This window comes from Spea bombifrons, chromosome 1 (assembly GCF_027358695.1).
Source record: "Spea bombifrons isolate aSpeBom1 chromosome 1, aSpeBom1.2.pri, whole genome shotgun sequence".
NCBI lineage: Eukaryota > Metazoa > Chordata > Amphibia > Anura > Pelobatidae > Spea > Spea bombifrons.
In genome coordinates, this window is record NC_071087.1 from 17,545,313 (window position 1) to 17,689,491 (window position 144,179).

The 144,179-nt window shown below is 40.7% G+C and overlaps 5 protein-coding genes across 6 annotated transcripts; 1 reads left to right on the top strand and 4 right to left on the bottom strand.

The window, feature by feature from the left end:
• Nucleotides 1-27,364: 27,364 nt before the first annotated feature.
• Nucleotides 27,365-41,075, bottom strand: DHX15 (DEAH-box helicase 15). The gene is made up of 14 exons (XM_053458334.1): nucleotides 40,895-41,075; nucleotides 37,434-37,770; nucleotides 36,250-36,443; nucleotides 35,373-35,532; nucleotides 34,750-34,968; nucleotides 34,407-34,574; nucleotides 34,081-34,167; nucleotides 33,841-33,990; nucleotides 33,478-33,586; nucleotides 33,077-33,268; nucleotides 31,275-31,397; nucleotides 29,949-30,139; nucleotides 28,671-28,840; nucleotides 27,365-27,912 (listed from the first exon to the last, which is right to left on the bottom strand). Exons 1-14 carry the CDS (start codon nucleotides 40,957-40,959, stop codon nucleotides 27,795-27,797), a joined length of 2,283 nt encoding a protein of 760 aa, XP_053314309.1. The 5' UTR covers nucleotides 40,960-41,075; the 3' UTR covers nucleotides 27,365-27,794.
• A 9,452-nt stretch (nucleotides 41,076-50,527) lies between these two features.
• Nucleotides 50,528-53,294, top strand: SOD3 (superoxide dismutase 3). The gene is made up of 2 exons (XM_053458345.1): nucleotides 50,528-50,564; nucleotides 52,369-53,294. The coding sequence occupies exon 2, from the start codon at nucleotides 52,383-52,385 to the stop codon at nucleotides 53,133-53,135; it is 753 nt and encodes a 250-aa protein (XP_053314320.1). The 5' UTR covers nucleotides 50,528-50,564; nucleotides 52,369-52,382; the 3' UTR covers nucleotides 53,136-53,294.
• A 1,958-nt stretch (nucleotides 53,295-55,252) lies between these two features.
• On the bottom strand, nucleotides 55,253-83,151 carry CCDC149 (coiled-coil domain containing 149). 2 transcript variants are annotated; one of them, XM_053458338.1, is made up of 12 exons: nucleotides 83,004-83,151; nucleotides 75,771-75,932; nucleotides 75,396-75,434; nucleotides 74,358-74,465; nucleotides 73,504-73,620; nucleotides 72,593-72,765; nucleotides 69,724-69,796; nucleotides 68,328-68,412; nucleotides 66,426-66,570; nucleotides 64,741-64,817; nucleotides 56,453-56,566; nucleotides 55,253-56,216 (listed from the first exon to the last, which is right to left on the bottom strand). In XM_053458338.1, the coding sequence occupies exons 1-12, from the start codon at nucleotides 83,049-83,051 to the stop codon at nucleotides 55,642-55,644; spliced, it is 1,716 nt and encodes a 571-aa protein (XP_053314313.1). In that variant the 5' UTR covers nucleotides 83,052-83,151; the 3' UTR covers nucleotides 55,253-55,641. The 2 variants fall into 2 exon arrangements, with proteins under 2 accessions (XP_053314313.1, XP_053314312.1); XM_053458337.1 differs by lacking the exon at nucleotides 83,004-83,151 and adding an exon at nucleotides 79,259-79,368.
• Nucleotides 83,152-88,696: 5,545 nt separating this feature from the next.
• Nucleotides 88,697-105,087, bottom strand: LGI2 (leucine rich repeat LGI family member 2). The gene is made up of 8 exons (XM_053458339.1): nucleotides 104,739-105,087; nucleotides 103,508-103,579; nucleotides 98,439-98,510; nucleotides 96,162-96,233; nucleotides 94,817-94,888; nucleotides 93,315-93,484; nucleotides 92,755-92,919; nucleotides 88,697-90,161 (listed from the first exon to the last, which is right to left on the bottom strand). Exons 1-8 carry the CDS (start codon nucleotides 104,912-104,914, stop codon nucleotides 89,344-89,346), a joined length of 1,617 nt encoding a protein of 538 aa, XP_053314314.1. The 5' UTR covers nucleotides 104,915-105,087; the 3' UTR covers nucleotides 88,697-89,343.
• A 20,273-nt stretch (nucleotides 105,088-125,360) lies between these two features.
• On the bottom strand, nucleotides 125,361-134,675 carry SEPSECS (Sep (O-phosphoserine) tRNA:Sec (selenocysteine) tRNA synthase). Its single transcript, XM_053458340.1, has 10 exons — nucleotides 134,506-134,675; nucleotides 133,505-133,659; nucleotides 132,412-132,530; nucleotides 132,176-132,334; nucleotides 131,780-131,933; nucleotides 131,106-131,208; nucleotides 130,673-130,894; nucleotides 128,020-128,113; nucleotides 127,448-127,538; nucleotides 125,361-126,098 (listed from the first exon to the last, which is right to left on the bottom strand). Exons 1-10 carry the CDS (start codon nucleotides 134,617-134,619, stop codon nucleotides 125,795-125,797), a joined length of 1,515 nt encoding a protein of 504 aa, XP_053314315.1. The 5' UTR covers nucleotides 134,620-134,675; the 3' UTR covers nucleotides 125,361-125,794.
• Between the last annotated feature and the right edge of the window lie 9,504 nt (nucleotides 134,676-144,179).

Below are 144,179 nucleotides of genomic sequence, written 5' to 3' on the forward strand. Positions count from 1 at the left end.
AATCAATAGCTTTATTTGGAAACCTGTCTATAGCAGGAGAAATCACTCAGAGCTGCACTGATTTTGGGAGCGTGAAATAACCAACTGATGTAAATGCAACCATGTATCAGCCGCCCGCTCTGTTTTCATTAAAGTTCTTAGAATGAGGTCACTCCGCATTCAGGATGGAGATTGGTGAGATTCCAAAGTTCTTATCTCAGATGCCAATGCCAGGCTTTTAGAAAGCTTTCCACTGAAAGTAGGAAGAGGATTAGTGCATCTGGGATTTACAGCACTCTAACACACAGGATAGCAGTATTTGTAGAATGGCCACCTGGCAATTAATCAGAATAAAAACCCTCAACAAATGCTGCTTTTCCTGGATCCTTGTAGCTTCTATTTCTGATACGATTTTCAGTTAAAAGAGTCGAATTTCCAGGAAATCTGTTTGGAACTGCATTTTGACTCCATACATATATTTGGTAATACTTTTCATATTCGGTCCCTGAACTAGATAATATTTACGGAGCAGATTAGATTTTTTTTAACCATTTTATGACAAAGCTATTCATCCGGCTTCGTTGCCTCATTTGAAAAACATCTGAAAAAGTTGGTTTAAAGGAACAAAATATTACAAGACAAGTACAAACCGAGTGCAAACCCCCAACCGGTTTTTCTTTTAACCCCTTAAGGACTATGGGTGGTCCCTAAACCCATTGAAAACAATGCATTTTGAGCCCGTACATGTACGGGCTTTGTCATTAAGGGGTTAAACAGTCCAGTTTTGAACAATTCACTGTTAAAAAATCCTGCACAGCGTGCTTCCTACAGAGATCCAGCTGCATTTAGCAAGCACTCTCCCTTAATTCATTAGTTACTAATGTGATTTCCGAAAAAGGATGATATCAATCTCAGATTAAGCTTGATAAGCACCTACATTCTGTTTGATCCATTCCCCTTCAATCTGATACAACATCAAACAGTAAAATTAAATGACGGAAGCTTTAACTTGGATTTGCGATAAACTGCTTAATTATTTAGAATTGTTTTTAAAAAGTGAGGAATACTATCTTTTTGGGGGGGCATCTGTATGGTTTCTTGTATAGCTCTGCATGTTTTGTAAATTAACTAATAATAGTAATTATAAATAGGTTATGTTACCAAAGTAATCAAATTAAGGAAGCACAAACTTGATAGTAAACCTCAGTTTAGGTACCACAACCATTAAAGTGAACCAGTCATCTGAAGAAGCATGGATGACAAGGTCAATTTCAGATATGGCATATTATATATACATTGTGCAAGCGAAGTAGCTAGCAAATATATTACCAGAATATTGACGATGCCCTTTTACTTGGGATTTCCCATTTGGCTGCCTGGGTGTAATGCACGCATGCACGCTTACCCAGACTACATTCTCCTTGATCCAACAAAGCTGTATGCACAATGGTATGCATTGTATGATACACCAGAGAGGATTGTGTCCCACCCTATGGCCGCATTTTTGTAGTTTTCATTCTAAGCCGGCATAGAGACAATGAGGAGAAACATTCAACTAGCCCTTTCTCCTATGCATTTCCTAGCCTACCACAGTGGGTATGTATAATGGCACCTCCCTATAAAGTGAGTGTATTTGGCACTTATCTTTGCATTCTCGTATCAGAATGTTTTTCTTGACATTATTGACCCATTTACTGAAATCTTTTAGGATCTGATGTCTTTCCTTGCTCAACCGTGTTTCTTTTTGGTTTGATGGTATATTGAGGAGACTATTGTGCCAAATGGGTGCCTGATGGGTCGACCTCAAAGAGAAACTGTCCTATATAACTTTAGTGATATGCCGTCCCCGCTCAGAAATGTGTCCAAGCACAAATGCCCCTGCGGAATCACTAGAAGTCACGGGGAAACAACCAGGCACAGATGTAAGATTCATGGAATCATGGGGGTTGTGGCTTCTGGCGAGCTTCCTGTTAAGTGCTCCAGATATATAGAAAAATGGATCTTCACACCCCAACTTGAGCCAAAACACAGCTTCACGAGCATTCTCCACCCAAAGTACTGATATATTACTAAAACCAGTAGCTTTAGACATAAATATACACATGTATGATCCAAGCATCCAGATGGATTTTGAGATGTTCTCTTGACAGATGTTATGGGGCACAATTTTCACAGCAGAAGGTAACTCCCTGCTTCTGACATGAACAGATGTTTTCAAATAGGGATCGAGAACTCAGCTTTCGAGTTCCTTTCCTTCAAACTTATCAAAAATCGGACTCTTGAAACTGACAAGATTTCCCATCTGTTTGGCTGAGGCAGTATACAGAGTGCATGTTACAAAAAGGACAGATTCTGACGGACTCCGTGCAGTGTACCTGAACTGCACACGGGAGGTGTTTGAGGCACCTGATATTTGCGTGGAATACCTGGCTGTGTCACCATAATGGGTGGGAAGGAGTCTAATTACTGTTGAGAATTAACCGTAGCTTTTTAATCAGTCGATATTTTACATTATATATTGTGACCTGAAACATATAATTTCTAAACTTTGCATTGACCCTTCTCAGACATCTTGCTGCTTCTTGTTGTCTCTTATTTTTCCTTGAAGTCTTTATTCAGGACTTCCTTTTTGTTTCTTCTCTATTCCAAGCGCATCTTTTGATTAGGTCTCGTCTACAAACTACTCAACAAAAAGGACTAAGGTGGCACATGGCCTATAAATCCTACCCTGCCAAAGGGTTTATTTAATTAGACACGATTTAATGTCCTTGACAGCCCCAATAAAGATGGATGCATATTAAGATATTATATGAACACTTTAATATGCATTATTGCCACTTGAAGAGGCTAATCGGTGGCAGGAAAGCGCTCTCATTAAATTGAATGTGGGTGCTTACACGTGTGTAGTCAGTAGGCACATTCAGCAGATTTAAATGCCTGAACTTCCATTTGGGCCTTCCTGTTCTGGTGACATCATCACTGATGTCACCAGAGGATCAGCTCATTCTCATGGAGACCTGAATGGATATGTAGGGACTCCGATCTGGTCTCCTACCATATTTTTCTTTCTGCTGATCACACTCTGCGGGTTTTCCTGCTGCTGATCACACTCTGCGGGTTTTCCTGCTGCTGATCACACTCTTTAGTGTGATACGAGACAAGAGATTTCTTCAAGCAAGAGGAGGAAACGCATTTCTGCCTCTAAATGTGCACTTTGGTGGCACAGGAAAACCACTCTAGTGATATCATGATGGCATCACAAGGGTTAAATAACATTTAAAAACTTTCAAAAGAGTAAACAAATCAAAAAGGGTAATTTAAAAAACCATATACCACAAAACACAGGGAAAAATGAGGGACTTAATTGCCTAGAGATGTATCAGCCATTGTATTTTAAGACACTTCCATGTTGTTTGAGGCCTACAGGCCTCTCACCAGCAGGGTACCAGCTCCTGCGCAGCCTGTGATTGGGCACACAGGTCTACATAACATGGAGGGAAAGAAAAAGGGAGGGTGGTTAATTAAGGCGAGACGGCATCTAAGCAGCAAATCAGAGCGTACTCTGTGCCCTAAATCTGCAGATGTACCCCGGGAGAGAGGAGCCGGCTCCGCACCGGGTTAATCAGGTAATCACGTACCCTCCAAGATTTCAGTCGTCTCAATCGATGCTAGTGTTTCGAGGGGCATGTGGGAGCTGCGTAGAAGGTCCTTGCTGCAGCAGCACAGACCTCCATTGCTTTTTGCAGAGAATCTCTTCAACCTGCCCATGAGTTGGACGGTGCGGAAGCTACATGGAACAGCAGGACAGTGCCAGAAAAATCCAGGAATGTTGGGCGGTATGGTGCTGTGGAGCCGGCTCCTCTCTGCTGGTATCTCACCGTCTCTCACATGAATCCAGATCTCACAGGTAGCGCAGGTTATGGTAGCAGAGGAGCAGCTCAGATCACTACAAACCGAATACGTCTACTACAGGATGGAGGCTGAGGGGCCCCAAACCACTCAGGGGCCCTGGAGAGATTGTTCCATGCGCCTCTTGATTTATCCAGCTGTGCTGCAAGGGAAGAAAGCACTAGAGGACCCCAACACGCATGCACCCCAACATTACACACCATCTTACCATCCCTCTCTCTAATCTTACCGTAATAAAAAATAAATAAGTCATCGCTCACATTTTACGCTGTAACGTTACCCACCAGATCGTACAGAGCACTGCATGTTCTAGAGACTGAATTTCTACAGAACCGTAAGGCACAGTCACAAATCCAGCAGCTAACGGTATTGTTTAAATGCTCCCTGACTACTCAGACATTTCTGTGCCGGCAGGAGTTCTCCCATTTGTCATGTTTATGTATTATTAACTCTGCCGCCGCTTTGTGCCTTCTTGATCTCTCGCTATGAAGTGTAACATTAAACTGGCAACTGCTCGTTTGGGGATTTCTGTTTCCTGGACACAGGAACGCTATGGCCCATTCCCTAGTAACTTACCTCCTGCTGGGATCGGATTAACCCATCATATCCCGCATGTCCTCTTTGACAGTGTGCCTGTCATTAAAGAAAATGGCAAAGTTTTGATTTGTGGGGCCTGCAATTTCCCCAGTATAATATAACTAGCCATTATCCAAGAAAAGGCCTTGATGAAAATAAAAGACCTTGGCTTTAGCCCACATGACTAAATAAAAACAACAAACATGGCTGTCAGACAAAATCAGGCAATGTTTTGTCAGCCACACTAATTGTATTATTTAAAAAGATCAACATCAGGCAATTTATTTAATAATCCTAATACCGGTAATAATTGAGTTTAATAAAATTATTACTAATAATTGAATCCATGATAGCTTAATTTCCCCTTTAAATTGTAATTTTCTCCCCATTGCAATTGTACGGAGGGATTCGGTGGAATCTCACACATCATATGGCACATGTGACGCTTTCCCTTCCCCTAAAATCCTAAGCTAGCAGTAGATGCGATTAGTCAATCTCAATGGAAGCGCTTCCCTGCTGCTGATCAAGCAGCCAATAGTGGCACTAGAAAGGGACCATAGAGGTGGCGGTGCGTTGTAGGCCTCCAAAGCTTAAGTCATTAATTTATTTTTCTACAGGTTAATCTAGATGAATTTAGGCTTTTCTCTGAAGTGGGTCAAACTATTTTGAAGGCAGCCCAGCACCCCTTTCACTAGAGGCCAACTTGGGGGTCTTGGTATGTCTTGAGAAATGGGCAGGAGTCAATGGCTAAGGAACCAAGCATTTGTTAATAAAACATGGCACAGATGGTGGAGATCATGGTGCCTAGGGCAAGGTCGGAGGTCATGCAGTAATCTGATGTCAAATCCACTTTAGAAGAGGAGTGAAGTTCAAGGAGACACAGAGAATGGCCACCAAGCAGCTGATTTGTACCCTCAACGTTCAGCACACTGCAGTAGCTGGCCCTCTTCCAAGAAGACGGTGACAAACAACTAACCTGCTAATGGGTCGGTCCATATTCTTTAAACTATGGGAAGCGAGAGCGTGGTAGGGTCACATTATGTGACCCCGCAGTAGCAACGCCAAGCAGGATGCATGACAGACCCCAATTAAGTATAAGGAAGAGTAGAAAGGTGTGTGATTGAATCAGCAGTGTGTGTGTGCGTGTGTCATATACATGGGGGGAAGGGGCGGATAGGGTGCTTGGCTTTGCTTGACCCTGGTCAAAAAGCTCCAGCTTTCCTTTCATTGTGTCTTTAAAACACTTTTGAATTAACACACAAGGAAACAGACTGTTTATGAAATTTATGACATTTATTTAATTATTGATAAATTGTATGTTGATATTTAAATGTGCAATCTACGCGCACATTGAATACCTGAGGAATGTCCTGAAGAAGATAATTATTTTTATGCCCTCAAATATTTATACTTTAACTTCCAAAGAAAGTGAAATAGGCATTAACTGAACTGCAAAAGTAGGGCAAATAATCTGCAGTGAATTTATCATTGCTTTCAATGTTTAGTTTTTATTTGAGAAATCGACTTTCCTGCCCTAGTTTTAAGAGATGATTTAAAAAAAAATAGAATTTATTGTACTTAATAACTACATGTGCAGAAAAGAGGGTGCGGGTAGCGTGGCTAGGTTATAGGACAATGTGGACCTCTTCATACCTCCCACCACTTGTGATGGCCTACAAGAAATATTTGTTTTGTTGGTGTGGTTAGTGGGAAGCACTGGGAGAAGGAATGACAGTGTGTGTTTATATGTATAATTAAGTGTATGGTGTTAGAGAGTGTATGTATGTGTAAGTGTGTAATGTTAGTGTTTGTTGTTATCATATGGTGTTAGAGTGTGTGTATGTTAGTGTATGGTCCTGGCATGAATGTATGTGTGTCATTTGGTGTTAGAGTGTGAGGAGTGACCCTAGGGTTAGTAGAGTCTGCGACTAGGGTAGAAAGAGAGGAGGAGGTGAAAAGTGTGTGTATACGTGTATGGTATTAGCGTCAGTGTGTGCATGTTAGTGTGTGTGTGTCAGGGTGTGTGTGTGTTAGTATGGTGTTAGAGTGAGTGTGCTGGTGTATGGTGTTAGTGTAAGCAGATGTTAGAGCAACTAAGGTCACCAATCTGTAAGGGAGGGGTCACAGTTTGCTGTCCACCCTTCTAGCTGCACAGGACACTGTAGATATGAGGACCCTGGGGGCCAAGTGGCAAAAGCAGCTGGGTAAAGGTATATAGGGCAAACTATTAATGCCATATTTATTAAATATGTGCTATGACATGCAGATATAAAGGGAATTGAATGGTAGAAAAGGCTTGGAAGGTACATGATGTTGTTGCCAATGGGAGTCTCACAAAAGTAATCAAGTCATCCTGGGCCTCATACCTAGACTACTACAGTCGGTCCGTGCCTGTTGGTAGCTATTTATGTAACAGAGGAAGGCGTTTAGAAGAATAATATATATTTATTTCACACCTCTCCCGTTATATACATACAATAGCCATGCTGGTGTGACTTTTAGGGATGTAGAACACTGTAGAACACTGGCATTTACATCGTTTGATCTCCTATTAGCTCTTGTTGTCAGGGATGAAGTATGTTTTCTCTTTTCCCACCCTTTCTTCCTCCTCTTTTTCAACTCGTATTATAACTGTACATAGTGCTTGTTACTGCGGGTACCACAGTGGAGGTCTGGTTTCTTAGAGTACCTGTAAGGTTGATGGAGGAGCAACACTCCCAGAATGCGGATGGGTCCAAGTTGATAAGTTGGTTTATAAGTGATTAGAAATGTTTTTTTGTTAATGGTGAATGTATGAAAGCCCCTTCCCAAACAGGAATAGAAGTCACTCCTTTTAGGTTTTGGAAGGGGGCACAGTTCTGTGACCTTGCAGAGCCCATGGCCTCTTAGCAAGGTCAACTACAGAGAAGTGTCTACCTGCCCACTCTGTTCTGCTACACCTGAAGCATTGCAGGACAGATGTGACCTTTGAAGTATGAGAGAAGCCATCAATCTCAGCCAGAGATGTTCCTCAATTCTCGCTCTATTACCCTGTATCCAACACAGGGCTGGCCAGTTGTGTTATTAAAGTACAGGATGCATCACCCTCAGCCAGAGCCCATCACTCACAGCCCTATGTACTATAGAACACTGCCTATAACACCCCAATCGACTATCCAGGCTCTGAAACAGGTCTGTGCAGCTACATCTTCCAGTACTCTCAGTCAGTATATAAAACAGTATCTCTATGAACTCAACTCATAACCTTAAATGCTCATCGTCATCACCCAGCTATTGTGCATACAGTTCTACAACTCCCACTGCCCTAAGCCCAACAAGCCGAGATATTAAAACCTCCGCCGCCCCTAAATAGACTAATGTTGGGCTGTAGAAAAAAAATAAAACATAACTTTCTCTAGCATCTCTAACCAAAACTACTTCATTTTAAGGAAAATCGTTTGTGTCCTTTAAGCTACTGTTGGTTTACAACTCCTATCACACCTAGGTAGATTTTATTCACCCCAACTATGCTGGGGATCTGCAGATCCGGAGCTACAAACCCAATTACCATTAGCTGGCCGGTATTCGATTTACTGGATTCCAGTCACTGTTGGCCTATTAACTCTCATTTCACTCAGCCTTTAAAGTTCAGCAGTTGTTGGACTGCATCTCCCACCATCCTCAACCAGCTATAAGAATTCGAATCAATAGGTATTAGCAGAACACCTTCAGCTAAAGTCTGATTTACTAAACACAAGTAGCATGAAAGTCATTAATAGACGGCTCAAAGAGTATCGGGTTGCCTACCAATAAAAGATATTTCCGCACATGATATAGAATTACGTAAATGGGTGAGAATTACTAAATCCAGGAGCCCCTTACATTGGGTTAACACGTTGGATCTTATGATCAGGGCTTTGCGTGTGTCACATGTCAGGTTTTCTAGGGATACGGTGTCAGACCGCATGCAACATGCTTCCTAAATAACTCTGATGTGAACTATAAATGGCTTCTTAATGAATAATATAAGTAGATCTCAGGCCACGCAGTGGAAAAGTGTTGAGAAGTCACCGTAAGGCTGTGCTAAACCCCCGCGTGACATTACCAGGAGGATTCGCCGTGTCATACGTCTGCTCACGTCTCTGGAAAACTGCAGGGGCCCGTGATACCGCTCCACGCTAAAAAGAGATGCAAACCGAGTGTGCCGGTTAACCCGTTCACCACCTTATCAGGTCAAGGCAAGGCGGTTCACCCCTTTTGATCGGGGTTAATTTTTTCAGTGCCAAAAGGAAACCCACCGTAAGGATCGCCAATGAAAACAAATTAAAACAAACAAATACTTTTCTGCTGCATGTTACATTTAATCAATAGGAGTCAGAGGATAGCGGTGTGTTACCTGCTACCGTCTCTGCAAACACATACAGGGAGCACAGGTGATGACGGCCAGGATGATGATGATGATGATGATGATGGTGATTTTGATCAGTATATGTGAAAAAGTTCTGTATCAGAAGGGGGGCTTGCCAAAGCGTTTCATATAAGATTGATGAGGATTTGGTGTCTGAGAGTGATGGGTGTAGCTAGAAGAAATCATTTTCATGCGATTGGCGCGATATGGATCTGGATACGTGCATCTGGAGGCAGGTATTCGGGGTAACTCTGCCGTGACACAGATTCGAATATATTTGGCTATTATTCACATTTTGTAATTGGGGCTTCTTTTTGATTTTACCTGCAAGGAACCCAAACCAGCCTTCAGACACACGGCACAGAACATGGGATCCCCCGATACATCTCGCTTAATACACACATCCATATGTGACATGCAGAGGTACTTCATTCAAACCCAGTCCCTACACCAACTTCAGCTTCATTATACCAAGGAGGACAATATTTGGGAGATAATCAGGGGATAAAAAAAAAAAAAGCTACAGGTCTGTGGGTCACAAACTCTTTGTTTTCTGTAGGGTCCGGGGTTCCTAATTGCCCCACCTTCATACACTCAGCAGTTTGATGCCCCAGCACTTCCAAGGTTACACCCTGTGCACCAAAAGCTGTGCGAGTCAGCAGTGAAAGGGTTAAGGGCATTTAAGTCAGATCCAGAGAATGTTAAGCAGGGAGACAGCAGGTGTAAAGATCAAGATTCCTCCATCCCAGACAGAGACTGCAACGCATCAGTCAACACATGTGGGCATTAAAGGGTTAATCGGCCATCCCCCCCCCCCATCACATCTGCAAAGACACTAAACTCCCACAAAACAACCCAACTGTCCCGTTCAACGCCGAAGGGACTGAGTCACCAGCAGCTCACCGCGGAGCCCAGCCGGGTTAGTACTTTACTTGCTGTGGATGAACTACCTGTGCGCAAGCAGCTCATCCCTAACTCCTTGATAACCCGGCTAAGAAGTACCTCGAAGCCCACATCTCCCGGCGCTGTCATAGTATGACATCATATTACATTATATTACATACATTATTATCTCATATGATAACATCAGGGTCACCTACCTGGCTGCAGGAGGTGTGACTGGAGAGGGAGGACAGAAAGAGGTCTTCGGGGAGCCCACAGCTCGCCATCCTTTCTTTGCTGGGGTGGAATAAAGCTTGTGCGGCAGGAGAGAAGCGAGGCTGAGAAGGCAGAGGAGGTGCAGAGACGGCCGAGAGAGGCTCGTTCCCGGGTGCCTTTCCCCGTTCGCCCGGCTGCTAAAGGTGGAGAGCGGTGCGCAGAGCCTGTGCTGTGTGAGAGGACCAGAGAGGAGAGAGGGAGGAGGGGCGAGCGCCACACACACTGGGGGATGACTGTGTGACTGTGTGACTGTGTGTGTATCACTGTGTGACTGTGTGTGTCTGTGTGTGTCACTGTGAGTGTGACTGTGTGTGTCTGTGTGTGTATCACTGTGTGACTGTGTGTGTCTGTGTGTGTCACTGTGAGTGTGACTGTGTGTGACTCTGTGTGACTGTGTGTGTGACTCTGTGTGTCTCTGTGTGTGACTCTGTATGTCTCTGAGTGTGGCTGTGTGTGATTGTGTGACTGTGTGTGATTGTGTGACTGTGTGTGACATGGGGACAGAAAGGGCCCCTGAGTCTTACCTGGAACATGCAACTCCTGACACAAAGTGTGAGCTGCAAACCCCAGAATGGTCAGCCATCCAGAGACAGAAGGAATGGAAGCCTCAAAGAGTTTGAACTTGGAATGACACCAAGACCCAGCTCCCAAGCAGCTGGAAACTACAATTCCCAGCATGCTCGGCCACCCAAGGGCAGAGAGGACACAGTGTGAGAACCCAAAGTCTTTGAACTGGCTGTAAGAAGCCTCTAGATGCTGTGAAGGGCAATTCCCAGGAAACTCAGTCAGCCAAGGGCACAGAGGAGACAGGGAAGGAGCCAGAGGACTTTGTAGCCATCACTAGCAACAACTTGCACTCAGACTCCTGCAGATCACAATTCCTAACACACACAGCCAGCCAAGAACAGAGGAGGCTTTATGTGATGCTCAAGTCAAAAGGATTTGCATTGACTATAACTGCCCCGAATACCCCACATGCAGCAAACTACAATGCCCAGTATGCTAGGTCAGCCAAGGGCACAGAGAGCCGGGAAGATGGTACCTGGACCCAGAACTGGCTCAAGCAACACCTAGCAATCCAGATGTGAACTACAATTCCTAACATGCTTAGCCAGCTAAGGGCAGACAGGAGATGAGCGAGGGACCCAGAATACTTCTCCCAACATGTTTAGGCAGAGAGGTGAATGGATGGGGAACCAGAACACGCTTTACGATGTCAAATTCTTATCACTCCGCCTAGTACGCTGTGCCAGCCATGAACACGTTGGCTGCATGAGCGTGCTGAGAGTCGGAGTGCAGCCGGAGTCGGTGAGACTGGCGGTAACAAAGCCTTGGGGAGAATATATTTAAAGCAAATCAGTAATAGGATGAAGGCAGCGGGCAGCGTTTGCAGCGGCGTTAACGGCGTATAAAATAGATTTTCCATTAAACTGGAGACTCGGGTTTAAGCTGCAGTCCCATTTTATGTCCCCATTACCGGCCAATTCTCCATCGCATTGCTGCGTATCTCCGAGACCCAATACAATATCAGTATTAATGACACCCGGGGGTCATGTATAAAGGGGAATTCTAATGCAAAGTGTTAAATGTCAAACAAATCAACATTACAGGGACAGTTTAATGTTCCCGACAGACCCTCCAAAGAAGAATGCGTATTAAAATACTTTAATATCCATTAACCAGAAACATTTATCTGAGGTAGAAACTGCAGCCCTGCAGCTGCAGTCCTTCTCTGTGGTCTGGCAATTCTTCTCATGGACCGCGTAGCCTTTATTTTTGCTATGGTGATTGCAGCTCTCTTACCACTTTGCACTAGAATTACTTATGATGTAATATCGTCACAGGTTTGTGTAAACCCCCCCCCCTCCCAATTTGTGGAAGTCAGTCCAGCACCTGGCATTCTAAATGTATAAAAAGAACAGGGCTTCGGCCCCGGGGCGCTCTGTGATGAGGACTGCCCATGAATTGGGTCCATCAGAATATTTTTGGGTAATATGGGAAGAAGTTGCCGTGTTGTATCCGTGGGCTTCTGTCTGCTTAACCTTGCAGCTAAAACTTGAGCCTCTGCATCGCTTCCATCGCTCTTATACACCTAAAAAGTTACCAAAAGTTTTTTAAACGGGGAAATAAAACAAGAATTCAGCACCTATCGGCCGTATATTATTACATATATATTATTAAACCTTTTATGCTTTTTTTAGGTTGTGCGCGCCCCTATTTTTGTATATTTTTTTGCGCAGGGGCAAGGAAGGCAGCATCGATAGCAGCATACGACAAAACAGATCAGATCTGGAGAAAGCATTGGACGCTGTGACATGGCAGAAGAAGAGAGAGATCTCCCCACTCTCTGTGCCGGCCCCAGTACACCCCCTTCAACGCACGGGGCTAGCGGAGCTGCAGACTCAGATCACCGTGGAATACGAGAAGGTTATTATTCCGGAATACGAGAAGGTTATTATTCTGGAATACGAGAAGGTTATTAACCGGGTGACTCTGCAAACCCCACTCAACTGCCCCACGACCCTGAGATTGGAATGTTGATCTATGATTTACGTTCCCAGGCAGGCAGAGCTACTTCTATATATGATAACCGCTGGGGACAAACGTTAAAGGGGCAGTACGGCGTGTACCAAAATACTCACTTATGACTTATTTAAGTATAATGAGTGTTTGGCATGCTGTTCAGACTTGCATTAAAGCCGAAGCTGACTTTGCAGACTAAAATCCACCAAAATAGCTTCTTCCGGGGTATATTTGGATAGCAGGCATTATGCTGCCGTTGAAATTTTAGTATTTTGACAATTCTGTTTCAAAAGTCAATGGAAGACTTATGTAATAAATGCCCATGTTTAACCAATTGCAAGTTGGTATGGAACCATATTGATGGTTAGGATTGTTTTTCCAATCTGTGCGCTAGAATATAGTTAGATACCAGTCATGCTTTGAATTAACCCTTTTCTAAAGACACTGTACCATCAATACGCATCAGCAGTGTCTTTAAACAGTCTTATGGACAGCCCCACCATTGAGCTGCCTGCTGCAAGGTTCTCTCCGGGTATTACAGCCATGTGTATGAAGAAGTAGTGCCAAGGACATCGTTCACCTAGGGTGCTGGAAAGCCTTGGGTCAGGGCTGGGTCCTTGTTGTGTATGTGCCAACTACCTTTGGGAAGTACATGGTTAAATGGCAGGCTCGGACTGCCATGTGGCACATTGGGCAAAAGCACGATGGCCCAATGACCAATAGCACCAGATGCTTACCCATACTGTCGCTCAAGTGGTAGATCTGGTAAGTATAAAAAAGAAACGCTTCGCCTTATCCAGTTGGCAGCCAGCGTTTGTCCTTTGGTAGCCACATCCCCAGTTCAGCCCTGATAATAGGTCTAAAGTTTCTGCTATACCAGTCTATACTGGGCACTTATATAGGGTTATTTACCTAGAGGGAAATTTAGCTGTCACCCTGTCTAGCCATTTTTAATAAGCCATATAAGCATTGAAATTGCAGATTGCTTTTGGTGGAATTGTAATAGAATTCCCCAAAATAATAGGGTCAGTTAATATTCTAAAGGATAACTGCCGAACCAGGTGGATTTGCAACACAAACAAAATATACCGTATAATAAACTCTTAATGACCCGCTGGTTGTAAAAGTGATAGAAAAAATGATTCTATATCATAATAATGTAGAAAAGTCTCCATCATTTCTCTGTTGTATTTCAGGAATGAGAGGCACTAAAACATTTAAAAAGCAATGCATAAAACGTTAAGCTTTTTTATGAAAATCTTGCGCTCACGGGGTATAAATGACACTAAGAAGGCTTTGGAAACAGTATATTTCTGCCCCAACCAAATCATCCTTGGCAGGCACGTTTGCCATCAGTCTGAAGGGGTTTCTTTGAACTTCAAATACTTTACAATTCAACAGGAACAAGCAATTTTTGAAAAGTCTGAAATCAACTTTATTAATTTGGTTACGTTGCAAATCCGGATTCTTCATCGGACATAATAAAATGTCCTTAGCCAGTTGATATAAAAAATTTCATTGTCGTATAATGAGGCCGAAATACCATTCTTTATGGATATGCAGGTTCTTTTGCAAACTCTAACCAGGTGAAAGGGGCTTATTTCCCCCCAAAATTAGAATGGTTAGAAAAAAAGGCCCATTTCTGAATACGTCGGGGTCTGAGAGTAGGAGCAGAGTAAGACAGTTCCAAATGATGCAGATAGTCCTGGGTCCTTAAAATACTGGGGAACAAAGAGAGCCATTGACTTGCCAGCGTAAGGAGAAAGGGGACATGATCAGGCTCGATCTGGAGTGGAGACTAAGGTAACCCCTGCTTTAAAAGGGAAGGGTTTTGGTGGACAGGGGAAGGGGTGGACTATTGGAGGGTTGTTTAAGGGGAATGAGGTAGTAGGGTCTTCTTTTTCCCTTTAAAGTGGGAGATCAGAGCAAGTTTTCTTTCCACCTTCCCTATTCATTTCTGTTGCATCAAAGGTGGAGGCAACAGAAGCTTAGTAGATCTGGACAGATGATGCATTCCTTGGTGGCCTTTTCACGTTCCAAAAGATGTGTCTGTCTTTATTTCTGGTTACAGGGTTGAATGAATTGGTCAGGGCCCAAAATCCAGCATCTGGATCAAATGGAGTTATGATCCAGTGACAAATAAAAACCACTGGCGTTATTTTGTTTTTTTATAACTTGTTGATTGTTCTAGATTTATTCTTCATATTAGATTTTCTATAATTAATAGGTTGGTGGTAAATTGAGGTGATCATGTCTTTTGAGGATCAGTAAAATAAACAATGTCCTTCCCTGTTCCTTGATGATTGATCAAATCATGCAGCATTTTCACCAGGAATACATCTGTATTTAAAATTACAGAATATATATATATATATATATATATATATATATATATATATACTATGGGTATAGGTAGATATTGCTGTACCTCTTTTATTTATATGTATATATTATTTTTTTTAGCCAATCAGTTTTTACTAAGTTTTTTTCCAATGCCAACAATACAACAGGAAGAAAAGAATACATACAAAATCATGATTAACAGAATTAATCTTGTTACGTAATAAAAATAAGAATTAAATAAGTAAGTATATATTCCAGACTTCAAATATGTCAAGTACAAATGATCCCAGAAACCAGCCTTTGCAGTGCATACTCTAAATTGTTACCTTCAAGCTAATCCTGGTTGATGGTCTCTAAACCTTTTACGATGTCTAAAATCCTAAAGTTTGGAATAAAAAAGGCAGGGGTACAGAAGAGGATGGGTAGGGTACGAGTCCTGGAGTCTCTGGGTGAAATGCTCCTTCCCCAGGGCTCCCAGTTAGGATATGAGTGACAGAAAGCCATGTGGATGAATGGTATATATGTGTTTTATGGTTTGTTTTATAATATACAATGGATATAAAAAGTCCACACACCCCTGTTAAAATGTCAGGTCCTTGTGATTTTAAAAAATAAGACAAAGAAAAATCATGACAGAACTTCTTCCACCTTTAATGTGACCTATAACGTGAACAATTCAATTGCAAAACAATTTGCAATTGAGGGGGGGGTCATAATAACCTGGTTGCATAAGTGTGCACACCCTTAAACTAATACTTTGTTAAAGCACCTTTTGATTTTATTACAGCATTCAGTCTTTTTGGGTAGGAGTCTATTAGCATGGCACATCTTGACGTGGCAATATAAGCCGACTCTTCTTTGCAAAAGTGCTCCAAATCTGTCAGATTGTGAGGACATCGCCTGTGCACAGTCCTGTTCAGATCACCTCACAGATGTTCAATTGGATTCAGGTCTGGGCTCTGGCTGGGCCCTTCCAAAACGATAATCTTCTTCTGGTGAAGCCATGATTTGTGGGTTTGGATGTGTGCTTTGGGTCGTTGTGCTGAAAGGTGAACTTCGTTGTCAGCTTCCTAACGAACGCCTCAAGGTTTTGTGCCAAAATTGCGTGGTATTTGGAACTGTTCATAATTCCCTCCACCCTGACTAAGGCCCCGTTTCCAGCCGAAGAGAAACAGCCCCAAAGCATGTTGCTGCCACCACCATGCTTCACTGTGGGTATGGTGTTCTTTGGGTGATGTTGTTTTTGCGCCAAACATACCTTTTGGAATTTTGGCCGAAAAGTTCAACCTTGGTTTCAGACCATAACACATTTTCCCACGTGCTTTTGGGGGACTTGATGTTTGTTTTTGCAAACTTCAGCCGGGCTTGGATGTTTTGCCACCCTACCCCATAGCTCATTCATACAAAGAATACGGGAGATTGTTGTCACATGTAGCACACAGCCAGTACTTGCCAGAAATTCCTGCAGTTCCTTTAACCCCTTCCGTACCGGCGTTCTCGGACTGCGTCTTTACTTGAAGACCGCAGTTATATTAAATATTTTAATTCCGTGCTCGTGATTCGCTTCAAAGCGATCACGTGCACAGAATTGAGGGGGAGTGGCTGCTACAGATCGCTGGGGACATCCAGCGGTCAGTAGCAGCCGCCCCTCGCGATCCCAGCATCCATAGTGACACTGGATCGCGCATCATCGATGACGTACCTGGTATGTCCTGGTCTGTGGGTGACACCCAACCAGGAAGTACCAGGTACGTCATCGGTACGGAAGGGGTTAATGTTGAAGTAGGCCTCCTGTAAGCCTCCCTGGCCAGTTTTCTTCTCGTCTTTTCATCAATTTTGGAGGGATGTCCAGTTATTGGTAATGTCTCTGTTGTGACATATTGTCTCCACTTGATGATGACTGTCTTCACCGTGTTCCACGTTATATCTAATGCTTTGGAAATTCTTTTGTACCCTTCTCCTGACCGATATCTTCAACAATGAGATCCCTCTGATGCTTTGGAAGCTCTCTCAGGACCATGGCTTCTGCTCTGAGATGCAACTAAGCAAATGTCAGGTAAATCCTACTAGAACGGCTGAACTTTATTTGTGATTAATCAGAGTGACTTTAAATTATGGCAGGTGTGTAATGACTTCTATTTAACATGAGTCTGACAGTCTGACAGTTATAAGAGGGTGTGCACACTTATGCAACCAGGTTATTGTGAGTTTTTTTAGTTTCTTTCCCCTCAAAGATTTCAGCTTGTTTTGCAATTGAATTGTTCACGTTATAGGTCTCATTAACGGTGGAAAAAGTTCTGACATCATTTAACTTTGTCTCATTCTTTAACATCACAAGAACCTGGCATTTTAACAGGGTGTGTAGACTTTTTATATCCATTGTACCTTTATGGATCTCTCAGGGCGTACAGCAACCATCACTAACACTTTAACAAAGCCAGACTAGTAGCCTGAAGCAAGAAACACAAGAAAACATGAGGGCAGACATCATACACTATCCTATTATATCCTCAGGGATACTTTGTGAAGGCAAATAATATACAACCTATAACTTGAAGCATCCTTTAGTGTAATCCTTTATCCTTTAGCTTTATGTGTGTAGAATGGCAGTAAATGTATTCATGCATCACATTGTCTAAATAAAACACATTCTTCTACTTCTTACTTAAAAAAATGGCTTTTTTATTAGAGACAGATTTTATCCCATTCATATTTTTTTCTTTTCAGTATGGCCAGCCATATCATTCCTTTCATGGAATGAGACTGGAAGTTTGTTTCAGCCGGGAGATTTTCTTTGTTGGCAACTTAAATAAAGATGAATAGTTGACGATAGTCGGACTTAAATACTTTATACTCAGCTACTTTATAAGATATGTCATATTAATTAAAGTTTTTTATGCCGTTCTGCGTTGCTGTGGGAGTAAGCAGGGCTGGTCTGGGGCGCCACCACTGGAGGAGCAGGGCCGGTTGGGGAGATTGTTTATCTCCCCCCTTACTAGACTAAAATGAAGGCAATGCAAGATATGTTCATACAGACTGATGTGTCAGTGTGCCATTGATGGATCCTGACCGCCGGGATATGATGTGATATCCCCGAATCTGCACGCACTGTGAGGGAGCACTAACGCAGAGGTCTGTAGTGACAGACTTCACACTCCCACAATGGGAATCAGGAGGCCAGAAAAGTAGAGGGAGAAAGGTAAGAGATGGGGAGAAAGAGTAGAGATGATAGTAGGAAAGAAGAGAGATGGGGAAACGAGGATATAATGAGAAAGGAGAGACAGAGAGATAAAGAGGAAGAGAGGTAGAGATGGGGTGAAAAGGGTGAGATTATAGTAGCCAGGATGGTTTCTTCTCTATTTTTATTGTTCTTTACTTTATTTTACTCATATCTCTGTAATCGGATACCTTTGTATAATATTTTCTGCTAAACATGTCATATTATGTTATATACTAATTGTTATGTGCTGTCTACCTTTGTACATGATGAAAGTAAAGGTTGGGGCAGGATGAGCCAGTGTGGGTTGCTTTGGGTAACCACCCCCTTCCCTGTCTCGGGGGAAACAAGACTCTCTTCATATGGACGCTTTACTGACCATATACAATCACTTATATAACAGTATATAACATTGGTGCTTGTCTCCACCAGTTAATCAACTAAAATGTTGCCTCTTTCATACTGTTTGCCTCCCGGGAACCCATAATTATCATGTGACACAAATTCAGGCACTGATTGGGCTGCTGCCATAGAAACGGAAAATACGCTTGTGTTATTTTTATTGTGATTAAGCCTTAAACTGAAAAAAAAAATGACAATCTGCTATGGTCTGCAAAAACATACTAGAGAGTGTAATGAATCTTTTGTCTAAGTGGAACAGCAGATTTAAACCCCTTGGTTCGTTAGAGCATCAGTGCTGTGCTAAGCGTCTTATTATAGACTTAATTTGGACTTTTTTAAACATATATATATTGTGGTTTTACTCTTCTATGTTACAATAAACCATATTTGAATTGCAGCTCGTGGAAAAGCTGCATTTGCTTTGCTTCAGTTCCTTGAAGAACGTTAGACAGAACCAAATATCCTCTTCTACAAAGAGTATGAGATCAGACAGAGGCACTGATTCTTCCCGCGGCTTCATGTGGTCGTGTAACGTTCTTTTGAATATTCCATGTCTGACGGTCATTGTATTGATCCCCGTTGTATTTGACAGCTCTGTTATTGCTTAGCGTGCGGTGTATTTACCTGTATTTTGTAGAGCTGTGCGGCTCTGGGCAAGGTCAGCGCGTTGTTTGTTTGGGGCATGCGTTTCAGGCAGCTCCGTTTTATTGCCAGTGGAAGAGCGAATACATTTCTATTACTCTTCTGGCCCTTCGGTGAAATCATATTGGAAAGTCGGAGCACACACAGCGAAAGAGAAATGTCTGTTTCTTGTCAGTGAATTCAATGCGTTTGCCACTTTGTTAAGCTGTCTGTTAAAGTTCAGCTTCTCATTCTGTTTCCAAGCCTTCCATCTGGGACCAGAAGATTTCAGGACTGAATAGAAAACAAATGAATTTAACAGATCTGTCCTGAGGACCGCTGTATGCCGACACAGTTTATCGAAGCACCTCCGGCCAGTACATCAGAGCAGGCTGGAAGTATGATGCGGAATTAAATAGCACATATTGGAGAGTGGAGCTGACAGCAGAAATACATCTATTTTATGATATTAAGTAAAGGGAACCTACACAGGAAATATACAGAGAACAACTCTCATCATCCTCAGCCAAGCAGAATATCTACATACGTTCTATGATGGGAATTGCAGTGCACCCTGGCATAATGGATGAGCAGACAACATTTTAGTGCCCGAAACTGGCCCTGGATGGACATGAGGTTGGGCTATGGGCGTCCGCACCATTTTTTCCCGGGGGGGGCGCAAAATATCTTCCCCAATTTCCCCCTCTCCCACCCCAATACCCCCCGCTGGGGTGGTAAAGATTAGTCACAACTAGCACAGTCTAGATTGTAAGCTTGGGAGAGCAGGACCCTCTTCTCCTTTTGTAGCAGTTTGTTATTGTGTGTGATTTTTCATTATTTTACTGACTCTGTTGTAACAGCGCTACAGAATCTGCTGGCGCTATATATATAAATGCAATGCAATATAATGGTGATCGTCCAAGAGGGTGTAAGGAACAGAAAGCCAGCTTATAAATAAATACACAAACTTTGGATGAAACAGGCCGTGGTCTTTTATTTAGTTTACCAACAAACTATAAACCTTCCCTTCAATTGCAACCATTCATAACTTTGTAACAAATATAAACAACTATATACAAGCCCTCGGCCCATGCCCAGAGCACACCAGACTAAATTAATATACCAGGGACGTCCAACCTGCGGCCCTCCAGCTGCTGCAGGACTACATCTCCCATAATGCTCTTTAAGCTAAGGGGCAGGCTGAGGAGTATGGGAGATGTAGTCCTGCAGCAGCTGGAGGGCCGCAGGTTGGACACCCCTGTAATATACCATGCCAGCCGCCCTAAAAGCCAGAAGGCATAACTTTACACCTACAGTTCACCCCATTGACTATAGGGCAACTTTACCCCAATAAATACCATGACAAATAATGAAATAAAATATACATCAAAAATACATGGGCCGGCGGGGGGGGGGGGCACATGTGTTGGAAATGCATGAGCCTGAGTGTTCCACCTACATAAAGATCTTGTAGATCTCTTCAGCATTTGTGTTAGAGAAAAATTAAATGCCTGCACAACACAACAAAACACAGCACAACACTAGGGGGCAGCCTAAACTTTGATGACGGTGTAAATCACAAAAAAATGGCTACCTACTTTGTTTTGGTGGCTGTGTAAAAATTATATATATATTAAATTGTTTGCATTCAACTGCAAGGTATTTCGAATATAATTTTAAAAAAAAACTAATATGAGGTGACAACAAATACCATGAGTCTTATCTGGAGATAATGGGTTTCAGGAATAAAGAGGACTTTCAATATATTTTAAATATATTAAAAATATCATCAACTCAGTTCTAGGAAATAGAAAAGAAACGCTCAGCAATGCATGTGATAGGGAAGCTGCCACGTGGCGAGGTGGTATGCGTGACATGGAAATGGTCGGCCACTTACTACAAAGTGAATGTTAATTTGCAGGGACATCCCTCAAGTATTAGCAGAACTTCCGGTAGCCTCCCTACTACTCTTATAATACTCGGCCTGTCAAAGAGATGTAATGAGGTGATGATATGATGAACAGCAGTAATAGTTTAATAGCATTAGTAATTAGTCCAAGATCAATGACTCTGTTTTGGAATGGGATCAATAAGTAAGCGTAAGCTTGTTGCCTGGTTGTAGAATGCTAGCAGGAAATAAATATCTAGTGAGACCTTGTCTAGAACCTGTGTCTCATCCTGAGAACCATGGCTTTGGAAATGTGGTATATGGTCAAAAATAATATGTACCCCCTAGAAGATCAATAGAGGGGAGATAAGAATTTAACATTCAAATATGTCAAAGGCTGAAATAAAGTCTGTGGTGCCAGAATTAGAGGGCGTTATTTGAAGTTAGAAAGTAGAAGACCGAGGATTAACGTGAAAAATTCAACTTTACAGAAAGGGCATTATATATTCGGAATCTACTCCAGTGGAAGTAGTGCAGGCTATGGTTTTCTGGCAGTCCAGTTGAACATAAAAAGCTAATAGTGGGCATTAGGATTGTCCAGAAGTACGTGGTATATTTTAATAGTAGAAGACAAGCAGCGGTCAGTTTCTGATGGTGCTGGTCATGTGACTAGTACGCTTGCAACATTGCGCCTGCTTGAGTGCTTGGTTCATCTATAGCCGCAGCCAGAAATATGAGAAGCGCGAGAGTGTAACAGGCTGCCAGAATGAGAGGGCGCACTCAGGCCTGGACTAGCAATCAGAGACATGGAGCAGGTGTCTGGGGGGCTGGTGTTGAAGTCCGCTTTTTTCCATAGACATTAATTAGTCAGGGTGCCTGGCTGGGTGAATAAGACTGCGTCACTGTATTGTATGATATGTCAGAGTTTGTCTAGTATATTGAGCTAAGATAACGTTTTCTAGTTTCTATGACAACAACCAATTAGTGTCTGCTTTTGTGTCACGTGACAATTAAGTGTTCCCAGGAAAATGATACATCAATTATTTCTGGGAAGGGTTTGGGCATTAGGTGTTTCTAATGGTGCACTTAGTTTACGTGTTACTTTTATTTAAATATAGGCCAGTTTATATATCTTACATTTTGGTGAAGTAGACAGAGCATTTCATATAATAAAGTTCACTCATGGCTGCTTTATTAAAAATAACTACTCAGCCACCAGAAATATTGCAAAATGAGCATATACCAATAAATATCTCAGCAGGTTCCACAGCTGTATTTATCTTAGTGACTATAAAGCTTCCCAAAGGTGCTAAATATTTTATCTTCAAATGATCTTGGGATTTCTCCAGTTGAGTGAAGAAAATGTTGGTATGATCTTACGCCATTGTTACATTTTCATAATATGTGAAAAGCAGGACCAAAGTTCTGCCTTGACAAAAAAGTTTGTAGAAAGTTTCTCTTCTTTTGTTTGACGTTCTCTTCCTTCTCTCTCCTCTTTGGTACCATTCAAGACAAACACGGTTCTGTCATAGACCATGGATGGTTGTGAAAGGGATGTCTATCTATCACTATGCTCTACCTACATAATAGACCTGGCGGTTGCCATTCTGCGCATTCATGATATTTTGGTGATACTCCCAACTAAAACACAATATTAAGTTGATTGTTTAAGGCATGTGTGTCAAACTCTAGGCTTTAGGGGCCAGAACTAGGACAGATTATTAAAAGATATCTCAACCTAGGCACCCGCAGCTCAATCCATGTTACTTGAACCGATTAAATCAATTGTGGTCAAAGTCAAGATTTACCAAAATTCTAGTTTGTTTGTGCCCCTTGAAGAGTGGAGTTCAACACCCTTCATAGACAATGCTGATTTTGTCATGTTTATCGAGTGCAGTCTTTTCCTCTATTAACTTTCATTGAACATAGTGCCCCTCTGGGTGACTGTTTAGCACAAGGCAGTCAAATAAGGACCTAATCCAGTGGGGCATTCTGGCCTAGGGTAACTAGGCTTAGCTTGGGTCCAGGATGGTCACAGCTCCTTCGCCACACTACTGGAGTTAACTCCCAGGTGCCCCACTACTGAATGGGCCAACTTTGACATCAAATATTTGACATGATGTTCCAGCAGTCAGCCCTGCGGACATGCAAAGCAATGAAGAGGAGAACCTGTCCCAGAAAAGGTGCTGTCCTGGGCAAGGCTTAAGGCAGCAATTTACATAACTCTGTGGCTGCCCAATTACTTTAAATCCCAGTAATTTGGCTGGATTCATGATTGCATGCTATACTTTTCCCTCAGCCACATACTCACGCCATGTGTATCTTGCAGGGTAAAACATTAAATCCTGATAGCTGCCCGCTGTGCCCAACCGATAGTCCGACGCTTGCCACAGCTGATTTACATACAGATAGCAAATATCCGAAATCATTTTATCATGTGGAAATTATACATGCTTTTCAAAAGAAAACAACACATTTTAGAATTCTGTTTTTTAAGAAATTAATAAAACGTGTATGTAACAAGACAAAGGCTGCTAGCGGGGTAGCTGTATTGTCTGAAGTTGCAACATTATTGCACGGCAGCATGTTTGTGCTTGCAGCCCTCCTCTGCTTACTTGGGTGAAAGAGTTAGTCATACAAAACCCGGGGTCCGTGGCCATCAAGAGGGCTAGTAAATGAGGCGCTGACAAGCTCCTGATAACATGCTTTGCAGTGCGCCAGTGGGCAAGTAAATCATTACATATCCCTGTTTAATAGTATGATTAAGTGATCTAATTTCTCTGTTTCCTTTTCATTTTAGCTGAATAACAGAGGCTTTACTTATCCTCTGCATCCCAGGATTATGCCGTGGCAGCTGAAGCATGATTCAATTTGTTCAGTGACCTAGAAACAACATTAGCCTAATTGAAAAAGTCACCCTTATTCAAAGAGGGGGTGTTTTCAAACATCACTGCAGGTATGTCCATTCAGAAGAAAGAAAAGCAATCCTATTATTCAATGCTGTAATATGGCTTCTCTGCTACCTTGGAGTAACTGTCTTTGACCTCCATCTATGCAAAAGGGTGAAGGTCAACTGTTTCACTGACCACACTGCCCATTTATCATAAACACACAATTGCATCCCACTAATTAAACCTCTGGCTAAATCCTCACTCCTTCGCTGTCCTTATTCTCCTTTGGTGGTTTTCATAATGTATTTTTAACAGAGAATTGAGGAGATAGTAGTTAAAGATAACTACTGGAATGACCTTGCCAATGGTTCCAAACTTGCTTGGAGATGCTTTGTTGGTCTACTTCCATGTAGTCCTGATATGCAGCATGGCTGTGGGTGGGCAAGGCAGGAGGGGTCCTTGATAGATCGATACCAGTGTTGGCAGCAGCAATTTGATGTACTCCAGAACTAGTTCATTGTGAATAAACAAAAACCATCAACTATTATCCAATTGACAGAGGAAGAAGCAGCTCGGGGTCACACACATCCTTTAAGCTTATATACACACACTGGCCACTTTATTAGGTATACCTGTTCAATTGCTTGTTAACACAAATAACTGATCAGCCAATCACATGGCAGCAACTCAATGCATTTAGGCATGTATATGTGGTCAAGGCAACTTGCTGAAGTTCAAACTGAGCATCAGAATGGGGAAGAATGGGCAGACAGGTTGGAGATGACAGAAAGGCAACAGTAACTCTAATAACCACTCGTTACAGCCAAGGTATGCAGAATACATCTCTGAACGCACAACACGTCAAACCTTGAAGCAGATGGGCTACAGCAGCAGAAGACCATACCGGGTGCTTCTCCTGTCAGCTAAGAACGGGAAACTGAGGTTACAATTCACACAGATGCACCAAAATTGGACAATGGATGACTGGAGGAACGTTGCCTGGTCTGATGAGTCTCAATTCAAGCTGGGACATTTAGATGGCAGGGTCAGACTTTGGCATAAACAACATTAGGCATGGATACATCCTGTCTCGTATCAACGGTTCAGGCTGGTGGTGGTTGTGTAATGGTGGGGGGACATTTTCTTGGCACACTTTGGGCCCCTTAGTACCAATTGAGTATCGTTTAAAAGCCACAGTCTACCTGAGTATTGTTGCTGTCCGTGTCCATGAGCACAGTGTACCCATCTTAGGATATCTACTTCCAGCAGGATAATGCACCATGCCACAAAGCTCACATCATCTCAAACTGGTTTCTTGAACATGACAATGAGTTCACTGTTCTCCAGATCTCAATCCAATAGAGCACCTTTGGGATGTGGTGGAAAGGGAGATTCGCACCATGGACATGCAGCTGACAAATCTGCACCAACTGCGTGATGCCATCATGTCCATATGGACCAAAATCTCTGAGGAATGTTTCCAGCACCTTATAGAAAGTATGCCACGGAGAACGAATGCAGTTCTGAAGGCAAAATGGGGGTCCAACTCTGTACTAGCAAGGTGTACATAATAAAGTGTCCGGTGAGTGTATATATAATACCTGACATGTATATTGCTGCATTTTCTGATGTTGCAGTTTTTAATCCTGCAGAAATACATATATTACACATACATTATTTATGACTCGATGATTGTATTCCTTATCTAAATTTTCTATTCCATTGACCCATAGCCTCTTGGCAAACGTGTGAGCACAGGTCAATACATTAGAATGATTAGAGGTCAGTACTACTCTTTGTAAATTAGACTTTCAGAGGGAAAACAATCATGAATAAAGCGTATGTCAATAATAAGTACATTTTTATTCTTTAGATGAGATTTGAGCCTTGAGAATTTTCTAGCCTGTAAAAGCAATTTCTCACGTGTGTGTATAGTGAAGCATTCTATTAAGGCTGACTTGACTTGCATTAGTAATTAAATTACAGGTCAGGGGTAGCGCATTAGTGATTTTTCTTTTTTTCAAATGAGGATTTCCCACTTATAAGCATGCATGCCAAATTCATTAGCACATGGTGGAAAAGGTCATCTCTGCTTAATCCAGTCTTTAAAATAACAGCGGAAGACTAGAAAAAAATTTCAGAAGTCCCAGAGGCGTTTTTCTGAAACTACATTACTCAGCCACTGGTCTTTGGAATATATCTTCATTCAGATGGATAGATGTTTAACTGCTTCATATAGGTCCCCATTTCATTTTGAGAACTGCAATCCAACCGTGCCATTATGTTACGCATGTTAAGCACCTAGAATAACTAAATCAGCCCAATCAACTCTTTCACCAAATCTAGTCTGGTAAACCGGCTGCCGATAAGGCTTTCCGAACGAGAAGGATGTGCGCTAGGAGCCCCTATCTAACATGTTCCACCACTGAACCCCACTAATACACTTTCTAAAAGAAGTTAGGTTTTTAAGCGTCTTTATTTTGTATTTGTAAACCAACCCCAACTCAACATTAACACCAACCACACTACTGTACACAGGGAATAATCTCATAAAACGAATGCAAGGACAGACTAGTGTCGGGTACTTTAATGGAGAGGAAAGCTCTTGCAGACTGATCACAGGAAGATGGCATACACGTTAATGGGTTTATATATAAAAAGTGTCAAACTCATGCATAGGTTTGATATTTAGGATTGTTTGAGACGCATACTACAGCCATATAGATTAGATATTAGATATTTTTAGATCAAGCATAACCAAACATTACATTTTGGACACAGCTGGCTTTATAGTCCTACATTTAGGCCCAAAGTGCTGCGGTCATTGTCACTTACAAAGGAATCCTTTAAAGGCTTAAGTGCATCTTATATGTCCTTTTGTGAAAGACTACCAGCAGAAATAGCCTGTTATATTCTCAGATTGATCCCACAAGGGGAGCACGGAACCCCAGATTTTTTTCTTGCCTTAAAAGCGAAGTGTAACTCACTATCTAATTACAACTGCAAGAATTTAACAAATAGCAACACCACTGCTCAGTCACAGCAACCAAGAATCGTGTAAATTGAAACCGATCTCCCCGCAGGGAAACAAGTCCAATGGAATATATTTAAAACATTTTACCGGAAAAAACCTTAAATATACATCAAGAATCTTCCATCTTCTGCTTATGACGCTGAGCAAATGAACCGTTAAGAATGAGAATTCTAAGTGACTGAATTAAATTATCAAATATCGTGTATTTATATGGGGTAGGGGGGCAGAGTTTAACTTGCAACGCAGCTACTTAATCTAGGTAAATAACCCGTGCTTCAATTAACATGGATGCTACTTATTTAAGGAATAAAAACGATTGTGGAAATGAATGAAATTTGTTGTGAAAGCCACCAATTTAGATCTCATGACGACATTCAGGTTTCAGATGATGCGTCGTAACAAACCCTTGAGCCCGACCAAAAATCAAACAGCAGCGTAGTATAAATAGAGTTTATTTGAAGCCAAGCCTCAGTATTGAGGCTGCTGGTTGGGTTTCCAGACGCACAAGTTGTAACATTTCACAACTTCTAAAAAGGAATGTCAACAGTTACAACAGTCATGCAGAACATTGTCTGTGATCACATATCAGAAGCATTTTCCATCATTTCTAAAGAAATGGTTATAACACCGTCATGTGCAGAGCTACTCCCAATATACTGCAACACACCGATCAACATATGCAGTACAAGCTACAGCATCAACACAAAGGGGAGACTGTAAAGTTTTAATTCATCAAATAAGAATGAAATATTTACTGTAATGAAAGAAATTAAAAAGCGATTAAAGGCCACTGCTAAACCATTCCACTAAACAAAAAATGTCATGAGCTCTTCCACACGGCTCATGATGGCTCAGCTTGTCGATACTCAGTATTGAGAGTATTCCTTTGTTTGAAATTTGGCAATGATTCGCTCCAACTGCCTTTTAGCTTCACACTGGGGGAAGTTGCTCATGTCGTAGTACTGGGCAGCAATTTTTATCAACCTGAAGAAAAAAAAATTACAACTTGTGAATACATTTTTTCAGAGAAGAAATACATTTTAGTCCCCCTTAACTCAGTTTCCCCTTTAGGACAAACAGGATTAAAGCTGCAAGCATCAGAAACATTTTTCCCCTTTTAAAAGTCCCCCTTTAAATTTACATGGTGTCCCCCTTCGAAAATGCATGAAGGGATTCTACAGAATCCTCACACAGGTTTTTGCCCTCCTGCGAGCTATTCTCCATTATTTTCCATGCAGCCGAACCCGTACCCTGACCCATGAGACCCCCGTGCACTCAACTGATTATACTGGGATCCCTCTCCAGCCACTGACTGGGGCAGCTCATCTCCCTTCGCTTTTTAAAGAATACATACATACAAAAGTTTTTTGTTTTTTTTTTGAAGTACAGTTTACTGTCCCCAACAAAAGTGTTTCACAGGAGATTGTGAGCAAACTGGTAAACTGTTAAATCAATAGTTGGGCAACGTCTGAACGCAGCAGGCAGGAAAAGATCTATAACTGAACAGTCTTTACTTAAAATACTTTCTTAGAATAGTCACCAGCAGCATTTCCCCAAAACAAACAAAAAATTCATGTATAAGAAGCAGCACAGGAACACACCGAACACAGTGAAGGTTTATACGAACAATAACATTTGTTCATATTCTTTAGTTTTTACCAATTCCTTCTCAAACGTAACAGATTGCGTAGTACGTGAAACACATGGAGAAACCTGAAAAGCAATAAGGTAGAGGCCCCTACCATTCAGGCTTTATATCCGTGCACGTGCGGATGTAGTTCTTTGTGGTCAGTACAAATTCGTTATACAGAACCCACTCGGGTTTGTGGTCGAGAACTGTAGAGGGATGTAGCTGCACGACCTGGTTGTCCTTCACTGTGAGGTAATGACCTGTTCTCTCCAGATGTGCCACCTCGAGAGAGAAAACAGTCGCATAAACATAAAATATCACCAAGCTCTCAATAACAAATACATCTTACATTTAGAACCAAATAGCACCAAGCTTCTTTAAATTTAGATTTATATGCTAGCACTTTCCAAAAGAATGTTTGCAAACAGAGAAGAGATTCTCGTCTATCGGCAGAGGTGTCTCCTCACTACATTTAATAAATACATGCATTCTTAAAAAGAGCAATCGGCGTGAAGAAAACCATTTCAGCAGCCTGGCCTGACTATTAGACATCCATACCAAAGGCAGACAGGGATTCAGTCAACAGATCCCTGTCATTATTGCTCACTCTGTTCCCTCAATGAAAATGTGAGAGAATGTAGGCAGACAGAATGAATGAATGAATTAAGCAGTGTTTAGCACAGCACACGGGAAGAGATAAGATTTTCTAATTTAGCAGTCAATGACTTCGCATCTGATCTTAAACACAAGACCTGTGCATATAATTGTCTTGTCCCTTGGCAGTCATATTTTGATGTCACACTGTGGGAGATGTTATACAGAAATGTGATTTTCATTATTGTTTTTAGGGATCAAGAACAGTAGAGAGGTGTAGTGCATTCTCTTAATTTAAAAAGGGAAATTCCTAGGACAGAAAGTTTCACATAACACACCAGACATTACAGCTCAGTGGTGCGTGTTATAGAGAGTGAACAAGCGCTGGTATTAAAATATTCTCAGAGCTCCACACTTTGCTGGCAAACAGAGAAAAAGGTAAACTTCGCTATACGTAAGACTCGTTTTTACGCGACCAATCATGTTACTCGGCAGGCAGCTCTTCTCAACGCGGGCGACCTACATAATGTGCCATATGCCATCGTATTCCAGTAGCTCAAAAGCAAGAACCTAAATCACTGCGAACATCAAGAGTTAATTTCCTCATCACACAGATCAGTAGGGAGGCCAAGATCCATTTATGTTCAGTTAATTGCTTATACTCGCTCTAGTCCCACCAGATCCTTCAAATTCCTAAAAGACTGTCTTATAGCCCTTTAGTGAATCATCACACCGCTTATGACATTCCCCGTCGCCAACACACACTGACACTGCTTAACGCATGCTTAAACCATACCTGCATGAAATAACCAGTAACCAAAGCCTTCCTAATATTAATGTAATAATCACGGCTTGTGAAATCTGTGCTTCTACGAGGCAGGTTAAATCTGTCCATGATTCGTGACAGCTGCTGCCGTACATTGTCTGCAGACATCAGGGACCTGTAGTTAATGAAGTTGTCGTAACACCACTGAGACGACTCATGATCTGGAGAAAAGAGAAAAAAATAAAATAAGACGCACAATGAAGCCACAAGTAAAATAAAGTCTCACAACCTCCGTACGACTAGTCTATAAATGAAATTTGTACAAGGTTATTCCCCATCGTCGTCCTTCTGCTAATGGAGTGAGCTAATAATGATGGCCAGGTGTTTGTCCTAGTTAATGGCCACATGCCGCTCTCATGTATTTGTAACAGACGAATGGCACACTTCGGATGGACTGGGCCACCCAGAGAGGCGCGCACACCAACAGTAAACAAAATAAATCACGACGCTACCTAGTGAAATGATAGCGAACAAGTCTGTTACAGTAGCACTCGTCTGTACACGATCCTACGATACATAGCTCTGTGTTATATTTGTATTAATCTTTAAGAGAGATCCATCTTGTGTTTGATAACCTTAAGAAAATGGGTTTCAAACAAACATAGCCCCATAGCATCATGAGAATAACTGGACATTGTCATTTGGGGACCATTTTTGCCATCATTAGCCAGATTTCCCGCTTTTATTGTGATTAAGCTACATTCCCTGCCTGCGCTCACGACTATATTATAGGCTTAAGGGCCCTCAGCACACGATTAGTTCTTCAACATCTATAAAGTCTCTCAAATACGACCCATCATCTTCTGTCATGTTACTAGACTTTAAAGAGAACACCTGTACCATGCTCTTGGTGAGCTGTGTTAAGCAGAAAGCATGGGGGCATTCTAAACGCAAGATCAGCATTTGCAATAGGCTTGTGATCACCGCAGGGATAGAGAAATGGGTGGAGACGCTTGGAGAAGAGACAAAGCCGGGAAGTTGGCTTTAAAGATTCACCCATAAAGATCAATACAAAATGGCGCAAAAAGTTAAGGCGTCAGATCTAAACATTCTAGGATTTGCCAAGCAGTGGCTTATGAATTATACAAGAAGACCAAGATAGTAAGGTAAATATGGCACGTTCTTTTAAATTAATGGAAATAGTAAAATGTGAACTTGTATCATTGCTTTAGAGTACTCAATTCTTATGGATAAAACAGACTATGTAATAAAAATAAATTCACGTAAGGTTAACATTTCACAGCAAAACCTGGACAACAAATTATTCCAACGATTATTAAAAGGAACGAAACATACTTTGTTTAAAGGCGTGGTAAACGTTCAGCAGCGTCAGATGATCACCATCTATATGGGCGAAGCGCATCTTGGACTCATCTGCAGCTTTCTTGACTTCCGTGGGTCGAATAAAACACTGTGGGACTAAACAAGGTTGGTATGGGCCCAACACAAATGCCCATATCGATGAGTCACGCATTCACTGACAGAAGAATAAGGCCTAGCTAGGTCAGTTCACAGAGCATAGGGCAGGGCAGGATTGGCCTCCAACTGCATCTTGGACTGTTTACTACCTCTTTGGTACATCAACACCTAACCACATCTGTAAGACAAGAGGGTTTAAAACTACAAAGCACTGCATTATATTTGCTAGAGCTAACCGAAGTATAGGCATGGCAGCCCTCAAGACAAAGATTTATTCTACGCTCACCGGGTTACAGTCCATAGCAACAGCCTCATCAACAATGATGTGGGCTGGAGAACATTGAATGCAACCACACGCTATACAATAAATATTAAAAAAGAAAAAAAAAAAATCACTTGCCGCTGTGTTTTTAATTGTAAATGGATCAAACTGTGGTGGTGGCAGCAGAAGTGGAGCACGCAAAACCATAAAACTGAAAAGCACCGATCCTGCGCCTTGAACGCTTACAACCGTTTTCTATATATTTCTATGTGAATATACATAGGAATCCGGAAATTCATGTCCAAAGTAGAACACATCAGATAATTATCCCGGATGCCGAGGACAAAGCAACTTTGTAGATTATCATGAGCACGTTTCATTCAATCGTGTTGTGGGTTTACGTTGAATAATTTGGCTTTAACTTCCAACAAGATTAAGAAAAACATTTTTACTGACATACTTATGATGTAGTCAACTAAATAAAAAAGTTAAGAGTGAAAAAGCAGAAATCATCTGTATGCTGCTAGTAGCATTCATGGGAATGCCTTACACTGAGTAACAGTTTTCCGTGATCACTACCTAGGTTTCCAGAATAGTTTGCATACATTTAGTAACCCTTACGAGTGCGAAGTGGCCGACTGAACCAATCATTGAGTCACACTCGATGTCGACATTGCCGTCGCAAGCCATTGACTAGCGAGTGATGGTAAATAATATAAGAGCCAAGGCTTATGCATTCTGCAGCGCTGAGGAATATGATGGTGCTATAGAAATACACTAACCTACTGCCACCTCCACAGACAAGATACTGAACTGACAAGAAGATTCTGCCCTGCCCATCTGCTCTGAGTCTGAATAATCTGAAATATATAGCTTGAATATACATTCACCACATTGAAGCCAGCATTACAGGTTGTAAGTACTCAAAATGTAAAGTGTTAATACAATCAACAAGATTTTATCACAGTGCAAAATAAATAATGGGGTTACGTATAGAGCTGGTCTTTCCATCATCCATTGAGAGCATTTAAACCACAGAAATTCAAGATTTGCAGAACACAGAAGCTATTTTGTCTCAGACAATTAAGATATGAAATTAAAATTTAATGTAAACACCAGAAGGGTTTATTTAATGCATCCAACTAAGTTCTGTTATGTGCCGACCCAAATCCTGACCCACTTTATTCTTTCCAGTGTTATATTTTTTGCCTACAGTACACTGTTCTTCATTCTTATGTTTGGGACAAAAGTGAAACCTTACAAACTAAAACCAGGTATGACAGGAACTATACTTTGGGTACACTTGGTATGCCCCCCCCCCCCAATTTACTATTGAAGTAATAGGAACCCACCCAAAAATCTCAGAAGAGTTTCCTTGTGATGGAAAATCTTAGAAGATTTTGTTCCCTGCCATTACCTGACAGCATGGCTGTTATAGATAGGATCTCATTAGAACAATTGTAGTCACAGCTTGCAATAACCATCTTGGCTAGCTGCGGGTCCAGAGGAAACTCGGCCATCATCGACCCCAATTCAGTCAGGTCTCCATCATCATTTAAGGCAGCTAAATAATTCAATAGCTCCAGCGCTCGCATTAGAGTTTCTGGAGCTGGGGGAGAGAAAAAAAATGAAGCATTTAGAGATGAACAGATTTATACACAGTGCAGGAGGCAAATGGTTGGGGTATTCTTTAACTCTGCATTAGCGCATTTTTAGAAACAGTAAATAAGTGAGATTAACCTGCAACAGAACTCCAACAAATACATATACAGTATATACAGTAGGACCATGAAACGGGGTATTCACAGCAACTCATACCTGGAGGATCCATGAAGTCAAAATGTACTAAGTCATCAATACCAAGTTTCTTAAGCTGTAGCACCACTGAACCCAAATTGGACCTCAGAATCTCAGGGTAAGTGTTGTCCTGTAAATACAAAGCAATAACATTACTTAATTTATATGCGGAGCTGGTGCAAGATAATGCTTGGGATATACTTCTGTTAATATGAATTCTCTTTGGAGCTCAGCATTTAAGATTTCATTTTGGGAAACCTTGCAAAAGTAACTTTTATGAATACAAAAAAGCTACATAGAACTTGGTTTGTTCCCAGGTTCTATGCAGATTAATCCCAGGCCACAAAACAAGATATAGTTTAATATTAGGAAAATACAGCATACCTGCATTTCTGTTTTATAGGCTTTTTCTGTGTAAAGCCTGAAGCATTTGCCTGGCCTGGTACGACCGGCACGACCCGCTCTTTGCTGAGCCGAGGCTTTGCTGATAGCAGTCACCAAAAGGGATTCCACTCTAATGCGAGGATTATACACCTAAAAAAAGAAAAAAGTATGAGCAAACACATTTAAAATATCTACAGAAAAAAAGAAGACATTTTAGGTATAGCAAAGGGGAAAAAGTACCTTTTGCTTAGCAAAACCAGGATCAATAACAAACACAACTCCATCAATTGTTAAAGAAGTCTCTGCAATGTTGGTAGATACAACAACCTAAAGTGGGAGAAGAGAAAAAATATTAAAACAAAATCAAGATTCAGCAGGGATCAGCGTTCTTTTCAACATCCAGATCAATTTTCATCGGTTAGCTACAGTAGTTTTCTTTTTGGCAGTCCTGTGCATTTCTGACTAGTGACTTAATCTAAAGAACATTTTAAGGAAATCTAATCATACTCCAGATGTTCTACTTACACCCATACGATTCTTAAATATAAAATGAACATTTGACTAACTTTTCGTCCTATTGCACCATTTGGTTTCTTCGGTGGCGGGGGCTCAAATATTCGCTGCTGCTGTTGCGGTGGGAGCGTGGAGTACAAAGGTATGATCTTGATGTCTCCGACTTCAGGGCCCAAGTCATCAATTTCACGTTTAATTCTTTTACAGGCCTCGTCAATTTCCTAAGAGAGAACAAAAAATAATTACCGTGGAACGCTTTACTCAAAGACCAGCCGTTACGCCACTTATGGGACATAAAAGCAATTTGCAGTGGCATGTTGGGTCAAAAAGAAAAATATCAGAGAGGACATAATCAACCCTCGCCACATCGGTCACAGTGCAGTTGGTGATACAAACCTCTTGACCAGTGAGAAACAAAAGGAGATCTCCCTCCTCTTCCTCGCACATGTGTATCTGGATAACGGTGCGGATGGCTGCTTCGAGGTAATCCCTCTCCGGCTCTGGCGTGTAGAAGATTTCTACGGGATGTGTACGACCGGGAATGGTCAGAAGGGGACAGCTATCAAAATAAACCTGGAACTTGCCGGCATCGAGGGTGGCGCTCATAACAATAACCTATAAACACAGTCAACAAAATAAGAGACTTCAAGCACAACAGATTCCTTGATTATTGAGAATTACGAAAAAAGTTATTCTGAAGACTATTTGTTAAAAAGAAACAGGGCTGGCCATAGGATATCAACTAAATGTAACAATACTTAACACTTTGCTAACCACTAATTTAGAAAAAGATTACCTTTGACCATATTCCAATTTTAAGCATTCTCCAGCTATTTTTTAAACAGATATAAACGATCCAAAAATCAACTAATTTAATGCAGTAACGTTTACCGTTGCAGTAAGTTTTAATCCTCCACTTTCCGAATGGGACAAAATATTAAGTCATCACAAGAAAGATTGGGGCGGAGAAACAGTAACCTAACATTGCAAAACCAAATAAAATAAAGTTAACAGTTTACCTTTAAGTCATTTCTTTGTCTCACGACCTCCTTTAAAACACCCATCAAGATATCTGTGGCCAAAGTCCTTTCATGAGCTTCGTCAAGAATAACCACACCGTAGCGCTCCAGCAAAGGGTCGTTCATAGCTTCCCGAAGTAACATACCATCAGTCATGTACCTACGGGAATCAAGATGGCTACATGTTAAGGGCACCTGCTGCTACCTAAGATGAATTGAAATGTGTATTACGTATGAAACACGTTGGTAACAACCTTATACAGCACCAATGTAATGAGCATATTAAATGGAAACCATATCCTTCAAAGCTGAGGTACAACTAAATATTAACATTGTGTGTAAATCGGTGAAGCCACCATGAAGATGATGCGGTGCTATCAACAGGTAGTACAAGTACAAGGCTAAAAAGACACAGCAGAGGCAGGCAAGCATCGTCAAACCGCGCATTAACATTTTCATTTAAAGTTACCCGTCATCTAGGTGTTTAAAACAGAGTAGTAAATAATAAATGCCAGTGAAATGCCGTGCTAGAGACATTGGAGAAAAGACCAAGCGTTCCAAGACAAGCTACAGTAGCAGAGCTTGGTGTCTCTCGAACTGCAGGTGGCATCGTAATCGGGGGGAAAACTTGAACATGAACAGGCGGGCGCAATATCATGGTATATATTTAGACGGCATTCAAGTTTTCAGCAACTAGAATGCATTTACTAAAAAACCCTAATTTTGATTCTACAGAAACCCATAAAATGCCAAATGATGTAACGGCAAACTCATGGGGGGGGAGCAAGGAATACAGATCCTTTTCCCCCCCTTCATTACATTAAATTTATTTATAAAGCGCCGGCCGATTCCGATGGCTAGATAAAATACCACGTACTTCAGGATAGTTTTAGCACTGCTACAGTCTTCAAATCGAATGGAGTAACCAACTTCTTGACCCAACATCACGTCCATCTCATCTGCGACTCTCTGAGCCACACTCATGGCGGCCACCCTTCTGGGCTGGGTACATGCTACACCTCTCTTGGGACCAAGTAATCCTCTCATGTAATCAACGCACCACTGCGGGATCTAAAACAAAAACACACAACAAAAATTAAACGGCAACACGGAGTTTTAAAACAAATCAGCAGCAATTTGAGTCTGTTGCAAGCTTACACTGATCTAACAACCAAATACTATTACAGAAAAGACATTGCAAGGCAGTAAAAGGTCAGTTATTGTGCTGTGATAAACAAGTGGTGTTTTGGAGCAGATACAACTTTAAAGGGGAAATCCCACTAAAAAAAAACTACATTAGTTTTGGATAACATTTTTCACAAGCATTGTGCTGGGTTTTTTTTTTTTGGCATAACATTTGAAGGCCACCACTAATTAGTTATTTGTACGTGTCCTAGCTGTGCAACCTTGTAGAAATATACTAGACAAACATTGTGAGTAATAATTTTGGTCTTAATCATTCAGTTGGACAACCAGACTACAGAAAGTCTATGGAGGAAAGCGAAGGAAGTTAAGTAGACTAAAAAAATTATGTTTCTCCCTATTCACATTACTGTATATAGTAGCGTATATAAAAAAAAAAGTCTGAAAACAAACAAGCGGGCAGACTAACTGCCTACACATTAATTCAATCTAAATTAGCTCAGAGAAAAAAAAAAACCTTGCTAGAATTTAGAAATGATTTAACACCAAATTATAAAAAAATGAAATGCAATTCTGTTAAAGTCAAGATACCTTTATCGGGGAGAAATCACTAAGCATACGCTCAACGTAACAGAAAAGCTACACAAAGCTGTACACTTCCGTTATATGAAAGCACTCAACTTTTTTCCTTCTGCAGGATCGCCATTAATTAATTTGACGTCACAAACACAAGTGCCTGGTCTCCATATTACAGCATATATGATATTTAACCCAAGCTATTATGTATCCGAGGACCAGGAGCGAAGTGTTTAAAAACCCATCCATCGCCGTAGAGTGCAGCGAGTTATCTGTCCGCACCTGGCTTCAGACGCAATCAAGGACTGTAAAGAGCATTTATTATTATTTATTGAAGAATACCTGTGTGGTTTTTCCAGAGCCAGTCTCTCCGACCAAAACAAAGGACTGGTGCCTTGTAAGGATGTCTGTGAAACGCTCCTTGTATTCCCAAACTGGCAGCTGAAGCCGCTTTTTCAAAATCTCGTAATATCGTGGTGTGTGGGGTAGGTTGGTAAACGGATTTACGCCTTGGGCGAGCACCGCTGGTTTCACGGCCGGCATCCCAGCAGGAGTGATATATGGGGGGTTTGCTGCCCCCCTGGAGTCCTTGTCTTTGTCTCTGTCACGATCCCTCTCTCTGTCGCGGTCCCTCTCTCGATCTTTTGATCGGTCATCTCTATCTCGATCCCGGTCTTTCCTGTAATATTAAAGGCATAGATAGATATTTTATGTTTCCAGAGAGGCAAAACCACCCGTTTACACAAATCCCCACAAAAAGTCATTTTTTCCAGCTTTTAGAATTGATCGTTTAGGGGGCTGTCCATTTTTATACTATGTACAGAGATTTACAAGGAGATGAGCCTTCATGTCCAACATAAACACATATTTCAAACTGAGGGATAATATCCGCATCGCGCATGGGTTGGAGACACATCTGTGCAGAAGTTAGAAGCCAGACATAAACATATGAAAGCCAAGGCTACCCGGTGTCCGAGCTGTGGTGCGGATTTCCTGCTCATTTTAAGGATTACTGCATATAAAACAGGCAGGGACTCGGGGCTTCCTATTAGCTGGGTTATTCAGAAACATATCCAGCTATTCGGATACCAAATACCGCGGCTTCCAGGACTGCTGGTTGATGATACAAAGCTTTGGAGCTGCTTGGTTTTATTATGAGACAGTAACCGGACTGCATTTAACATACAGATTTTAAACAGTTCTTTGATGGATCGAAGAGCTTGGTCCAGATTTAGGGTCCAACTAAAGCAGAGCAATCAGAGGAACACAGAAAACATAATAAAAAACCTTCCACATGGACGTGCCGGAAAGCTCCTGTTACAGATTTTTTTTTTTTTTTAGCACTAACATATGAGCTTTATGCTTTAGGGAGGTATAATAAAGGCAGTTATGTATATAGTAGTCCGAGCATGGATGGCATACACTAGGTATGAATACATTAGAAAAGGGGGTGCATGAGCTGAGGAGCTTACAGTCTAAGATACAGAAGGGAGTGGGAAGGATAAACGAGGCGGAAAGGTTTATATTCATACATCAAACATGGAATAACTTACTGACCGGCAGTAAAACATCAGAAAGTTATTCATTATTTCACTTTTTCCACCCCAGCTCACATGATCCAAATGATACTGAGCAGTAGTATCCAACAGCACGAGTTGTTGTTTAATTGTGGGTCCCGTTAGCCAATCCAGACCTGCTTTGTGAGGAAATGCATTCCGCGGCCCAATAAGAGGAGTTCTGGTACCCGATTAATACTTCAAGTGCCGAACTGCAGTCATTAGTATTTATATATTATTTAAACAGTACAAATATTTATCCACAAAGCAAAGAACTCAATGCTTTCATTCTCAACGTTAACACCTGATACGATGGCTGCGAATATCACTCGCACGCTGTATGTACGCAGAACGCATGCGATCCAGCCGTATAAAGCACACACCGTAACGGGTACACACCAACACCTGGGCACAAAATGCCACACTCTTGTCAAACTTGACAAAAACATTATATATTGCAGCTTTCCTGAAGTGCTAAACATTCTAGATGTAAGGGGGGCTGCCATACAAAATAGTAATTCATTAATATAGATGTAGGTACCTCTAAACACACACTTTAACCATCAAGTACCCCTAAATCTAACCTAAACTTTCAGCTGTAAGTCTGCCAAGAACACTTCTGCACCAGCTTTCATTGGTTACGCGTATAAGTATCACCACACGCAGCTGGTGATGCAGAAACGCCGCACTTCGTGGACATATATACAATCCCAGCTATACTATTACACACAGAGCAAAGCGCAAACCTTTACGAACGTTTAAAAAATTAACATGTTAATAGTAAAACCATTAACATGTTTTGTTTTTTTTAAAATGCAAAGCGAGTGAACAGAAGACAAATCTAATTTTGGTGCAACCTTTGCCTTCAAAGCACCCCCTTTGCCTCCCTCTTCATGTTATCCCAGACAGACCCGCTGATGTTGAGATGCGAGGACCATCACTTCTAGTACTCTGTTCTCTCCTTCGCACTGAAGATAGTTCTTAATGATTTGGACTTTATGTTTTGCGTCATTGTCATGCTCCTGAATACATTTGGGGTCGTTGGATGCCCCCATAAAGATATTGCAGGTATGGCTCTTTGGACACAAGGCTTCCTTGAAGACCACTTCTGACCAGACTTCTCCAGACAGTAGGTGGGTGCACCAGGGCACTTCTGTAACTTCTGCCTGGGGGAGACCTCGCTGGTGCAGTATAAGTATAACTACCTTGTGTCTTGTTGCTGTTCTCAGTCTTGCCATGGTGTATGACTTCAGCAACTTTACCCGGCTAATGAGTTTGGCTGTTCCTCACCCAGTGTTATTCCTCCAACACAGCCAATTCTATTTGTGTTTTAACCTACATATTAAATTAATGACCATAAGCACCTGACAACGTATACATATATAAAAATATAAAACACCTACAAAATCTCTGACTTTGTGCAAGTTTACCCAGAAGAATTGATGCTGTGTTGAGGGCAAAGGGTGGTGACACCAAACACTGATTTGATTCTGAGATTTATGCTCACTCACTTGCCATTTTGGATTAAGAGAAATAAAAAAGAAAAAGGGCTATTAACATGTCTATTTTGAAAGCATTTTTCACACCTCCCTAAAACATTTGCACAGTACCGTGTACACACGCACACACTATATATATATATATATACGGTATATATATGCGCGCGCACTCGCTTGAGGTTTTTAGGGAGATCTCTCGTGCCTTTTGTATAACGTGTGTTTTTATATACACGTGATTACGCTCTTCGTTCCACGCCGGGGCTGAGGCCTTAATGTCCAGCGGGCCGCAGGGCTGATGTGTAGCAGGGAGAGGGCCGCGCAGCTGACATGCCCGCATTACAGGTAAACAGAGCCCAAGAGAGCACGTGTTCGGGGGCAGCCAACAAACAGCAGCCGTGAGCAGGCGCCGAAACGCACGCGCTTTACTCTATGAGCCCGTTAGACACCGGGAGCGGAGTCACCTAAGCACACGCGCTGTGGGAGAGCTCTGCGCTCGGGGACTGTGTGTGGAGCCTGAAGTTGCCAAAAGAACGGCCATGTTGGCTCTGGGAAGGCGCGCTTCCTACAAGGCCTAGCAGGTTTACCGCGCCGGGAAATGCCTCGCTCGCTAAATCAGGTCACCACTTCAAGCCGGTGCAGACAATGCGGCCTACAACACACGAGCGTGACCTCGCCTCGCTCTTCAGCCCCACCACAAACCGCCACGGCAGAGAACGAACAAAGAAACGCCTCCCACCGAGCTCCTCACCCGTCACCCCTTTTCTTGCTCGAAGTGTAATCGTCTCCGAGATCCAGCCGATGCCGCTTCGACATGGCTGCCAGCTCCGCTTTTTCCAGACTCGACGGTTCCAAGCAGCGGCGCGCCGCAGCCTCCGAGGCCGTGTCACGTGGGAGGGAAGCAAGCAGATGAGGAAGAAAGCGAATCTAAACAGCGCGTGCGCACCAGCCGGACGTGACGTACCCAATCCAGATCAATTCCATTGGGGGGGAAGGAAAGCCTTCCAGCGCTCCCAAGGTACCGCCGGCATAGCAACTCAGAGCTCTAAACATTAGAGAGAACAGTAAAATGGCCAGAAATACAGCGGCCATTTGTCTGAATACCAAGCGTATACCAAAGTCTATTGGAATGGCTTCATTGAAAGGCATCTTCTGAAGCCCAGAGTGGAGGACATGTTATTCTCTAGTGTTTAGAATAGCGATAAATAAAACCAATCCTTTGAGTTGATTCTGCTATTGGAATCCTTTTTTTTACCTTCAAAGTTGTTATTGAAATAGTATTTTTGTTTTTTCCAAACAATAGTGAAAACATATATATGAAATTGACAGAATAATGACATCAAGATATGACATCATGGTAAAGTCGGGAAGGCTTTGTATAATATGTAAAATACTATTTTAAAACTATTTATGGTTCCATATCTACAAATATGGATTGTATTCCATTTCCATATGCGTGACTGCCAATTTCACTATATATATATATATATATATATATATATATATATATATATATATATATATATATATATATATATATATATATATATATATATATATATATATATATATATATATATGCAAGGGACCACCATACAAATAGTGGGGTAAAGTGTTTTGGTTTTTTTTAAATCCAAATAAAAATTCTTAGACAGAAAACATAACGTTGCTGCCTCCTATTTTAAACAACTTAATACCTTAACAACCTTAATACCGTAATCTGAATTTGTATGCTGTTTACGATTTTCAGGTTGTGCACTCCTCTATTTTTGTGTATTTTTTATGCTGTGCATATTTTCAGGTTCTGACCAAACTTTAGGGTTGAGAAGCCCCTCGTGGCACACAGGAGCCTCATTTATGGTGCCCAGAGAAGGCTTTAAATTGCTTGAGAGTCTCTTTTGGGTTAAAGTGCAGTCCCACTGATTCAGCTGCTTGGTAAGCAATATAGCCGTGAAAAATTAGATAGGACTCGCCAAACTTGGGGTCCTATGACGTAGTGGCGGGCTATATACGGCCATATAGTGTGACAGAATCCCCAATATTTATGCCTTAGATGTTTTTTTTAATGGGAGTCACTGAGTATGCGCTGAGTTTTGTGTACTCACTGGTTATTATTACTAGCAGCAGCCCAGAAAGCTGAATGTTGTGCGCTCCTCTGTTTTGTATATATATTTTTTTGTAAATAATAATAATTCACATTTTGACAATCCCCTTGTGTTCTGAGACAGAAAACACAATACAGCTGCCTTTTTCTCTCTGACTACGGGATTAAGCCCACTGCAAATGTGACATGGACTGTAGAGCTGTATTTAGGGGCCAGCGCGTGGCTTTTCCTGAAAATAATTTGCGATATAAGAAATATACAAAATCCCATTTAACAACGTCAATATCAGTGATGTAGTAGCCCAGTTTAAAGAAACGTGAACTAATAAGCCACTCATAGTCAGCCATGGAAAAAAGATTGTTGAGTCGGAACTATTGCAACACAGATCCTGACGCTTTTCTCTCCGGCCACCAGGAGTTGCCCTTTTGTCAGTCCGTGGCAACATGAGAGACAACAATGAGAGCAACTTTCACCGTCAGTCACAGCTGGAATTCACTACTGGACGTCATCTTTTTTTTTTTTTTTTTTTTTTTTTCCTTCGATATTTCATCCTTTTTGGAAACGGATTATTAACAAATAATTTGTTTTTGGAAATAAATGCATAAATTATATATATATATATATATATATATAATAAAAAATAAAATGGCAATGTTCCCTGTGGCTGGGGAGCATAGAATACAAGAAGCTAATGGGGATGAATAAGCTAATCACACTTAAAAATGCTTCAAAGGCCAATTTGATGTATAAAAGGCAAGAGTTCCCATATTGTTTGAATAATAATATCTGGAAGAGACACCAAGGAATGACGCTTAAAGAGAATGTTTATCAAAGGAATCTATTTGGAGATTACATCAAGACAAGATGTAAATTCAAAACACAGTGGGAATACGGCAAAGGGAAAGGCAACAGGTAAACATTAAGTGATGAGTATCAGGGGGTTCCACCTCTTGATCATCTCGTTTGATCGCACTTATACACTTACAGGATTGGAGCTTTGATTGCAGCACATAATCATAACGATTATCAGGGGAACGCACAAAAGGCGAGTGAGGAGACTGAAACAAATGCGATTGTAAAATTTGCACATAACATTACAACGATCTACGGACCCATACATTGCCCACAAGCCTTAATGCGGTGTTTATCCTACACCAGTATCCTCTGCTGATCTGCGTAACACTATACATTGGGACTCTTTTTGAGCCTAATTCACCTCTTAGCTAATACGTTTTAAAGGTGAAGTGCCACCAGTCTGTGCAACTAGGTCTGGGACGGCAGTCCCCCTTTTGCAAAATCGGGAGGCAGATCGTCCTCTTGGTCCCCTGGTGTCCCCCCTGCTCTTACCGGTACATACATAAAAGGTGAGACAAGATGCCCCAGTTGATCTACTGTAACTCGCAAAGCTTGTCCTTGAGATCTGGAAGGGCTCCATGAGAGGGAACACTGCAACAATTACTACGCACACTCAACATAAGCATGTTAATATGGATGATGCAAATGGCATCCAACACGCCGTGTGCAAGAGACATATTGCCAAGAAAGCAGCAAAATGATGATTTCTTTTCATCAATATATGGCTTCATGTATTGGATGTTTTATGTCAGCACAGACTGAGGACCCCCATGCAAAATGTTTTCCTGCTCTTCCCCTTTAACCCCCCACTAAGTCCGCACTACTAGGTACAATACTTACAAACTATCCATGCCACCGACGGACCTAGTTGTCTGTTCCTGACGTGTTCACTGAATCGTGGCTCCGTCGATACGTCCAGATTACCCCTATTCTAGAATCTTCTTAAAAATCACAGTTACGCATACACACTTGCTTTTTTTTTAATATACTGTAATAAATTATATCCTTTAGACACTATTAAATACACACTGTAAAGAAATTTGGCCCACGAAACATGACCGCGCTCCGGGAACATCTGCATTCTACCACTGGTGTTCCAGGCATTTCGAGGGGGAATTTCCTATTTTCAACACTTTCCTGGCTCTCTCGGCTGGTTTCATTATTCCTCCCAGGCTTTAGACATCCAAGATTTTCTGAAAATGTTGCAACATAGTTAGTGTTAGTAATGTTTTTTTTTTTGGCGAGCCAGACACTGCCTAGTAGATGAAGCTACACCCAGTGCTAGACATGGGAACAGGCCACCCCTGACTGTACGCTGCTCTGCATTATTACCCCTTCACACTTACTAAGCCTCCGCCACCGCTGACCCAAGTTGCACTGGCTGCGCTTGAAGAATCTGGACCATCCGTGGCTAGCACAATGTATACGTAACGCTCCTACAAAGTAACTGCTTTTACTTTTTCAGTGATATAGTTCACTAATTCCTATGTAATAAAAGCGCCCTTGTGCCTGTTCTGTGTTTTTCTCAGGGTTTTCTTTGGGATCAGGCATGTGAGCTGGTGACCATCAAATGCTCCGGTCAGTTTTCACTGTAATTCTGAAACTTGCTGGAAAGTGGGTTGCAGAAAAAAGGCATAAAATTGAAAAACAGAAGAAAAATGGCTGGGATATAACCCAAAACTATAACTAAATGAAGTGAACAACTATGATGAGATTGTCTGTTCTGCCATTTTCGAAAGAACTGATTAGTTCACATATTCCTACTATTTCAATGTTAGCGTAGTTATAATCTCTAGCTGTTAATTGACTATAATTCCACTCATCCGTGGTGCTCAGCCAGGCGTTAGTTGAAAAACAGGAACTGGCGAGGCCTCTGGTTCCAACCGAGATAATGGAAAACTGGCCTGCATTCCTCCAGCTCTTTCTAGACCACGGCTCCGATCATACATAGCCTACTGCTCACGCTTAATGCCACCCTAACACATTCACCCCATTTAATGTCAAAATTATAGGAATACAGTTTATCAGGTTCTGTCTTCTCACGAGGAACGTGACGTTTAATAACCTTATTGTGTTTTGGATAAAGGGAACCACAACACAGGAGCATTAAATTCTATGTACTATCCAGAACGGGGACTCATCAGGAAGAGTCTGGGGTTTTATACCAAGTGGCCCTGAATTACGGGACATATATCTTTTCCCTGTGTGTTTAACGGTGCTTTGCGTGTAAAGCTTGCTTTTGGATCACAAAGTTTAAGAGCACAGCTTCTGTAGCAAGCTCAGTGGGCAGGCTGGGTGACCAGGTCCAGACGGTGGCAATGCAGTTAACCCATTGAGGACCAGAGCTACCGGGCAGTGTACATCGATGCTATGGGTAATGCATATGCCTTGTAGCATTGCTTCAAGAGTCACTGGGACCTCAACGGTGCTGTTCCACTTACACACATCACTAGTTGAGCTTTTCTATGATGTTATGTTAATAAACCAGAGTGTAGCTTTCCAATGAGGTCTCATGACAATAAAGTAACACAGACAACAACATGACAACCAAGCATTCCCAGCTAAAATTATGAACAGAATGATTTTAGCAAAGAGTGTGGACATTTAACAGTAGTAGCAACTAAAGTGTTAAATCATCAACATGATGATCCGCACCTCGAAAACAAAGGCGCCATTCAATGTTTCCTTGCTCCTTTGACATTTCAGCGAAAAAGTATACAATGTCCCAGCATTGTTAATGTGTATTTTTGTACACTACATAAATCAAAGGTAACAGTTCGTGTAAGATAATACCTATAATGGGCCAACGGTGATATCGTTTTGGCACATCCACCCATGATCAAGTAGGCAGGGTAACTTGGTCTGACATTTATGTAGAAGCCATTACAAATAAGATAAAAGCATAATTGGATCCAGCACATAAAACATCTCATGTTATCATTTCTCTATTATTATTTTTCAAACTTACCAAAGTCACAGCCAGAGCACTACATTTCCCATAATCCCCAGGTGAAGAGAGCATTACAGTAGAATTCCCTCCATTTCAATCGTAATGTTGTAGCATTCTTCTTGTGTGACCTTTGTGTTGCTTATACGAGGCTACACACGAACCTCTAACGCTACAGTTTGTCCTCAATGAAGTTGAAGCTATTATCACATTTGTGGACGGGGCAGCCATGTAGGACATGGTGCGGTGGCAAGATGGCAACTCTCACCAATAGCTCGGGAGAACATAACAAGCAATTTTTATTAATATTAACACGCGTGAAAATTGGGGAAAGAAACATGATTTTAAGCTGGCGAGCCGGGCCCTCTCATTCTAACGTATCGGTTTGTCTTAGTCTGCCAGTTGTAATCTTGTCATACCCCTTGAATATATGTATTGTAAGAAGTGCTGGGTAAATTGCTGCTGCGATATAAATAATAGATAATAATAACAATAATTAGTATGTTACATATAAGAATTAGTATCAACGATTATCTGAAACGTAGCACCCTTTAAGTGGGGATATCTTTTGGGATATGTATGTATGTGAATTACGTGGGGCCTTTCTACCTCACCCAGAGATTCTTTAGGTTCCACATGTAGCAACTTGCCTCATGGAGTGAAGGGAAGCATTTAATACCAGTTCATAGGGACAGAGACATACCGTATTGGCTCGAATATAGGCCGCACTTTTTTCCCCCACTTTAAGTTTTTAAAGTGGGGGTGCGGCCTATATTCGGGCTCTAGCGCCCGACGCCCGGGACATGCAGTCCCGGGCGCCGGGCAGGCAGCGGGGTTAAGATACAGATCCCCCGCAGCAGTGCAGGGGACCTGCATCCTTCTCCCCGATACGCTCAGACAGCCTCCCCTGCCAGCACTTCCCACGGGGGGGGGGTGCCGGCACGGGAGGTTATCTAAGCGTTTTACCTCTGCCCACCCGGAACCGGAAGTTGCATACGCGTATTGCGTAGATGTCCCTCGCCGGCCCCGCAAGACACCCGGGAGTCTGCTCCGGTAAGTCGAGGAGGGGGGGGCAGAGGAGGACAGCGGCAGCGGATCGCGGGGAGGGAGGACAGCGGCAGCGGATCGCGGGGAGGGAGGACAGCGGCAGCGGATCGCGGGGAGGGAGGACAGCGGCAGCGGATCGCGGGGAGGGAGGACAGCGGCAGCGGATCGCGGGGAGGGAGGACAGCGGCAGCGGATCTCGGGGAGGGAGGACAGCGGCAGCGGATCTCGGGGAGGGAGGACAGCGGCAGCGGATCTCGGGGAGGGAGGACAGCGGCAGCGGATCTCGGGGAGGGAGAACAGTGGCAGCGTATCTCGGGGAGGGAGGACAGAGTGGCAGCATGTTTTTTGGTGCTTTTTTAAAGAAAAAAAACTTTTTCTTTAAAAAAGCACCAAACTTTTAGGGTGCGGCCTATATACGGGGGCGGCCTATATCCGAGCCAATACGGTATTTTGGGTAAGGAAGTGGCCAATTGCTAATCAATAGCTCCCTTATTTTGGGCACTCTGCAGGGGACAAAGACCTCAAGTTTTTTTGGTCCAGTATACATCTGAAAGAGACGGCCAGAGCTGTAATAGTCATATCTGTTAACTTTCTGGCTCCGGCTACCCAGAGCCCCTCTTGTGGGATGTGAGTAGGTGGTCCCGCTGATATCCCCGAGTTTCTCTACCGTAAAAATAAAAATATTCTGCTTTTTTTGCGTGGGATAATTCATAATGTAACAGTGTAGCTGGGCAAGCTGGAGCTTAGTCATCTCAAACTCATGTCAAATTTGGTTTCATAAATTGTGTTGGATCAATATTAACTTGGAAGACCATTGGTTATGGCTGTCACGAACGCACTCTACTCCAAGCGTGCGCGTGATTTGGTTCTGGTGGTAAAAAGGGTTAAAATTCACTATCTGTCTGCACTAGACCGAAAATAGTGATAAAATATAAATATCCACCCTTAATACCACCCGCAATTAACTATAATGATATAACAAATATCAAAATAACGCTGCCACCACCAAGACAATTCAGAAATGGGGTGTCTTGGTACCCCAAACGAATCAGACTTAAAAACCCACAGAATATTTTAACACAATAATTACGTGATTTAAAATTACCAATAAAATGGTCTAATCAGGTAACGTGAGTCTTTACCAGACAAAGGCAGAACTTAATAAAGGAATATTTATTATGAACAAAAAAATCACAGTGCATACACAAAAAGATGATAAACAGATTTACACCAAACAGATAAAAATAAAAAGGAGAAAATTACAGAAAACCTAACTACTCACTGAATGGTCAAGTAACAGTTTTTCTGTCCGTAGGGCTCCGGCAAGGAAAGATGGCGACTTACTCAAAATTAGATCTTGGCCCCTAGTAAGCACAATGACCCATCTTCTCTCGTTAATTTTATACACTTTTCCAGTTCATCTCGAGTTTCCAGAGGTGGTATAAGCGGAGGGAAGGTGTACCATAAGTGACCTCCCCCTTGTGTGGTGGAAACATATCCGTCAAAATAACTAATTTTCATTTTATCGTCCCTCCTGTGCTTGCCACAGCAATAATTCATGCATTTATGAATTTATTGTAAATTGTGAAGTCCATAGATATGTCACACTTGCTACTTATGACTGAACATCATAGACCTCACAATTCCTTCCAAACCGTTTATGTTGCGCTGCCATGTTTGTACTCTTTTTGTAGGGTGCGCTTTCCCTGTTCTAGGTATGCACACAAGGAGGTATGATAATGAATCTATGAGTTATTATTGATATGTGTTGGATATGACCTGGATATGAGATGGTTTTCCTGACTGCTAGTAGTCACTTAGCATATCAAAGAATCCCGTATCTATGAGGGGATACAGGCATATGGTCGTCTACATTTGAACCTAGACAAAACGGCAGCTCCACTGCAGGACCTAACAACCCTTAGAAGGCCCCGGTTGGATTCCGAGCTTCAAAGGACAAATTTATCTCACTAGACCTTTTGGCACCACATGCCGGTACAATCAAATTAACCCCTCTCATACTGAAATTGGCCATACCATCTCTACCAGGTAGCAAGTCCATGTATGCAGTACACAAGTTGGTGTGACAATGGCCATCTGACATTATAGCACCTGTAACATGCTCTTATTTAGTTAAGCCACCTGTGTTAAAGCAGTAGTAAGGACGAGATTAGTTATAGCTCCTTGATCCAGTGAGAAATCAGGTTGCCATTTTGGAGCCAAGAATTTTTTTTTTTATGGTGACGGTGCATGGAATGATCATTAAATATATATATCTGGTTATTAGTTATTGGCTTAGTAAGCAGGCTTCAATGAAAGTATCTAAATGACACATAGAATTACTTTTTAGCATTAATTAAAGGGTCTGCTTGATTGGCATGACATATCATTCATTTACACAGTGCCAAGGCTTCAAGCCAAAAGAAATTTGGCACAGAAAGGGGGTGGGCATATCAGAATCATAAGAGGTTATAAAAGGGGTGACTTAATAGTAATCACAGCGATTTGCCCCCTCTCCTTTTTTTTCTGTGTCCAGCCTGGCCGGTGGCCGGCGGGTCTGTGTGGTCGGCATCAATGTGGAACTTTGCTGTCTGAGGTTTGGTTAATTCGGGGAAATAGCACTAGTCCCTAGGTGCTGGACTCCCCGTGGGCTGGATCCCTAGCGAGTGGTAAGAAGTGTGTCTAACGTGTAGGGACTGTTATGCCGGCAGTCTCAGGGACCCCAGGCAGTCATCAAGATTGCATCGGTTAGCAAATTTAAGCTAACAAGCTTGGTAAATTGCTTCATATATTTTATTAAACCTAAAATAAATGGTCACGGTGTACAAAATGATTTTATGTTTTTATCCACGTGCCTCTTTATTTGAATATGATTTAGTGGCCATATTGACATTACGCCTGTCATGCTTTCCATGTTGTTTGATGACATCCTCATTTGAAAATGCGTACTGTTTTATTTTCCAACACACATTTTTTATTAATTTTTGTTACTTTTAGGGCTGTAGCTCCTAGATAAGAGGGGCATCAGGGGAGAAAAAAGGGGCAGCCTAGGGGGGTATCATAACCTGCTGAGACCTTGCCAAATGAAACCAGAGACTGCACTACTATTTGTTTCATGCAATTCTCATAAAGTTTTACACCATCTCGGTAGTTATTTACCAAAAAACATTACGCGGTTCATATAATTGTCTCTGTGATGATCAGCAAAGTATGTTTTCCCCAGTAAACACTCCTGACATTACTGTTGTGGATCAGACTTTTTGCTGAACGTAGCTGGAAAAAAAAATCCACTGGAATGTGTGTTTTGTAACTTGTCCAGGTTTTCTCTTTTTGCTCCAGTCATTCTCTAGAGCCCCTCCCATAGGATAGAGTTACCTAACCTTGTTAAAAAACACAAGCGCCCGATACCCCGTGCATTACTCTACTATACCCGCTCTCCAGGCACACGGGACCACGGCATACAAACAGGTAAGACGGCTACGCGGAGAATCACCACACATATTCTCATCAGATGCAGATGGATTTTGTTGGTGCCAAGTAGGACAATTAACTTATTGTTCAATCATCAACAATTTAATAGGTGTTCAGGAGTCGTACCCATAATGTACGTACGCATGCAGTGCCGGAATACCATCCAAAACATAAATATTAGGGATTCCATCACACCATAAAACCTAAGCACGCAGCCTGCATGTCTATGCTTGTTAGGGGATGCTCCCCTTTTTATATCTTTTGTAATATTTGTTATTACCGTATGTTTGGATCAGATAGGATGTATAAGATACTGGTGGCCATCAGTCAAGGGTTGGCTCGCCAAACGCTGTGGACTACTACTCCTAGCATGCGCGTAGTAACTACAGTTCACAGCAGCTGGAGTTTGTCCATCACTGGTTATCTTGATCTATTGTTAAAAATTCTCATTTATCTACAAAGTGGGAAAGGTTTACAGGGGCACTGTTTAAACCGTAATTCTGGACCTTCCACTTCACGTTAATGTAGAGCTTTATTATCCTCGAGGGATTAAACACAGCAGTGACAAGGAAAATCGTCTCCCATAAATGATTGTATGGATGGCGATGGAATCCCTGCGAGTTATGGCAAAGTAGCGAGTTATGGCATAGTAGCGTTTTTTGTTTTTTGAAATTTTCTGCTTAATTACAAGCACCCTGGGGGAGTATGTGGTTCCAGTTTTGGTGCAAGGAGATAAAATTGCGCAGTCACCATGGCAACCAAAACTACTGTTCCTGCCCATTGCTCTATTTGCAGAATAACTCCCTCCCCAGCTTGCCAGTGGATGTTATGCTTGGCAATGCCAACTTTAGCTGTGTTGAGCAACACACTGTGTCATGTGGGTCCTTCTTGCATATATACGGATGTTGCTGAATGTTCTTGTTCTTATTATACATTAAAGTAGACATTATAATAAAGTATACAGTAAGCATGTAGACTCCAGAGACCTCGTCACGTTAACGCAGTTCCTTTTAAAAGGGACAACCCTATTAAAGAAGGATGTATATTAAAGTCAGCTCTTAATCTTTGAGTAGTAGAGCAAGCTAAAATAACAGACCAAGAACGCATACAAATGACTAATGTGTCTGAAAACATTCTATTCTGCAAAAACTTTAACTGATTTTAAAGAAAAGTGCTAAATATTTTTGAAAAATGTATTTTTAATCTGAGAAAAGTGAGTGTTCCCCTTTAAACAGTGACAATTAAAGAGATCTACACAAGGATATGTAAAACTACATCCGTGAACGCTGTATGCTTTGAAACCTCCATGTGATGTTGTTTTTTGGGTTTACCCTCCGTTCTTCAGCTTTTACAGCTGAACACCAAGTATCCAAAGGGCTACTACGCAGTAAAGAGCTGGCAAGAAGGGAACATGCACGCTGCTTTGGTTTTAAAGATTTGGGCCACTGCCTTTTTCCTTTTACTTGTAGTTCTAGACAAGATATGTCTAAGATAAAATATGTCTAAAGAGGAAACGCAGGCTCCGGACCACCGACCTAACAGTATATCAAGGGGGCAGAGTAACCAGGGCAGTCTAGAATGGCAATATTACATATAGTTACACAGGTTGAACAAAGTTTCTATGTATCCCTATCTGTTAATCCAGACTAAGTCAGAGATATATAATTCCTCATTTGACTGCAAATGTCATTTTCACTTCTTGTGGTTGGTATAAATATTTTATTGGCTTAAACATTACAGTTCCACAGGATTATAAACAATGGAACATTACTACAATTCGCACTTATGTCTTGTTTTACAGAGATCATTTTGACCATGTACTCCAAAGTTTACTTGGCCGTTATCCTTGCTGTGTCCGTCAGCTTCATCAGAGCAGACGTGGGGAGAACACACGAAGAAGACCCAATGATAGATATCCAGCAGAAAGTGAATGACCTCTGGAGCATGCTGCTTCATGCAAACCCCCTCCTGACAAGTGCCGACGGGAGTTCATACGCTACATGTAATCTTAACCCCAGCACCAAACTGGAAGACACAGATATAAAGGTATCAGGTCAGGTCTTATTCAAACAAGCCTACCCAGATGGAAAACTAGAAGCAATCTTCACAATCGAAGGATTTCCTGCGGATAACAATCAGTCTGTCAGGGCTATTCACATCCACAACTTTGGGGACCTCAGCAATGGTTGTGACTCTGCTGGTGGACATTACAACCCATTTTCAGTAAACCATCCAAGTCATCCTGGGGATTTTGGAAATTTCCGAGTGAAAGAAGGAAAGATCCAAAAACATCTTGCAGATCTTGAAGCTACGATGTTTGGTCCATATTCCGTTATTGGCAGATCCATTGTTGTGCATATGCAGGCAGACGACCTTGGCAAGGGCAACAACCAGGCTAGTTTGGAAAACGGAAACGCTGGCAAGCGCCTCGCCTGCTGTGTCATTGGATTCAGTAACAAGAACAACTGGGAAAAACATATGGAAGTGTTCGCCGGGCTGAAGAACACAAGAGTCCAAAGAAGAGCAAAAAAAGTGCAGCATAAACCAAATCCATCACTCAAAGTTTAATCTCTTATCAAACGATGCAGGGAGATTTTTTGATAAATGCTTCGATTCTGGGATTTCCCATTTGATTTAACTTGTGGGTTAATGGGGGCATTAGTCATAGATTATTGCTTACTTAAGTATAATAAACCAACAAGTGTCCATTGGGCATGATGTCAAAAACTTTTGTCCTGTTTTTCTTATAGATATAAAGTCTATGCATACATATATTTAGCCTCAATACCCAAGTCAGTATTCTAAATTGGGATACAGCGTTTAGCCAATAAGAGGATTATTAAAATACGGACTCGGTATTCTATTGGATTCACATTCAGCGCTTTGGGGTAGTGGGAGCTTGGGTTGACAGGAACCAGGGTTTCAATGGTTAAACCCTGCCAATCATCACTGGCTATCCCTTTACCTGGGGAAGCCCTGCTGCTGTATAATAGCAATATAGCCCTTTGTGAAGCTTGGTATCCCACAAAAACACGGTTAAGGGGAACAAGATGAACTCTTTATCAGGGAAAATAAACACAGCCTTTTATCCTCAACATATGCTACAGGGAAGGACGACCAATCATAAGCTATGGGGAGAAGTGCCTACTTTTTCCATAATATTCTATGGGGACTGGCACAGGCAGTCTGTCTTAACTTTTATTGTGTGTGGCCACCTGATGTCAATCCTAGGGATATCTTCACAAATGCTCCCATGACTTGCATTCCATCACACTTGGATGCTAAAACAAAAAAAGTTTCTTGTTACTTCTTTCTCTTTGTTTAGTTTCCTCCAATCATCTGGAAAACCAGCCTTATATATGAACTCATCCGTTAGACCAGAGAACTTCCAATCTGTATATACAAAGTGCCTTTGTAATGTAGGTGTTGATCGTAGAATGCTCTATATTAATTTATCTGGACCCCAATGAGCACTCATCATAAATACATCATTGTAAGGATCACAAAAATCTTTTGGAAAGAAATGCAGTACATATAACTAACATACACATCAATTCATTAACATTTTGCATCAAAAGGAACAAAAAAAACAAAAAGACACCACCAATTATTGGTCGTTCTCATCAATTACTATAATTTTCTTTATCAGTTTGACAATGATCAGCTTTGGTAAAAGGGCTCTGTGATGGAATACAAAGCACAATATAAACAGGAATGCGGTGCAAGGAGCTAAAGGCAACAAGTTAATTTGGATCACTAAATCACACAGATGGTAAACATTCAACAAGAAAAACATCTGCAACAACAGAATAAAGTGATATGCATGTATTTTAAAATTAATCAACTTAATGGTTCTGAAAAATTCGATGATTTCCTGCTGAAATGCTAGAAAATAATACAGAACAAAGACAATTAAGAGCAGTATGATATGAAATGCATTCTTTGGAGTTTATTCGCTACAATGGAGTTGGCAGGAGAGTTGCAGTTTCAGTTCTCCAACTTGACTTTACATTATGAAGCCTCTGCTTCTGTAAAAAACATGTATTTGAATTAGTGATTTGAAATCTGATTCAGCAATGTGCTTCCAGGGCCAATTCAGCAGAAGAATTTGTCATGGATGGTCCTATATAATGCATGGTCAGCCGAGGTAGTTGGTACCACAAGCCTCCTGCCAACCTCTGCTTCAGTGAATATATCCTGATGTCAGCATTAACCAGCCCAGAACACGTCAGTAAGTAGGTGGTGTGGCCTACACCCATTCTACGTCATTTCCCATTATAAAAAATAAAACCTCTACATTGTGCGCCTTCACATGCAGGGAAGTCAACAGATCGGTACCCAGGCTCCAAGATGCCTGTGAGGTCTTTATCACAAATTGCAACATCACAATTCAGAATCTTTTCCACTAAAACTAAAGTGTAATCTCTACCTAAGCATTGGGCGTCTGGATAGCTTAATGCTGCAACAGGGTGCTCAAGCACAAGTCCTCAGATTAGTAATGTCATTAGGAACTTCTGCATTTTGTTGTACACATGGTGCAATTTGAGCTACCGTTGCATATCTTGAGACAGGAGTCACACTTGCAACCGGGGACCAGTTGATCGAAAGGTTACTGGGGATAGTTTGTTAAAATAATTCGTTACTAATGGTGGTTCCTTAAGTGATCTATAGATAACACCAGGAGAAAGAGTGTCATGTTCCAAAAGGTGCAAAAAGATCAACTGATGCTAATATATTCTATAAAGACTCACATAGAGGTTGCCACTTCTTTTATGATGAGTAGTTTCAAATGTTTTTGTCACAGCATGGTAGGACTTATCTAATGCACTTAGCTCTGCTTCTATCACTTCACAAAATTCTACATGTGACTTCATAGCTTTGAAAAACTATGGCATAAAAGCAAAGGCTTGAGTAATACATTCTCTGGAGCCAGACAAGCAGGACAAGTAAACATAAGAGGACAATAACAGAGGGGAGGGGAATGATTTGACTAACAATAGGTTGTGATCTATGATATTATATACACATATATACACACAAACTCTTTGGGTCTATTTTGGAACTGGCAAAATAGTCAAGACTCGCTATCGACAAAATGTTCGCTCTTGTTAAGGTTACTTGAACTCGTGTCTAGCGAGTCGCTGTCAATCTTCTCATAACTTATTCTTCTGCCATCTTGAGTCTCTTCATGCTGGTCTTGGCCACTTGTTTCTACAAGTTGCCCGTTAATTTCAGACAGTCCATCACAACTTTCTAACAGTCCTTCGCTGGCTTTTGCAAGTTCATTGGGGGTGGTTTCAGCTCCAGGGAACGTCTCCATTTTCATTGTATCAGTAAGCACTGGACTACACAAGGGTGAATCGAAACTGCTCTGGGGAGTGTAGCAGGTGGCTACGTTGTGGGTCTCAGCAAGGCTTTGTAAAGGGTCTTCTTCCAATTCCACCGCGGACAGCTCTTCTGCTAGTTCAACAATTTGCTTTCCATGATGTTCTTTGTCTGAACCCAACAGTGGAATTAGGGGATGGAGATACACATTTTCATAAGCATTGCCAAGGGGACCTTGAGAGCTTTCTAACTGTTGGGTGGTTTCATTCTTGGCTGTCATTTCCAAAGCTGTGGAACATATTTCAATGCTGGGCTGCCTGTGAGCTTAAGAAACAGAACGTACCCATATTAAAATCACTGAAGTAGAAGAAAAAAATCTCCACTTTACAATTTTATTTGTACCGATTGCTTAAACAACAATAATATATTTATAACACTGGTAATTAAAAATATGGCGCTCTATAAAAAAAAAAGCTATTTGTGGAAAGCAAGTTATAGGACCCCAAGGTAGATTTAATTACTGCCAATAAGAGAGAAAAAAAACTATAATCATCTTTTACCTTCATAGATTAATGGTTTATGACAAGGTACACCAGTAAATGCCAGCATTGGGGATTTTGGCCTCTGTGTGGACGGAGGCGCGGGATCATGTAATGAGATTGTGTCCTTTCCTCCTGCCGGGAAAATAACAAGAGAAAACATTTAATTGAGCCATGAAAAACAAGAAAAAAAATGATATATAATCTCAAAAAAATGTCAAGTTTGCTTCACAGATTCCAGAAAAAGTGTCCCTTTATTGTGGATTCATTACTCATCTTTTCACACCATTCAACGCATTAAACTTCTATACATCCTCTCTTCTTGTGTACGCCATTAATGGTTACTCCATTTGGGGGTCTAGAAAGCACAAGGCCACCAATATGAAGGTAAATGTAATTCATGAAATGATTGCCTTTTGTTAGGGGGATGCAGTGATTCCATTCGGCGATGTGTACATTCTAAGTTACTCAAGGTACACAACTCCAGGGTCTTCTCTCTGTTTGGAGTCTTTTTTCGCAGTCCTCTTGAGGCCACATAAAAGATTTCTCTAAGAAGTTCAATTATTAAAGGTGCTGTTCTATTTAGACAAAGCACTGTTATGCAAAACACTTTAGATGACCTATCATTTTAATAATAATAATAAAAAAATATATATAAAAGTAGGTAGCCATTTTAGATACAAAGGCTAAAACCTCTTAGCACATGCTTTTGTGTCACATGACAATTATGAACTCCTGGCAAAAAAATATGATTAAATAATTTTTCATTCAGAAATATTAGTATGTATGGTTCTAAGGCTGGATTTAGTTAAATAAACAGTTAAATCCAGAAGAGTATGTGGAAGAGCAGCGTTCTGTAGGGAATCCGTTGGTTAGATGACACATTTCAATTGACTGTCTTGATTATGTAGCATGTTTCTCCTGTACAGGGGACATGTATAATGTATGGCGTTAAGCGTGTCCACCTCTAGGTCCATACTGGACTCACGTGATGAGTTTAAAGACGCCACCATTTACCTCCACAATCATGTTCCTCTCTGCTAAGACCTCTCCACCACCTACGCCAGAATATGCCCCCGATAAAACCTCAGTTTGTTGTTAAGGTCACTCAAAAACTCATTTTCAAGTGTATAATTTCGATCTCAGGAACACAATTTTAGACGCCTAAAACTGTCAGTTCTAATAGAATGTTCTCCTTGACGCGTAGAAGGCATTGTTAAAATCCTGCAGCATGTGAGCAGTTGGCAAACACAGCTGGAGAGACATCCAAATAAGCCTGAGGAATTATAAATGTCCCAAACGCAGAGACTGGATAAAGGTGATTTAATATTCAATTGAGATATAATGACTCTGAATCACATTCAGGTTGGAAAACATGTTTTTCAAATCAGTCACTTATTTGTAAGGGTTATATTTTTGATGCAAATCTGCTGCAGGATTACACAGAAACGTAGAATTGGACAGCAGATAAGAACCATTCGGCCCAATTAGTCTGCCCGTTTTTCCTGATGTAAGACAAGCAGTCCTTGACGTTGCCTTAGATTCAGAATAGCTTTATGGATTTTCCCATGTACGTCTAAATTCTCTTACTGTATTAGCCTCTACTGCTTCTGGAGTCGATAAAAGTAAAATTTCCTTACATTACAGCTAAACCTCTGACCCTCTTCTTTTAGATTATGATCTCTTGTTCTAGCATTTCCCCTCTTTTGAAATAAACTTCCCTCCTGTACTTTGTTAAATCCCTTTAAGTATGTAAATGTTTGTGTGTCGCCTCTCTGTCATTTCTATAAGCTACATATTCAGATCCCTTAGCCTTTCTTGATAATTTGTGTCCTGCAAACCATTTCCCATTTTTGTCGCCCTCCTCTGAACTCTCTCCAATGTATCAACATCCTTCTGGAGATGGGGTTCTGCAGAACTGCTCACAATACTCTAGGTGAGGTCTGAGCCCCAGAACCCCCTCCCTCTTCCTGCTACTAATGCCTCCCGCTCTACAACCCAGCACCCTGCTTGCTTCTTCCAAATCTTTATTGCATTGCCTGCTTACCTTTAAGTCATCGGAAATAATTACTCCGAACAGTATCCCTGGCGCTATATGCTGCCTTTACATTTCAAATGCATTATTTTACAACACATACCTTACCATTCATGAACTACCACCATACGCAAAAACTGTCCCTCTTAAGGACATAAAGCATCTATACGTTAGCCGATATCAATTTATCCTGAAAGATTTTACGAAACGTCAGTGAGCACGCTGCTAAGCCAGCTAGATACTGCTTTGTAAATAATAACATTGTCTAATTAAACACATTAAAACAGTAAGCAAGTGTAGTAAGAGGACAGGCAGGAATGGGCAATGAGAGGTGTGAAGAACATCGAGCAGATAACGAGGGTAACAGGACAAGAAGAGGACACAGGGCTGGACTTCAGGACATTACAAACCAGTCCCGATTTCATGGAATTACACATCTGAGAAGCAAAGGAGAATCGAAACGTAACATCATTTGATCAGAACAAAAATATATAATGGAAGGACAAAAGAATACATGAAAAGTTTTATTATTAAATATTATCATTGTACAGTCAATGACAGTTCAGAGACACAGAAGTAGCCCCTCAGGCGTAACTAAACAACTTAGAAGGGGTGTAGGTGTTATATAAAAATGTTTGAAAGCTCCTTAAGCAGATACGTTCTCGAGTATAAAACAACAACCTAACTCCCTCTATACAAGTTTAGAAGTCTATGGGTCAAGCAAACAGAAGCGCACTCAGATAAAGTCCAAATAAGTGTTGGAAGTGACCTTTAGCTCGAATAGGGAATAGACTACAGGCACCTGATAAGGCTGCCGGTCTCTCCACAACCCACCAACCCAGGATGTTTCACTAAAAGCGGCTTTGTCCAGGGACATGTTTGCCATATTGTTTCATGCACAACGCATGTTCATAAGCAAACATAATTTGGGAAATAGTATCTAATCCTAGTTCTATTGCCCGCACTCTCAGTACTCCATTTCTTTCTATCCTTCCATCTTTGACCCCCAGTCCTCACCCCCTTTAATTCCCCACCAGTACCATTTAGCTTTACTCCACATCTCATGCCCCTACACAACTGAACCCTCTTGACTGACAAAGGACATTACTAAGTCTGAATAATGAGGATATGTCCAAAGGTAATTTTAGGGGTATAGGTACAGTAATCCAAGATAAAGGGACCATTGGTCACCACCAAAACAATTTTTTGACAGCAAAATGATCCGTAGCTTGTGGCAACCCAAGAACACAATAAAAGAAGCCTTTTTGTGAACAAATAAAACTAATATACATTGTCATTTGCCAATGTATAGCTCCATCCAGGAGCTCAAGAAACACTAGGTGGTATTGGCCTGAATATCTCAATGCCATGCGCAATGGCGTAGATACTGAAATCATGAGTATAAACTTTATTCATCCGGATACTGTAGTAACAGAATATCATGCCGAGTGTTACCCGTTTTATTTTTACATTTTCCTATGAATAAAGAATTAAGCGGACAGTGTAAACAGTCATAACTACAACACTAGTAAAAAAAAGTTTAAACAAATAGCAAGAAGTAACTATTTTTGCCTATAGTACCTCAAAAGAGTTGACTTTCCACTAGACTGCGTGTTTGATATGCAGTTTTAAAGTGGACATTTTTGTAACGTCTAAGTACCATAGTCTTTAATTATTCGGAAATTATATGTTATGGATACACTCTGTAGATAAGAATAACGAGTGTTAAAGGGATCACTTTCAGGTGAAAAAGATCAAAGCAGATCCAGGCTGTCAGGCATAGAAGTCTCCTCAACCTAGTTATGGAAAAGCAAAACTGAATCGCACCAGAAAATGGCGCACCATACCGTTCTTTATCACCAATATTACATCTGCTATCCTTCAATTGCTGATCTCAATGTTACAATCAGGGAAAACAGTGTTATAATCAGGAAGGACAAAGAGGTTCTAACACAGCGGAAGCTAGGGTATGTGGGGTGGTTGATTGAAGTTTCAACTCACTAAGGACTTTGCAATTTAAAGGGGTAACCCTGGCAAATGTCTCCCTCAAGAGGAGTTGAGGTGGCTCCAGGATGGATCTTCAGTGGCTGGTCTACAAGGGCACCTGAAAATGATCTGATTGATTATATGAACGGTTCCTAAATGTCTACACTCTTGGTAAAGCAAGAGAACCAGCTTTCACAGCATGTTCTTGAAGGACTAGGTTAAAGAAGGACAACACATGGCTTTGGATGCTTTTTTTTGTAGATCTCTTAACAGCTTTAGAGGAAATCTAATAAGGAACGAGTACATCTGCAGCTCGATGTGAAAAAGACTTTCCTCTGCAAACAAGACCGATCTTTTAACAGTACAAACACCTACGTGTATTGTAAAAGTATGAAAGATTACAGTGCAAACATGCAGCAAAACAGAACATTGGAAGAAAACATTTTAATTTGAACCTACTCCCGAATCCCACAGAGACATTGTAGCTCAGGCCTTCCCGAAGCAGAAAAAGGAGAAAAGAAAAGAGTTATTGATAGAAAGTTTACCAGAAAATGCAATAGCTGTGCTCTCCGCGTACAAGAAAATAATTGCGTAGGAAGAGAAACGGCGATATATCAGATAACTAGAAGCATAGCTCTTGTTTCACGTATTTATTCTTTACATTATTTCGTGCTGCTTGACTGCATGGCACAATTTATTGTATTTATGTTCGAATACCTGATACTTGGTAGGTCATACTTACTTACCAAATCAGAGAATGAATAGAGCAAAGTGACAATAAAGCTGAACATACCCATAATACTCCACACACCCCTAATAATCCACCACATTATGAAGGACTTTCTCCTTTGAAGGACATAGATGACCCTGTATAAAGCATAGTTAAATCAGAGAGGCGGCTTTCAAAATGTCTCCCCAGGTTATCTATGCATCCCGCAGGGACAATTCAGCCCTTTTGCCAAAGAACCATGCGAGAGATGCCTTTCATAATGCATAGTGAAGAGATTGAAACGTTCCTCCTCACTTTTTACTTGCCTGTTTGGTTAGTTAACTCTTTTTACGTTATGCCAATATATTTTATTTTTAGTCATCAATTCAGAGAAACTGTATATACATTCATGAAATATTGGTGAAGAGTCTTATCAACGAGCGGGTGAGTTTTCTGTGGTCACAACTAGAATCATTAACTAAGAAACACCGATAAAGAGAAGGAAAGACAACATGTAACAATGGTAACAATAAGAATCAGACAGGGGACGTAAGAATTTACTAACATGGGAATCTGAGGGCGAGTTGAACAACGCCAACGTCACTATGTAATATGAAAGGTCAACCACAGTGCTCTTTTCCTGCAAGAAGGGCCGTGTTGCTCCTTCATAATATGTAGTTTATGAGGAGAGGGTTCCTCAAAGCCACCCCCAGTTAACAAATTCTACTTTGTGCATGGCCGGCTCTGCCCTTCTTCAGGACGAGCTCAGTGAAGCCTGTAAGTGAAAACATCCCAAAAAAAACAACTAAGCTGATTTTGATAGGGAATATAATCAGGTTGGTACTATCATACAAACCCCCACCGGCTGACAGAGAATCATCTTCTCTGACAGCCGGTGAGGGTCTGCATCGCACAGACAGACTCCGTTACTGCCCTTCACTTACACTGTGGCTTCTATGAAGCAGCAGTGAAAGTGCCTTCAGTAACGGAGCCGGGTAGAGAGGCAGAGCGGTGTATGGGAGGGGGAGGAGTCAGAGGGGTGTATGGGAGCCACCCTCCAATACACCACTCTGGCTCCTCCCCCTCTCATACGCCACTCTGCCTCTCTACCCGGCTCCCTGGTGTCTTGTCAGAAACGGAGGTTCACAGGAGGCAGAGTGGAGTAAGGGAGGGGGGAGGAGGCAGAGTGGAGTATGGGAAGGGGGAGGAGCCAAAGTGATGTATGGGCGGGGGAGGAGGCAGAGTGGTGTATGGGAGGGGGAGGAGGCAGAGTGGAGTATGAGAGGGGGAGGAGCCACAGTGGTGTATGGGAGGGGGGAGCCAGAGTGGTGTATGGGAGGGGGAGGAGCCAGAGTGGTGTATGGGAGGGGGAGGAGCCAGAGTGGTGTATGGGAGGGGGGAGGAGCCAGAGTGGTATATGGGGGGTATTATGAATTTTTAGGGCATATAGGGGGTATAAGGCATATGGATATTAGGCATATCAGGGGGCATAAACATATCTGGGGGTAAAAGGTATATCAGGGGGCTCAGTGGCATATAGGGGGTATAAGACATATCGATATTAGGCATATCAGGGGGGCATAAAACAAATCTGGGGGTAAAAGGTATATCAAGGGGCTCAGTTGCATATCACTGGCATATAAGGAGTATAAGGCATATCAGGGGGCACAGTGGCATATCAGGGGGCACAGTGGAATCTGGCATATAAGAGGTATAAGGCATATATGGGGCAGAGTGGCAAGCTGGGGGGTCAGATGTGCATAACTGGGGGCAGGTTGGTAAATAAAAAAATTTAAACAAGGCTTTTTTCTCAGTTTTTATTAAATATGAACAATAGTTAACATATGAATTATTATTTACTAATAACTTTGTATTAAAACCTAGTTTGATAAGCACTGTGTTTGGGTTCTTTTAGCTTTTATTATTATGTCAGTAAAATAAGAAGGTGAATAGAGAGAGGCCATTGCAATAAAGAGATGAAAGTGTAAATTGTACGTTTTTTATTGCAATTTTTCTTCAATTTAAAATAATGTATTTTTTTATCCGATTAATCGACAAAATAATCGGCCAACTAATCGATTATTAAAATAATCGTTAGTTGCAGCCCTAGTGCCAAGTGCTATTTCACGGTAGCCGAATACAGTGTGGGTCCACAGAGGCAGAATTCGCATTCAGAAAATACAAGTTGGCAAGTTAAATGAAACAAAGTAACATCTAATCATTCCAAACAGCCTCTCCATAAAAGTTACATCTATCGGGCTATGTTGCTAATCCTGCTTTGTAACATGGGAACCCGGTCCAAGAGTCTAATACTAACAGACAGGGGTCTTCAACAGTAGATATGGATAACAATAAAGGTAAAGCTATAAAGTAAAAGGGGCTAAAAACAAAAGCCCCCTAAAGAAGGGGGAATAAAACAGCAGTTTTATGATCAAACTGTCACTTTTCCTAATATGTCTAATAATAAATTACTCTGACATCTTTCTAATTTTTGCCCAGCTGTTACTCGGGTCCTGGAGTAATAGTATCCATGTGACAAAGACCCTTTTTAAATCCTTTCCACTGTGCATGTTTTATATTATTAGTATAGAATTGCATTGTAGATTTTATCTTGAAAATAAACATGCAAGCCGGCACCATGTCATGAGCAGCGGTGTGTGTTCACACGCTTTACAACAGCCCAAGCAGCTATTTCTCCATTCTACTAGGGATTGTTTTTTTTTGAGATGTAATATATCATTTTGGCACTGGGACACAGAAAGGTTCATTAAGAGTCTGTAAAGTTCCTGAACATTAAGTTAATTCACTGCTTATTATATTGTATTCCAGGGAAATCTAAGAATTGTGTGCACACACTTTGACATAATATACTGTACTCTGCCCTGATTTTAGATAATAGTATTCACAGCACACACTTGGCTCAAAGGAACATTGGCATTTAATTATTTTTATTGAATTAAAATACCGATGCTCTTTATTCTTCCCGACACCAGGTAGGGCCACCTAGGGGGCCCTGTCCTGTCACTCTAGAGGGCTCGGATGACCTCTGTGGCCACTTATCCACCTGTAATAGGCAATACCCGCAGCTAGCGTCCCGGAGAGCGTACAGATCATCCGATCTCCCTCCACGCTGTGTCTGGCTGTTTGGGGGCAAACATAGCACATACAACCTGTTTGAGGGCAAAAACTGCACTCACAAGCTGTTTGCAGACAAAGCTAGAACTGTGGGACATGTTGCTTGGTGAAGCCAGGGGCCCCAGGACAATTTTCATATCGGGACCATGTGGTTTCAAGTTACGCCCCCCTGTAGACCTTCTCGGTCTCTTTACTCCTTTTGTCCTATGTTTCCTAATGTCTTAACCTGTATTTTGTGTTCCATTCTCCTTCACTGTGCGGGTACTAATCTACAACCTTTAATCTTAGATCTAATTTTAGATTAAATGCACAGTGATTTATAGAGCTGATTTTAAGAAGCACCACTTCAACAATCTGCAAAAAGTGGACAATCACTTATGAGTTGTACATAAACATCTTAAATTCTAGGAATACAATCTAAAATACAACAATATAAAAACCTACCTGGGAGACTCCATAAGCCAGAAACCTCAAGTGTTCTAAGTTTCTTTTCTAATTCAGCCACTCGGTTGCCTAGAATTCTGAAGATATGAATAAGAATGAATATTGAGCAGTATTTAATTCTGTGGGTGAACATCCCATAGGCTCTGTGCCTTCTCCCAAATCCTACATTTAGAGTTTATTTGCCATATAGATGAGATATACATTAGATTAGTCATCCCCATTAGATGATCTCTACTCTACTATTGAGTTGCTTGTTGGTTCAGGCATCCTTTGTAACGGTGGGGTGAGGAGGACGATGAGAACTTCAGGCCAAGAAACTGATCTGCTGGCCCTGCCACATACAGTCACCAGTCTCAGCTTCCACAAGGTTAATAAACTAAATATATCCCAACAATTACAGCAACTGACAAACCAAAAGCACAAGCTATACTTATAATAAAAGGACCAGATCAAACAGGCTTGGTGCAACATGGAGGTCCATGTGGACACAGAAGCACCAAGTATGAGTTATCTGGATCCCAAAGACTCACACTTGTACCGCATTGAAGCTACGCAAAGTCAACTGCCTACAGACAAGCTTCAGAAGCTGCCGGTGTGAAGCTCAGAAATCCATCGCAGAAATGAACACTACCCAGTCTTTAACACGTTTTCCACGTTACACGTCATCACGTTTGCAGAAAGAGTCTGTTACTAACTAAAAATTAAATTTTCTTGTATATAGTATTTCGGATGCATATGTGAAAGGCACTTGAGGGGTGACTAAATCAACTTTTTTTTTTCTATGGCCTTATGGAAATATTTTTAAATATCTACCGGGGCGGGGGTTTTGGGGGGACTGGTACGTGATGGTCAACTATCTCAAATGCTTTTACACAACCAGCTAAATGCAATACAGTTTGCAACATCATGTATTCAAGTAACGCAACACAAAAATTTTCTAACTATCAATTAGCCTCTTAAACTTAAACTTGGATCAGTGAACACAACGTGCCATTGGAACACAGGAGTGATAAAGGCCTATAAAGCCATTCCATTAAAAAACAGCTACTGTATTTCTGATCCATTTCATGTTTTTTTATAATGGACATTATATATCTTTTCTCCTAACACTAACATGAAATATTTGGTTGTACGACTAAAGAAGTATATTCCAATTTTCACAGTTACCAAATAACTTTCTATGAAAAAACGTCGTTATGATATCCTTTAAATACCTACATTGTTGTATGCTGCATGCCAACAACAATGCACACTGAAATAAAACGATGATTATCTATTAAGAATATTCCATAGAAATGTCTGAGCATTACCCCGGGGCATAGCTGCTCACCAGAAAATTAAAATTCCATTTACCTAAAACCTTTTTTTCTTACTAAAAGTAACAAAAAAGAGCGACAATTGCCTTTCTGAATACATGGAGACAGTTTTGTGAGCTTATCCCTTTGATTTTCAATTTTAGGATTTTTATGTATTATTTTCTAAATAAATTACACATGGATTTTTTTTTTTTTAGCATAAATTCATATCAAATTTTACATTTTATTTTAGATACGGTTTACAACTTTTGGAAATAATGCGTCTGCTACTATGCATTCATGAAAAAAGGGCAAATAAAAAATAAATAAAAAACATGTACTGGCAGAAGGCAGTGAAAGGAAGCAGCGGCGGCTGTAAACAGGACGTACTTGTTGGTCTGGCGCTGGTGCTGAATGACCATATTTTTCTCGTGGATGGTGTCTAACAAGGCGGTAGCCAGGGATTTCAGATCCGTAATAGACTGCGGAGTTGCTGGCAGGCTGCATCCATGCTCCTCCGACAGTAACTCCTGAACTGTACGGAAAAACAAACCGAGGAAGGAGGATAATGTGTCCGCTGATGAATCAAATCTTCCTACACGGGTTACTGCGAAGGGAAGTGATTTACGCTTTTTTTCCCTCATTTGTTTTGATACATAGGGTAGGCATATGCCGCTTAGGCTGTGGTGAAGAATTTCTTCCCCAGTTATATTTGCTTATTACATTTTGCACAACAAAAACCAGTTTTCATTGTTAGCCAATTTTAAAGTAAATTTCACAATTTTCCCAAAAAAAATATTTTTTGGGTGTTTACAGGTTACAAATGAGAAATATACAGTGCAGCGCTGTGCAAAAGGTTCTAGGCAGGTCTACAGAATCCCTGACCTTCTAGTGTACCTAGAAGAATAAATGCCATTTTCGTTTTTTTTTTTAGGCAAAAAAAAGCCCCATAGTGATTTCATTTATATTTTTCTTCTGTTCGCTCATTTTCTATTTTTTTAAGTGATAAAAATTAACCACTAATGTGTATTTTTGAAAGCATTTTTTTCACACCTGCCTAATACTTTTGCACAGTATTGTATATGTGTTAAAAACCCGACTTATACATTTATGCTGCCTTCCTATTTTTATAGAATATTCTCTTAAACTGGAAATAAACTCTAAAACCATATTCAAAATAGACAAAAGTGAATAATATAAACTATCCAATTCACAAACCATGTACCAGTTGAAAACAACATGAAAATAATCCCAGGAGTTGAAGAAAACACTAAAACAAACAGATTCAATTTAAAAAAACATACAAATATTTTGATGGAGAACGTAAAGGAAAGAAACGGAACTAAAGATGCGTGAAATCGGAGCAGCGAAAAACTTCATAAAATGAGATCGCACCAATAAGGTAAAAGATGTAACATTCCATAAGAAAGTTAACATTGGAGATTGAAAGAGAATGACAGAAATTCAGCTGTAATCATACTTTTACAGGCTTTCAGTTTGTAAGATTGCATGGAGGGCTCACTGCGGGTTTTTTTTTTGGGAAATAAGTAGAATTGTCTGACCATTGTGGCTTTAAGCTCGCTGCTACAGAGATGAGCGTTACCCGGCTATAAGCATGGCCTTCCCCTTCTCTTCTTCCAAAGCGGGCTTGGTTCCCCACTATATAACCCAATTGCATTACGATTCACAACAGAGGAGTGCAACTGTATTCATTCTCCAAAAATATCTGTACATCTGCGTGAAGAGTAGGCCCTGCATTTTGCCAAGCTGCTGAGATGACATTCAAGAAGTCTCAGATATTGAACTATGCTTATTCAGGGCCAACTCCGTCGCAGGAAGAGTCAATCCTGAAGCATATTGCTAGCAGCTAATGCAGTGATGGACACCTGTGTGCAGCGCACCCTGTGAAGCTGCCTGCCATGAGGTGGGCCCCAGTCGCAGGTAAAGCGAACGACGAGTGGTGTCCACTTGTAGACAGGCATCGTTGAAGCAAACACTCTGTCTGCTTCACCCACAATTAAAATTTGGCGTCCAGGCCAAGTTAATCCGTCAATGTTAAGAAAAAAGCCCACCCCATGTTCCCCCAGGGCCCACCATGTTAAAAAAGTTCAGCCCCTCCATGGCCACCATGTTACAAACCCCTACCTTGAAAACAACGCATTAGAGTTCAAGGTAGGGGTGTGAAGGTGAGTGCCCAGGGCTCCTCCAGGGGCCGTGCCCCATACAGCTATACCGGCTGATCATTTCCCCTGTAATCATGTTGAATCTGGACTGTTTCCAGTGATTCTGTACCTTGTTTTGCAGACAGCACTCCGGTCAGCGCACTGCTGTTTGATTTGATGTTAGACTTGGAGTTCTTCCGCCTCTCCAGAGCATTCTAGAAACAAAATATTGATCCATCAGCCGCCGCTCACGGCTAATGCCAAAATGGCCAACACAGCTTAGAAAGGGCAATTATTTGGCTTTATTTCTGCATGAAGAGGCACATTGCTTATCAAAAGCTACAACGTTAACCTTCATGGCACTTGGACGTATGGGTATTGGGAGTAAGCATTCACGTGCCTCCAATGTACTCTCCAAGGGGCCATCCTGCTGCCATGACTCTAGGTTGCTAGATATGTCCAACTTGAGACACAAGAGGGGCAGAGCTTACAAAATCTTTCATGTAGAAAATGCTCCGCAGAGCCTGTGGAGGTTGGGGGAAATTCCGTTTGTTTATTTGGAATAACTATTTTTTTTAAAAAACGCACTATGCTCCACCTCAGCCCCATTTTCATGTTAAACTCATATTGCAGTCAATTTTGCATGGCCTCCACTAGGCGGGTAGCGGGTCTTCTCAGGACCCCGCTCCCGAAGAAATGGATTTAACAAAACACAGGAGGGGAGTTTATTTCAGAGGAGGAGAAATGTTAGAAGAACAGGTCATAAACTAAAATGAAAGGGTCAGAGGCTTTGATGTAATGTAAGGAAGATTTACTTTACTGAGAGAGTGATAGGTAAATAGAAGAGCCTCCCACCATACTGTGAGGGGATTTAAACAAACATTTGATTTAATTGGCAGCAGCAGCCAATCACTCGTATGCTGCAGTAGCCAATCACTCGCATGCTGCAGCAGCCAATTACTCGCATGCTGCAGCAGCCAATCACTCGCATGCTATCTGATTGACAGCTGTTAAACCCACTGCTTCCATTGACATGACTTCAGCAAGGTGCTACTGAGCATGTGCAAGAAGTACCTACTAATGCAGCTGGTGGAGGAGGCAAAGGAGGCAGAAGTTTAATTTTCTAGCTCCAATAAATAATGAATGCAGGTTCCTGTTCCTTTAACGTTAAAGTATCATCCAGAGACATCATAGTATCACATTGCTGCCATTGTAAAATAAAACACCATCTTAAACTATAATAAATAGGATTATATCAACAAAAAAAAGAATTACTGCGCTCTTATTTACATTGGTAAGCAATGCAGGAAAGCAATTGCGTGTAGCCAGGAAAAAGCGGTTATTTTCAATGTCAACTATATTTCATAGTCTTGTCAAAAAAAGAATTCACTTGGTCGCATGAAACAAACAAACGCAATAACTCATGTCTATAAAATCCGAGAGACTGTTTCAAGCGAAAGCAATTATACATAAACAGCTATTTCATTTAAGACATTTTCAGCGCACTTTCCAAAATGTGTTTTTACCTTGTATTTGACAATATTACTTTTCTGCAGATTAACTTCTTCCTGAAGCTGTTTTAATCTTTCTTGAAGGTACCTGGAGAAAAATACAAGTGTGAAAGCATTTTCAGTGGTAAATGGCATTCTAAGTATATATATATATATAAGTTATAAAACAACAGCGGCACTGTGCAGAGGCTGGCAGTTCAAGGGGTTTATTCTCTAAATGGTGAGAGGAAAAAAGAAAAAATCAACTTCTTGTATTATCAAGGATCACCCGTTTTAAGATCAGCTTGCATTTTAAATCTGTGAACATTCTAATTTGGTGGGATGACATTCAAGAACGCGATTCAGTTCCATTTATTCACATTCTTTAATGTCATTGCACCAAATTAACTATGCATTATGCGAAGCCTACTTGGCCTTTCTCTCTGGAGAAACATGACTTGGTAGACCCATCATAATGAAGAGTTTAGTTGGGGGCATTAATAGTCAAGGTATTGGCCACCATTGTAACATTTTCCAATAAATTAGGGAATATATATATATATATATATATATATATATATTCTTTTTCTGCACACAAGTCACAAAAGCTATCCCATAGTCAAGAGCTGATATCACAAACAAAATTTGATTAAAAAAATAGCTGGTTGAGGGCGATTTACTTTAAATACGGTCCAACCGCGATCGGTATTGACCTCCAATGACCAGATAATTGGGCAGTATGGACCAAAAAAATCACCGCCTATTCCAAAAAAACAGACCCATAGTCATATTTACTGAAACACTTTGAAATGTGCCTGGCTACAATCTATAGTATACACCGGCACCATCGCTCCACCAAAAGCTATGTAGGGAGAAGTCATTTGCCGCTCTAGCTGATACCTCCTGGGGTGGCTTGAGGAATAGAACATAGGATAGGAACTACATGGATTATATATATATATATATATATATATATATATATATATTATACATTATACATATATTATACATATAGTACCCTACACACATACTTATTCCACAATATATAACACTGGATTGCACACAAAATGCTGTACATAAAAAACTATGCTATTATCTTTTATTATTAAACTATGACAAACATATTTTAACCACTGGTTAATTAATAATCATTTACATGACATAAGGGAAATACCCCGAGTATTTTATGCTTTGACCAAAATCATGCAATTTAAATCCCAAAATTGGTTTTCTATCTTATTTTTGAAGATATTACTGTAAATACGCCATTATTTCCATAGTTTTATTATTTATACGAAGCTCCTCGTTCCTACGACTTGTTTATGGCTTTCTTTACATTGCGCAGGTTCATTTACACATTTAACTTACAGAGTCAGCTATTGCAACGTTCGGCCAACTGCTCGATCATATTTAGGATCCATATCAAGTAATTACATTATTATTACATTACAATTATAATATTAGAAGATTATTTTCATCTGGATCAATGCATCCAGGGATAGCTGAAAAGTCTGAACTTGATAGGTAATTAATCAAGTATTTTTCATACCGCCGCCATTCTTATCAAAAGAGAGCCATCCCAGTACATACAATTTAATTAGTTGAAACTTCTAGTTGTTTAACATCCATAATCTCATCTTGAGCCGCAAGAATTAATTCATAGGTGCAAGCTCATTCCATCTTTAAACGTACGAGATGAATGCAAGCGTGGTATTCCGGATCCGCGCAAAGCTAATATTTGTCTCTTCCGTGTTTCACAAGAATTACCGCACATTTAAATGGAAATTTCTACATTTGGATATCTTCACGTGACAGAACATTAAATTGCAAAGCACAAACAGGGGAAAGCGATTACATTTGGGAAAAATAGTGTGGCGGATTATACCGTGAAACATTCATACAAAATACAGACATTCAATGAAATAAGATAATTATGAGATCTTCAAATAGGAAGAACGTTTAAACAAAACAGCCCAGTGAACAGAACATATGTTCCAATAAAATCAACATATGGACAACACTATGTACCTGGCCTGGACGTTTTTTTCATTTTTGCAGTCGTGGTTCTGGTCATCTGTCCACAATACTGGTATAAAAGGCCTTTCTAGCTAACGATCAGGCGGCTCCGGAAGAAAGGGCATCGCCACAGAGGTTACCGAGATGATAGGTGCCCCCAAAATGAATTATCTAAGAATGTGAAGATGATTGACCAGGCCCCCCTAGCAAACTGACGGCAACAAAGTATTACTTACTGAGGTACCATCAAGTCTAGCAAGAGCCCTAACGTAGAACCCCATCAAAGGCCCCGTAGGCTTTGGACTAAATCCAACAAAATGCGTCAGAAATGACCACTATCTTTTTAAGGATTGTTTTTCTTTTGTCCTGTGTCATGAAGTAAAACAATATCATTGTTCTTTTTTATATTGAGGATTAAAAGTTAAGTTTTTCTATAACGGATGGTCCCGCTCACTGCCTGATGAGTGCTCGAAGCACCGTCCCCAGGAGGCACTCTAATGCTTTTGCTATGACGGAGTTACTGGTAGCACTGGTCTTAAACACAATCACATTCCGACTTTCTAGTTCATTTGCATACAAAACTTATATATAAAGCCGTATTTAGCCCAAGAATAAATGGCGTCTTTAGTCGAAGTGCATACATACAGTTTATACCTCTTATCTCTGAAGAAGAGATCACCAAGATCTCAAAAGCCTATGGAAACTGTACATCTTTTTTTGTGCTGGCCCAATAAAAAAGTATCAACCTCTATTATAGACTCCATTTGTTTTCATGTTCTAATGCCACACTCAAATACATTTCATCAGCTACCGAGCAGATCTACAACCTGTGGTTATGTCATCTGAGCATTCAACCTGTTCTACCAGAAGTCTGGAGATAATGACCTACCTGTTCTCCATGCACAAGGCATCAATGTCTATGATGCGTTTCTCATCACCGCCTAGAACATGGTTAAGCTCCTGGTTCAGTCTTTCCGCTTTATCCTGGTAAAAAGAGCGTTCCTGCTTCACGTCTTGCAGTTCATCTAGAGCGGACTGCAGTTCATGCTCAAGAGTCTCAATCTGAGAGGAAAGAATCACTCAGGGTCACAAGGAAAGGTGAGATGCCTTCATCAGACAGGGCAATATCATCGCATACAACGGAATCTGACAAGCTGATGTACACCAGAATGAATCTTTCCAGGCGACATGGAACAAAAAGACGCATAGACTTGGTAACAAAGTTTCTGTAGGACTAACAGACTAGGTATTAAGCACATGTGACTCGGATTTGGGACAGACTAGGGTTATACAGAAAGTGACTATTTTTCCAAATGAGGTCAGTGGCAGGACCTTGCCGGGTATACTTTAGGCTCGTGTTCTAGGACTATCAGGGTGAGTGATCACAAACACGAATTTGTGATTTTAAGTCATGGCTTCCAGTTTGTGATGAGAAAGTCCTGACTCATATGTAATAACAGAATAAATCTTACAATCGTGAACAGTGCTAAGATAGGATGATCTTTCTTGGGAATGATTTTATTGAGAGGCTTACACCTTAAATTTGTTAACCTGGTGGGAAATGCATGGTTAGCATGGTTAGCTATTCAGCTTAAACCTGAATAGTGATCATGGATTTTCAGAGTACAACCGCTAACACGGGTCAAAGCAAACTTCTAGTCAGCCAATTGAGATAAAAATAATCAAACAATACTTCAGTTTGTATCAAGGGGCTCTGGACACATTTTATGGCTCTCTTGGTTGAACCTAATATCTTTAAAGCATGCAAGGTTTTGAAGCTCTGGTAACAAAAGTGAATACCTGTTCTCGTGCTTTTTCCAGCTGTAAAACAAGATCTTCTCGCTCATGGGGGGCAAAGTGACGGATTCCAACCTCATCATCCCCAAGTCTCTGCTTGGCAATAGTCATTCTTAGTAGCTGGGAACACAGAATGGGATAAAAGCGATCAAAATCCCACACCAGCTGGAAAGAAGTGATTTTTTAATGACTATGGGGTTTATGCATTAAAGGGACAGTTGGTAGGAGACTTTACAGACAGATTGTGGTTTTAACTTCTTGCCGGCAACTAGCCCTTCTCGCTCGAGAAACAAGCCAGCGATGGCCCTTCATAATGAATAGTGAAGTGACTACTCTCCTGCCAGTTCTCCATTTAGTTAATAGACCCCTATGTATTACACCTCATTTACACGTCTGTTTCATCCGGGTACTAGTATTTTAGTATATTTATATGCTCTTTGCTACTGTATTCTTAGTCTCTAAATCCTGTTCCCCTGTTTGCAAACATTTTTACTGGACTGATCTTTAATAATAACAGTAGAAATGTTTGCCCAGTCTTGCCTCGGGTAAACCTGATAGAGGCAAATGAAAAGGAGGAAGGGCTCAGGGCAAACTAGTGACTTGTAAGGCGGTATGCAGAAGACAACCCACAATGGTGGAAACAGATTCATTACGGAAACAGTCGAATAACCTTGACAGCTGTTCTTAATGACTTATTTGCAACGCAAAATAAAATGCATTTATGGAATATGGAGATCTAGAGTTTGCCTATGGAGAGTAACCGATAAAATTAAGATGTATGTTTATTACACGTGGATGTGGTCTGGTCTATCTGATTCCAGTTTTAATTAATTAAACGAAACGAAAACACCACTGACCTTATTGTCTCCTTCAACTTCTACCAGCCTCAGCTGCAATTCCTTTATTTCTAACTCCAGTTTTTTGCTTTTTTCTCTAGAATCAGCAAGAAGCTGTGCCAGATTTGCCTGTTGACAATGTAACAATACAGAATAAAAAACGAGTGAGATAGAGAGAAAAGAGAGGAGAGAGAACAACGATAAATTTCCATATCCACTTGGCTTCTCCCTTAGAGGTGATGTGGGCTACCCAAGATATTTAAAAGGCTTGCATGTCATAGGCATATAAACGGAACTCTTGAGCCCAGCTACCAAGGAAGAATGCACCGAATGTATAAGCAAACACATCTGCCGATGTTCATATGCTATAATTCATTTTTTATTAAAAATAAAGAGACATGAAAACATGTCTGACACTTTCAACAGTCAGGTACGAGCTAAACAACGTACACACACACACATGGCTGATAGCTACGCAAAATCTATCCATATTATCTTATTTAAAAAAAAAATTTGCAGAGGTTTCTCTCTATTTTCAGGCACCAATTTAACCTTTCTTCTCCTAAGTTTAGAAAATAAGAACATATACACACACACACACACACACATCTCTCTAAAAAGACATAATACGGTATTTATTTTATATATTTTTGTCCTTGTTTTTGAAAAACACATTTTCTCCACTACAATGATACGGGATGGATCAGAAACACAGTGTAGACATTGTTAATGTTGTAAATGACTTTAGCAGGAAGCGGCTGATTTTCAATGGAATATCTTATTAGGCGTACAGAGGCCCTCCATCACTCGCATCACTTCTGTGTTCCAACGGCACATTGTGTTTGTTAATCCAAGTTCAAAGGGCTAATTGATCATTAGAAAAGCCTTTTGCAATTATGTTCCACAGCTGGAGATGTACATGTTTTCCAACAGTTAGGTGACTCCAAACTTTTGAATGATATATACACCTTTTATATTCTCCTAAAATCTAAAAAAATGCAAGAAAAAAAAAAGATCATAAGAACATCCACATCTCTCTCTAAAAAGACATTAATATACCTGCTTCCTCTTTTCCGGTGGAAGCGATGGATCCCCATCCTGCAAAAGAAGATACAATTCTGTATTAAAAACTACAATTAATACATGTTTTTATTCCCTCATTACTGTTATGTTATGGTGCACAACACAAGCCAGACAGAAATTAAATGTGATGCTTGTGTAGAAATCACTCACTGTCATCATCATGATTTATCCATTGCTGGTAAGAATACGAAGACCTATGAAGGCCAGATTGCCGTTAACCTAGAAGAACGATTATCAGTAAATAACCGGCGATCCTGCCTCTACACGATAGATTCCTTTTAATGCTGTGTATCGCACCCAGGTGGCAAAGCGCGCCCAGAATAGGAATCAGAGGGGTTTTTTTTTACATACGATTAGCTCCCGGTACTTTTTCTTCAAGGACTGGTGCCTCTCCCGCAGCTGGTTGGCCATCAGTTTGTACTGGTCTCGCTCCTGCTGACATGTGTCCAGTTCTTTAGACAGGATTAACAAAGCTTCCTTCTTGCTTTCAAGCTTCCTCTTACAAACCAGAAACTAAAACAAAGAAAAAGTGGGATTTTTATCAGCGCGCTTTTCATATTACCCTAAACTCCCTATGCGTTGGGAATGATTGCGCAATGACGTCATCGTATAGAACGGCGTCGTACTGATATGAAATGCTTTCGTTACTGTATAGAATAATGAACAAAACACTCATTATTTATGTTTAAAACCCAAACGCAGTCTATTAATTAAGCACAAGAAGGCTATATCTTACATTGTGACCAAAGCATAGGGCCCATAGGAAAACAATCTTTGGATGATAAAGGAGCTGCTCCACATAGGGGGTCTCTTAAAATACATCCAGGTAAGTTCCGCATCATGTAGAGAGAAGTAAAAAAGGAAACTTATTTTGTTTTTCCTTTAATGATTCCCGTCTCTTAAAACATCCCCTAAGAATTACATCTAAGCAGTCCGACTGCCTACAGCCATTCCCACCTGCCATGCATGCGCATACATGTGAAAGGGCACAGATTCCCATGTACACAGTGATGGCCAGCGAGCGCGACTGAATGAGGTGTTTTAAATGTCATGTGACGGATTTGCGTAATACATAAACCTGGGAATTTTCTAAATGAGCTCACCCTAAGACTTCGGAAATATTAACCCTTTAATAGACGACCGTGAAGCTTCTATGTAGTGACCCGCCAGACGTGGCTCTAATTATGGTCCTCGCAGAAACCTTGACTTGTCATTATTCAAAGATACACTTAATTGAGTCACCTGCATTCAAGCAGGGATAATAAACCACAACATACTGGTAGCCAAGGCATCTGTTTGGAGTCTTAGATATGATCCCAGCAGCGCACAATAGGAAGAAGACAATTCCAGGCTGTGTGACCCTGAGAATCTGCCCCTTCATCCTGAGACTGGGGCAACAATCTGTATGGCAATACAGAAGTAAAAAAATTACCATATTTAACTTCAATTTCTTTAATACATTTTTTTAAGTTTGCACAAACTTAACATCTCATGTATATATGGAAAGACTTAAAAGCTTTGATATATAAAGGGCATTCAAGTGGCTCATTTAACATCAGCAGTCACATGGTACTAATGCTATTGGGACTCAGTATTGATTTTTTTTAAAGGGACAAGAATTTGTTAATTAAAAGGGCTTTCTGGAGTAATGCATGCGCTCTCTTCCCAGCATGCATCTGTCCCCCTTCTTATGGACTGCACATTTTATATCAATACAATGCTTTCAGATAATTCAGAGCTTGTACGGAAATTAGATGAGATGCAGAAAACATTTTGCTCTGCTTAATGAACACCGGAACCCTCAGTTCTGCTACAAATCCCACGTTAGGTAAAATACTTCCAAGTGTTCCAGAGGATTATGGGATTTGTAGTCCAACAAAAGAGGCCATACAGTTAGAAACATATAATTAGATGGCAGATAAATTAATCTAGCCTGTCTGTTTTCCCTGATGTAAAGACACAGACAATCAGTCTTTGGTCTAAGGACAGCCATATTCCTATTGTATGTAGCCACTACCATGTCTGCTGGGAAGCTGTCCCACTTACCTACCACCCTTGCAGAAAAATAAAACTTCCTTACATTCCAGCAGCAACCCAGGAATCTGAATATGTATGCCTTTTCAGGTTGCACACTGAAATATATTTTTTCATATTTAATTTATGGAAAGTATTTTCTTCCTTGCTGGGAAACAATTTACCGGTAATATTGAAACTGAATTCATAACCTTCATAAAACATGATCTACTTTCAATTATGCTGCAATAGAAGGACTTTTGGGGATGATGATCTGAAGATCACTATTTAATATTCGAGACGCACACACACACACACACACACACACACACACACACACACACACACACGCACACTAAAATGCGTGCAATAAAGCATCTTCCACGCCTGTCAACAATGGCTCAGATCCGGTGATAACCTTTTCCTTTGAAGTGACAAATGATAACCTTTACCGCTCCATTGATGTCAACGATGACATCAGCAACGAGCAACATCTTGAAAGCAGCTGCGGTTGTCACAGTTTCAGTCTATTGTACACAGTTCTGTCCCCATAAATGAATATTACATTTATTTGCATATCGCCGGCAGATGCTGTGGCGCTGTTATAGTAGGGGACAGTGAAAATACTGAGCGAAGACAATTTACAATGATGATAACATGAACACCCGTTAAAGCATACCGGTACAGAAGGAGAAGCGGACTCTGCGCTTGGAAGCTTTAAATTTAACCAGTGGATAAGTGAAAGAGGACTACGTAGGCGAGGATGAGGAATAAGAGTAACCGTCACACTAGACACTTAAAGGTTCTCTGAAAAGTGTTTTTTAATAATAAACGAAGGCTCCATACACCCGATGTCTGTGATCATTTTCTACTTTAAAGCTGCAGTTCCACTTGCCATACTAGGGAGTTCCAGCATGGTTAAGCAAATGAACCTTCCCTGTTCTGTCATTTTATGCTTAACTTAAAACAGCAAGAAGCTTTTTTGGGTTCTATGGCAACAACCTATCAGCAGTGGTGTATTTACCTTGGGCAGTGCCCCCAGCTGCCATCATGAATGCATTAAAAGGCACTGTGCCATTTAATGCAGTCTATGGAGGCTGCCCTGGCTCCGCTGTGCCCCCAAGAGGGCATACTTGCCCCAGTTTTTAGCAGGGGGACTGCCACCACCCCTTGACTAGTTGGCCTAGGCATGGATACGTCACCACCTATAAGGGCGTGCTTTTGTTTTGTGTCCCCGACAAAAATGTACTTTGTTAATTAACTATTTTTGGGAAACCTTCAGGAGTCCAACAACCATAGGAATACAGTTCATAAAGCCGCATTTACTTAACAGGTTAACCTACTGCAATAATTCACATTCTGAATACCAAATCCAAATCTGATCTGCATTGGTTGCCCAAAACCGAGCCGATTCAACGCATTTATCCGCTGCTGACATAGTGACATTCCCTGATGTCAAACCCAAGAGGCAAATCGTCCCTGGAATATTTTTCTTCAGCAATGCACCTGCTTTGGATGCCTGCTCCATGCACATCACGCTGCACTGCACCCCAATGCACGGGATATGGATATGCTGGTAATATTGGGGTTACTGGGAAAATTAAATATGGAAATAATGGTTCTCCTCCCAGACAGACCATATTTCATACACAGACACAAAGCAATACGTATGCTTCATTTCAGGCCGCTAAATATGATTGTAGTAAGTGACCCCATATGTAAGCACATTATAGAAATACATCCATTAAACATTAGCGCCGAGCAGTCATCTGCCGCTGTGTTTGTAAACCGGGCGCCATGCTGCCGTATTAAATGCCCCATCTCACCTCCCAATCCCGGCCATCATCAGCCTCTCCCCCTACTCCGCTCCTCATGTTATTTCCAGGGGTAAAGCTGATCCCTTGTAAATCCAAGGCTGGCCGAGGGTCAGCGCATGCGCGCGCATCACCAGCTACGTCCTAGATCCGGGCCGGAACGTCTGTCAACCAATCACAGTCACACGCCGCAACGAGGGCGCGAGGGGTTAATCCGTGGCTGTGGAGGATTCCCCTTCGGTGTGACGTCACGCAGGAGGGGGGACTACCGGTATATAAAGCTTGTGAGGCGGTTTGGGCAGAGCAGCTGCTTACTTAGTTATGTGTACGAACTGGATTGGGCATAATCCGAATTCTCTGTTTTACAGGCTTTGGTATAACATATACAGAGCTTCAATTCTTATAATATATATATATATTTATATATATATATATATACATACATACATACATACATATAAATATATTTCACACATACATTCACACATCCAGACACAGTGTATTATATTAGCAGGTGTTTTCAGAGCACTGTTTTTAACACACAAACATTACACATTTGTGACCCAAATAGTGAGACTCTGGATGCATTCTGCAATTACATTTAGTATTAAGGGGGTACGTGGTCTGGGCGGTGGGGTGTAACAAGACTCCCGATGCATTCTGCTATTACATTTAGTAGTAAAGGGGTACACGGTAGGGGGCAGTGGGGTGTAGTGAGACTCTGAATGCATTCTGCTATTACATTGAGTAGTAAGGGGGTACACAGTCAAGGCGGTGGGGTGTAACGAGACTCCGGATGCATTCTGCTATTACATTTTGTAGTAAGGGGGTACACAGTCAAAAAACATGCAGGAAGTGAAAGCGTACTCTTTTATATCAATGACGGGTTTTATATTATTACACGGTGTAATATGTTATGTGTTGTTGTTCATCTGAGGTTTTATTTACTTACTTTTTAGACCTGCTAAGGAACAGATGATTGCTTTTATGTCCTTATATGTAAAACCATACAATTCAAAGATGGTGTACCTTCTTTTTCACATGAGTGTATATATATATATATATATATATATATATACCCACACACACATCAACACCACAGCACAGTTATTCATATATAACCGGGTATAACTCATACAAGACAATTTAAAAAGAAGCCATGGAAGCAGAGATACTCGACCTGTCCATATGCTATATATATATGACACATGCTGTATAGACACACAAAAGCAAAATGCATATACCCACACACTCTGATATTCAGAGACTCGCGCATAAATAAACCCTGACTGCCATATACATGGACCCAAGCTCCTGCCTGCAGAGTATCTCTGCCCCCACCTGGCATAATAACTTTTACCACCAATGGGCCCCATTTTTAGCCTGCCTCTTTAATGGCATCTATTCACTAAATGAGTGGACTTCCACACTTAGATCACCAACTGTCATATTTATTAGCTCAAGTCACGTCAGTCAAGTTAACTCTTTTAACGTCTGAAGCAGAAATCTACTGGCTGACAGAAGGATTTCAATTAGGGTGAACACGTCAGCCATTTTTTCCAGGACACATATACATTCCACATGTTACTGAGCGACAATGTGATGTCCTGCAGTATTGAGTAAGCAGAGCTGGATAATCAAAATCTTAATAAATATTGAACTGGACCAGGGCCGGCCCTATAATGGGGCAGACTGGGGCAATTGCCCCAGACGGCACTTTAGAAGGGGCGGCACTTTGCCGCCCCAAGCGCTTTTTTTTTGTTTTTTTTTTTGAAGCGGAGGAGAGAGAGAGGGGCACTGAGTGGTTTTCGCTTACCCGCTCGGCGCCCCTCTCTCTCTCTCCTCTGCGGCGAGTCTCCCTGTTCGGTCCCGGTGCCGGCTTGTAATGCAGAGCGCCGGAAGTGACGTCAATTTCCGGCGCTCAGCATTACAAGCCGGCACCGTGGCAGAGCAGGGAGACTCGCCGCAGGACTGTTTAAAGGTAAGTACCGGGGGGGGATCGTAGATTATGGCGTCGGCAATCCCTGAAACCCTCACCAAAGAAGAAGGCGTAATCAAGTACTCAAAACGTACTTTAATATGCATTCTTTAAAATGCAGTTTCCTTGCCTCCTCCATGCTCTGAAAATTCTCGTCAGTGGCAAGAAAGTGCTCCCATTTCAATTAGAAGGGCTTTTTCCAGGCAAGTGCACAAGGGTCTTGTTAGACCCCCAATGTGGAATTGACTGAACCAGTGCTGGAGATGACTGGCTGCCGGTTTATCATGTGCCATGATATGTGTTCGGTCACACACATCTATTACACGCAAAACCGCTAGGCGACGGGAAAAAATGCCAATGCATATGGAGAGATTTCACAGAATCCCATCATTCATCAGCAAAGGAGACACAATGTAAATTTAAAGGGACCTCTCAGATATCATATGCATTAAAGTTCATACGATGTACGAGATGTGCAAGAGCTTCCATTTAACGCAACTCACTCCCTGTTCCTGAATGGCTGCTTATAAGATTCTTATATATATATATATAAATATATATATATATATATTAAAATGTTTGGTGCAGAAAACAAGAAATGGAGGAACGCTTAAGTTAGTGCTTATTACACCCAAAGCCACTCAGCCAGTAAATACATTTTTTTTTATGTCAAGTTTATTTTTAGTCTGAGAGTTATTTTAAACCAGTTTATCACAAAGGAATAAATTCCCGAAGCCTGGCTTGGACTCCGCTGACTGTAGACCAACCTCATCTTAGAAAAAAAAATGATTTATTTAAAAAATTCAGACTGGGGGGTGGCTAGATTTGTAAATTTTTTTAAAAAACTCTGCTCAAAACCCATAATTGTCATAATCCTCACATTTTGGCCGTGCTCTTCTTTACTGTGGTCATTTGTGTCATTTTATTACCAGTTGTCCTCACTATTGTTTTGCTGAAGATTTGCGCACCTGTTCGTAAAACTTTGCCCAATTCTTGCCGAAATGAGGTTTAAATGCAGGCCAAAAACGGTGTTATTCAAAACATAACTTTTTAACGAAAAAAAAAATGTGGCTCATAAATAATGCATTGCATGGATACTGTGTCCAGATATTATATTTTACAGTTTTTAGTTGGCAAATTGGCCACTAAACTTAAAAAAAAAAGAATCAAGTTATTCTGTAATGCCTTGCTTTCCATTTCAATCTGTTTTATAACGCAATCAAGAATGTAACAAATCCGCAATTGGTTAATTAGTTAATAAAAATGCCTGCGGCAGTATTTCCAAAAAATAGCAAAGCCAAGCTAATTACTTTGCAGTCATAGCCTTATGATAAAAGAGACATGCCTGGTGCCATAGGATAGCCGCCAGCTGATTTCAAACATCCTTATCCAAAAACGATAGCGCAGGAAGGCAATTGCATTATGACGTACCCCTGCCAAGTACCCCCGCCAAGTACCCTTGCCAAGTACCCCCCACCAAGAAATATGTTAAACGCTTGCTCTGCTCGTTACCTGCCACATTCTGGTGTTTATAACAGGAAGCAGGATCTGGACAAGTCACATTGCAACAGACTTACTAAAGTATTTGCAGAGAAAATGTGCTACTCTCCAAAAGAAAAAGCAATAATAATATTTTTAGGTATATTTTTGTATCGTAAAAAACGCAGAAGAAGGTTTACCGGAAATCTTGATTTGTTACATATTTACAACCCAGACTGTATGATAGATATTGCCATGTGTGCAGGTGTATGTATGGGGGCTGCTTAGTGTGGCACTCACCTCGCTGACGAGTCCCTGCCAGTCACTCTCGCTCCGATCACTTTGCATGGTTTATGAGACCTTGTTAGAGAGACTGTGTGTCCGTGCCGGGTACCCTTGCCAATATATGGGAATGCGGTCAGCCATAGGCTGTCGATCCGTCAGCCTGGTGGCAGCTCACTGCTTTGTTTACTCTACGTCAGCTTTAACTCAGCCAGCGAGGGAGGGGAGAGAGCTGAGCATATGGGGAAAAACCAGTTACTCTACCTCTACCTGCCACATAGCAGTGTGCGTCTTAACTGCACGCAGGGCAAACGAACAGCCCACCTTATTTGTCTGAAGACTGAAATGCCCTCTGGGGTTTTTGTCAATCATGCTTACAGATATACTCCTCATATGGGCTTTGTCCAGATATATATATCTTATTATATAGAAACGCATATAACGTGAGTGAGCAAACCAAGCTTACTATGTATTTAACATAATATTTTTTGGTGATATATTCATTTCATATTCTATTACATAAAGTACGCTTTGTATTCTCACTCACTTTACATGTGTTGGTATGTAATCATATTTTTGGGTGTTTTAAAGGGGAATACCTTAAGTGGGGTTTGAAGCATTTATTGTATTAGCGCTAATACTCATATCATTCATTAAGATATACATCTTACACCACTTTGTAGGATCTTGCAATGAACCGTGGAAAGTATTTTATGTTCTTCATACTCACCGTAGCTTCATAGTATCAAGATTTAATCCTCAGGGGCAGGAAGTTAATACCCCATTTAGGGTCCTCCAGAGTCTCAGTTTAGTCCGGGGTAGCTTTTGCAATGTGTAAGCCACGTGCCATCCTAAACAAAGGTGTGAGAGTGTAGTGTGTGGCCACATGTACGTCGTTTTATCGGTAGCTGGCCTTAAAGTTCCAGGACCGATATTAATCGAAAGTATGGCCCTGAAAAGAGAACCCCTAGAGCACAATGCAGAAAGTGGTCCCACTGACACAAAATGCTGACATCGGAGGGGCAGTGAGTGTCAGCCCTGGGGTGCAATGTTTTGGCTGCTTGGACATTATACTTCCCTTTTACATAAAGCTAGTGCTTTTCACTTTTCAATAATATAATAATTTATTTATTATTTTTTTCTGTAGGCTGTCGTTTGGTTTGTTAGATGAGAAGAATGGCTGCTTCTATTAACTGTTATAAGCACCGTATATTTAAAAAGATGGCACATATCATTTACTTCCAGCTGTGGAGGGACACTTTGTATCTTCTGTTCATTCTCCCATGTTCCAAAGATCATTCGGCCGAGGTTAGGGTCCCGTAAAAAGGCTGTTTGTTCTTATGATATACAAATATTTGAAATGGGTGCCAATATTTAGTCATAGTTTAGTCATGCTTATGGTATGGACTCTGAAACTACTAACAATCGTAATGTTAACCAGGAGAACCAGCTGAGACAGTGGGGTATTCACAAGGCATTATGAAGAGCACAGAATGTTGGGGTCTCTCTTTCCTCATGTCTATCCTGGTCTGCGTCTTAAAGCCTATAAATATGTAATCTCACAGTTGGGAAATTAGAACTCAGTCATGTGCAGTTATTTTATGGAGCTAATGGTTCTAAGTATGGTGGAGCACAAGGAACATTTTGGTGGCCTCCTAGGACCTGGAGGTCCCCACATCACAGGGGCCTATTTTAAGCACCTGGGCCGGCTCTGTCAAATTTCTCCTGCAAGAAGGGTTGGTTTTTCAACACAGTAATGTGGAGATATTTCTTGAAACTCATATCACATGTTTGACTATTCATTTCGAAAGGTCAGAGCAACTCTTTTTGCAGAAGATCACATGGTTGAGCTTCCGTAATGCATAGTAAAATGAGTGGAAATGTTTAATTCATCCGCAGAGTCCTTGTTTAGTGAATAGATCCTAAACGATTGGTGTTAACCTCAGCAAACAGTAATTTCTATAACAAGCAATGGAATTTATTAGTGTTATTAGACTAAAATACACGATCAAATGAAAGGGTTAATAGAAACCTTGTGGACCCCCAATAATTAGTCTAAAAGTAATTGATTTCTTTAAAAATGGATATTGGTTTCTAAGGAGAATGCAATACTTAATTTAATAATAAATAATAACAGAGAAACACATTTTAATTGTCATTTTTAATAATTTGAATACATGTGTTTGTAACAGCATACCATTAACATTGTATTAATATAAGAAAACCATAAATATATGTACATTCTTAAAAGGTAAGCCTATGTTTATTAAATTTGATTTTTGTTCATATAAACTACAATTTACATTAGTGCATTTTTTAAATTGTATTAACATTTTTTTATTTTGATATTCCTGTTGTGCCTTAAAATTCTTAATGTTTTTTTTCAGTAAATGGGATTATATATCACCAGCATAGTATTTCTATGAAACTGATCAGTCTTAACTGTTTACCAAAAATTGACCTCTGCATACTTGGTGCTAAAACATTGATTTGCTCTGGTTAGTAATACTAGATTAGAATCACACAGAAACACAGTTACATTTGTTGGAAAACATTCTTATATTAGCAGTACGTGTTTGGGAAAAGGTTGAAAGATGCTGTAGGATTCATTTACTAATGTGGGAGCTGGCAGGATAGTTGTGGTTTCAACTCCCTGAATCCATTCTGCATTATACTCTCTAAATTCATAATGCGTTATACTCTCTGAATTCATTATGCTTTATAAAGGGCAATCCGAGGCAGATTTTTCTGCAAGAAAGGCTGAGCTGACCCCGGTTACTGCATAGTTCAATCATAGCAGTGATTCCAAGCAAATAGCATATACAGGCCAACTATGCTGTTCTTGGAGCAGAAGCTCACTGACATTGGCCCTTCATAATGGCTTCCAATAGCCAGTAGCTTGTGGAACAGTTATATGGTATGGCCTTACCTACCGCTTTAATAAAGAAGGGATTCAGAGTCTACATTGTGGTTTCTAATCCCAATAGACCAGGGTTGTGAAGCTGAAAAGCCTTCCTTGTGGTAATAATATCCATTATATGTGGCCAAAGAACTGTTGACTAACGTAAACATAAATAGTAATTTTGGTGGTAAAATTGGTCCAACTAAAGGACTGTCCCTACTGATTGCTTGACTATCACTTTGATCTTTATAAATAACACAGACTTCTAAAGATTTCCTTATTATTAAAATTTGGTTTTCTTTTCTATTTTTCAACATTTTTCCATACCCTCTCTCATGTTATAGACGCTATTCTACTTAGGCAAAACATTAATTGAGCTCTCTAGTATGTTAAACAAATAAACCTTAGCAGAACTGTAATTTCCTTACTTCCACTTTATGTGAAGATTTAATCATATAATCACAAAAAAAATTTGTGTGCCCGCTTTTGTGCCACATGACAACCAAGGGTTGCCAGCAAAACATGAATGAGGCAAAATTTAAGGTGTCTGAAGAATCCATTGCCGCAAAGGCTTTAGGCCATCAACAGCAAAAATATTACAAAATCTGCTGCTACTCTACAGATAAAATGTAAAGTAAGGCTTAGCATTTAGCTAAATTCAGCAGAGTAGGTGGAACTGCACCTTTAGGTTAGTGATCTAACTGGTTTTGTTTCCTCATGTTCTTAATAACCCTCATGGATCATATGGTTAAACTGTAGTAAGAATTTATAGGAGCAGGCACTTTTCAGAGACGCCATTACCTATTCTCTAAATGGCCAATCATATATCTATATGTAATGATACATAACTGGGGATAGTCCATTTTATCATTTTTTTGTCAAACCACTTCCTGAATTATTTTTGAGAAGTTGTTCTGCGGGATATGCTATATGGATCCCCATGACCAAGGTGTGGCCTTGGACCTGGTCTTTCTGTTGACAGCTAAAATGATGGGTTTAGTAGAGATGGTGTAGAGGAGAGAAGGAAAAGAGAAGACATGATAGCGGGAGGAGTGAGAAATAAAATAAAATAAAAAGAAAGAAGATACAAGAAAAATAGAGAAAAGAGAATAAATAAAGTGAGATGAACAAAAATAGAGGATGTAAAAAAAAGGAAAGGAGAGAGAAATGAGAAAAGAAAAAGAGAAAATGAATATAATCCCTCTCTCCTCATGTTCTATACCTGTGCTAGGGCCCTCTTATATCAGCCTGATCTAAAGGCTGCCCTGCTTTAATTTACCTCTTTTTCGGGCTAATTTGTGTTAAGGTTTATTTTCATTTAGAAAGACTTGTTTCATTTCTTTACTACATCTGGTCTTTTTTTGTTTGTTTTTTTGAGGGGGGTCAGTATTCAATTTGATTTCCTTCTTCAGCCCCCTAACCTATATACATGTGTGCATCTCAAATTCATATTGATATTATTTTGTTACAAAAAGCTCTGCATTTTTAAATGCAAGTAACTCTGCTCCTGTGTCACTTAACAGCAGGCCAAGGTATGTATATATTAACATTGCTGCCCCTTAAAAGTTCTGATTGTCAAAGCTATTATGGGGCATTTTGGTGGGGTCAGTTGCATAGACGCAAGTGAATTTTGGTCTCCAGTATAATGGCTCCCTCCTTAAAGACTCTTAAACAAAAGGTTGTTTTTTTTTTTTTGTTTTTTTTTTTATTGTTTACGGCTATAGAATAAACAATCGAGAATTGGAGGCATGCACCATTATTATTGCTGGATAAAATACCCAAGTGCTAAAATGTACATTTCACATTAAGATATGACAAGGATTTTTCTTGTATCTAAACACAAAACTGGAAAGCTGGTAACCTTAAATATTTTTAATTTCCAGGTCAGACGGCAGCCTTACCGCTGAATCATATAATGGTTGATTTGCTTTGACTTTTATTAAAGCAGATACCTTGGGGTAAGGCTAGGACCAGCTAAACTTTAAAGGAGAAGGTGAAAGGAAAGTAGGCCTCACCAAATACTGCTGCCCTGCCTAGAGATTCAGGACACCAACCCACAGCCCAGAGGAAGGAGCTCTTTACCCAGTAAGTCTCCCCGTGTGGACATGCACAGTTGTGTTTGTTAGGGCGCATAAAAGTGCCCACATTTAATGAGACCACACATAAAACCAGATAGGCAGCTATATTGATCCCTATCACTATGCCCCCTTTACAAAAAACTTTTACAATTGGCAAACCTGTATTTTTATTAAGTCGAAGATCAAATATAGGATTATGTACATGTTATAACTACAGTTTTCACCCAAGACAAGCTGTACAGATGTTGGGATAGTCTAAAGCTGAACTGTTGACAGCTTTTCTCATCCATATAAACCATATCTTGAGAGACCTGATCCCAGGGGTATCTCTAAACCAGGCAAGGGAACCTTCTGCAATGTCTAGTCCCTCAAATACACCAAACCCCTCAGTAATCAATTTACTTAAGAAGAGTAAGCAAAAGAGAAAATACCTGTTTTTATCTAGAATCAAACTTTTACGTATGGTTTGTGTGCCAGAGGCAACACAAGGTGCAACAGCAGGATGCTCATCTTTTACTGTGGTGGCATCTCTTGTGGCACCATACTGCTCTCCATCTGTACAAACGAGCACCATTACCACTGTAGCAGAAAGAGCTTGCAGTCAGAAGAGGGCCCAGTATTGCCTCTTACATTATTCCTCTTTATTCATGTCCAAGTACCTGACCTGCTAAAAAGACCATTAAACATATAGTGGCAGGGAAGAAAGCAGAAATGAGGCAAATTGGCAAAGGTGGGGGTATTTGGACTTTAATATAGATTTTTTTATGATTAATACCATTTAAAACATTCTATGGATGAGATTCTGGAATTAAATTTAAAATCTTACTAGTAAACATCATTTAATAAGTTAAATCTACATTAAGGTAGTGGTGATATATTGCATTCTTGTTTTACCGTGTTTACCATAAATTTTGCCTTTGGATATAAGACACGTAATTTAAGGTTATGGCTTCAAAAATCACCCCAGGTTGAGGAATTAATAATATATTTTAATTATACAAAACTGGAATTATAGAAATAGTATTGCAGAATAAGTTAAAAGATGATCCTAGCTATCTGTGTAAAGTGGAATCATTTCATTAGCTTAGGGAACCTATATTTAAATACAAAATACTAAAATAATTTATCTTATTCAAAATCTCAGGTTTATCTGTACCTATTTAAAACAAGCCTCCTATATTGGTTAAAAAATTATCGAAAAATTATTAAAATTACCCTCGTCATGCATTTAACCAAAACCAGCACTTAACTTAAATACAAATTCAGATTTCTCCTCTTAAATTAGACCAACTCATTACGGAGTTCTGATTTCCGATCAACTTGGTCTACACAATAAAGATACCAGGCAGCACTACAATGTATGGCTGGGGAAGAGTGATCACAAACTCAAGTCGACAATTACATGCTCAAGTATTTGTGTATTTCCTTTAAAGCTGGATGCAAATACAAAATCCCTACGGTCAGTGGACACAGCAGTAAAGGAGCGAGGAGCTTGGATGTAGATTTCTTTAAATTTTTCAAAGATCTTCTTCTCTGCATCCCATTGGTATATCTGTGAAAAAGTGTAATCGCTTCCCAATGCTAGGTAGTACCTATCCTTAAAGGAAAATGGTTGCAAGGACATAGCACCACGAGATGGAAGAGCCTGGATCTCCACAAATTGCTTTCCATTCCATTTCATGACTTTTGAGTCACCGATAAATCTGGTCAGTGAGATGTAGAGCTCAGCTTTCATTTTAAAACTTTTCACCGCAAGAACATCTTCCATGTTTGGAATGTCACTGTGAGGGCTGAAGTTCTTTGTGTTCTTATTCCACTGCAGGATTAGAGGTACTTGAGATCTACTGGATAAGATAAGATAGGGCTTTCCGTCTATTTCAACTAGTTCAGCATCCGTATCTCTAAACCATTCATGAAGTGACTGGTATGAGTAGAAGCCCTTCCCATTCCATTTGTACACTGTAGTCAGACCAGCTTTTGAGCTGTCTGCAATAACAAAAAATGTTTCACTATCAATCCGGAACAGCTCAATGTCATTTGGTTTCGATATCCTTGAGACCTCTATGTCCTGGAACTTGGTGAATTTGGCCCAGCTTTCATCATACTTGTAAATGTGAGAACCGCCAAAGAGTTGGGCCACCACCATAAACACTTGGTCATCTATCAGGATAGCTTTACATCCAACAATTGACTGACCTACCATAAATAACATGTAGATTATTACCACATCATACTAAAAACATGCATTCCAAAAAAAGGAGCCACAAACTTTAGATGTACTAAGGTGATTTAAATCTTTCAAATGTGAAAAACCTCACAGATTCAAATACTCTATGAAGCCATTTTTAAAATGTTATAGCTATTAAAATAATGATTAGGTGACAATACAAGTTACTTCTCTTACCCTAATCTGAGCAAGGTGTTCAAAGAATGTTTTCCAGTGGGTCAAAAGTTTACATATACCAAGTTGACTGTGTCTTTAAACCAGAAATTGATGTAATGACTTTTTTAGGATCTATTGATTGGCCAATTTTCATAATTAGGAATTATTTGGTACACGTGGCAGTATTTAAAGCCCTACCTTTAGAGCTTTGATACCATGGGAAGATCCAAGCAATTCAGCCAAGACCTCAAAAAAGACTTCCACAAGTCCAGTTCCTCCACAGAAGCAATTTCCAAAGAACTACAGGTACCACACTAACACTACATAGTTTAGGAATGATGCACAAATTAACACCAAGGGCTAAATGTATTGTGGTCTGAGAGGTTCAACTGAACCCAAAGACGACAACAAAGGAGCTGGTGAAGGGGTTGCGGCATCAGATACGGCATCTACATCCACCAATGGTTAGGGCTGAAAGGCTGTCAAGCCAGGAAAAGACCCTACTCCAAGATGGTAAAAAAAAAACAAAGTTTGCAGGTGGCATCATGGTATGGGAGTGTTTTGCTGGAAAAGGGACAGGTGCACTTTAAAAAATAGATTACATCACGAGGAAAGAGGATTATCAAGAAATAGTGAAGCAACACCTCAAGGCATCAGCTAGAAAGTTAAAACTTGGACACAGCTAGTTCTTCCAGCAGGTCAATGACCCTAGGCATACCTCCAAAGTTTTAACACAATGGCTGCTAGATAACAAAAAATATTGGACTGACCACCATAAAGCCACGACTTAAATCCTGTAGACAATTTTGTGGACTGAACTGAAAATGTGTGTTTAGCAAGGAGGCCCACAAACCTGACTTACACTTGAGTTACACCTGTTCTGTCAGGGAACGGGCAATATTTTCAGGCTAAGTCTTATGAGAAGCTTGTGAAACGCTATCCCATACTTGTGATACAAGCAAAGCAATTCAAAGACAATGCCACCAAAAACTAACAAAATGTTCTTTTGACACACTGGAATTCTGACATAGTGAATTAAAGCTAAAGGACTTCTGTCTGTAATCAATTGTTTTAAAGTTACTTCTGATGCGAACAGAGTAGAGGCCGTAATTGGCTTGCCAATAAAATGTATGGTATCATGAAATGTAGGAGTTGTGAAAGTTTGAATGTCTATAGCCTAGGTGTACAGTATGTAAATGTTCAGTCTCAGGTGTATACCTGTATAAATAAATGAAGCCTTTGCAACTGATCTATAAGCATGACCTTCCTTTGAATGTGCAAGCATCATATGACTTCTATGTGTGCTATGGAATAATTGTAGACAGCTAATAATGAGGATGAAGCAGTTTCTGTGGAAAAGAAAAGCCCTGTAATTAAGCATTGATGAAAGGGCTACACAACTGAGCGTTGGAAAGGCATTAAACTATACATAATGCAGGGATTATAGTTTTAAGACTAGGTAAGAGTCCTATGAGTGATACATATTGCTCATTCTAGAAAAGTAGTAAGCTGTCATAAAATGGCTGCTTTATGGAGTATGAAAGAGTAATGACATGCCATGGTTTAGGTTATTTCTGACTAGATAAGAATCTAGTTGCATGTTACAATATGCAATAAAAGCCCTGACAGTAAGCATTGATCAAAGAATATAGAAAAGGCATTCACATACAGAATACAGCTTTGGGTTCTTTAAAGTCTTAAGAGCCACATGAGAAGTAAAGTTGTGTTAGGCTATACACGGAAGAGCTAGAAAGTTGACAACCGTCTTTTGATAATTTGCCACAAGGATTCCTCCTTTTTCTCTTTCAGGTTAATCTACGTGGCTGTGGCACGGGTCCCCAGTGTAGGAGTTTGCTGTCCGAGGTACAAGTGGCTTGTGTGGCACTAGAGAAGTAGCCAAGTGCAGGACTCTCCATGGATGGGGACCATTGAGGGTAGTATTGTGACTACTGTGCTCCTGTTACATCGGTAGCCACCCAGCAAGATCAGTATTACGCTTATATCAGTACTCAGAATTTTTAGGGAATAAATTCAATTAGCCAGTTCAGGCTACCAATTTGCTGATAAAATAATATGTTTATATTTGTTACTTTGTTAAGTATACAATAGAATTGTTGCAGTGTTTCCATAAACACGGTGGCCATTATAATCCAGCATGCCTCTGTGTCTTTATTATAGGTAAGTCAGTTATATTTTGACATTGCACAGTCATGAAAGGCAATGGTAATTGAAGAATATTTGTGTGTGCGTGTTTTGGCTTTTAATTTAATAGTAAGGTTGCCAAAAAAACATATTATTCAAGATCTCCCCAACTCCATGATACTTCTAGTAAGAACGTATTAATAATACAGAATGGCTGTTGCGTTGAAAACGTTTCCCCGCAGTGTGTCTTAGATTATTTCCTACCTGTGATGTTGTCATAGATTCTGAAGTTCATTTCAATGTGATCCCATTCTAGAATCATGCAGTTTTCCATACTTGGCTGAGCAATCGCCACAAATACATCATTTTTATAGTGAAATGTATCCACTGAAACGGACTGATACGGCAAGCTCTGATGGTCGATGAAGTCTGAAAACGATAATGAAACAACAGCTGCTTTTTTTTTTTAAAAGAAAAAGTGCAAATGCCAGCCCAAGCTTTATCGGTGCCCTAAAGAAAATTTTATTTCCCCCCCCCCCACTGTGGAGGGGAGACTATCAATATAAGATGCATAAGAATTTAAGAATTCAAGCATTTTACTCTACTGCCTACATTTGTTATTTTTAGAGATGACTTATCTAGTCGAAGTGACAATTTCATTGCTATTATTATAAATTATATGGCTAATAGCTCTTCAAATTGCTTATAAAATTGATTAAAACATCTTGACGATCTTGATGGCCACGAGTTCTTCTGGCCTCCAAATCTCCATGATGACCCTTCCTACTTTCCAAAAATACTCGATTTTGGATGATTGAAAATACCTGTTGTTATACATTCGGAATTGAAACTAGCCACTTCATTTAGCTTTTTGCCTTGATATTCAGAAGGTCCAGCACAGACCACGTCAGAAACCGTGGAATTTGTAGTCTTCAGCCAGGAAAACAGCCATTTTGCTTTGCAGTCGCATTCAAACATGTTACCTCTCAAATCCCTAACATAAACATTAAATAAAGAGATAAAGGTCAATGGTGGTAAATAAGAGACAAAAATGACAATAATACCGATGGTACAGGATGGAGACACGAGCGAAGTCAGAACTATTTTATTGCACATTATTAAATAGTATGGTATTTCGATGTAAGAAAGACAAGAAGGTAGCCGATTACATCAATAAAGTTAATAAATATTTAGTAAATTATCGCATTAATAATCACGGCGGCTAGATAGGCTTTTGCGTTTTGGGAATTGTTTGATGCACTAGGTAAATTGGAAAATCCTAGTTAAAGGTGAATTTCCACTTAGATTAACTATTTATTGCAGTGCAAAGAGTGCCATGTAGTTAAAAAATCGATATCTGATCGCGGTAATGCTAGTATGTTCTTTGTTTGTTCCAGTTTTGAACGAACCTCATTTGCTTCTTGAGTTTTCTCCCACCACTATGTTATTCCCGCCGTTCACCCTCTGCCCCGTACCCAGCCAGCCATGAATGTGCTATTTTATGTACAATGCGTCCTTCTGAATTTCTTTGAGAGTGGGTGAAAAATGCAGACTCCATTCCATCGTGATGAAGATTAACACTTTACTGACTTTATTCTCGCTGCATATTTTATAAAGAGGACTGGAAACATAGATTTAATATGTGTTATGGCTTCTTCTCAGTAGGCGTGCAGTGAAGCGTATATATATATATATATATATATATATATATATATATACAGATAATATATATATATATATATATACACACAGATATTATATATACCGTTCAAAAGTTTGGGGTCAATTACAAATTTCCTTGTTTTTGAAAGAAAATGGATGAAATGGATCAGATATCCAGCACAGACAGGGTTAATGTTGTAAAATCTATTGTATCCAGCTACAAATCTATTGTAGCTGGAAGCGGCTGATTTTTAATGGAACATCTTCATAGGTGTACAGAGGCTCTTTATCACTCCCATCACTCCTCTGTTACAATGAAACGTTGTGTTCGCTGATCCAAGTTTAAATTTAAAAGGCTAATTGATCGTAAGAAAACCCTTTTGCAATTAGCACAGCTCAAGCTGGCCTTTCATTGACACGGCCGCCATCATGGCTTTTTGGGGGCACATTTTATTTCAGCATGCTGCTGATCAGCCCCTAAAACCGCTGTATATGCGTGTAACTCAGAGATATTACGCCGAAGGAAGAATGCTTTCTTGGCGCGATTTTGAAAACAATTTGATGAGGGGGGTAAAATATGCAGACTACAAAAAATTATTTTTTTTACACACATCGCTCTAAGATTAATTAAAGATTAAACTTGTGACGGCTTTGCAGTACTTACAATTCAATGAGGGAATCTAAATCACCGAAGACGTCTCTTGGCAAAGTCTTGATGTGGTTATTGGCTAAAGAGCTAAAAAAAAAAAAGAATTAGTATAAGGTTAAACGCTTGGATCCGTCTTTCTTATTCATTTCACGTTGGATTAGGAGCAAGTGAAGGTTTAGGCTTTTTCAAAACTCTGCTACACTATATTTACTGTATTTTCCTATTAATTTTCAGATTCTGAATTTAATAACAGGATTTGGGGCAGTTAAGTTTACTGTGAACTAAATATGTATGCTTTTAGTATTCTGATCTATATGGTTTATGCTGGAAACACCATTATGTTTCTTCAGCCTTTTTAGCCTAAATGTTATTATTGCCATAATTGTGTTTTTTTTTTTTTTTTTATTAAGTCACCTTTTTTTGGAATACCACTGATATATGATTAGATATGCGTGTTAGTGAGATCACTTAACAATTCATTTTACGGGTTGAAGTTACTAAAGTGGCGATTTTAGGGAACATAAAACATTTCTCCTCGCCAAATTAATAATGCATTATGAATTTCTCCTTAAAGAAGTTAACCTTTTATAATGCACAATTGATGTAGCGAAGAGAAATCTGACATTCTGTTTGGGTTTTCTGGAAATTCTAATGGGACCATTGCAACAATCTTATTGAGAGTCTCGCTTTTTGGATTTAGATTGATAGGTCATATGAAAAATATTTATATCATAATATATTACATTCCTAAAACTCTACATTGAGTTCTTATGAATGTCTCTGGTCTTATGAACATTTTCTACCAAACACTTAACTTTCATTGTTCATTATCTAGAAATTTGAATACCAGAACATCACAATTATTTATTGTATGTCTCTTTGTAGCTTTGGCAATATATATTATGTATTTAATGTTTGTTAAATATGGCTGACTTATTGCCCTTGCGTTGCCCGTTAGCAGTAAGTTTAAAGGGGCAATCCAGTTCCCAATTCCACTTATATTTCTAAACCATTTCTAAATTTAAAAATATGTTTTCAAAAAAATGTGCACTTTTCTCTTTTAAAACAGTTCCGTTTTAGCTTTTGCGTAATATAATGTTTTCAGGCATTTGCATATTAGTCATGTGTATGTGTTCTAGTTCTGTTATCTTAGTCCAATTGGTTAGACAAATACCCTGACTCCGTACCATACTCCCTGCGGTAAACAATAGATTGGCTCAGTGTTAATTACTCAGCCAGACTAATGAAAGTCTATGTAAGAGCAGACTTTAATAGCATTGCCATAAAGAATCAGCTCAGCGTGGTGTTTAAGCAGGGAAAGTCACCCAAAATATCACATTTTATTTTTGGCGATACTTACAGATTGATTAAGTTTCGAAGGCCTCTGAATGCATATTTAGAAATGGTTTCTACTTTATTTCCTTCAATAAATCTAAAAACAAAACAGTTGAAAATTGAGCATTCTGTATTTAAGAAAAATACAAAAGGTTAAGATAATTTGGGGTAGATGCTGATTATGTGCCGTTCACACAACAGAACTGCATTTTCAACTTGGATGACAGGATGACAGATGGCTATATTTTCCAACCAACAAATAAAGGCTCTAAAATGTAACCCGCTATGAATTAAGAAAGCCAGTTTATAAAAGCTTGTCAAAGAACAAGGTTTGGCTTAATAGGTATCACGAAAAGCTGTGACTTCGATTAGCTCTTGCACAAGAACAGCTTGAAGATTTTACCCACATGCTGATACCTTTCTAAGATAACAATTGTCCAAAGGATAAACCTAGGTATTCTCTAAGAGGAACTTAAAAGCAACTCTACTTCGTTGGACTATTACATTTGGCATAGTCCCTATGTTCAGTGCAAAGACAGCTGTAGTGTTCAAATGAACTCAATAGAAAGTCAAGGCTGCCTGGTTATTTTCAAACATTCATCTTATCTGAAAACCTTACAGTCGACACAGTGTTGCTCAGAAATCATTAAGTAGCTATAGCGGGCATCATCTGCTACAGTGTATTCAAGTTTGACTCAAGATTTAACATTCAGTGACTTACCAACTCCAGTCCTCAAAGACCACAAGCCTCAATGTTTCGGTACCCCAGCTTGAGCATAAGCATCTCAGTACAAAAGTTTTTAAACTACTCGTTTTCAGAAAAGGATACACATAATGCTTGGCCTGGTTGTGGTCTTCAAGAGACTTTTTGAAGATATTGTTACATACAGAATCAATCTGTATGGCACTCGCTTGACGGATTCAATACTCAATTTAAGAACGTTATAATATAATGCAAGCATTTTAATTCCTGCTACAATTATCAAAATTTCATGAGTGCAAAAAAAATTCTAAGTGACCATGTGCAAGTAAAAACTGTAGGAAATTACAAGAATTGACGTGTTTTTAAGTTTTAAATAGTGTGCAGATTATTGAGTCTCAGAGGAGTCAGCAAAATATATTGCCATGTAAATTGGCTATGACTAGCACTTATTTTCTAGGATCAGGACACATGAAATTATTTTTGATGACCTCCAGTAGAATTGTGTTGTCCAGAGAGCACACATACATAGAGGCAAAGACTATGAAAATATCTAAACTGGTGGTAAAGGTAACATGTGGTTGATAGCTTTCTCTAAAATCACCAATATTTTTGTCATGCTCTAAGTTATTTATGTAGTCAAGTAAGACTTGCAGGTCAAGTAAGTTGAGGCCACAATGTATAGTTTCTTTTTTGGAGCATAATAGTGAGAGGAAGACCAGAATGTGATGTCTTGTGAAAGATCTACAGCAAAAATAGATTCAGCATTCAAGCAGAAAATGCTAGTGGCCGCTAGAAGCAGCAAAGTCCATGTAAGTAGTCATGGAGCTACTGACTCAGATGACATTACTAGCCAGATTCAGCTGAAATTATTAGGAAAGCCAAAGCTGGAGCCAGATCTCAAGCTTATTCAACCTTTGCAAACACCGATGTCTTCCTCTGAACTAGGCCTGAGCCTTTGTGATCTTACTTAGTCATAATATGAATGACATTAAATCATAAGAACCATGTCTTAATATAATTTACATCATTGTAACTACAGGCGCTGCACATGGTGCAGCTGCAATCAACTGGGCATTGAGTGTTATATTCTTCAAAGGAGGGGCTGAGAAGAGCTCCTAGGAGGGAGCGAACCAACCATATGCAATAACAGTATATAAGATAACATAGGAACTGAATGGGTTTCTTACACTGCAGTCAAGGCTCTCATCATTTATTACATATTAGTATTGAGAAGCGTCTGACTCCCTCAAGGCCAACAAGTATTTAGATTATTTAACGCATTGTTTAAGGACCATCATTTTCTCCACCACAAACTGAAACATGAAGACTAGCAGCACATTTAAAATGTCAGTATGTTAGTTTGCTTTTTGTCTGATATTGCTCTATTTTATTTAGGTCCAGTTTTAATATCGGTACATTGATACTGCTAAAATGATTGTTAAAAGAACAAAACAGAGTTTATGGTAAAAAAAAAATAATAATAATAATAATACAAAAAAATATATGCAATATATAATTACATACACTAATAACAGATAATCAACTCAAAAATTTAGGACAAAACAAATAAATTGTAACATATGAAATGGGGAAACTTACAGGTATTCGAGGTGAAAGAGACCAGCAAAGGAATCGTCTCGAATGACAGTAAATGAGTTAGAATTCAGCAAGCTGAAAATGAAGACAGCGGGTTAAAGGGACCCAGGCATTGCAATGTTTAGAATTAGTCAAGCTTAACTGTTTGCTTTTAGAAGGACACTTGGCACAAGACACCCCTACCTTCTGGCTGTGAGTTTCTACATTTCTAGAAGATCTAGTTAAAAATACACATTCAAAAACAAAATTAATTTATATGATCAGTTGCCTTTGTTAGTAGATAACCAGGTAAAAAGTTGTAAATCATACATACCACCTTTTCAAATGGTCAAAGTTTGATACTTGTTTTAGATTTCCGGGTGGGCCAGCCACCTGCGCCGACCGCTTAATGATTCTGAAGTGGCTGGCGTGCAGACACCATGCCCCCCAGTGAGGCTCTGTGCTGGTGTGTGTGTTTGGGTGTTAGTGTGGCAGAGCCTGTCCTGGTGTGTGTGTTTGGGTGTCGGTGTTGCAGAGCCTGTCCTGGTGTGTGTGTGTTTGGGTGTCATTGTGGCAGAGCCTGTCCTGGTGTGTGTGTGTGTGTGTGTGTGTTTGGGTGTTGGTGTGGCAGAGCCTGTCCTGGTGTGTGTCTGGGCGTTGGGGTGGCAGAGCCTGTCCTGGCGTGTGTGTGTTTGGGTGTTGGTGTGGCAGAGCCTGTCTATTACAAAGAACATTTAATAGATTGTATTCAAACTATTGGATTTATGGTGGCAGGAAGTGTACTGTTCATTTAAACCAGTACACCGTACATTGTTTATTATATATGATTCCAAATGACATGGCCTGTATATAAAGTTCCCTGTAGCCTTAGCTACACATTTATTAAATATTAGTGCGTACTGTACCCAAGAAGAGATCCTACGTACAACCTAATATATTCAAGGACTATAGAATGACGTGGTGATTATTTATCCCAGTGGGCATAGTAACTGGGATTGAATGGGTCAGAATAAAATGCTTACACTGCAGTGATGCACATCACCAACGGCAAACATTTAAGGTGCGCATTTTTTAAGGCAAATAAGCCGAGCTATTTCAGCAAATAGCAGCAGTTAACCCCTTGATTATCTACAGTGTTTCCTATAAGCCATTCTGCTGCAAAATGGCCAATGTGTGGCAATCGCCATAGAAACACATTGCTCCATATTTAGCACATTGTAAATATTGCACTTTTATTAAAACATAAACTGAACAATGCCATTTTATCTTGGATTTAATCTACTAGCCCTTCATAGAAGAAAAAAACTACAGCAGTAACGGCCACTACCTCTGTATTTAAACGGAAGCTAAAATATATTGCTAAAAATTACCAACCAAGCATCCCGTAATGTTACCTAATTATGTCCTGCGCAGGCTTACTTGATGAATAGGTTTTGTACATACTGTACATACACATTAACTGGAAGTAACATTCTTTGATTAATGAGACTCTTTGAATTTGCTTTTTTAATGAGGTGCATTAAATGTGCATTTCGGTACATATACATAGCTTTGGATAGCGCTATAATTTATAGTAACAATGTTCAAATAAAATTAAGGTTATTAAAGTTTCATGTCTTCACAGTTAGAAAAATATGTATAGCCGGAATGGGCTTTTGTTATAATGCATAGTACCATTTTTATTAATTTTATCATTAATGTGTTCAAAGAGATGGAAACTAATTCTTTACTGGGTTTAGATCAGCCTCTGAAGTCAGATTGGACATGCAGGGATTAGCAGAGACTCCATAAAGAGAGAACATTTTCCAAGACATGTCTTGTAGAAGTCACAAAGCCTGGAGGAGACACGTTGGGTAACTTCTTAAAATGTTATATCCCAAGTAAACCTTAGTTGGATAAATCACCTGTAACTTTTCCCATTTTGTATAATTCACAGTTATACACCAAACAAACCCACGCAATGCTGTTTATAAATTGATTATATCAGTGGTGGCTCCCATTGAAATCACTTTCTCTTCACACGCACTGAAGTCTAAATAGACTCCCACCCAAAGTGATCATCGTACAGGGCTGTAATTGCTTGGTGGTAAGTAGGTCATGGATATTTCCTGCACATCTCCTGTATATAAAATAGCTGGGGAGTGGGGGGTTGGTGCAAATTCACATGAGGGGGAAAAACTACATAGATTTTAATGGACATTTAAGCTATCATCAGGGCTGGATTAACCAGGGCCCCAGAATGGCAGGGGGCCCTGAGCCTAGTACATGTACTTGATTTGGAGTGTCCTGAGCTGCTCTGCGCTGCCTGTGAGATCTGGATTAACGTAAGAGACGGTGAGACACCAGCAGAGAGGAGCCGCTCTACAGCAGGTGATTAACCCAGTGTGGAGCCGGCAACTCTCTCCCAATGTCCATCTGCAGGAAGAGTGGAAGGGATTTAGGGTACAGACTACGCTCTGATTGGCTGCTCAGATGCTGAATTCCCTTAATTCACCCTGCCTCCATTTTTCTTCCCTTCCTCCATGTTACGTTGACCTGTGTGCCCAGTCACAGACTGTGTAGGAGCTGGTACCCTGCTGGTGAGAGGCCTGCAGGCCCCAGATAGCATGGAAGTGGCATGAAGAGTAATGACTGGTAGCAAGGTTTGTTTGTATGGTTTATGTAATATTGTGTTATAATTATATTTGTTACCAGTTGCCCTGCTATGAGTCTTGACCAAGATCCTTAATCTGGCCTTGGCTATCATAACCATTAAAGTACATATGACGGTTGGAGTTCCCCTTCTTCCATCTCTCTGGATTGGCATGATTATCCCTCTCCATTGGGGTTTTTTCTCCTATTGTTAAGTTGCTGATTGCTGTTATATGGTTCAGACGGCAAAATAAATCAGTTTCAAAGCATGCTTAAAGCAGTGACAGCGATTGTTCCCGTTAAATAAAAAGCTGAATTATTCATGCTGCTGTCCATGGTGCTGGAAGAGGTGATGAGTAAAGGTGGACAACCCTTATCTCAACAAATACATCTTTAGTTCTCAAAAGTACGCCTACAATATTCCTGCTAGTAGATGAACTTTGCATAAGTCCTTTACCGTCACAATTGTCAGAAGCCTGATAATATTAATTTATGGGAAGACCCTTACTATTCTTCAGTTCTTGTTATGTTGTAGAATATAAAGCTCTTGGCAATGTTATATTATATTCCTAATTAAACACTCATTGTATTACTTAACTATTTGGTTGTAGCAATACTGATAATAACTTATGACAATGTGCATTTTGCAGAGGGTCTCAGAATAATATTAGTCAGTAGAAGTAGAATATTATATCTCCTGGGCACCCCCTGGGCACTCCTGGGGCACGCTATCGTAGAATTGATCTGTTTTGTTCTCTTGGTTGTGGGACCTACACCTTGTAATATACTTCTTCCCAATGTCCCACACGTAGTTGAGGAACTCAATTCCACAATGGGCTGAAAAGGCCTGTTACTACTACAACCACCATGGGATTTGGTAGTTGATGGTTATTCACCTCCATTAGAGGTCACAATGAGTGTAATGTAGAGTAATTGATTCCAGACACAGAACCTTCACTTTCCTCCAGACCAGCATTTTCTGGCCTGCATCCATTTCCTGCGTATGCTATAGAATTGCACCGCGTCAGCCACGGTAAGAAAGATCGACAATTTGCCAACCAATATGTAATAGATTGCAAGCTTTCAAGGCTGCCTAGGTCTCTCGTTCAGTATGCCTGAAGAAGAGTCCTCGGTCGTTTCTAAAGCTTGCATTCTATTACTCTTACATTAGCCGATAAAGGTATCATCGTTTCTTAAAGGTTAGTGTCTCCGTTGTATATCCCGAAAGTGTGTTTTCTAGATTACATTATTCAGATTCTGGAATTCCATATCTCCACAATAACTGTTGATTTTGAGGTTAGATTCTAAAGTGGAGACGCACCTGCTACCAGAATCTAGAATTAATCTACATATGGAATTAAGATCTACGTCTATGTTGGGTGTATCCGTGGCACTTTGGCAGACGTGGCCATTGAGTAACTAATATATTTTTACATAGAATTCTGAACTCTTGAAATTTGGAATTTGACAACTACAAAAAAAGGTAGCAAACATTTGATTGTAAAGCAATATTTTTTCTGTGACTTATTGTTTCATTATTTCAGGAAAAAAGTGGCATTGCTGCAATTGAATTTATTCACGGCAACCTTTTTAAATTAGGTGATACCATTTCAAACCAAACCATGCGTTTCGGTTATTAAGGAAGTATTTGTATTGTATTTGAAGTCGTTCTCAGGCGTCTTTTGATAAAGCAGGCTGGAGCTGGGACTGGAGCTTTAGGATCATGGCAGCTGTTAACAGTTTTACTACTGGGGACAATTTCCATCAACTCAGCAGAACATACAAAACCGATCCGGCTAATGTTTTTTTTGAGATGACTCAGGAGTTCTTAGGTGTTTTCTGAGTGTGATGTATTACCTGGATCTGGCAGGTAATGCTCTTTTCATTCACCATCATGTACTCATTATTTGTGCGCATGCTGAAAAGGCCAAATTGGTTATATATACCGGTATAAGTTAAATTGGTTATATAACCAGTACAGAAATCAAGTTTTGGGACAATTTCCCATGGTTGCTTAAAAAAAGTTTTTAAAAACATTTTGTGTATAGGCTTCCTTCATTATTACTATTTATCGTTTTATATAGCGCCCTCAGATTCGGTAGATTTGGAAGCATTTGTGTTTTATTGTTAATTATTATAAATATGTCTTATTTTTGGGTTTGGATCTGTTATTCTCTAGTACTGTGGTGAGGAACACTTTCCTTTTTTAATTCCTCAAAGTTTAAGAGGATCATTTTATCATATGCTCATTTTTGGTCACTTTGTTAATAAAATGCGCACTTATGGATTTGACGTTCGGTAGCGCCGTACGCTTGTTAGGAAAACAGACGGATTTGTGAGAGCAGCTTTCCCGTTTTCTGTTTTCCTGCGATGTGTCTGGAATGGTAATGATTCCCTGCGCCGGGAGGAAGAAAAGCAACTTCGCTCACAAAAAGTGTTTTGTTGTAAACTGCGGTACTCACAGCAGCTGCAGGGAGGGCAGATGGGAAAACATTCTGTCCTTGATCTCAGAAAACGTCCCATTGACCAGGCTTCTAGAAACAAGTCGAGAAAAGACAGAACAAGACATCGGTAAACGGTGGAGCATTACAAAGCTCACTTTCATGGACCTCATAGTCACTAATGGCATTAACCCTTTGAGTGCCAGCGGAGGTGTGTGCGTGCGGAGCATTGTTCAAAATGTTCAAAAGATGCATTCATTAGATAAATCTAAACTAGACTGTAACATTTGAATCATAAATGTAGCATAGGGTATTGTACTGTGTAAAGTCTGAAAAAAGTTATACAAATATTGGGTCTTTAACCTTTACACCAGTTATTTGCATGCATATGATCTTTTGTCAAGCTGTACGGTCCATCCATATGGCCCATATCACTAAAGACATAATTCATCCACATCTAACACTCAAGCACAAAAGTTGCCGCATGGAAAGCCCACACTATGGGCTCAAAAAGGATCCAGTCAGGGTTTAACTGCTGCCTAAATACTTATGAGTTACGTGCCTAATTTAGACAAACAATCCATCCATAGCCAGAAAATGCCCCCCTATTATAAAAATCCATATTCACTGGCCATATAATTGTGTATAGGGTGTCCAGATGCATTAGGATGGCTACGCACATAATGACTGTAATTGTATTACTGAGATTTTGTATTGAATGTCCTGCTCACATCCCATACCTCCTTTCATACAGTACATCAACTACAAGATGTGGACCAGCGCATCCACTGTTTGCGTAACAAAGCTCACTGAAACACGTGGCCTAAACTAATGAGAAACATTACACACTCTTTACTCTTCTCTGTATAGCCCATCTAACTGTGTCTATTATTAAAGTGAACTAAAGCAAAGGGTTAAGTAATTGCCCAATCCTAACATATAACATGACTTAGTTACCCAGGAGGGTAGCAACTCTTAAAGATATTGAGAAGGGCACATGCGCCATGCTCTTCTAATACTACGCATTAAAAAATATGAAATACAAATGTTATATGAGAAAAGACAAGGGCATCTATTGATATACCCATCACATGTCCAGAGGAGCTGCAGCCCTATTCCTCATCCGATGGACACAATGCTTTATAGACTGTCCTAAACCTACACAACTCTAGAACCCCACATCACAAGGATCCACCTTAACACGACACAGTGTCCCTTCTCTCCCAACTTTTGAAGCTGAAGTTCCACTTACAAGGAGCTGATGTCGCTGGGGAAGCTCTTTGGGATGGACGAAGATCCGACACAAATGACTGATTCTTTTGTGCAGCTGCATGTCGATGGGCATCTCACGGCTCTTTTAGGCAGTACAGTGTGTAGGGTGCATCCAAGCAAGATGAGAAACAGAAGCGGTTCCTTAGGGAGAGCCATCGTCCTGACCCCTCACACTTTGTATATGTGTGTACACTCTGACGGTGACGAGAGAAGCCTGGAAAGGAGCTGCCTGGCATGCATTCCTGTTCACACTGCACCATACTCTACTGCAATCTTCTACTGACATCAGCACTTCAGCTGCAGCCTGCTCTCTCTCTCTCTCCCTCTCTCTCTCTCTCTCTCTCTTTGTCCAATGAATAATTTATTTATTTCTCCATTGGATGAGTTTAAAAATAATCCCCAAGTAGCACAAGCTTGCTACTCTGTTTCAGCATGTCCCGTCATCTTGAACATGAGTTGCACAGATCAGAGGTTGACCTTGCAGTGGCTGTAAAGGGATGTGTGTTTGGGACAAGTGCAGTGTTGCTCTGGGTAACACAGGGTGACCTGAGGCAGATTACTCCACGGAAATCTTACCTTTTGCCCATAGATCAGATTGCAAATGAGCTTTTTAAAAATGATTTTGGTAGTGTAAAGTACATGGCTTTCCCCTCTGGCAGTAACATAAATGTACAGTATGATCAATATAAATTAATAATAATAATTATTATTATTACTACTACTAATAATAATAATTATTAGTAGTAGTATTATTATTATGTAGGTGGGTCCAAGGAAAGTCTATCATTTTCCTTGGACCACTAATGTGTTGTATTTTTTCCCCACACAAACATTGTAGTTTGGCCAATATGTGCCCGTCTTGCAGCAAATCGGCCATTTTTTCTTCGCTTGGTGTGCACTAGGTAGTCATGAAAATAAACCCACAAATAATTTAACTAACTCACATAATAATTACTAGTTCCACAAACCAACTTGAGTTAGAATATATCATTTTATTTACAACACAAATTATTAATTATACAGTCATGCATCTAGATTCGATTGCAATTTTACAATGATCACTTATCATTATTATTATTGCATTTTATTTATAGAGCGGAAGCAACACTATTTTGAAACAATGTTATAATGGGGAGAATACATCGTAACATAAAAAATTACCTTCAAAAAACAAGTTCAACCTTGCTGTTGGTCCAAAAGAAGACAAATAATACAAATAAATAAATAAAATAAACACATTGAAGCGATTTTGAATTGTGCATGAAAAGTACAAGTTGAAAAATGAAAACATTACTCCACCTCCCAAAATTACACACAATGTCTAAATCATAAATCAGAACCTGGGTCAGGTATACTGAGGTCACAATGGTATTGTTTTTTACATATTTTAGAATAATATTTTCGATATGATAGCTTGTGATATGAATGTATGTATTTTTAGAAAGACTCTATTTTAGTATTAGTATAAAGAGGTGTGTGTTGATGGTCTTCACTTGGAGGGTAAGCCCCTGGCATACTGATAATGTAGCACAATATGCAGATCGAGGCCGATTCCCTATAAGGCAGACAAGGAAGCATTTTTTTATTGGTAGGCAATAAGGGGCCAGGCTTATCAATAGCCCCACCCATTCTCATCTATATACTGTCCATTGTGAATTTTAAACATGCTCCACGAATTGTTCGTCCAGTTTTGCCTATTTCTACATGGTAGGGCTAGCCATACGTGATGGCACAAGCTCACCAAACAAGACACCTCACGCTACAGAGACACTTCTACGTTGGCGAGGTCACCAATAGTCTTTATGTCCTATGGGAGCTTGAATTGTAATAAAGTGGCCTCTGGGAGCAAATTCTGATCAACTAATGATCTAGGGGGGGCATCATGATCATCAAAGGGGCATCAAAGTGGTTATGGTATCAAAACATAGCATGGATGCTGAGAAACTTCTGGTCTTCCTCGAGAACATGCGCTGGCATTTTAAACAAGACCGGTTTGGATTTTATTCCAAAACATAAATATCTGTAATATAATATAATGTAATATAACTGTAGTGGTGTTTTGAAATACTTTTAAGAAAGGGATTCTGCTGATATCAATAGTAAGTATTTTCTCTCAGCTCAGCATGGGTTTTTTTTATTTAAAGGGGAGCTGTCATTTTTTTATCATAGATCCTCATGGAGAACGTTGCAGCCAGCTCAGCACAGTCCTCCATAGTGTAAATGGGCCGGTTGGGGAAATCAGAGGTCTCACCGGGGACTTGATCACCCAAGACACCTGGTTTTTTCACCAGTGGGACCACCTGCCTTCAGGACCTGCTGCCCAGCTCAGCCTCCTCTGTGTTATATTGTATTATATATTTTACTAAGTAATGAAAAACTAACTGGTACAGCTATTTTATGTTTCGTTAGTCTGTTTTTATCATTCTTTATGTTCCAAGCTTGAAATTCCGAACCCACATAGTTGATCTGCACATCTCAAAATACCGTTCTTTGGGGTTTTAAGTGTCATCTCAAAGGTTAATGAAAGTAGCTGACTTTTTAATGGAGGTTGTACAGTCATTAAATGGCAAATAGCTACCTTCTCACGTGTCACTGAAGCTGAGTCACTTTCATTCAGCCGTACTCAGAACCTACCGAATGTATTGCTTAGCAAAGAAAATGCAGAATTAGTAAAGTGTAGCAGCTCTGCGCAAGTTCATAATCAACGTTTCTTCTTAAAGAAATTAATATTATTAATATTGCGGGGCTTGCGAGATGCATTGCCGGGTATTGAGGCTTTTGTACGAGAAGACAATATGAAAAATAAATGCTACTAAGATATATATTGCTTCTTTAACAGCCCCTAAGTTACTTGGAACAAAGTGGAAAATTGCAAGACACGATTTAAAACAGGATGTGGATAATTGAACGAATGCTTTTTAAGATCGCTAGAAAGGTAGAGAAGCATTTATTATTCTATGGATGTTTAACATATAATGCATCCCTTGATGGTAGTTGCATGTGATATCATATAACATCAGCTGGCTCTGTGATAACATGGGATATTGGGAAACTACCCAAAATGTAAAACTATAAATTCTAGCAATTTAAAACAGGCAGTGGGGCACCTTCTAGAAATGCTATGTTTGTTTACATCGTTCAAAAAGCTATACAAATAAATATAGCACAGAAAGCAATTTTTAATGGCCAATGCCAGGAAATGTTGCTGTACGTTTTTTTCTATTGTTCCTAAAGGGTTATCCTCTTAAATCTTGAACATATATATGACATATTAATCAAGTTTTTTTTTCCTTTTCATTTAAGTCATTATACACCGATTGGCCATAACATTTTGACCGCTGACAGATGAAGTGAATAACTCTGATAATCTTGTTATCATGGCACCTGTCAGCGGGTGGGATATATTAGGGAGCAAGTGAACATTGCATCCTCAAAGTCGATGTGTTAGCAGCAGGAAAAATGTAAGGATCTGAGCGAGTTTGACAAGGGCCAAAATTGTGATGGTGAGACGACTGGGTCAGAGCAGCTCCAAAACTGCAGCTCTTGTGGGGTGTTTCCGGTCTGCAGTGGTCAGTACCTAGCAAAAGTGGTACAAGGACGGAAAAGTGGTGAACCGGCAACAGGATCATGGGTGGCCAAGGCTCATCGATGCACGTAGGGGGTGAAGGCTGGTGTGTGGTCAAATCCCACAGATGAGCTACTGTAGCTCAATTTACTTAAAAAAAAAACGTTAACACTGGTGTCAGAACAAACAGTCCATCTCAGTTTGTTACGTATGGGGCTGCTGACCCCTGTCCACTGTTGAAAGCATCTACAATGTATGGGCATGTGAGCATAAGAACTAGACCAAAGAGCAATGGAAGAAGGTGGCCTGGTCTGATGAATCCCGTTTTCTTTTACATCACGTGGATGGCCGGGTGCGTCGCTTACCTGGAGAACATGCAGCACCCGGATGCATCCATGGAGGCTTCATCTCAAAACTTACAGGACTTAAAGGATCTGCTGCTAATGTCTTGGCGCCAGATACCGCAGCATACCTTCAGAGGTCTAGTGGAGTCCATGCCTCGACGGGTCAGGGCTATTTTCATGGCAAAAGAGGCACCTACACAATATTAGGCAGGTGGTCTTAATGTTATGGCTAATCGGTGTATATTAACTACCCTTCATGTGTTCTCTTCTATTGCATGTCTGAGCTGCCATATTGCTCCAAACAATAAACTAAGAACGAATTGCATGGCTAGACTAGGGATAAAAATCAGCCCTGTATTTCACAGAGTCATCTGCCCACAGCAAGTACTCATTTCTAGTCTCAGTATTTGTTCAACCCTACCTATAAGTACCACACCATCTTCATTCCCCTCATCTTCATGATACCCCCAACACTATCATATTCTTCCCAAGGAAATCTTGCATGTAACTTAAAAATGCAAGCTTTAAAAAATAGATTAAACAAAATCGAATAATAATAACATGACTCTCGGACACCAGATGCATACTCGGCATTTTTATTGCCGATGTGCGTGTAGATGATTGGTATAGGCAGTGGCATATTTACCTTGGGCACTACCAGTTGTACTCTTCACAGCTGCCGTCCTCACCGCTGCGTGCCGGGTTATGACATCATATCCTGGCTCTCCATGCTTTAAATGCCGAATTGACACAGTCCTCCATAGTGTAACGTCAGTTGGGGAGATCAAGGATTTGCTTGTAACCGGCTCATAGAGCAACTGAAATAACATAGCGGACTAAATAGAACTTCACAAACAATGACACAATTTTTTATTTTTGATATGTGTGTGTTGTTCTCAAACTTTTTACTCAACTAAATACACAGCATTTTTACAAACAACTCCTTTTAGGGCTTCCCCAATAATACTTGGGTGAAATCATTAAGTTTTGTTAACGGCATCAGATATTATGGATAAGCATTTTCTTCTTGCATTATGAAAGAGGTAATTGACTGTTTAAATATTTAGATTTCAATTTGACGACGTTTCTAATGAGCATATCCCTTAACTCCTTTCCCTTAACTCCTTTCCCTTATCTCCTTTTCTTAAAGGGACCGATGCGCTCATTTGGTATTTGTAAGGATCAGCACAGCAGCAGTGTTACATAGACACTTCATGCAAAGAAGGCTTTCAGGAGACTGGTTGTATTAAACATTTAATAATAGACACATAATAGGATCATGCTAACACCGTGGGACACGCTGCTGTTTAAGGGGAAAATGGGCAGGGAGTGGGGCGCGTCCTGGAGTTTTCCGGTGGCGACCCGGAGGAGTGTCGCGCTTCTCCCAGAGTCTCCGGGCAAAACCCCGGATAGTTCCCAGGTACGGTTATATAGTTAGTAAATGTCAAGCGCCCCCCAAATGTCTCACTTAGTGTGCGATTTTGCAACTTTATCCCACTGTCTCACCAGTCTGGGACAAAAGAAGAGCTTGGTGGGACAGTGAGATTCAGGAACACACATGCGCAGTAGTGCTGTCTCCCAATCTCTATTGTCTGCGTGAAGAAATGATGGGCCTCATATAGATCATTCATGTATTTGTACGTTGTGACAAGGTCACCCCCTATGTGCCTCTTTTCTTGAGGAAATAAATCCAATTCAACTAAATGATCTCTGTAGCTCAAATCCCCCATTGTCGTCATTTTGTTCCTTATTATTTGGTGCCTGACATCGCACTGCATGTTCTGATTGGAACTTTAATAATGCTTTGTAAAGAGGCGTAATTACCGTATTTGCTCGATTATAAGACGACCCTGATTATAAGACGACCCCCCAAAATCTGAATATTAACTTAGGAAAAAAAGAAAAAGCCTGAATATAAGACGACCCCAAAGGAAAAAAGTTTTACCAGTAAATGTTAATTCATGTAAACTATTTTTTTTAATAAAAGCTATGATTGAGAAAAAGATTTTTTTTGTTTTTATTTCTTGTATTTTCCAACCTGTCCCCCAGTTACACACATCTGCAGCCAGGCTTGCCACACCAATATGGCACTGTGGCCCATGATATGCCTTTTAACCCTCTATATGCCACTGTGCCCCATGGTATGCCTTTTGACCCCCTATGTGCCACTCTGCCTCCAGAAATGCCTTATACCCCTATATCCCATTCTGGCATTTAGGGGGTTAAAATGCATATTATGGGGCAGAGTGGCTTATAGGGAGGTATAAGGCATTTCAGGAGGCAGAGTGGCATTAAGGGAGTTAAAAGGCATTGTATAGAGCACTCTGCCTCCAGAAATGCCTTATACCCCTATATGCCACTCTGCCATTTAGGGGGTTAAAAGGCATATTATGGGGCAGAGTGGCATATAGGGAGGTATAAGGCATTTCAGGAGGCAGAGTGCTCTATTAAATGCCCCCTTAACGCCACTCCAGAAATGACCTATGCCCCCATTTAACACACACACACACCCTATACCCCATTTAACTAACTAACACACACACACACACACACACACACACACACACACACACACACACCCTATACCCCCATTTAACTAACACACACACTCTCTCTCTCTCTCTCACCCCCCCTCTCTCACCCCCCTTCCCCCGCTCTCTTACCCCCCCTCTCTCACCCCCCTTCCCCCGCTCTCCCCCCCTCTCTTACCGGTGCTTCCAGCCGGAGCAGCGGGTTGACGTCGCCTTCTGCTGCAGCCGGAAGGAGGTGTGGCTAGCAGCCGGAAGGAGGTGTGGCTAATCTGAATATTAACTTAGGAAAAAAAGAAAAAGCCTGAATATAAGACGACCCCAAAGGAAAAAAGTTTTACCAGTAAATGTTAATTCATGTAAACTATTTTTTTTAATAAAAGCTATGATTGAGAAAAAGATTTTTTTTGTTTTTATTTCTTGTATTTTCCAACCTGTCCCCCAGTTACACACATCTGCCCCCAGGCTTGCCACACCAATATGGCACTGTGGCCCATGATATGCCTTTTAACCCTCTATATGCCACTGTGCCCCATGGTATGCCTTTTGACCCCCTATGTGCCACTCTGCCTCCAGAAATGCCTTATACCCCTATATCCCATTCTGGCATTTAGGGGGTTAAAATGCATATTATGGGGCAGAGTGGCATATAGGGAGGTATAAGGCATTTCAGGAGGCAGAGTGGCATTAAGGGAGTTAAAAGGCATTGTATAGAGCACTCTGCCTCCAGAAATGCCTTATACCCCTATATGCCACTCTGCCATTTAGGGGGTTAAAAGGCATATTATGGGGCAGAGTGGCATATAGGGAGGTATAAGGCATTTCAGGAGGCAGAGTGCTCTATTAAATGCCCCCTTAACGCCACTCCAGAAATGACCTATGCCCCCATTTAACACACACACACACCCTATACCCCATTTAACTAACTAACACACACACACACACACACACACACACACACACACACACACACACACACACACACACACCCTATACCCCCATTTAACTAACACACACACTCTCTCTCTCTCTCTCACCCCCCCTCTCTCACCCCCCCTCTCTCACCCCCCTTCCCCCGCTCTCTTACCCCCCCTCTCTCACCCCCCTTCCCCCGCTCTCCCCCCCTCTCTTACCGGTGCTTCCAGCCGGGGCAGCGGGTTGACGTCGCCTTCTGCTGCAGCCGGAAGGAGGTGTGGCTAGCAGCGGGGGTTTGTATGCGTCCGTCGCGTATACTTTCCCCGGCTGTCAGAGATCTGAGTTCCCCGCACCGGAGCGGGGAACTCTGATCTCTGACAGTCGGGGAAGGTCTATGCGACGGACGCAGACAACCCCCGCTGCTAGCCACACCTCCTTCCGGCTGCAGCGGACGTTGTCTACGCGGATCGCGTAGACGTCAACCCGCTGCCCCGGCAACACTGCAGGAAGCACCGGTAAGTGTGTGTATGATGGGGGGGGGTCGGGTGAGACAGGAGGATCCAGGTCCCCTGCAGCGGTGCGGGGGATCTGGATCTTAGTCTCCTAATCAGACCTCTATTTGAGGTCTGATTAGAAGACGACCCCGATTAGAAGACGAGGGGTATTTTTCAGAGCATTTGCTCTGAAAAAAACCTCGTCTTATAATCGAGCAAATACGGTATGTTCTCCAAACTTCCATTGATGTCAGACCCAGACTGGCGATCTGGCAAGTACCTGGTGGGCCACGGGATGATAGCGCCACATACTTACCCTCACTGTTGCTCCAGCAGCTGGTTGGGTCCTGCAGTGTGTGGCCGCTGGCAGGATAATTAGTGCCACACACTGCAAGAGTAAAAAAGTGTGATGTGCGGCCGCTCTTACCCACCTGGCGGTCACATGCAGGTCATTTAGCAGCTGCTGTGATGCTTTTCATCCCCAGTGTGTTCCTGAATCAGGTCCTTTTTAAAGACTTTTGGACTTTTCCTTTGGCTGCCACTGTGGTAAGACTTTTAGATGGCGATCTAAGAGGTTAAAATAAATGTTGAGAGGCACCAGAGAGGATTCTTGCCTGGGGTGACATTCAGTGCAGGGCCAGTCCTGACTTCAACCCACTTAGGTGGCATATAACAAATTCCCATTAATGGCATTTGATTTCATTTTTTATTCCAATTAATATGTACTTATTCTGTTCTGTTGCAGGAGTGATAAAGCCACTTCTTCAAACTTTACATCAGACTCACATTACACCAAATTGGCAAAGATAGTATTTACTCACACACATCCACCAACAGTGACTTTACCTTGGGCACGGCCCCCAGTAGTTATTGACTGGGGTATTTACACACTAAATGGACTCCCTATGATTTAGTCAGCCATTACTGTCTGAACACCATAGGCATTGTAGACTGGGGTAGTTGTGGCTAAACGTTACCACCCCAGCTATTGTAAACTAATGTTCTCATGTTGTGCAGGTTCATGATTCTCTGTAGCTACTACTACTGTGATCATATCATTTTTCCTATTAATGGGTAACCAACATTTGCCTCAATAAAGCTAGGCAATGGGGATGAGGTAAGGAGCTATTGGGGTGGGAGAGGGGAAATGTGGGGAGAATATTTTGCCCCCCCAAAAAAAAAAAGTAAATTCCACGGACGCCATGCAATTCTTGGCATTATGCATCTTCAGCTTGTATGCTCAGCCAGGAAACCCATTTCATGAAGCTCCTGAGACACAGTGCTCGTGATGATGTTGCTTCCATGGGCAGTTTGGGGGTGCTACAGACGACAGGTGATTTTTACGAGGTAGGTGAGTGTGTGTGTGTGTGGTCTACCTCTTCATGGCTGAGCTGCTGCTACTCCTAGATGCTTCCACTTCACAACAATAGTACCAACAGTGTACTGGGGCAGATCTGGTAGGGCAGAAATAGTCATATAGTCATCTACTTGGAAGTCCTTTTGATTAATCAGACCCAAGACTCAACATATGGATGTTTATACCTATTTTCTGATCTAACAGGTCAGTGACTGATTATTAGATAGCATAACATGACTGGTCATGCTTTATCATGCAATAAAGACCACTTTATCGTATTACCTTCAGATGTCCCTCGGTGTGCTAATCATCTCCAACTCCAGTAGCCTGGTTGACATGGTGGCTGATAAATACATCATATTGTAGCATTCTGTTATTTATATGTCGGCAAAGATCCCATAGTCTTGAAATAATTGTTTATTAAGTCATACCATTTATTGATTATTCCTTGTAGTATTTGGTTACTAGAATGCTCTATTTTCTCGAAAACCACTTCCTTTTTAATATTTTATAAGCTCTACCCACACTGGATCTAAATATTTTAGGATTTAGATTTACTATTTTAGATTATTACATTAGGGAACACACGTCCCGGGTTTGCCAGGACAGGTCCAGGACTTAACTCCTTTTCTCTTTTTATCACAAAATATATATCTGTGGTCGTCACAATGGCAGAGGTTTGTACCCACAGTAATATGTTTTTTCTTTATTATATTGCGCTTGTGCATATCATAAAATATGGTACCATAAGACAGACATAAATATATTCATCTTATTCACTGAGCTATACACTTTTTAATACCTATAAAGGTATGACACACAAAACCATTCTTTGCAAAATGACATGGCACAAGTTGTTACTTCTTGAGTAGTTTTAATCTTCCTCTTGGGACTTTTGTTTTATTTGTATTGTTTTCTACTTGCTATTATGTACTTTTTTGCATTGCACCAGTAGAAAACTACACATGCACACACACTATACACTAGCGCACACACACAATCTAATACTATACACTAGTGCACACACACACTCTAATACTATACACTAGTGCACACACACACTCTAATACTATACACTAGCGCATACACACACTAGCCCTCATACACCAACACACACACACTAGCCCTCATACACTAGCGCGCGCACACACTCTAATACTATACACTAGTGCACACACACACTCTAATACTATACACTAGCGCGCACACACACTCTAATACTATACACTAGCGCACACACACTCTAATACTATACACTAGCGCACACACACACTCTAATACTATACACTAGCCCACACACACACTCTAATACTATACACTAGCGCACACACACTCTAATACTATACACTAGCGCACACACACACTCTAATACTATACACTAGCGCACACACACACTCTAATACTATACACTAGCGCACACACACACACTCTAATATTATACACTAGCGCATACACACACTAGCCCTAATACACTAACACACACACACTAGCCCTCATACACTAACACACACACTTACTTCCAGGAAGAATACATTTAGAGGCAGCTGGCACCATGTGCCTCAGATACAGGGGTGCTGCAACTGCCTTAGCGTGCTTTAATGTAATGCTTATTTGCAGCAAAACAATATATGGTTATATAGCGCGATGGAATCCCTCATATGTATGCTTGTGATCCGTGTTTTTAAATAACACTGGCAGTAAGTATTTGCCGGATATGTGCTGATTCCTTGGTTTGTTAAATAACTCTTTATAACACTTATCTGTGTAAATTCTGTCACTCTCTATAACCGCTTCATTAATCACGCCAGTAGTTTTCTGCAATCAGCACACAATGCTGCGGAATATACAGTAAAGGAAGAAATAGATGTACTAAGTGTGGCTAGTGTTGAACAGATGGTATAAAACGACGATCGGAGATTCTTTGCATTCTACAGAGCCAGGCTTGGACTGGCCATCTGACACACCGCGGCCAGCGGCTGGATATCCCCGGCTGCATGCTGCATAAGCGTAATATCGTAGCCACGGACGTGTATATCCTCCCTGCGGACGTATTTATGTCATTTAGCAGCCGCTGGACTGAAAGTGCCAGGGACGCCACTTGATCGCCAGTCCAATCAAGGCAATAATGTCTGATAATTTTCCACATTGTGGGTCTGTTCGCTCAGCCTCGTGTATACATGCATCAAAAAGTTTGTGAGGATTTCGAAAACAACCCTTGCAATACTGGCACCTTTTTGCCTTTTAAAATCTATTTTATCCAGGAAATTAACAATATCTACATTATTATTATTATTATTATATAATTATATATACGTATGCATTACCTAAACTACCTTATTCTGTCTTGCAACGCAATGCCGGCTCATGATAATCCTGTGAGCAATTAATTACCAATGAGTTAAGTATTCTAGGACTGATTTGACAGATTCAAGTGAATAATATAATCCAGTGTACGAATTAAAATAAACAAATTTATCATTTCTATTATTCATTTGGTAGATTCATGTTTGCTATTAACCATTTAATAAAATATATCCTATGTGATGACATTATACACTTTCTATCTCAGTATAGAATTACAATAACATCCTTCAATTGCATTCTAATTTGTTCTTCCCGTTTTTAATTGCTTTGAGTGACCCTTTTTTATGTTTTTTTTTTCTTGCCGTACATAATATTTTTATGGATGTTGTCTGCATTGTACGGAAGCCTCAAAACAGGTCGCTGCTGATCATTAATACACTTCCACTAATTGTTACAGTTTGTGGGCGACTGTACGGGGTCTGATTGCCCAATTGCACCAATAATCACTCATGGCCAGAAGAATGGAAGTCGCTGATGTTCCGTGATGTTCAGCGCCCTGCTGGACAGGCTCATTTGTATTCAGCTCTCTGAAAAACAGCGATAAGGAGCCAAAAACTCCAAGGAAACAGCACCAATGAAACCACGTACTCTCCAAGGCGCGATATTTATAGAAACAAAATATCAGCATTTTCCACATTCACGCACAGCAATTTCACTCCTTTGTACTCTGTGAAAAGAGCGTTCATTTGCATGACGTCTCGTACTCCACTTGAGTACAAAACGACCGCAGGAAGCTTTCAGCTTAGAATAGCCGATTAACTAAACCTAAACCAAAATTTGCTGGACACAGCCAATGAACATAGTGACGCCAATAAATCAGGAGATTTGGATAATATGTAGCATGACGGGTGTTAGAATGCGCAAATTGTACAGTTTACATTGGAATTATCGAGCAGCCCTTTAACTGTTGTCACGTTTCACCATGCGCTAGCTGGACTTATCCAAAACCTTGCCATTCATTTTCATGTTTCCAGCCACTAGTGGCCGCCCTTGCCACTCAGGCCAATTACCAGGTCCAGCTGCAGTTGCTTACCTAATCAAGTCAGCCTTTATAACCTGCCCAGCCCTGCAGTCTGGGCCTTGACATTGTAATGTTTGTTTCCTGATTTGTTCCAGTACCTTGCCTTGTTCCAGTACCTTGCCTTGTTCCAGTACCTTGCCTTGTTCCAGTACCTTGCCTTGTTCCAGTACCTTGCCTTGTTCCAGTACCTTGCCTTGTTCCAGTACCTTGCCTTGTTCCAGTACCTTGCCTTGTTCCAGTACCTTGCCTTGTTCCAGTACCTTGCCGTGTTCCAGTACCTTGCCGTGTTCCAGTACCCTGCCGTGCTCCAGTACCCTGCCGTGCTCCAGTACCCTGCCGTGCTCCAGTACCCTGCCGTGCTCCAGTACCCTGCCGTGCTCCAGTACCCTGCCGTGCTCCAGTACCCTGCCGTGCTCCAGTACCCTGCCGTGCTCCAGTACCCTGCCGTGCTCCAGTACCCTGCCGTGCTCCAGTACCCTGCCGTGCTCCAGTACCCTGCCGTGCTCCAGTACCCTGCCGTGCTCCAGTACCCTGCCGTGCTCCAGTACCCTGCCTTGCTCCAGTACCCTGCCTTGCTCCAGTACCCTGCCTTGCTCCAGTACCCTGCCTTGCTCCAGTACCCTGCCTTGCTCCAGTACCCGCCGTGTGCCCCGCAAGAGGGCTTATCTGCCGTGTGCCCCGCAAGTGGGCTTATCTGCCGTGTGCCCCGCAAGTGGGCTTATCTGCCGTGTGCCCCGCAAGTGGGCTTATCTGCCGTGTGCCCCGCAAGTGGGCTTATCTGCCGTGTGACCCGCAAGTGGGCTTATCTGCCGTGTGCCCCGCAAGTGGGCTTATCTGCCGTGTGCCCCGCAAGTGGGCTTATCTGCCGTGTGCCCCGCAAGTGGGCTTATCTGCCGTGTGCCCCGCAAGTGGGCTTATCTGCCGTGTGCCCCGCAAGTGGGCTTATCTGCCGTGTGCCCCGCAAGAGGGCTTATCTGCCGTGTGCCCCGCAAGAGGGCTTATCTGCCGTGTGCCCCGCAAGAGGGCTTCCTGCCAATTAACTTCCATTGCATATATATTGTTGTACCATCGCATTCAATACAACTCTTAATCCTGATCTGTTGTCTGTGGTTTATTCCTGCGTCTGTCTGTAACAACCCCCAGGCCATCATGCATCGTGGGGTACAGACAGAGCCCCTCGTATCCCCTGCACCTGGGCTCCTTATCAACCTGTGTTCTCAGCTCGTGACAACTGTAAGTGTTGGCGCTTGGTCGGGGGCACCAGGTTAAGCAGTTAACATATCTTGAAGGGTTTTTAAACTTTGCTTAATCTGTGTGGAATTTTTAAAACCATGTTTTTTTTCTACTTTTTCCCTCTTCTCTGTATGAATAAATGTTGCGGTACATTTTAGCTGGTCTCTGCCCTGGGTCACCTGATCCTGTAACTTACCTTCATAGATGCGTTCCTGTATGCTGATATGATGTCATATGTTGGCACCTTGCCTCTTAAGGACAGAGAGCACCAGTAAAGATACTATGGACCCTGTCTAACTGGTCCTATTACATGGTGGATCGATGATCTCCCCAACTGGCCTAAGGGGTGCTCAGGGGATCGTGATCAGCCAATAGGTGACCTGCCCCTGGTTATGCGGTAGAAGAGTCCCCCCCAGACCTGCTGGCCTAGGCCAGAATACACTATGTGTGTGAGTATGGTTTTAAAAAATCCCTCCTTGTCCTGAAAAGTAATATATTATTTGTCTGGTTACACTAAACATGGGAAAAAGGCAAATAATGCACTTTTAGGCATTTCCAGCTGTCTAAAACTTCCACCTGGGCCATTAAACACTTCCTTTCTCGTTCTCACCTCCCAGTGTTTTCATTTTCTCTCCTTTCCTCCCATTTTATGCCTCTCACCCCCTCCCTTTCTGTGTTTCCTCCATCCGCAGCAACCTCTAGTCTCCCCCATCCAGTTTTTTCTAGTACATGTAGACACATAGATAGTGATGACAGAAAATAACTAATTGTCCTTAAAATCCCTAGAATGTGTCTTTTAAGATCAAATCTATTTTAGGAACATGATACCTATTTTAGATTCTTGCAAATGTTCTCCTGTCGGCTTCTATGTACTAAAACACGCGTCAGTTGATTTGCGCATGGCTTGTAATTGCTCTCTATTTTGTTTGCCGTCTCAGTGTATTCTTCAGCCAACTCAATTGGCCCGAAGTGCTTACGCTTTTAATTCCTGCATTTTCAGAGCTTCCTGAGCATGAAATGATCCAAAGGCGTAGGCAGCAGGTGTCTGTCTACATATCATTAGTTCAAGTTGTTTTGGGTCTTCGCTCTGGTTGATATGGTACAGATGTTACTATAAAGCGGCATTTAACCCTTTCATTACCTGCGTGCAAAACTTTCAACTAATCTTTTCCGTATCAGAGTGATAAATATGGCAGAACTGAAAGGGTTAACGAGTGCATTCAAACGCTATTTGGTTTGTGTTCTCTGTTTTCTTACAGTAAATATATCTTTAGATCTTAAAAAAAAACAACACAGTATTAAGCATTCCGTAATTGGATGTGAAATTTGATTTAAACTTAAGCCAAGCGTTAGGCGGTGTGTGATTTATAATGCTCGTTATTTCTTGGAATTTATTTTTTTTCATTTAATTTATTTTATTGTAAATAACCATACAAAGAATAAAACAAATAGCCGTTAGACTGTATTAATTAGTTGCCTTGTCCCTATACATCTTCCTTATAATTAATCACCCTGTAAATACATTGTTAGAATGCTGTAACTTTGCCAAATACCAGACACACACAAAAAAAATCCACCTTATTAGATATTACAGTATTATAAATTAACGTAATACTGGCTTGAAAAACGAACTGTGAAAGAGAAGAAAATATATATTATATATATATAATATATATATACTGTATATATATCCTCAAACCATTGTCAAAACGTCTGGTTAGTAACACAAGAGCTAGTATAACAAGCACACAACAAGAAACCTTACTGGCCAGATAGAACACAGCTACTTAAGGAGGAACTCCCACCATGCATTACAGTACAATCTTTCTTCACTTAATGTTGCATGAAGGTTCCTGGAACCTTTGACTTTAAGTGAAAGGACATATAACATAATTCCAAAGTCTCCCTACTTTCTCCACCGACCGTTTCCGTGTCCCTGTCTTCTTTCCCGCATCTCTGCTTCTGATCTTGCATCTTCTTGTTCTTCAGTCTTCTATCTTCTTTCTTCTATCTTTGTCTGCTTTTCATAGTGTCTTCTTTCTTGGTCCGTTTGTCCGTAACTCAAATCTCACAGTGCCCTTCCGCAAACGGGCGTAGCTTCTGGGAACATTCTCTCTCCCGACTGGAGTAACGACTCTGATTCACAGACCAAGAAAGGAGACACTATGAAAAGCAGATAAAGAGTAAAGAACGAGAAGATGCAAGGCCAGCAGCAGCGATGCGGGAAAGGAGAAACGGACATAGAAGCGATTGGCAGAGAAAGCCACCTAATTTCCTAATCTCTCTTGCTTTACTTATTCCCACAACCACTTCAAATTGCTGTGCATGTCCATTGGGTGAAATCCTGTGGGTTAGTGTGTGGTGTAGTGTGAAGTGTATTAGGCTTCTAAATGAGAAATGTGTACATAGGGTGTCCAAAAGCATAGCGGATTGTTACATGTAATCTTTAATACACAAGTTTGTATAAATACATTTGTGAAAATGTACCCTCTATCTACGGGGATTGTTTTATTTCCTGTAAAAAGGATCACTTCTTCTGTACAAGCAAAAAGCTCCCCTCATTCCAAAAACTCTCTTAGCAGACTAAACTGCCATGATTTCTTCAAAATAGCTTTCATTTGGAGTACACTTTGTTCTTTAAAGCATCCCAGATTTAAAGATTGTTATGTTATGTGTTATGACAGGTCCTGATTGTACCCCTGGCGTGATTTCTGCCTTCGCTGTCCAGGTGTGCATTCGAGACGGCGTGATCACAATCAACGCTTCTTTCTGGAGCCAGCAAGCCGGACACCTGCTCCTCTCGTTTTGCTGAAGATATTACAGTTTTCAACAAGAATACAAATTGAGAGCGGTCTCTGAACAGCTGGCACTGGTAGCGCTCCACCTTTTTATAGATCACAGCCACCTGGACATTTGCTGACATAAGACTGTGGTAGAAGGGGAGAGGGATGGAAAAAAAACCACGGTTAAGCTTCAAGTTACTCCACAAATATAAATAGCTGGCGTTTTTGCACCTGAATGTTTCTCAACGTCATATAGCTGGGTGATTTATTTGCGATAGCAGCAAGTGCGTAAGGGGGTCATACTTGTTGCGAGCTGTGTGCTAAGATTGTGTTGGCTTGGACGTCAGTCCAAACAATTGGGCGAGCGATCGTCTTGGGTTGTTTTATGGGTTGGTGACAAGTATGTTCCAAGGATTCCTAAAAAATAGAAGGAAAAAAAACAACTTTTTTCTGTTCCATCAAAATATAATATTGGTAATGGACCTACTTCAGAATTAATACGAATTTAGTAATTAAGTAAACAATGCCTGCTACAGAAATCATCTTAATGTAAAATTAATAAATGCTAAAGGACCCTACTTATCTGATATAATAGATAATATCATGAACATGAGAATGCACATATAATCCCATTGCCCTATGTTGCAAAAATATAAAATTGTTGGTTAGTGTGGCTTTAACACAGAATTTATTAGTCAGTGATTCCTTTATACAAAATATGTCTATATGAAGGCAATCGTCTTTAGAAACCTGAAGCAAAAAGTGTAATTTGGGTGGTATGATGTTTACTTCCATCGTAAAAGGCAGAGTGTCAACATTGTGACCACCTGCCTAATATTGTGTAGGTCCGAAACAGCCCTGACCTGTCGAGGGATGGATTTCACGAGACCTCTGAAGGTGTGCTGTGGTATCTGGTACCAAGGCGTTAGCAGCAGATCCATTAAATTGCGAGGTGGGGCCTCCATGGATCAGACTTGTTTGTCCAGCACACCACACAGATGATTAATTGGATTAAGATCTAGGGAATTTGGAGGCCAAGTCAACACCTTGAACTCAAATCATACCTGCCAATACCATCAGGGAATACCGTGTCCAACAATGCTTAGGTAGGTGGTACATGTCAAAGTAACATCCACATGAATGGCAGGAACCAAGGTTTCCCAATGTCTACTGTCTCTGCCAGTTTGCCTTCTTCCCATAGTGCATCCTGGTCCCATGTGTTCTCCAGGTAAGGGATGCACCCGCCCATCCACATGATCTTCTGATCTCCCCTCACTGGCCTAAGAAGATGTAAAGTCAGTGATGTTGGAACAGATACCTCCATTGTGGCCATATGATCACATTGCCACCTAGCAACACTAGATTCGAGTAAGGTGGGTGGGTGGATGACCCTTCGGACCCTGCCCCCTCTGTGACCTCCCCACACACATCTGGGGCCGGGCCCTTCCCGTTCCTCACTCTAGCTATACACCCCAACACCATTAAATGTTGGGGGGGGTATTGTGACATCACCGTCTACCTGGGTATTCACCTGGGTTAAACTCTGCTTCTCTGAGTTACCGCGGGGTTACTCCAACATCGGCAGGCCCACCTACCCGCATCCCGCAAAGGGAGAGCTTGGGGTAGCCCAGTTCCCATGTTTTATCACCGTACCTGACGCAGGAAAGCAGAATACAAGAAACTATCTTTTTTCCTAAACCAAAACTCAAGAAAAGGCAATTGTGTAGAAAACATTTTAAGTATTTTAGAGGAGGAAAGAAAAAAGACATTACTTTTTCTCTAAACAAGACAAACATTGCAGAAAATATGGATTTAAAAAGGCCTCCAATGGTACATTTAACACCTACAAGTAAAACTTTTTGATCTACTTATTTTTACATTGTACGTATAATTTGCAGACATTTAATTGTTGGAAGTTTAATGTTAAGGTTGGGAATTTCTCCCTCGGCACTCAGCATCAAACAATATGCTAATGGATCACACCCACAAGTTTATCTCGAACTATAATTTGGTTCAGTAATACTTGATCATCATTTTCTTTCCTACTTGTTTAGAAATTGTGAAGTTTTGCGTTGACCATTATTTGTAAAAGTTGGCCATGCAATTAATCTTTCAATTAATCTCCAATTAGCTTCATCATTTCTTTTAGCAATGAACAAAAAAATGCTGAGGTCGAGCAGTCTGGAGGAGTATATAAGTCTCTGGACTCCAGCTGTCCTGAAAATGATGATTATACACTACAAATGACTTTTCAATAATGTGCTTTCAGTTTGCATGGGCTGAAGTGCAATGCCAGCATTAACATTTGCAACATAATCTTTTTCTCCTCCCCCACCTACTGGGCTCTGGAGACTCCATGCATCTGGTCGCCATGCTATGATCTCTTCGAATAAAGCGCCCATTTCAATAAAAGCGATATACGCTGTAACTACCCAGCATTTCGTACCTCCCTGCTGATTTTATAGCCAGATCGGACGGTCTACATTTTATTCTACGTTGGAGCTATACGGTGATGCAGTATGTGAAGAATTAATAACATGATCCCAACTACGCAGCCAATTCTTACATTATGGAAGCCTGTGTGTGTTAAATCACTCCACGTTATGAAAAGCCAGCTCCTTGTATCGGGAAGAGCTTCACTGGCCCTGTATAATGGATAGGTAAATCAGCAAGATTTCTCAAAGTCTCTTCACCATTTGAATTATGCATTATACAGGGCCAGCTCAGCCCTTCATACTGGAGAATTCTGTTGATGCTAAAACCACAACTCTTTGTATCGAAGTACACATTACAAGTGATGGACGCTCATCTGTAGCTTGGAGGAACAGGGAGTTGTTCTGGGATAAACTTAATTAGGCCTAACTGCACCAGTAGTAGTTGAATTAAGTTTTAGCCACAGGGTGCCATTCAGTGTGATGTTCATAAAACTGGGTGATCAGGTGTATATCAGCAGTGAACAGTTAGGAACATAATTCATCACACTATATTATCAAGCACTTAAAGGTCCGTACACGAGGACATGCAAGTGTATTTTTGGACAGGGGCACCACTACAGAACAGGGGCCCTGATGGATGAAATCAAGAGGCTCTGAAAACACTTTGGGCTTCCATCAGCATTAAGGCTAGAGGACCAGGATTTCCCTCTCATAGCCAAAATGCCTTGTAATGAGCAGCATTAGAGATACAAAACGCCTGGCTGTAGCCACCATCCTCACTGGGTGATTGGCGGCTGAGTGTGATGACCGTTCCAGCCAACAGCTGGAGTATGAGACAGGCTACCCAAACATACTGCCCAGAGAATGCTGGTTCTTAATTCAACATCCTATATACTATTTGGAGTACAATTATTGTCCAGTAAAGTGTATTTTACTCACATGTATGCATAGAACCGTACACTCATCGTACATTATTATTGGATATGTTCCAATAAGACAGTTAGCTCTTGTGTAGGGTCAATGCTTCATAGCTAGCTCTCCTTTGGACTGAAGTGTTATTTGGCTCCGTCACCAATGAGTATCTCCTTTTCATCACCTACCTGATGAAACCTACAAAGATTCCCTCTTTCTCTTACGTTCTGTTTAAGAACATAGAAAACTTGGAAGAGATGTCTCATAGGGTGGCTCTATAGGAGAAGACAGGGAGTGTCTAATAAGACTCCCCTTAACACTAACAGCACTTTGTAAGTTCTTGCATCTGCTCTTTTTAAGCAGGTGTGATTATTTTTGTCTTTGGTATTCATATTTCAGTGTACAGGGTGACCATGGCTAGATCTAAGCATTCATCAACGTGTAATCAAACAATTCCTTTATATACCATGTGTTGGGGGATACACAATACTAGATAGTACGGTATATTGTACTGCATTGCCTGAACACCATGTAATGAGATTGTAAAACCCAGAACAAGTATAAAGAACACAATACATTTAAAAACAGTTTCTTCTGTAGTCTGGGTTTTAAAGAATTACAAATATAGATTGTTGTAAGCTCTTGGGGTTTTTTTTTTGATACGAGGAGGATTCTCACATATGTGCTACTTGATCTGGGTATCAGATTAGTAAGCCATTTCCTAATAACAAAAGAAATAAGAAATTGAGCCACCAACATTAAATTTAAATTTATTAATAATTTGCAAAAAAAAAAAGGCACTTGCTCAAAATTGACCTGCTGCTGCTGCAAAGCCATGATGCAAATTATACTCTAAGTTTGTTTATTAGCAAAATCATTACTCCTCTGGGATGCTAAGGTAATATATACTTAGGCTAGAAGGTGATTTTTAGAAACATGTTTATGTGCAGATAAATGTGATGCAAACAAAAAGGACATATTCTAAAATTACATATATATTATATATAATTGTTCATTATGAGCATGTATACTGATCAACTGCATTGCAGTTCCAATAGAAAGTACTCCACAATCTCTTCCATGTATCAAGTAAATAGGTCTCCTTCCACAGCCTCCACTTGTAAGTGGTCTCCAAGGTCTTGAGCCAATTCCGAGACATCATCGCCTTTGGTTTGTTGAGTACATCCAGGTTCTTCCACTGCTGAAGCTTTTTCTGCGCAGAGTTTAAGGCACTTGTCAAGTCTTTTAATGAACAGGTCAACATCCTGCTTTTTAATGCCAATGGCTGATGCAGCATTGAGATAAGCACAGGGGTAGTTATTACTGTGAGACATAAAACCCTTAAAGACGTACCCATTAATGGTCTGTGATGTCCCAAGGGGAACCACCCTAGAGGAAAAAACACTTGAGATTACATATCTTCTAATTTTAAATATAGTACATTAGGTTACTCAGTACTTAAAACATAACTTATTTTAATTAAAAAAATATTTTTCCATAAAAATAATACAAGGCGTAGCAAAGCTTCCTCCCTTTACCTGGCATAAATATATACTTTCTTGCCCTGCTAAAATTACTCAACAAAACCGGAGCATGAGCATGCTTGCCTAGTAGGGATGTCTGATTATTGAATATCAGAAGACACCCACCTAGCATTTCATGTTTGTGTGAATGTGTACCACTTCATTTTATGGCAATAACCACCCAGGAAAAAAATCTGCATTAAATGGGCAATTTATATTATTGTTTAACTAAAACCTAAATTAATTCATTGATCTACAGCCATTAAGTACATTCAATGAAATAAAAACAAATGCTGCTGCTCAGTTTTAGTGAAATGCCTCCCGTTGGAAATGAGGTCACTGAATGATCAGCCGTCTTCTCTCTCACCGCCAAACTCTCCACATTTAAAAGCACACGAGACTTCACTTGGAGACGGAAGACTCTCATTTACATTTAGCCACGCAAGACCGCGGCCAGAGGCCAGGGAGAAGGCGGCTGATTAGCTCGGCAGGGTTGCCAGTTGGCTGCTGCACAGAAAAAGCTATTTTGACCCCTATGTTCCTTGAAAAGGGGGGCTCAAAGTCCCACCAAGTATGGAGTGCTTGGTTTGCCTCCTGGGTCCACTTGGCAAATGGCGTATCCGTACGTGTCCGGCACTCAGGGTGAAGCATTCTACTTCCCGCAGTCAGCAGTTTTACCTCTAATTGTGCCCTGAAACTTCACGCTTGTTAGAAAGCTTGAGGTTGGGTTTCTTGCACAATTCTTTTTTTGCAGTTTTTTTATTTTTATTTTAAGTTTGGATTTTATCCCCAAATGTGTCTTCATTAAATCTGTAGTATTTATTATCTATAGTATCTTATTATTTGACCGTGTGGTCAGTAATTTGCCGATACTTTACTGGTGACAGCATCGCTTAGGGAATATTAACAAGGGGCCTTTGGCTGCACAGATCTCAGGAAGGTGAAGAGGGACAGAGAATTAATCCTCATCATTAGCTGGCAGCGTCACAACAAACTAGAAAGGCTGTCGGAGAACAACTTACAAATGAGGCTTCTATGATGTGCAGCAAAACTATGAATTTCTAAGGGACAAGACGCCTCTACAACATTGAAATAATTAGACAGACCTTTTGTGAAACATTAACGAGAATCAGTAAAACGTTATTTGCGGATTAAATGGCTGCCCGCCATAAAGAGGAAACGTGCGCGGCGGGTGTATCAGATCCGCAGACTCACCTCGCGCCAGAAACTTGTCTCGTAAAGAGCATTGATCCAAGCTGTGTGACGGCAGCACCGCTCTGAGCGCTCAGATTGCCTAAAGACAAAGCTAAGGAACATAACAAAAACATGAGAAACACGTTAAATGCATAAATATTATACTGCAAAAAATAAAATACATTACAAGAGCAATAGCTTCTCACCGGCCATGGGGAGATGTCACGGCTGGTGACCAGTAAAACAGAAAAATAGGGGAATTAAAGCCCCCCCCTTTAAAAAAAAAAAAAAGGAAGAAGATATATATAATAGTGTAGGTGCAGTCAATAATTGCACGGCTGTGGAGTTAATATGGATCCGATAGCTTGAACAAGTCATACCAAATAAAACGGGCAATAAAATACACACGCTTAATATCTGCATGAACCCCCCCACCCCCAATATCTTAGCCTTCCTTTACTGATTGTTGTTGATTGGCCGAGGAAGCCTTTTGAGGGCGGGGCTAGGAGATACGCATGAACTTCAGGACAGGAGACCGTGAAGTATTTTGGCAGATTGCGACACAGAGGCTTCAGCATTTATCTGTCACGTACCTAATGAGATTGGATTGTGTGGTGTTTCCAGTAATCGTTCATTGTTCCTTTTAGCCAATTTCTTCAGTTCATTAGAAAGGTAAGTATACGTTTCCTGAAAAAAAAAAAAAAAAAAAAAAAAGTTAATAAATCAAATCATTTAAATTTCAGCTTATATAAAAAAAAAACAAAAAAAAAACAAACAAACTGAATCAAATGTAAAGTTTGCTGTTCATCGAGTATTAAAATATTGGTTGCTACAGAGCTGAGTGCATCGGAACCTGGCAGGTGGAACCCTTTAGTGGCCACCAACAAGGCTTATATGCTATGTGGTTACATGTCTAGGGTCCCTAGTCCAAGGGAAGGCTAGCTTCTTCAACACACACTGAACCTCTATGACTGTGGTGGGTATGGGGTTTATTCACTAAAGAGAATGTTGGCAGCACAGTTTACAGGAAAGTTTCAACTCCTTCACTTCATTATGAAGGTGAACACTGGCAGGTTTCTGCAGCAAGAAGGGCTGAGCTGGCCCTGTATAATGCATAATCCAACATTGAGGAGACTTCTCACGGATTTAAAGAAACATTATATAGGGATAGTCACTGGGGTTGGCCCTTCTTAATGCATAATGAAGTCAGAGTTCAATGCACATTTCTACTGCAAGCTCTCCCGATAACAATGACCCTTCTTGTGAGTCTCACTGGTTTTGGCCGACACGATCCGTACACGAGCACCGCAGAGGAAATAGACCAAATATATAGAGGATGATGATGAGTCCATATTTGCAGGCAAAGAATAGGTTAGGTACAAGGTGATAACATTATGTTATGCATTAGAGTGCATATGATGGCTGAGATGCATCTTTAAGCGACTAAAATCATTATTTATGACACTAAGAGCTCATTATAGACCTGGAATCACATGATACTATATAGAATGAACATCGAGTGCTTTTAAAGTACGTATTTAAAACGTGGCTTATTGACATCACCAATACAACATACGCTTTAATATGGAGATACAATTTACTGACTATTGCTTCTACTGACTTCACTTTGCAGAATGCCGAGCTGGCCCTGCACAATGCATGCAAATTCAAAGCCATCTTATTATGCAAAGTCAAGTTCAAACGTTAATCTCTCCTGCAAACTCCTGGTTTAGTAAATGGAGCGTTCATACAAAAACACAGAATCAGAGAGGCTTCCAAGACCACAGAGGTGACTTTTTTTTTGTTTCAAAAACCTTAAAATGTCCTTTAAGAAACATTTTGGAAAATGCACCACTTCAGGGGGACACCAGACATTGCAGTGATTGACATAAACGCGGCCAATAAGTCTGAAGAAGTTTTGTTACTCATGATGAAGATCTTGAAGCGGTAAATCAAATGAGATAATTTTGTTTAATCAGATAGGAGGCAGAAAAAGCCAAAATTGTGTCTTCACCTTCAGCTCGACCGGAGATTCCTGCACCGATAGCTGCTCTGGCTTTTACCCATCAATAACATGTATCGGGTATCGGGCTCCTGTTCTATGAAACACAATACCAAACAAGCCGACGCGATCAATCATTCTGACCACTTCCACGTTCCAACTCTGACAATAACTTCGCTGCTGCTTCGCCTCCAACGTCCGCGCATCCGCTCGGCTCTCGCACAAACACAGATGGAGATTCAATTTAACGTAGATTAATAGCGCTTCTGGGCTTGGCGCGTTTCTTTCTGGGGTCAGATCGATAACAGGCCTCTTTCCTGAGCGACTTCTGTGGCGATCGTAATAGTACCCCAAGCAAACATACAAGGAGAGGTATTATTTCAAAGAAACGAGATGGCAAGGACATTGATTTTTATGTACTATATTTAACTCCGAACATTTCTAGTCAGATGAACAATTGGTAAATTCTCAGAAAGCCAAGGTGCGCCCATTGCCTGCATACCAAACAGCAGCTTTTAGTTTGGTGGTAAAAGCCACAAAATAAATCAACGTCAAAATTGTTGAAGGTACTACAAAGAAAATACAACGATCCTGAAAATATGAAGAGCGTTATTTCTGTGTAAACAGAGGTCAGTATAAAGCGAACACATGATTTAATTCCATGCGCCCCAACATGTCCACTTGCCGAAGCAGGATACCCCTGTTGCAGACACACTCCGCCAAAAGGATCAGATCACAACTGTGCAGGGCAGAACCATAACATTAGGACTGTTCCGTGTGAATCAGGGAAGTTGAGATGCCCTTTCTACCTTGGTGCCTCTTCTCGCTTGAGGTCCTCAAGTCGTTTTTTTACCTATCAAGGAGATCAGACAGCGACACGCTGTTTCCTAATCTGTACGGCTTCCACCAGAGGTTATAACATCTTTGCTGATCCTCCCAGGTCCTTTTTCCAAGCTTACCAACAGTACCCATTCTAAACAAACACTTTGGTTCCAAATCATTATTGTGATGACAGTATCCTGCGGTTAACACTTTGTTAGACCACTCAGGTTTTAAAATTGAATGCAGATTTTGCATTTTATACTGAAAATCAAATAAATGGACAGTCATACTATTTTATATGGCCCTTTGTGGACTTCTCACATGGAAAAATGCCACTAAATTAAATAAAATAAAGAAAATAGTTCATTGCTATGCTATGGATCTCCCCCTTTCTCCACATACACATGCATATGCAAACCTACCTTTCTTTCTTTCAAGAGATCTTTATATCCCTTTGCACCAAGTGAAAGCAGCGTTATGAGGACATCCAAGGATGGAGAGGCAGATGCTCTTCCTGGGTACATTTTGCTGATTTCTTGAAGAAATGCATCATTAAAACCAGCAATAACAGCTCCACCTACTGGAACCATGAAATTCTTGTCCAGGCTTTGAACAAAAGCATCAATCCTTCCAACACGAGCACCCTTATGCCAGGAAAATAAAATAAAAACACATTAAAAGTATAGAATAGGTTCATGATGGCCTTTATTACAGTGTGTCCTGAATTCTAAGTTGTTAATGACATCAAAGGTCAAACAGAATATTGCATCACTACTTTAAATCCAACTAATTTTAAGTGTATAAGTATACTTTGAACAGTGAATTTTTCAAAGTAATGCTAGCAATTCCCAATACCTGCTGGATAAGATGCATGCACTTTGAGGACTGCACACCGTAAGCATTATTGACAATGTGCGGGATGCTGTGCTTGGCACAGATGACTGCCAGTTCCTCCAGCCTGTTAAACAATAAAATCGGGGTTACACTAAAGCTGTTCCAGATTCCAGCATTCAAAAACAAAATGTTTTTAGGTGTATCTTAACATATTGGGACAAAACAGAGACTTTTAGTGTAAGGCAGTACAGGTAGTATAGCAGTAGTGGACAGGTTTAATTTACTGGTGGCTGCACCTTCTACCCCTTCATGCCCCCTCAATGTATGTTCCCCATTCATGCCCCCTCAATGTATGCTCCCCATTCATGCCCCCTCAATGTATGCGCCCCAAGTACAAGGATAAGTACATTGCAATGTGCGACAAACACATCCAAAGAGAATGGCAGGACAAACTTTCATAAGAATCATCGTTACAGTATGAATGCAACACAACTTCAACAATGACATCATTTGTTACAATTGGTTGAATACGATGTATGTATAGTTACTGCGTACCAGCACTGAAACACTGCATAGGGATTGATGTTATAAATGATATTGTAACTTGGCAGAACCTGGCTCTTTGCTCTTACCTGAACACATTGGATAAAAGAGCAGCATTTTTATCTGAACGTAACGGATTATGTAAGGCTCACCTGTCAGGCACCCGAGGAGCAAAGCATGAAGTTGTAGAATGAATACACAGAATATTTTCAGCTCCCAGTTCCTGGATTTTTGATTCTATGGCCTCCAGGTCTGTGCGTAACTCATCTCCTTCCAACACATTCTCGATCACTACTGGCTCAAAACCTAATCGTGCAAAGATAGATATTGTCCCTTTTACGCAAGATATATACCTGAAGTATACCTACAGTATGTAATATGATTATCCTTCTACATTTCTAATTTGTGGGAATTTATGCCGTTACTGGAGATATTTTGTATGTTGTACTAGGCCTATGAGGCAACGGTCGCCTTTCTGTACACTTGTTGTTAAGTCAAGGAAAAATAAAATATTTAAAAATACATTGATAAATAAATACAAAGGTTACCTGCTGTGATCATGGATTTAAAACAAGATTTCTGGTCTATTCTGGGCCAGATAATGTATTTAGCCTTTGGTCTCTTATGCCGTAACGTCAGAAAGCAGAGGGTTAAGCTCATCCCAGTTGCCATGGGAACCACAAAGCAGCTGGTTACGGACTGTACACCTAAGACAATAAAACAAATTAATAGACTTACTCTGCGTGTTGCCGTGTTTTGGGGAGGCAAAGTTGAATGTACTCACCGGCCATTTTTAGAATATCCAGCATGACGGAGTTTGTAAGTTTGTTCAGAAGACTCGAGCCTGCGGCCTTCGGCTGGACAGCAGAAATATCTCCTGACCTTCCTATTCCATGGATAAGCCTGGAGGGGGGCGGAAATACAACTACTTCAACACCCATTATACTAAGCCGGTATCTAGATATAAAAGCATAGTCACGTCTCCATTTAGCTACATGCTAAAGAGATGAATAATTCCATCTCACCTTAGTAAATTTAGTGATTATATCAGGATTCATTGATACAATGATAATATATACTGCTGCAGGAAGGAATTTAGCAGATTACATAGTCTTGCAAATAAACGTCTGATTAGAAAGGACAACAACAAATGTAATTTGGCACACTTTGAATTACCCTCAAAATCAACCTATATGTTGCAGTCTATACGAGTTGTGTGCTCATTGGTACAATACAGCGTATGCGCCATTAGTCAAGGCAGCGCGTCAAAATGAAATAATTTCAGTATTGGAGCAGTGCGCGAAAACAGGTGACATTCCCAAAGCATTTATAGAACTGTGTGAAAAAGAAATTAAAGATATTTGAATTCTATGGTTTTACACATCAGGTCTGAATATTTGGTAAATACTACCTCAGATAAGAACACATGACATATTACACCGGGTTATGATTTATTCAACAAAAATAAAGCCAAAATGGAGAAGCCATGTGTGAAAAACTAAGTACGCCCTTACGCCAGCCAAATTTCCTCGACAACAACGTAAGAGACTGATAGTCATACAGAAAATGATTACTTACAAGTTATTGCTGCAAAAGTTGGTTCTCCAAGCTATCAACGGCTTCTCCATTTTAGCTTCATTTTTGTTGAATAAATCATGACAGTGTAATATGTCATGTGCTGCTGTACTTATCTAATTTTTAGACCTTTTAAGGAACAGGAATCTAATTCAAAGAGGGTGTACTTTCTTCTTCACATGATTGCACATACATGAAAAATGGGCATCACCGCACCTTTAAGAAAGATATACACCGCAAAGCTATAACATAGCAATGTTACATTCGCATTGAGTACTGTGAAACACTGGAATGAGGAGTACCGATAGTGACGACGGGAAACCATACCAGACGCAACTCTTCCTTCGCGCTCACCAACACCACAATTGCCAAGGAAATTATTGCTATCCATGACTGCGAGCTCCTGCAGGAACAGTTCAATGGTGCTCTCATCCCAGGCATCTGGTGGACACTTCCCCTAATTTACAAGATATTGGGTGAAAAACAATATTTAGCACAAATGCACCGTATCCCTGACCCCTCACCAGTGCTGGGTCACACAAGGAGGACAGCCCACATCCCTTTAAAAGGGGGAAGAATCCCACCCCCAAAAAAATCTTCCCACTGATTTCAATGGGAGCACATTCCAGCCACCGATTGGAATTAGAAGTACATACCGTCACTGATTGACAGCTTAAACAGCCAATCAGTGGCATAAAATTCAGATCATATAGAATCAATACGATTTTGCAGCGTGGCTATAACGTTTGTGTCAGGTATCAAGCCTCACTCTGCACGGTACATCTGTGAAAGAGTTACTAAAACAACCTTTTATGGTGACCAGATTTTAGAGCTCGCTCCTCACAGGTAACAAACATTTGATTTGTGGCTGAGGCGCTGTGATTCCTAGAACCCTGAATGTAACAGCTGATGGCCCGCTAGTTCCCGTTACAACAATATTTACAATTAGGATGGACATGTAGGACACGGACCATGACATGAACACACATGAAGACGTGCAGGTACAGAAGACTCTTACAGCTTACCGGGAGGTTTGGGGGGAATGAAAGAGGGTGAGGATAATCTCATTGTAGTTAAAGTTATGCAAGACAGCGGTGGTTGCAGTCGCAAGGCACATGGCAAAGATACGTATTGTTTTGCTTGACTATTTACTAAGTGTCTGAAAATCAGACTTATAACAATAACCCCCAAAACATCTCAAGGCCAGCAGGGAGCAAACAAACGAGGACTACAAGTACCAGACTGCTTTGCTAATGAAGGGTCACGTGACTGCGCCATGAAGGCCCGTTAGCGATTCGCTTACTTTTTCTAAGAGAAGCCGTATAAGCTGCTCGTGACTACGCCGAGCCTCTTTACCCTGCCGGATATAGGCTGGGGACACCAGCTTCTCGCCGGCCCGCAAACTCTCCCCGTTCATGACAGTCACCACGTTACAGCCGACGAATGCACCACACCGTGTATGACACAGCGCTGTCAGGCACCGCCCTGTTCAGCGTGGTAGCCAATAACGATGGAGTGTCACAAACCTATCGCAAATCAATAGGCAGAATGACACGCCCAGCCAGGAAAAGGGCGCTATAGGCTAGATTGACACGCGACATTGCGGCTCACGCCTCGTTCCTATAAGCGGCATCTTGCGCTGTGGCTGGCCGAGGCGAATGGGCATCCGATGAATCCACTAGTGTACCACAAGTATGTACATCTTCTGACTGGACCAACGCATGTAGCTGGCGTGAACTTGCTGTAATGCGGTAGTGTTTACGGGAGCCGTTGGGTTAGTGCATGATTACTGCTCCCTGACTGACCTGAATTAGGACTTTATTATAATGGGTTTTCATGGTTCTGGTTGATGTGCGGTCCGCTTATTCCTCTATAACCCCCGTGATTTATTCTGCAGGTAGCTTCATGCAGTCCAGAGGATTTGTTCATTGAGGTGAGCTGCAGTGGAATAATGTCATCGTCATTATTGATTGACAGGTTCCTGACAAGGACTGAGTTGCATCTTTATAATAGATGAAGGTGAACTCAAAAAGTAATATTTCCCTTATGCGTGTTTTACATTGATTTGTTATCTGTTGCCACAGCCCCTCCCTCATCGAAGCGGGTGTACTTAAATCTACATATAAATATAAACATACTTACAAGATTTCTCCAGGGCTGCCCCTATCCTCAAGACCCACTTCTTTAAGGACGCTTATAACATAGCACACTAACATCCCCCATATTCCCTTAGGTCACCTTTCCTAGTCCCTCTAATGCAATACTCACACTAGTGTGGCTGCTCCATCTCTTACAACGGCACTTTTACCTATTGTGTAATACACCCGAAATCCCTCTAGATTGTAAACTCGTTTGAGCAGGGCCCTCCTCACCTGTTGTCTCTGTTAGTCAATGTGTTATGTTATATACTACTTGTTATGTCCTGTACCATTGTTATGTACTGTACCATTGTACAGTGCTACAGAATTTGATGGCGCTATATAAAACAATAGATAATAATACTGAATCACACCATCAAATGTCATTACAGTTTATAAAAGATCACATAAACAAATGTCCAATTAATCAATAATTCATTGCAAAAATAATAGTGAGTCAGTATGGAAAACCAGGATACTTCCCAATGTGCATTTTATTGCACATTATAGCTGAGAGGTCCCCCCCCTTATAGCTGAGAGGTCCCCCCCTTCAAAATGGGGGCGGTACCACCACCCCCCGCCCCCATTTTGAAGAACCCCCTCCTAAACATTTTCTTCTTACCCTGATCCCCAGATATTTCCGTGAAACAGCTCTCCTCCTGCCAAATTACATATGCTTATCATCTATACTATCATCTCATACAAAATATTCCAGGGCACTGTGTGGAGTGATCATTCACAATAGTGAAAGGTAGAATGTCTCTTACAAGGTGTCGTCTCCAAAAGGATCTGTACAGACCCTCCCAAGACATCTGAGCTCCCCCTGCAGGCTGATCACAGGTACTGTGATCAGCAATGCAGGTCAATGGAGCCATTGTCACAAATGAGTTAATACACATTCTTCTTTGGTCTGATACTGGAGTGTCTCTTTAGGTTAACTCTCTGCATACAAACTGTACCACTTCCATTGAAATGAATGGGAGTAGCAGCAACAGCCAATCACAGATACTCTATCAGAACATTGATGAGCGACTAGCGACAAAATGGTAAAAATATTTAGTAGCATACGTATTTTTTGTCTTTGAGTCTTATAATAATAATAATAATAAAGCCTTCTCACTGTTGGAATTGTTGGTCATGCTGGATAGGGCATATAGTGCTGCTATCCATCGTTCTTGAATAAGTATTAGGTGCTGAAGGCCTGGAATAGTTGCTGGGTGCGGTGATTGGTGATATCACAGGAGTCTCCAGCTGGATGAAGAAAGATAGCGGGAGAATGGGAAAAAAATAGCTAAAAAGGCTTGTTTGGCGCATCATTTTAACATAGGGCAGTGTGCTAGTCGTATAAGAGGCCTTATTAATTGTATTATCCTACATTGCTCATTGTATACAAGAATAACTATTATTTTTTCTAATTATTTATTGTTTTACATAGCGCCATCATACTCCGTAGCGCCGTAGAATGTATTACCTGTCCAGTTTATTCCCCACTCTCTGTACACAATAGTTTCTCACTCTGTTTTAAACGCTTGTTTTGTAGGCCAGTCCGTTTCTTTGGACTTTTCTGGTCTGTTTTTTTTCCCCCAGTACTTCTACACTAAATTTGGAGGTGGTTCCATACTGGAATAAAAAATAAAAATAAGTCTTTATATAGAAAAACATGCATACCCCAAAAAACAAATGGACATAGGATATTATCACATACTATATCGCATTTCTCGGGTATAATACGCACCTGTGTTTATTATGCAGGTATAACTTTACACACAATATATATATATTTTTTTTTAGGAAAAAGAAAAAATAATAAAGATGAAAAAGTTCGCTAGATGGTCTCCAGATCCTCTAGAGAACTCTGGCTCCACTTGCAGGTTGAATACAGGTACTGCATTCAACCATGCAAGTCAATGGAGCCCAGCTTTCTAATCACAGTGTGATTAGTAAAAATAAATTAAAAAATAAAATTAATAATAAAAATGTAAAAAAAAAAAATGTAATATATATATATAAAATATATTTTTGTGAGCAAGTCCTAAAATTAGCACATTAGCTCGCATGGAAAGAGTTAAAACCAATTCTCGCATGGAAAGAGTTAAAATACTGGCATATTAAATGCACATGGGGTGTCTACTTTTAAAAAATGTATGATCTGATGGGGTAAATTGAATTGGCCGGGTTCAACAATGTCCCAATTAACACGGCGACGGGGAAGGATGGCCACACATCTAATTTCCAAAAAAATACTACTGCAACTTTGAAAAAATGCTGGTGGTAAAATGTGTGCATGCAAAGAGTTAAAACCTGTTAGAACCTGTTTATTCATTCCTGAAGTAAAATGTGTGTGAAAAAACAAATGCAAAAAATGACTACCACAAAGTTTGACAAAGGCTGTAGGTAGATATGGTGCATGGAAAGAGTTAAAATACTAGCATTTGAAATACCCTGGGGTGTCTAGTTTTCAAAAATATATGACTTGATGGGGTAAATTGCATTGGCCGGCTTCAAAGATACCCGAAATGGCACATGGGGGGAAGAATTACAGATTTGGAAAAAATGGCTTTGAAATAGCAAAACGCTACCTGTACTTATTGCCCCATAACGTGTAGAAAAAGGCAAAAAACCATAAAAACATTGGGTATTTCTAAACTCAGGACAAATAGTAGAATCTATTTAGCAGGTTTTTTTAATTACCTTTTATAGATGAGTAAACAATTAAAAGTTAGAAAAAGTAATTTTTTTCTAAATTTTTCACCATATTTTATACTATATTTAATAGTAAATAATATGATACAATCAAAACAATGCCCTCCTTGTCCTGAAAAAAACAATATATAATTTGTGTGGGTTCAGTAAACAGGAAAGAAGAAAATTACAGCTAAACACGAGCAGCAGCAGAAATGTTAAAACGGCCAGTGTCCCAAAGGGTACAAAAAGTAAAATCAGCCTTTGTCACGAAGGGGTTAAACCAGATAGCGTCCCTTCGGTATTCCTGCATCCAAAACATCCTCCTGTGGGTAGGTCTGGTCATACATCCGTTTTAATGTCAGCCGCCTCTTTGCAATCCAGTATAATGGAAACTCAAGCCCACAACTATTTAATATTACCCGACTCACGAAAAAAAAGGTTTATGGACCACCAAGAGAGTTCACAATATACTTTCAGCACCAGTGTGTGTGAGGGAACCAATACTGAAGAAGCTGCGACTACGGCCAGGGTGACCAGCACTGACATTTATTTCGGTAGACGCACAGTAAAAACCCAAATGACTTTCTTATTTGGAAAAAAAGATGCAATGACTTCTACTGATGATTTCATTGTACTGAAGGATGCCAACACATGGACTGGTCTCTGTGACGAGCATAGTGTAGAAAAAGATCAGTTACGTGGGACAGACACAACTACAAAGGGCACTCCAGGTTCTACTAAGCAGCAGACTGAAGAAGACGTCATACAAAGTGAAACAAGACCAGAGCGATTCTCTGATTCCATGCCTTTGACACCTGAATCCTTTTTCTTGCCTATAAGTAAGACTATAAACAGAGAGAATGAGGAAGGTCTTTCTAAAATAAAGATTAGATTAATTAGAGATTCTATAAATCAAAGATCTCCTAATCACAGTCCTTGCACAGAAACCCATCTTGGAGAACTCTCATACACCAGTGAACCATCACCAGAAGATATGGTAGATGAGAAGAAATTTCTTGTATTTGAAACTTACCTTGATACATTGTTACGCAGAATAAATAGGTGCTGCTACAATGATTTCTGTAATGCACCCATTGTTGAAAGAGAAGCAAATCGGTGGAACGCTACTCGTCGTGCAAGGGCTTTGTGCAAATGACCATAGATCAGAATTATGGAGAAGTCAACCAATGACTGGTGAAAGCGCAGCAGGGAATATTTACTTAGTGCTGCTATCCTATTTAGTGGCTCACACTACACTAAGGTCTTAGAAATGTTAAACATACTAGGAATGCCCTTTATATCTAAATATACCGTATTTGCTCGATTATAAGACGAGGTTTTTTCCAGAGCAAATGCTCTGAAAAATACCCCTCGTCTTATAATCGGGGTCGTCTTCTCAGACCCCCCAAAAAATGTCTGCTGGGGCCATGCTGCTTACCGGTCGCGAGCAGCGTCTCTTCTGTTAGAAGCAGGAGGACAGGAAGCTTGCAGCGTCCTCACAGAGCTCTATCTCCCCCTCCCTCCTCTGGGGGCGGGGCCAGAGAAGTTGCTCTACAGCCGGTCCCCTGCAGAAGTCTTCGAGTGAGAGATCTGCAGTTCAGGTAAGGGGGTGGGGGAGGGTTTTTGGGTAAGTGTGTGTGATTAATGTGTGTTTAATGTGTGAAGTATGTGTGATTAATGGAATGAATGAGTATTTAAATGAGTTTGTGTGTGATAGCATGGATGTGTAAGGGGGGTGGGGGTTGTAGCATGGCATAGGGAGGCTGTAATCCCACTACTATCATCCCCAGGTTCCAGCATGTACTGGCTGCCTTGGCTTGATAGGAGTGTGATTGCTGTTAGCAGTTTGATATATATATCAAACTGCTAACAGCAATCACACTCCTATCAAGCCAAGGCAGCCAGTACATGCTGGGTTAAAAGGCATATCATGGGGCTGAGTGGCATATAGGGGGTTAAAATGCATTTCTGGACCTCCAGAAATGCATTTTAACCCCCTATATGCCACTCAGCCCCATGATATGCCTATATACCTCCAGAAATGCATTTTAACCCCCTATATGCCACTCAGCCCCATGATATGCCTTTTAACCCCCTATATGCCAGAGTGGCATATAGGGGTATAAGGCATATCATGGGGCAGAGTGGCAAATAGGGGGGTATAAAGCATTTCTGGGGGCAGAGTGGCATAACTGGGGGGGGCAGGTTGGCAAATAAAAGGAAATTTAAAAAATATATTTTTCTCAATCATAGCTTTTATTAAACATGAAAAAATAATTTACATGAATTAATATTTACTGGTAAAACTTTTTTCCTATAGGGTCGTCTTATATTCAGGCTTTTTGTTTTTTTCCTAAATTAATATTTTGATTTTGGGGGGTCGTCTTATAATCGGGGTCGTCTTATAATCGAGCAAATACGGTACTTATAATGTTTATGAAAAAAGTCTTCTCTTTCCTGTGATTAATTTACACTATGAAAGAGATCAGCAACAAAGTATTAGTGCCGTAAAGGGAAAAACTCTGCCTTTCAGGGAACATTCTCTATGATAATCCTGGTTATTCCTAAATGCTGTACTTGTACTCTTATTGAAGAAAGCTCAAAAAAAATTACTGTATTGGCTCGAATATAGGCCGCACTTTTTTCCCCCACTTTAAGACTTTAAAGTGGGGGTGCGGCCTATATTCGGGGTCTAGCGCAGTGACAGGCAGCGGGGTTAGGATACAGATCCCCCGCAGCGGTGCAGGGGACCTGTATCCTACTGTCTGATACGCTCAGACAGCCTCCCCTGCCAGCACTTCCCACGGGGGGGGTGCCGGCACGGGAGGTTGTCTAAGCGCATCGTGCGGATGCGTTTTACCTCTGCACCCCCCCCGGACTTACCGGAGCAGACTCCCGGGTGTCTTGCGGGGTCGGCGGGGGACGTCTACGCAATACAACTTCCGGTGCCGGATGTGCCGGTACCGGAAGTTGTATTGCGTAGATGTCCCCCGCCGGCCCCGCAAGACACCCGGGAGTCTGCTCCGGTAACTTGGGGAGGGGGGAGCAGAGGAGGACCGTGGCAGCATATCTCGGGGAGGGAGGACAGTGGCAGTGTATCTCGGGGAGGGAGGACAGTGGCAGCGTATCTCGGGGAGGGAGGACAGTGGCAGCGTATCTCGGGGAGGGAGGACAGTGGCAGCGTATCTCGGGGAGGGAGGATAGTGGCACCGTATCTCGAGGAGGGAGGACAGTGGCAGCGTATCGCGGGGGGGGGGACAGAGTGGCAGTATGTTTTTTTGGTGCTTTTTAAAGAAAAAAACTTTTTCTTTAAAAAAGCACCAAACTTTTAGGGTGCGGCCTATACACGGGGGCGGCCTATATCCGAGCCAATACGGTATATCATGTGAGACTGTACAGGCACCAAAAACAACGTCAGCGGTAGCAATAGAAAGCAAGGCTTTCAGAAGGTGCTTGAATGGTGCTTTAAACAAGAAACTGAAGATTTCTATCATAGCAACAAACAGGCATGCTGGCATCAGAAAAATATTGCAAAAGGAATATAAATCAGTACGTCATGAATATGACATTTGGCATTATTGTAAAAGATTGACCAAAAAATTAAACAATGTATCCAAAAAGAAGAATTGCAGAGTCTTGGCACCTTGGACAACAGCTGTTGTAAATCACATGTTGGCTTCTAGTTCATTGTGCAAAGGTAATGTCGCTCTGTTAAGAGACCGATGGAACTCTGTTCTCCATCATATAGCTAATGATCACAACTGGTACTCCGAGACCCTGTTACATAGGTGTGACCACCCTGCTATCTCACACACACAGGAGCGGACACAAGGTTGGTTGAACAAGGACATTTAGAGAAATTGAAAGACTGGTTATGGATTCACGGCTACAAAAAGACTTAAAATATCTGGCTCAGTTTTGCCATAATGAAAATATAGAGGTATTCCGTGACATAGTTTTGAAATATAGACCCAAAGAAATCCACTTCTCCAAGAATGGAATGAGTGCTAGAACTAAACTGGCAGTTTTAAGATATAATGACAAAGTAGGCAAACGACAATCAAGGAATGATAGAAGCTGTTTGGGAGCCAGTAATTTCGGGGACACCAAACACTTCCAACAAAGAACCAAGATTTGGCAGGGGCAAAATATACATGAATATAGTTCTATTGACCACATGCTTCCAATTCTAGCAGATGTGATTCGTGTTGCCTCTGGTGAACCGATTCCCACATCACGTTCACATTTGGGATAGCTACCAAGTTACATTGCATCTACTCCTTATCCGTCCTCTGGTGTCTCAGTGGAAAATTGTACTTTCCCTTTACCCAAGAAGACACGTGCTGTGACCTGTTACCTAATATTTTATTCTTTGAGGGTATCTAACTGTTGCTAGACTTTTTTCACTGCATCATGTAAATAAGTATTAATTTTAAACATTTTAAGACAGAAGCAAATTAAAATATATTTACTCAACCACGCTAGCGGTCTTTGGTTATGGTAAAGAAATTGGCTTTGAATCCTATTCTGAATACGATACACAGCTTATTTTCATCACGATGAATAACCCGTAAGTGGTCTTCCTATAGTTGCTAATGGAGAGAGAGGGGAAGAATTTTGCTATAAGAATTACAATCAGTGGGAGATATAATGGGTTAAAGAGGAAATATGATTACGTGCTGCAAACAAATCATGGCTTTAGAAACTATTTCAGTAGTAGTAGTCTTAGAGTAAAGGGATTTCTTTTTCTTTAAGAAACTTATTAAGCCAACTATGGCGTGCTGTCGGATTCTCACTTCTGACCGTAATGATCCAAAAATCCAATTTGTTGACCGGTCCACTGGGACAAAGAGAAATTGCAAAAAACACTAAAAACAAGTTTACAAACACACACACACAAACACATACATATAGATATATATATATATATATATATAGATGTATGTATGTATGTAAAAAGAAAAAGCTTTTGATGTCTCTGTAACATTTCTTGTATCATAACATAACCTTCAGTATCAGTGAGAGTGACAATCTAGATGCTACTTAAGCCTCCAGGATGGACTAGGTTTTTAAATACGCCGCTTCACATTGGTGCGTTTTCACAAGCTAAGAACCCAGCTATGCTGCAGACCCTTTAAACTCAACAGAACATAATTTTTATAATAGCAACCAGGACTGGGGCCCCAAATATGCAGTTTCTTTCAAAGAATTTTATATACTTCCTACCCGCTTGCTTTTTGGCTTAAGGGAGGAGGAGTAATAAGACTTAGGAAACCTCAAGGGGCCGGGCCCTGTTAAAGTGAATCTCAATTTGAAGAGAGTAGACAAGTACATAATTGGGACTGTGTTCTCTGCACAGCACGCCAGGTATCATTTTAGAGGAATTGTGAACATTAACCTCAGCCATAGCATCACAATCACGGTCTTGTGTCAGTGTGGTGTCAATTTTCCATATACATGTCTTCCATTTGAACTATTTATCCATTGTCTATGAACAGAATTGTTTTGTGCATTTTTTTTTTTTTTAAAAAGGTGATGATAAACTAGCAATAGACACACTACAATATGATGGAAGAGATTTCACCAGCTAATTCAAATGTTTTCATAAACTTCTTTCTTTTTATATAAATTAATGCACAATGCATGATTTCAGGACGACTGCATCAATGTACAGTAAGTGTCCAGGAGCAGTATTTAACTCGCTGCTAAGTGGTTTCACCACACGATGGCACCATAGGCTCAGAACTGCACTTTAAAACCTCACAATTTAATATATTGGGACAAAAAATACCTATAACAAAAGTTATGGTGGGTAAAGGTAGAAGCATTATTAAACACTCATCTACAGACACCAGGCAAGCCAGAAGGTTTGTTTTTCCCTCAGAAATCTAATGGTGCTTCCACAACCACAGGGGATTCTGGGTAGGAGCATGCAAATAAGGTAAACAATTATCACCACTTTATACATGGAACCTTTTAACCCCTTCGTGACAAAGGCTGATTTTACTTTTTGTACCCTTCGTGACAATGGCCGTTTTAACATTTCTGCGCTGCTTGTGTTTAGCTGTAATTTTCTTCTTTCCCGTTTACTGAACCCACACACATTAGATATTGTTTTTTTCAGGACAAGAAGGGCTTTCTTTAGATGACATTG

Coding starts and splice junctions, on each gene's coding strand:
- DHX15 (XM_053458334.1), bottom strand. CDS start 40,959: ATGTCGAAGCGGCATCGGCTGGATCTCGGAGACGATTACACTTCGAGC. Junction 37,771..40,894: donor AGCAAGAAAAGGGGTGACGG/GTGAGGAGCTCG, acceptor TTAATATTACAG/GAAAGACCGGGATCGAGATA. Junction 33,991..34,080: donor CTGGTTTTGCTAAGCAAAAG/GTACTTTTTCCC, acceptor TTCTTTTTTTAG/GTGTATAATCCTCGCATTAG.
- SOD3 (XM_053458345.1), top strand. CDS start 52,383: ATGTACTCCAAAGTTTACTTGGCCGTTATCCTTGCTGTGTCCGTCAGC.
- CCDC149 (XM_053458338.1), bottom strand. CDS start 83,051: ATGCAAAGTGATCGGAGCGAGAGTGACTGGCAGGGACTCGTCAGCGAG. Junction 75,933..83,003: donor GGCAGGGACTCGTCAGCGAG/GTGAGTGCCACA, acceptor TCTTTGTTTTAG/TTTCTGGTTTGTAAGAGGAA. Junction 56,567..64,740: donor TGGCTTATGGAGTCTCCCAG/GTAGGTTTTTAT, acceptor TTTTCCCGGCAG/GAGGAAAGGACACAATCTCA.
- LGI2 (XM_053458339.1), bottom strand. CDS start 104,914: ATGGCTCTCCCTAAGGAACCGCTTCTGTTTCTCATCTTGCTTGGATGC. Junction 94,889..96,161: donor CTTCGAAACTTAATCAATCT/GTAAGTATCGCC, acceptor TTTTTTTTTTAG/CTCTTTAGCCAATAACCACA. Junction 90,162..92,754: donor AATCTATGACAACATCACAG/GTAGGAAATAAT, acceptor TATTTATGGTAG/GTCAGTCAATTGTTGGATGT.
- SEPSECS (XM_053458340.1), bottom strand. CDS start 134,619: ATGAACGGGGAGAGTTTGCGGGCCGGCGAGAAGCTGGTGTCCCCAGCC. Junction 131,934..132,175: donor TAAATCCATGATCACAGCAG/GTAACCTTTGTA, acceptor TTGCACGATTAG/GTTTTGAGCCAGTAGTGATC. Junction 130,895..131,105: donor GCATGCATCTTATCCAGCAG/GTATTGGGAATT, acceptor TCCTGGCATAAG/GGTGCTCGTGTTGGAAGGAT.